The following is a 121,896-nucleotide window of genomic DNA, read 5'->3' on the forward strand; positions in this document are numbered from 1 at the left end:
TAAATAAATAAATAAATGAATAAATACACCTTTAGGACACCCAAGTGGCTCAGTTGATTAAGCATCTGACTCTTGGTTTCATCTCAGGTCATGTCTCAGGATCATGTGATCAATCCTGGGCAGGCTCCATACTCAGTGGAGAGTCTGCTTGAGATCCTCTCCCTCTGCCCTTCCCTCCACTCATGCATATGCTCTCGCTCGCTCGCTCTCACTCTCTCTCTCTCTCTTTCTCTCTCTCTCTCTCTCAAATCATTTGAGAGAGAGGGGAGGGGCAGAGGGAGAAGGAGAGTATCCAAGTAGACTCCCCACTGAACATGGAGCCTGCCCTGGGCTATATCCTAGGACCCTGAGATCATGATTGGAGCTAAAACTAAGTGTTGGTTGTTTAACTGACTGAGCCACTGAGGTGCCCCTAAATAAATAAATCTAAAAAAAAAAAAAACAAGAGAGAAAGAAAGAAAGAAAGAAAGAAAGAAAGAAAGAAAGAAAGAAAAGAAAGAAGAAGAAAAAAAAGAAAGAAAGAAAGAAAGAAAGAAAGAAAGAAAGAAAGAAGAAAGAAGAAAGAAAGAAAAAGAAAGAAGAAAGAAAGAAAGAAAGAAAGAAAGAAAGAAAGAAAGAAAGAAAGAAAGAAAGAAAGAAATTCTGGGTTTCCAATCTCTCTTTTTCCTTTTCCTTTCTTTCTTGGTTGATGAAATAAAGAGTGAGCAACCAATCTCTATTTATTTAGTTTTTTAATTTTTTTTTAAGAATAGCAACGTGATGTTGCAGAAGGGGAAATTTCTTACTCAAGTGAGCAAAAGAGCTACTAGAAGCCACAGGAGCAAGCAGGCAATCATAGCTGGACAGAAAGAACTGCAATCCTGTCAAAAGCTAGTCTTAGATGCAACATTGCCTGGCCAGAAAGAATCACAGCAACTATACACGGGACTTGTGATAGACTCTTTTCTAGAATTTGCTCACAATCAGGTAACCAATGTTTTCCTTGAGGGTGCGGGTCTAAGGATTCCAACCTTTCAAAGTAGGAGCTACTTTTCTGTCTCCCAAAGTCTTGAAGTGGATTTGTAGATCTGGAAGTAAGTGGCTGGCAGTTCTCGGGGAAGGCTTTCTTTCATGGGCAAAAATATCAGAGATAATGGAAAAGGAGTGAGGGGAAGATCCAGGAACTGCCCCCCCACCCCCCAACAAATCCCTTCTCTGATGGAGAGGTCAGCAGAGTGTATGAAAACAGCAACTGTCCTAAAGATAGTAAAATGATATTGTGGACACATGTATATTGGGGAAACATGAAGAGGAGTCAAAGAAAGAGATAGATGGATCTACATTTATAGAAAAGGTCCCAGATTTCTATAACCACTGTATTAACGGTGCCCATCTCCGACCACTGGGATTATGGGTTGCTTAGTTTTAATGATTTTTTATTCTGTTGAGCATTTACTTTTTATATGTCTCTCAGATAATATTGGTCAGTCATTGGAAGCTCCAGCTCTAGGCAGCACCTTCTCTATGAAAAAGATCAAACCAAATGATGAGATGTTCCTCTCCTGGATCTAGGATTTAGTTACAAGGCATTAAAGAGGAAACAAAGAAAATCAAACAGGGATCTGGGTACCTTGCTTTTATTGAAAAGAAGAGTGAGCTTTTAGTATATATTTCTATGGAAATACTGAATTTATTTGACAATTACCTTCCAAATATTTACATACGAACTTCCTTTATTATTTTAATCAGTCTTTTAAGTGAGACTATAAAAATTACAAATGAATTGCTTTACTGTAAGAACAGGATTACACTTTACATTAATGGAACTCTAAATAAGGAAGACTGTATTAACCCTAGTTTTATTTTAGAGATATTTGTTAACTTACAACTGAAATTAAATGAAACCAACTGTTGTTCCAAGTTTCCTTTACTAACCTCAAGCTCTAAAAAATGTATAATTGAGTACCATGATCTCTGGCCGAAACGGTAGGATAAAGTATTGCTTTCTGGTCAATTTATTCAGAGATCTGATTCCTCATAAACGGTGTGTGTCATTCAGACTTCTGAACTGAAAGCCCACCTCTACCACTCAGAGGCACAGGTCAGGAGTACCCCCAGCCTGGCAATAGGAAGCAAATGCTACATTCCCACAATCTTCATAATTCAAATCTTGTGGCAAATGTGCAAACTGTTTGGCTCCCATCTGCTCTAGGGAACTTGACAGTTCTGAAATATATAATGACTTCGTTCCCTGAAATGAGCCTCAAAGGAGGTTCCGTATTTCAACTGGATACTAACAAACCAGTAGCTTTGAACAAATTCCTTTCTTTTTCTGGAAAGGTCACATTACAGAATGTTAAGATCTCTTTAGCTCCAACTGTCAAGGCCTCAATATTAGAGCGTTTGCCCAATGTAAACCTGCAAGCTGCAAATTTCTATTCATTTCTAAAGCAAGAACCAAAAATAAAATAGTAAATAGAGGTAAATGTATGAATGAATAATGAACGAAAATGCCTCTGCATAAAAAGGATTTGGATCTAAATATTATTCTGGTTTCTCTTAAAAACAAGGCTCAGAACCCCAACATGCTGAATATTCGAGAGGGGCACCTGGGTGGCTCAGTGGTTGAGTATCTGCCTTTGGCTCAATGCATGACCCTTGGGTCCTGGGATTGAGTCCTGCACTGGGCTCCCTGCCTGGAGCCTGCTTCTCCCTTTGCCTATGTCTCTGCCTCTCTCTCTCTGTGTCTCTCATGAATAAATAAAATCATTAAAAAAAAAAAAAAAAAAAAAAAAACAAGCTCTTGGTGATATGGGTGCTGTCTCCACATGTTCCTGTTAAGATATTTATTATAAATGCTGCAATAGAGAAGTTGCTCTTATAAAATAAATACAATAATGTAAATATAATTAGCTGTAATAGGTAAGTCCCCAAACCCATAAACCACACCAGGAGAGGGGTCTAGAACACAGAGCAGGAAGCAAAGCCATGGCATGCTCTGGTTTTTATCACAGATCTAACTTTTAAAACTTCAGTGCAATCCCACTCTAAGAAACAATTGTATTAAGCACAGACTCGTTTATTTTCTGCTGATGAGCACAGCCCTGTTAACAGCTGATCAAATCATCTCTCCCCGCAAAAGGGTGCCAGCAATGTAGTTATATGAGTTTCAGCTCCAAATTTCAGAACCACCCTATTTGCCAATGCAATTGTAGGTCTGTTGCCATCCACCAGGCTAAATATATAAGTGACTTAGTTCTGTTTTTGTCTTACTTCACAGGAATGGCAAGGAAACGTGCTCCGCCTACCAGGAAAAAAAAAAAACTGTTTCATACATCCATTCGGGAGATGGATGCAATGCAAAGTGATATGAGAATTTCTGGAGAAGTGTCAAAAATCCTTAACCAAGAAAATTCTCAGCAAGGGGATGCTGAGTGTATGTTTTGGAATCTGGGTGAGTGAATGCTGGTACCTACTGAGGCTCTACAGAGAAGTCCCCTCCATGGCCCCTTGACAATGACCATGTGCGGGGACCATTTTCAGAGAATTTCTTACCGAGTATCCATTTCATTCAATCTCAGAACTATCTTGAAATATAGTCACATGGGGTATGGCATTTATTACAAATTTCTGCCTTCTAGCCCTGCAACGGTTTTTAAAGAGATTAAGCCTGCAGACGGGACGGCATACATGATTTGCCAGGTCCAAAGCGAAATGAAATTCTTAATAACTTCAACATTTTTAGAACAGCAAAAGCAGAGCTGGCTTCTTCTCAGTAGAGGGCCCTATGTGTCTGCGTAGGTCACACACTCGTGAAGACATCTCCGCCTTCTCCTACAGTCACGGCCATGTACTGGCTACACTTCTCTCCAAGAATCTATCATGAGAGGGACGCCTGGATGGCTAGTGATTGAGTGTCTGCCTTGGGCCCAAGGTGTGATCTTGGGGTCCTGGGATCGAGTCCCACATCGGACTCCCTCCAAGGAGCCTACTTCTCCCTCTGCCTGTGTCTCTGCCTCTCTGTGTCTCTCAGGAGTAAATAAATACAATCTTAAAAAAAAAAAAAAAAAGGATCTATTGTGATTTCTCTGATTTTACTCCCCTCTCAACTTCTTACATATAGACCATGTATGTTCACACATGTGTGTGTATGTGTATCAAGAACCCAGGAAATGCATTTTGCAAAAACCAGGAGAGAACACTGACTCTCATTTACTCAGTCTTATTGAGCTCACTGTCAGATTTCTTTAGGCCTTGGACTCCTGAGCCAAAGCACATGATACTCACCTTCAATTCCTTGCTGTAGATTATTTTTCAAACATAAAATACTGCCTTAAGCATAATAATATCAAATGCTCACATTCATAATACAAAAAAGAATATTGAAAGGAGAAATGTCAGCATTTTTACTTAGAGGTATAATAAAAATACAGGGAGGTTAGGCATGAAATATTATGAAATATGAAATGCTACTAGTACTTTCATTAATATTAATAATTACGATTCTGCATTTAACCAGGTATGATTAGTAACTGAATTGTTTAAATTAATGCTGCAGCATAATAGATTCAGCATCTATAAATAATGTAAGTTTTTTTTTAATTATTGATATTTTCTTTAAAGCCTAAATTATCCAAAGAGGTTGCCCATGATCCCACGTTGCTGGACCTGGTTTTAATGAGGCGTATCTCCAGAACTTTGCTCAGGGAAATTCTCTAAGAGTAAATGCAAAGAAGGAAAATGCCTGGGAGAAAGAATGAAAAACAAATGGACATTCAATGATGTCTAAGCAAGGTTAATTTGTAGCCCAATTTGCGGCTTTAACACGCGCAGCTAGTGCCACCTACAGAAACAACAATGAAAAAACCGTCCTGACAGCCACTAGGCTGTTTCTGCAACAATTGAACTGGATCCAACATCACAAAAGAATGAGTCAGCGTTTTAGTGAAAAACTATGGTCTTTGTTCAGTAAACAAAGAGCATTTCTCTAATGAGCCTCAGCACTGAGCTACTAAAAATTTGTTGGAAATGGAAAACGTGGTGGACTATCAAAGCTGCTGCTAAGTCGCACCCTGGCCCTATTGTAAGAGAAAAACACGAGTGAGACCAGTGGTACAATTCTACTGGAGAGGGAAGAATATTGAGCCTTTTATTGTAATTAAGATACCACATTGCTTGTCCTTTTCTTTTTGGACTCATTTGAAAATACTTTGGGGACAGCTACTTTCTGCCAGGTACTTGAAAATAAAATACTCTACGCTCAAGGTGCATGCAACCTAATTGGAATAATATACGCATAGGTACATAGATAATGGACTAGAGCATAGGAAGTAGCAGGCGTCCTAGGACTCTCAGGGCCCAGGTCAAAGCTGTCCTATGCTTCCAGCTACATGGGAAGTGGTAGGCGAGCTGGGCTTTGAAGAAAGGGTTTGATTGGGACAGAAGGGAAAATGGGAAATTTCATACAATTTGTGTATGAAAGACAGCAGACAGAGACATTCAGAAAGGCAGCCTGGAGCCAGACCCTAAAAGAATCCTGAATAGCAAAGACCTGCAAAGTGTCTGCAACGTGCCATGTGGCAGGCCACAAGCTTTCTATAGATTGACTCACGTCATGCTCACAACGGTCTTGAACAGGTCAGCACCACACTGAGTACCTCAGTTGTACAGACAAGAAACTGAAATACAGTGAAGCCCCCTAACTTGACAGAGATCACATAGCTAGGGAGGTTTGAACCATGTTCACAATCACCCCCACCACTACCAACAAGGAGTGCTGATTACTATTACTCTTGCGAATAAAGAGTGTGGACTCAATTCCGAACAAGATGAAGAAAAGTGGAATAGTACTCTTTTTTTTGTTTTTGTTTTTGAGTAAATAAATACATTCATGAAAAAAAATAAATGCTCATTATACAGAACTCAAAAGATGAAGCAAAAATAAGGGGGGGGGGGATACAGTTTTCCTTCCCAGAGACAAACTGTTAACATTTTATTCCGTTTTATTCCAATGTGTTTTTAAAACTTCATGATAGATATTTTGTAAAAATACAAGAGAGGTTAGGCTGGAATGAAGCAGCCTACCCCACCATCCCTGCTCCCCCACCCCACCCCCTCAGACAGCCTTTTTCTAGATTTAACAGTTGGAGGCAAAATTTATGGAATTCAGGTGTGCTATTCCTTTTCTCCTAATGTTTGAAAATTACAGTATTGCTTTTACATCTATTACTATTAGTTATCTTAATCATTTTAAATAACGTAGCAGTCCTCTTCTTATTCTATCAGCTTGAGATGGTTCATTCTTTCCTTTGCAAAATGAAAATATTAATGCCTCATTCATCCCTTCAACTGGCCTCCCTTGACCTTCTGTAACTGCACTTTTACTTTTATAGTACAAGGCTGTTAACGTTTATATTCTCTGCTGCAACCACAATCAAGTCTTTTACTCTTTGCATTTAGGTTGGCTTTAAGCGCTAAAAAGCCAATAAACAGCATTTACATTAATATGACTCTAAATAATTTTTTCAGCGCAAGGCCAAGTATAATGCTAGGATTATATTTTCTTTTCTACAAGTCCAATGTCACAATACGTGGGCCATGGAGAGGAGAATGATCCTTGCATCAAAGTGAAATGGATTCTCTTACACTCTATCAATTGTGTTCAAAATTGTTGCATAGTTTATTTTTCTTCAAATTTGGATCACAGTAGCTTGTGATCCTCCTGTGATTTTGTTTTGAGGGATGGGTTTTAAATTGCCTTTTTTGGAGCCCTCCGTACTTCTGGTTCAAGCTGGAATGTGTGTCCCCAGCCCTCTGGCATAGCTCCTATCCTGGATTTGCCTTCCCTGCCTTCTTGGATTGGATCCACTGCTCCCTCTTGCCCTCTCAGAGCGGATCCAGCCTCTCTCTTGAGTTCCTTCCTTGTTTTTTAAAATATATCATCATGAAACTTCCCAAGGAGTGAGATGGGGAAACTGAAGAACTCCATAAAACTCTGTTTTTTTGTTCTTTTCCTTCTCCTATTCTTGCTAGGACATGCACCCCCACTTTATACGTACAATAATGTATGTCCTCCTTGTAAGGGCCAAGGAGTTCATGATTTCTTTGGAGTCTTCCAGCACAATAGATAATATCTAAGAAATGACCAGGCAAAGATGACCAGGCAAAGCCATCCTATGTGTATTCCAGACTGCCAGTGCTAGACATCTCAATGCCAAGACCCCCTGTCTTTAAGGAATAAGTGATCTATGAAAGTCACCTGGACCCATGTCCTTGTTCTGACCAGTTCCTGGATGCCTGAGAAGACACATACATTAGACCACAATCCTCAATAAAAACCCAAGACCTCAAGCAAAGACAAGATTCTTCCTTCCTTTCCAGGTCTCCTGGATGTTCTGTCTATATCTACATTCTCTCTATACCTTCTATAAACCCTGGTCTCCCTTCCTCCTGGCTCACATTTGGTTTCCAGCCTGTGCAAAGCCAAGGACCCTCTTAGCTGGCCCTGCAGGACACCCCCCTCCCCCGGGTCCTGAGACCCAACCTGCCTACATCAGGACTCTGCGGGTGATAAGCTTTCTGATTCCATGAACTCCAAAAATGTCTTTATCTTATTATATATCACTCAGGTTCCCAACAGGAAAAGTGAAACCACTATAAGCATTTAAACAGAAGGAATTTAGTGGAGAAAATCGGTCACATAAATAATGGAAGAACTGAGAAACCAAACAAGGGAACAGACAGTAGACATTCACAACCATCCTTAGACTGGAGGGACAAAGCAAGTGGTATTAGCAGTTCCCAGGAGAAACCAGAACCAGAGAGAAGACACACGAAGGTCAGATTCCACTAGAAGCATAGGCGCAGAAGGAATTATACCCTGGTTTCCTCATTCCTTCTGCACGTTCACTGCTTGGACCTAATCAGAAGTCAATAAAATAGGAGCCTGAGAAATCCGGCCTACAGAGCCAGCCCCCTGCAGTTCAAAGCAGGAGCGGAGGAAAGGCAAGGAATCCATCCCAAAGCAAGCTCCCGCCCTCACTCACACTTCATCTGTTTTCTTCCTTTGTATAAAATTCTGGTTCCTCAGTTCTATTCCTTCAGAGCTTTGAAGGCATTACTCCACTGACACCCAGGATCCAATGTTATGGATAAGAAATCTGATGCCTATCTGATTCTTCTTTCATTCTACAGTGGCTTATCTCTTCTCCTGCCCATCAAGCCACCAGAGAAAGTGGAAGTCCCAAGTTCCCTATTCGAAGATAGTCTCGTCAACATCTTTTCATTTTCATCTCCCCTCAATCCTCCAGCCTATTGTACTACTTTACCTGAAGAACAAAGAAAGAAAGCTTTTGGAGCAATTCAAATTCCTGGTGTTTGAGAAAACAATCCACAGGATTCCCCAGGAGAATGCACTCACTTACCCGTAGTCCACCAAACCACACATGACCATGTCAGAGCCCCCTCACGGGTGTTGAATAAATAAATGAAACTATTTGGAGGTAAGATAAGTAAGATAAGTAAGATTCTCACTTCTCTTCCTTATTTATCCAGAAACCCAAACTCTCCCAAGTTCTCCTTTAACATATCCTTGTAGTGGGTCTGGGCTCATCCCAATCTGATCCTATTTACTATCATACCCGAACCTCCCATCACGACCACTGGAATTCATGATGCAGAGCCTGTAAAATTCCTTCCTCCTTCTGAAACCCCAGCAACATTTAAATATCTGCACCAGGCATCACCCTCCTTAGTTCTCATTTGCTGTCCTAACTTCTACCCACTACCATCACCATCTCTAATTCACTGATGACTCTGATAGCTGCTGTTTTAGCAATCTGCAACAAATTACCACAAACTCATTGGCTTAAACATCAGAAATTCCTTATCTTACAGCTCTGGAGTCTAAAATAATTTCATCATGGCTATGTTCCTTCTAAAGTCAGTACCTTCTGGAGGTGAAAATCTGTTTCCATGCCTTTTTCTAGCTTCTAGAAGCTGCCCACAACCTTGCCAATGACCCCACATCATTGCAACCCCTGCCTACATCATCACATCTCCTTCTAGGACTCTGATCCTTTTGCCTCATATCTGTAAGAACACTTGTGATTAAATTGCCCCTCTTCCTGTAATCCAGGATAAACTCCATATCTGAAGATCTTTAACTTACTCATATATGCAAAACCCCTTTTGCTTCGTATAGCAATGTGTTCACAGTTCCAGATATTAAAACACAGGCATTTTAGGGAGCCATTATTGTGCCTACCACACCACCTCCCCTTCTACCCCTAGTCCTAGCACCATTCTTGGGGCATCTGCATCTGTTGGAAGAACCATCCAACACTTAGACCTCTCAGCTCTTTGTCATGTTAATCATCTTCCACCATATCTCAGTCACCTACCTCTCCCACACTCATACTCATGACCTTGACCTTATCAATAACCACACTCTCTCCAAAATCTGAATTTCAGAATATCCAATCTTTTTTTACCATATTTTATTTAATTGAAATCACCAATTCTAACAATTGTTCATATTCAAAAACTTCTTTCTCCCAGTTTCTTAGTTTCTTTCGTCTTGCTCACATCTACCCTGACCCAGACTAGATCCTATGACCCATCATCATAATCCCTCCATCGAAAACCTTTCATTTGTTTGCCATTTTTCACCCTGCTACACATTCACCTGGAAAAGCCTCATCCCCTAGTTAAATCCAGTCAAGTGATTTAATTCTTCTAGTGGTAGGATATCAGGAGAAAGGGCAGGGTTAAGCCTCTGAGACCATCTTACAAGAGTATACAATATAATAAATATAAAAGTAATGTCTGCCCATAGTAGCATTCAATAAGCTGTAGCTATTATAAAACTATTCTTTTGATCTACTCTCTATATAATTGATAAAACAGTATAATCTTAATAACTATTTCACAACTGTTGTCCTTCTTTAAAAGGTTGGGGTGCCTGGATGGCATAGTCAGTGAAGCGTCTGACTCTTGGTATCAGCTCAGGTCATGATCTCAGTTTCCAGGAATAGAGCCCTTGTTGGGGGTCCTTGCCCAGCATGGAGTCTGCTTGGGATTCTCTCTCCTTCTCCCTCCGCTCCTCCCACCCATTTTCTCTCTTTCTCTCTCTCTAAGATAAATAAATAATTTTTTTTTAAAAAGTTCTTTAAAAAATCCATATGGGCACCACACTTGTAGGTCTCTGATTATGTAACCGGTACTGAACTATCTGGATGACAGTGCTTTACTATAAGCACACAACCATTTCAGTAAATCTAAATGAATCCTAAAATATGGGGTTTTTTACCTGAAAGGATTTTCATTACATTTTTCAAAACTATCAGTGTGTTTGATGCCTGAAACTGACATATAAAATGACATAAAACGAATGCTTTCTGCCCATAAGCATTTATGTACTAAAAAGACAAGCAAGGCAAAATGTAAAACACAAAAGATAAAAATGAAAATAGTGTTGGGTCTGCTATTTGACAAGAACATTTTGAAACGTGGCAGGTGAGCTTCATCAGGGACTAATACAAAGTAATTCACTCAGAAAAAAAATATATATGTAATCTATATTTATAGAGTAATGAGCTCAGAACCATCTGTTATAAACCAGTATAGAAGACATTAGAAACTGCTAAAATGAGACACTAATCCAATGTGCTACAGAGATGGGGAGGGGGTGATAAGACGTTTTAAAAAGTAGATTATAAATAGAATGTAAAAAGGTATCCTAAACCACATATTATGCATAATGTATAAAGACCTACTGGTTCCCCTCAAGAAAGATAATTGAAGCTCAAAAAAGCCATACAGAGTGGTATCTGAAAATCATAAAATGAGACTCTCAGTGTTTAACTCTTAATACCCAAAATGAAAATAATAAATAGTTACTGTGCATCTACTCAGCTCAGAAACTTCACGCATGTTACATCACTTAATTCTCATGGGAGTCCCACGAGACACATGTCACAATTTTCATCTTGTAGGTGATGTGTTAGTCTTCTCAGGCTGCCATTACAAACTACCACAGATTGGGTGGCATGAACAACAGAAATTTATTTTCCCACAGTTCTGGAGGGAGAAGTCCTAAACAAGGGGCCAGCAGGGTTTGCATCAGGTGAGACCTTTCTTCCTGGCTTACAACTGCGTCCTCAGATAAGAATGAGTAAGAATGTCTACTACTCCTCTTATAAGGACATTAGTCCCATCAGATTAATGGCACACATGTATAACCCCATTTAACTTACCTACTTAAAGGCCCCATCTCCAAATAAAATCATATTCAGGGATTAGAGCTTCAACCTATAATTCTGGGGGGACACAAGTCAGCCTATAATACATGAGAAAGTCAAGACCCATTCTGCACACTTCACCCTGCCAATGGTCCTAGAAAACTAACCTCTGAGAACTGTATCATCCTAGGTCCCTCTGGCTTACAGTTGGGTGCAGCCATTGGGAGGCAATGTGATCGGAGGGTGGAAAGTTGGAGTATTTACCCTCCTGGCTCCCATCCTACCATGCCATGGATTTAATGATAATCACAGCTCATATGTGGTGATCCCCCTCCTATACCTGCAATTCTTGCCATGACCCACTGTAACCATTTCCTCCCCCTATCCTTCCAGGCCCAGGGTGATACCAGCTTCCCACTGCTGCTAATCCCAGGGTGCTTTACTACCCCCATGTAGGTGTTGCCCCAGTATACACATTGGCAAATAGTGACTTCATTAGACTCTCTTCAGTTGTCTCTTTAATGTGCCATCTGTTTTCTACTGGATACTAATACAGTAAGTGGTACCCAGGAGACAGACTCTCAAAATGTGATTCTGAAATGGCTCACGTATTTGATGAAAGCACACATAACCTCTTTTCCAGACACGAGGTGGAATCACAATTACTCAAACTATGACTGGTAGTAGCTAGGGATGGAGTCTGAGTCCAGGGACAGGCATTAAAAGATAGCTGCGGCATTTAGTTGCTAAGACAAAAATGTGGCACATATTTGTCAAGGTAAGTGAGGTCATTATAAAGATGGTGGGGCCAGCTGGCTATTTCTGACTATCCTACACAGAGAAGAGGATGCTGAACCTTGAAATCCAAACCCAACTAATGGTTGTAAAAGCAAAATACCACTATGAGAGGAATTCCTTATCTCCTGTGACCACAGAACAAATATAGTTGAGGATCAAACTTGGGGCCTGATTGGATCATGAAGCTGCGGCATGAGTTTAACAGGGAAAATTGGCCACGTCCCCCACACTGAGGTGTGGACACTGGTGCAGAGAGGATGGTGTGGGAACACAGGGGCAGATAACCCTAAGCCTGAGAATCTTGAACCCCCAACTACTCCTACTCCTTAATCTTCTTTACTGTCAGCAGTAGACACACACACACACACACACACACACACACACACACACACACACACCTGGCTCTCATCTAAGGAAACCAGCCTTTGCATCATTTAAAAAATAAGAAGAGTCTACAACTACTCCTGAAGCGCTTCAGTCACGAGAGCTGCAGAATCTCATCACCCATGCTCACCCTTCATTGACTCTGGATCTAAAATAAGGGTTAGATTTCAGCATAGTCCAGACAGAGCAATATAAATCCTGCTCCTGGAGAGACATATTATATATCAAAGGGAGTGTTGGGATCTCACCAACTGGTATCATCAGGAATCCAGTTAGCATGTACAGAAGTGAAGACTAAGGGTATTACACTAAAGAAAATTAAATGTTTGGTTTAATTTTCAATATGGATGCACTTACCAATATGGAATTTGGGTTTTTTTTAAGATTTTATTTTTAAGTTATCTCTACACCCAACATGGGGCTTGAACTCACAACCTTGAGATCAAGAGTTGTATACTCCACAAACTGAGACAGCCGGCTGCCCCTGGAATTTGGGATTTAAATGTGTCAGGGTAAGCTTCTGAAAGTGCCTGTATAGTTTTCTAGTTGGCTGACTATAGCTTTGACTCAACAACAGCCTATATAGTCTATGAGTATGAGATGCCAAAGTCTCTCTGACATACTGTAGGAAAGTGATTTATACATTTCTACACTCATCAATATCCCATGGAGATGTGCTTAACTAGTTTCCCAGACCTCATACCCAGAAACTCTGATCCAGTAGGTTGAGGGTGTCCTTGAATTTGCATTTCTAACAAGCTCAGGGATGATGCCACTTCGGCCAGCACTGGGACCTGGGACTCCACTTGGAGAAGCCCTGCTGTAAAGGAATCTGAAGACTCAGGGGAAAAAGAACATTGGAGTATATCCATCATGTGCAACTGCTGGACCAACCCTTAGCCATACTCATGAGAGTACTTTGGTAAGAGGATAGCCAACATCCTTAAAATTCCCATGGTGGCTAGCCTCTGTAGGTTGGAGATGACAATTTTGAGATGTTAATAGGGGATTGTGCTCCTTGGTCTCAATGGGAATGACAAGATCCCAGTGCACTAGAGGCCAGATTTTGGTCCTTAGCTATTAGATAAAGAAGAGAATAATTACCATCATAAACCCAAAGACAGAGTAGTACTCACAGTATTTTACCCCAAAGGCAAATGTGACTGACTTAATGGACCATTCAGTCCCTGGAAATAAAATAAGTAGCCTAATGAAGTGCTATTTCATAATATATAAACAGAAAACGTCTTAGTCTGATAAGCAGACACCAGACTTAAGTTGTCATAGTGGAGATTTGCTCCTTACCTAGTTCTCAGACTAAACCCAGTAAACCAACTCAGAAATCTTTCTTTGAGAGGGAGACTGGGTCTCTCTGAAGAAGCATCTTAAAATACAGCCATAAGCATGGACTATGACTCTCCTTCCAAGTCTTCCTTGGAAAGATCTATGACCATTGACTAGAGAAACAAAAATACCCAGTCCTTCTGGAGGTTATTGGATACTGCCTCTGAAGTGTCACTAATCCCTGAAGAATCACAACATTTTTGTGATCCACTGTTAAGCGTGAAGACTTATGGAGGTCAGGTGATATGTGGAATCTTTGTCTGAGTCTGTCTTACAGGGAATCCAATGGCTCTGTAGACACATCCTGTGCTTATTTCCCAGGAAGTGAAACACACAGTGAAGACATTACTTATAAATGGAAATATCCCGGCATTACTTTCCTAATTATGCAAATTATGGAAGGAAGGGTCAAGTGGAAGCCCCTGGAATACTCCTTGCCAAATAGTAAACAAAAAGCCATATGCATTCCCAAAGGAAGGCAAAGATCAACGTCACTCCCAAAGATTTGAAAGATGCAAGTGTAGTCATTTCTTCACCTCTCCTTTTAACCTGCCAAGATGGCTGGTGCCAAAGTCTTCTAGGTCTTGGAGATGACTCTTACTTATCATAAATGTAATCAGATGGTGATATCAAGTACACCTGAAGTTCCAAAAATAATATCTTTTTTAATCCATTTGTAATTAACATCTAGTCTATAGTAGTTTCAAGTGTATGATATAGTGATTCAACAATGCTCATCACAAGTACACCTCCTGACTGGGTGATGGGCACTGAGGGGGGCACTTGATGGGATGAGCACTGGGTATTATTCTATATGTTGGCAAATTGAGCACCAATAAAAAATAAATTTATATATAAAAAAAAAAAACAAGTACACCTCTTGATCCCCATCTCCTGTTTCATCCATCCCCCCCACCGACCTCCTCTCTGGTAACATTAGTTTTTCTCTATAGTTAGGAGTCTGTTTCTTGGTTTCTCTCTCTCTCTCTCTCTTGCTCATTTGTTTCTTAAATCCCACATATGAGTGAAATCACATGGTATTTGTCTTTCTCTGCCTGACTTATTTCTTTTAGCATTACACTGGCTCCACCAAATATAGTATCTTTACTGGAGCAACCACAAAACACCCTGGCAGCTGGTATGTAGCAGTTAATGTAGGAAATAGTTCCTTTTTATCCCCATCAATAAAGATTGTCAGACAAATTTACCTTTAGGTAAAGGTGACCGGTCTATCTCTGCCTTAATTCAGTACCATTTCATCCTGACTGCTCAGTCCTAATATACTCCAGAGCTGTACTGTCCAGGATGGTAACCAGTGGCCATATGTGACTGAGCAACTTGAAATGTGGCTATTCTGAATGAAGATGTGCTGTAGGTGTAAAATACACACTACTTTTCAAAGACTTGGTACCAACAAATGTAAAATACCTCATTAATAATTGTGTATGCTATATGCTGAGATGATAATATTTTGGAGATGTTTGGTTAAATAAGGTTATAAAAATTAATTTTACCTGTTCCTTTTTATTTTTTTTAATGTGGCTACATGGAAAAATTAAAATAACATATGTGGTTCATAGTAATTTCTATTGGGCAGCACTAGTTCATCAAACCTGGTGAACAGAGAGGAACAGGTACCCAAGATGCCTTAGTAAGATATATGGATGCCAGAAAATTAGAAATAAAACCTCCAAAAGTACAGAGGCTACCATATTTGGTAGTTTCTAGGAGTCTCAGAGGTCGACTAAGACATGTTGGATATCCACTCTAGAATAAGAGACAAGTTACTGCACCTCCTACCGCCCATCACAAAGAAGCACAACACTTGGTGGGTCTCTGAAATTTGGAGACAACATATCCATGAGTACGCTGCTCGTGAAAATGTTTAGGTTCATGTTGTTTGGAATTTTCCCTTATTATCCCTCTAACATTTTCAACATCCCCTTTTTTACTTCTGATATTGATAATTTGTGTCTACTCTATTTTCTTGGACAACCTGGATAATGCTTTATTAATTTTACTGATCTTTTCTGAAAATCAGCTTTTGAATTTATTGATTTTCTCTATTGTTTTCTGGCATCAATTTCACCAATTTCTGCTCTTCTCTTTTTTAAAGACTTATTTATTTACTCTAGAAAGAGAGCAAAAGCAGGAGGGGCAGAGAGAGAGGGGGAGAGAGAATCTCAAGCAGACTCCTTGCTGAGTGAGGAGCCCAAGATGGGCCTCAATCTCATGACCGTGAGATCACAACCTGAGCAGAAACCAAGGGTCATATACTCAACTGAGCGCGTCACCCAGGTGCCCCAATTTCTTCTCTTTATACTTTCCTTCTTTCTGTTTTTGGTGCAATTTAATTGCTTGCCTTTTACCAATCTCTTAAAGTAGAGCTTTGATTATGGATTTGAGATCTTTCTTCTCTTCTAAGTACTCCATGCCATCAATCTCTCTGAAGCATTGCTTTAGCTGCATCCACACAAATTTTCTATGTTGTATTTTTATTTTCATTCAGTTAAAAAATATTTTCTATATTCATTCTTTTGAGAATTCTTCGATTCATGGGTTACTTGGAGATGTATTGTTTAATTTTCAAATATTTGAATATTTTCCGTATATCTTTCTGTTATTGGTTCCTCACTGAGTTCCATTATGGTCTAGGATATATTTCATATGATTTTTAACTCATTTAATTTCATTACAATTTGTTTTATGGTCCAGAACATGGTCTATATCTTGGTGAATTTGCATGTGCACTTAAGGAGAAGGTGCATTCTGCTATTCTTGGATGGAATCTTCTATAAATATCAGTTATATTACATTGTTTTTAGTGTTGTCCAGGTCTCCCGTAACTTCCCTGATTTTCTGTGTGTTCTATCATTTACTGAAACAGAAGACTTAATGTTTCCAAGTATAATCAGGGATTGCCTGTTTCACCTTTCAGTCACATCATTTTATGTATTTTGAATCTCTGTTTTGTAGTAGGGGCACACACATTCAGGACTGTTAGGCCTTTTTGATGAATTTAGCCTTTCTTCACTGTGTAACGTCTATTTATCCCCGGTAACTTTCTTTACTCTGAAGTCTACTTTGAAATTAAAATAGTCACTTCAGCTTTCTTTGCTTAGTGTTTGCAAGGTATTTCTTTCCCCATCATTTTATGTTTAATCTACATTATTTTATTTAAAGTAGGTTCCTTCCAGATGGCAAGTAGTTCGATTTTCTTTCTTTAAAAAAAATCTGTATCTTTAATTAGTGTATTTAAATCATTTATATCCTGGTTAAAATTGATATGGTTGTATTTGTTGTACTGATATGTTAATATTGATATGTTTGCCCTATCTGTTTTTTTTTTTTCTTTTTTTTTTTTCTTTTTTTTTGTTCCTTTCTTCTCCCTTCCCTGCCTTGTTTTGGAATATTTGACTATATTTTAGCATTCCATTTTAATTTATTTCTTGACTCTCTAGCTATATATCCTTATGATTTGCTGTTGTTGTTTTGGTTTTGTTTTCATTTTTGTTTTGGTGTGGTTGCTCTGGGGTTTACAATATATACATACCGAACTTTCACAATTGACTCAAATTTAATATTTACCACTTAAAGTAAAATTAAGAAGATGTACCGCTATATGGATTTCTTGATACCCTGTGTTTATGTTTGGACTGTTCTGAGTTGTGATTTACAATAAATATATATTTTAGTAGCCATGATTCCTGGCACACAGTTCCTAAAACCCTAAGTGATAAGAATACTAAAGGTGAGGGCAGCCTGGGTGGCTCAGCAGTTTAGCGCTTGCCTTTGGCCCAGGGTGTGATCCTGGAGTCCCAGGATCGAGTCCCATGTCGGGTTCCCTGCATGGAGCCTGCTTCTCCCTCTGCCTGTGTCTCTGCTTTTCTCTCTCTCTCTCTCTCTCTCTCTCTTTGTGTGTGTATGTGTGTCTCTCATAAATAAATAAAATCTTAAAAAAAAAAAAAGATACTAAAGGTGAAAGGGATGTTTTTTGTTATTCATAACAAGCCCCTTCCAACCACACTTGTTTTCATGTTAATAAGGTGGTTTTTGGAAAGCATCTAGATAACCACATGATGAGGACTAGTTGCCAGGAGAACCAACCATGTGATTAAAGGATTGAAATTTTCAGCCTAACCCTCCCACCCCTATCCTCCAGGGAGATAGAGGGACTGGAGGTTGAGTCTATCATTAATGACCAATGATTTAACCAACTGTGCTTTTATGGAGATAAGGAAACCTCCATAAAAGCCAAAAGGACAGAGTTTAGGGAGCTTCCCAGTTGGTGAACAGGTGGAAGGGCTAAAAAGGCAGTAACACCCAGAGAAGACATGGATGTTCCACGCCCCTACCCACATACCTTGCCCTATGCATCTCTTCTGTCTTGCTGTTCCTAGTTGTATCCTTTTATAAGTCAGTAATATAGTAAGGACACAGTTTTCCTGAGTTCTATAGGCCACTCTAGCAAAATAATTGAACCTGCAGAAGGGGTTTTGGGATGCTCCAGTTTATGTTTTGTGACTCTTCAGTGTTTCACTTGAGTCATTGTGACACACAGCTATACTTTCTAGCCTTGGATTTTGTGGGATTCCCCAGGAATGAAACATTTCTAATCCATTTCATAATTCTGGCTATCCGTTGCTTTGAGACTTTTTTTTTTTAAGATTTTATTTACTTATTTCAAAGAGAGAAAGAGAATGAGAAAGAGTGCACAAGGGAGAGGAGTGGCAGAGGGAGAGGGAGTAGCAGGCTCCTCGCTGAGCAGGGAGCCCGACTCAGGGCTCATCCCCAGGATTCTGGGATCATGACACTAGCCGAGGGCAGCCACTTAACTGAATGAATCACCCAGGTGCCCCCAATTTGAGACATGTTAGATGGAGATGTCCTAAAGCAGTTAGAAACAAAGGACAAATGATAGGGACACCTGGATGGCTCAGTGGTTAAGCATCTGCCTTCAGTTCAGGTCATGATCCTGGGGTCCTGGGATTGAGTCCCACACTGGGCTCCCCACAGGGAGCCTGTGTCTCTGCCTCTCTCTCTCTCTGTGTCTCTCATGAATAAATAAAATTTAAAAAAGGATAAATGATAGAATTTTGATCAGGAAATCATAAAATTACATAAAATAACATCTCTGATAAAATCATAGAAGGAAATACCATAAACTTTTCCGCTGCACAGGCCTGCCATCAGAGTAGAACACCATAGTCTCAGACATCCTAGGTTCTAGACCAGTATTTCTCAACCATTATTTCATTATTGCTTCTCTAAAGAGCATTTTTAGGCATTTTCCTCCTAGTTTCCTTCCCCCATGAAGTTTTAATGCCAGAGATATACTGACCTATGTACCATGTGTAATATATACTATGTATATGTATTTCCTTATAAACTATATAAGTTTGTTATATATATGTGTATATATATATATATATACACATATATATATATAAAGTTTGTTATATATATGTATATATATATATACATATATATATATATTTCCCCCCTCAAGAACCAACTTTTAACCCACATTGAGAATGCTTGTTCTAGACCAGATCTACCATTACTTTGCTATGTTTTCTTAAGCTATTATCATTTATGAGTTTTGGCATCCTCTTTGCAACCTGACCAGGAAGTGTGAGATTATTCTCAAGATCTCTCCAATGTTCATCCCTTAACAGATACTACCCCATTCATGAACTTGCTCTTTGGATTCACGTACAGCATTTGGTTGCATCTCTGTAAGGGGTATACATTGAAAAATTGCCAGTAAAATGAGTACAAAAATGAACTACGCCATTAATTTGATTTTTAGCCTCCAATCAGCCTAAAGCACATAGCTTAGTCTATTCCATTCTGGCAAGCTCAGGACAGTCTGACAACTCATCAGTCAGATTTAGGACATCTCACCATCAGTCGCCTTCTAGTTCAAAACCCTTTCTCCTTTCCTGGTCTCCATATGGCTTAGAAACATTACGTTAAACAAGAGGAAACAGGTGTGGCCTGCTTTCTGTTCCTTCACTCTACGTTCTGGTCAGTGTACCAGCTCCCAGGTAATGCTTTCATTACTGAACTGAGCCCAGAGGGAGCAGTTCCTTCTTAACTATGGCTTCATATTTCTTCAGTTGAGGTTGGCACAGTTTGATCTCTTACTTGGAGACAGTCAGATGCCAGCTCTGTTGTGTAGCACACACCATGGTCTGTTGGCGCCCATTTGAGCATCTTGCCCATGCCAACTTCTGGAAAGTGACCCCCTCATTACTGAGCAATGTCTTAAAGAGTACCAACAAGCTAGCCCACACTCACAGCTACACTCTTGGGTTTATCCAGGTCTCAGGGATTCTAGGAATCTGACACAGCAAATTTTAAATCTAAGGAAAAACAAGAAGGGAAGATCTTGACTCCTTCCCACCTGCTTTGTTTTCTGCCATTTAACAAACAAACACCATATGAGAAGCAGCTGCCAGTTGGCCCCCCATGTTCACAAACATTACCAACCTTTCAGGGAGAAGCACCTTCCCCTTGTTGGGAGACATAGTGAGCACCTTGGGTAGGGCAGTGGTAAAACCCTCACAAACGCCCCTTTCAACTCTCTCACTCACCCTATGTTTCCTGATGGAGAAGTTTACCGGGGGCAGAGTAGGGGCATTTATTTTAACTAAAAATGAAAATAAAATATTTTTTCTTCAGTCCTTGATTCTGATTTTTCTCATCTATAATCCAGGACTTTCCACTTAGCCAGCAGGTGGAGCATAAGGAACCAGTCAGCAGACTTCAATAAAAATGGTGGTGGATATACAGCATTAGAATTCATGATTCATGTCTTTTTCTGTTTTCTATCCTATGCTCCAAGGCCTTAGAAACAGGTAACCTACAATTTAACACTTTATACTGATGCTGGCAGGCCGGGTCCAGGGACTAGCGGGGGTCCTCCTGCAGGACCAGCCAAGAGAGGCCTTGGCATCTCATAGGATGGACATCAAATGTAAGCCAGCAGGAAATGAAAGTAGAGTTTATGGAAGATACAGAGGGAATGTCTGGGAAAGGAAAGGAAAGGACCATGAGTCTTGTCTTTATTCAGGGTCTGGGAGTTTTATTGAAGAGGGTGGTCTGGCATATGTGTCCCCTCAGGCATCCAGAAACTGGTTAGAACAAAGATGAGGGCCCAGGTGTTATTTCTGGTAAGCACCTGTCCTTCCTTAGATGTTATCTACTCTAAAGAAATTATTAACAATTTGTCCCTTGCAAGGAGGATATTATGAGGCTTGTATAAAGTGGGGTGGGGATGCAGGTCCTAGCAAAAATAGCAGGAAAAGAAGCAAGAACAGATATTCATGGAGTCCTTCAGTTTCACTATCTCAATACTTCTACTTACCTGCTTCCCCCACATCTGTATCTCTTTCTGTATCCTATCTCTAAATTAATGGTGTAATTATCCACCCAATTTCACTCAATTCAGAACATGGATTATCCTGGGTGCCTCCCTCATCCTTATCAGCTATATTCAATCAGTCATTAAGTCCTATAAATTCCTCCTTAGTCATATATCTCTGTCATAAACCCCTCTCTGTCCTTCTACTATCTTAATTCCAGCCTTCCACAGCTTTTGCTTGAACAATTGCAATAAATTCCTAATTAGTTTCCAGTCAATGAAATCTCTTCCCACCCCACACTTGAGCATATCTTCCCAATGATGTGACCAGGTAACTCCTTTTTCAAAGTATTTGACATCTGTGGAAACAATACAAACCCCATCCTTGAGAAAAGAAAATATGCAATCAGAAATTTATTTTCCTTTAGGAAAACAATAAGCTTTAATTAATAAGAATCTTATAAATCACTCAAAAGGGCATATTGTTTATTCAGGTACTGTGTTGTGAATCCCTTCTCTTTGGTGATAACAGAAGCTGTAGGGAGAAGAGAGAGAAAAAAAAAAAAAGAAACTAAGGGAGCTAAACAAAGAATCCATTTGCCAGCTAATCAAATTGGGTGAAGATCCAAAGATTGAATTGATCTTGCTTGACCTGTTCACTATCTTAAGTGACAGATTTCTCTGCAGTGTTTTCCTGCAACTTTCAGAGTAAAGAAATAAAAATTGTGTGCTGCCAAACTGTTTTATTACCCACATAAAATGTAAACCTTTATGTTTGTCAAGATTTACACGGTGAGAGGATTATCATAAATCACAATTAACAATAGCTGAGCAGATAAGGCTCATGAATTTTACATGTTGTTAATCATCTTATCTAAAATAGCATCCCTCCAAGGCTTTATGCAGCTTTAGTTTTCTCCATGGTACTTATCACCACCAAACATTTTGTGTATTTGTTGTTTCTGCCAGAAAGTAAACACCATCAGGGCAAGGACTTTGTTTTGCCCAAACAGAACTGGTTGTGTTTTATCCATCTGCATACATCCCTAGGTCAGTGCTTGGTACAAAGGGAGACTCAGCAAATATTTGTGTAATGGATGAAAGAGGGTGAAAGAAAGAAACAAAACCTCCATCGTGTAGCCAAGAAATGGCTTCTCAGTTGACAAATTCTGAGTATTGAAGACAGACCTTAACCATCCCAGGGCAAGAGGCAGAGGCTGTCGTATCATGCCTGTTACACATGTCTACACTGAAGCCTGAAAATGGGCCTTGGGGAGGTCACAGAGCAACCTGGGGGAGAGGGAGGTTGCACCTGCTAAAATCTGGCCGCTGACCTTGCATTGTCCTATATTTCATCAGCCAACCTTAGGTGTCAGGCCTAAGACCCCTTTGGCTCCCCTCTAAAAAGACCACTTTGGCACACTATTCGTCTCGCAATACATTCCTGAGAAGGAAGAAACAAGCGACATGAGGCAAAGAACGGGGCGACAGAATAATTTTTGGTTGTCACAGCGTTAACATTCTTTTTCAATTTTTACGTTATTTTTTTCTTCCTAACCGCCGCTAATGAAACTGTGGAGACAAAAACGAAGACTAGCTCCGCTACCCATAACCAACATGGCTGCAACGCCTTCACCGCCCACCCCCATAATGGACGCTCTCTATGACGCCCCCGACAATCCGCTACCGGCCCCGCCCCTCCAGCCCGGAACCCCTCCTCTCTGCTGTGCCCGCCCTTCCGCCTGAGCTGCGCTGGTGATTGGGCGAGCCTAGTGTTTGGGAGCGTCTCCGGATGTTGCGTCACGCAGTGCGTCGGGGAGGCTGCGCGCGCAGACAGCGGGGAGCCGGCCGAGCGCCGCGGAGGTGGGAGCGTCTGCGTGTCGGCGGCCCGGGAGGGTGACTGCGCGGTCGAGGTGACCGGGACCCGAGGTGCGGCTGCTCGCGGAGCCGCTGGGCGCCCCGGGGAGAGCTGCGGGCGGGGGCGTTGACCCCGGGGCCCCGCGGCTTGCTGCGAGTTACCCCCACCCCCGGCCCCGAGCGGCGGCCGGTGCCTGCGGAAGCGGGGACAGTGCGCATGCGTGATCCAGCCTCGGGGGTGCGGGGTCACGGGCCCCTCCGTTAAGGCCGCAGCATCTGCGGTGTAAGGTGCCTTCCGGGGGGTTTCACTACCTTGCGTACTTTAGTCGTATTTTTTTTAAGATTTTATTTATTCACGAGACAGAGGCAGAGACCCCGGCGGAGGGAGCAGCAGCCTCCCCGCAGGGAGCCCGACGCGGGACTCGAACCTGGGACCCCGAGGTCACAGCCTGGGCTGCAGGCAGAAGCTCCACCGCGGAGCCGCCCCCACCCCACCCCACCCCCCGGCTGCCCTTCTCGGCGTTTCTTCAATGGAAAGTACTATCTGGCACGTTCAGCGGAAATTCGTAATGTGTATTGTTCAGCATGGCCTTGGAGAGTCGTTCATCTCCTCCTTGGATGACGCTCAAAAGCAATGCGGAGCGTAACTTGTTTAAATGTGATTTAATTTAAATTTAAACTTGTTTTAAATTTCCGCACGAGGGCATCCGGGGGGCTCAGTGGTGGAGCGTCCGCCTCCAGCCCAGGTCATCATCCTGGGGGGATCGAGTCCCGCGTCGGGCTCCCTGCATGGAGCCTGCTTCTCCCTCTGCCCGGGTCTCTGCCTCTCTCTGTCTCTCTGTGTGTCTCATGAATAAGTAAAATCTTTAAGAATGATAATAAATACATAAATTTTCCCTTTGGATGCTGGTATGAATCTTCAAACCACACAAAGCCATCACACACCCGGTAATGGTCTTAAGACATCAACCTCTACTTTGTATTAGAGGATTCCGTGGGCGGCCTACGCCCTACTGTTTTTGACGCTGGGATTTGACTCTGTTCTGGTGATCATCCCACATCGGGTTCTGTAGGTGGGTTTCTGGAAGCTAATAAGGAATAAGCAGGCGACTCATCATTAACGTTTAAAAAACTCACTATTTCCGTTTTGCGCTTCCGTGTCTCTGTATCTTTCTGTGTTTACTTCCTCCACCGGTTAATGGGTTATGTCTTGTCTGCCTCTCAAACTAGCATTTCAGATCTGCTTGGTAGACCTGCTGCACCACCATGCTGGCCGCAAGACTTGTGTGTCTCCGGACACTACCTTCCAGGGTTTTCCAACCAGCTTTCACCAAGACCTCCCCTGTTGTGAAGAAGTCCATCACGAAAAATCAGTGGCTCTTCACACCCAGCCGGGTAAGGATCATCTGGTATCTTGTTCACGGGAACCTTTTTATTTTTTTATTTTTTTATTTTTTTTTCTGTTTTTGAGCGTACAAAGCTCCCTGTTTACCATTAGTGATTTACTGAAACAGTCCTGATGTCCCAGATCAGCTCTTTCTCATTAGTTCTGTGTCAGTCTGTTCTTCCTCGTTGCATATGAAAGAAAGAGCTCCTGTAACTTTCTCTTTACTTACAGCTTTTGGAGTTTTCATTCAGAGTTTACAGTGATTTGTCTGAGACTGAGAGCTAGATGGTGCGACAGAGACTGTGAGCCTATAGTCAAAAGCTTAAGAAGCCAGGAATGTTAACATTTAGTCAGTAGCTTATTAATAAGTTACCAAAAATGCCATTGCAGCTCTTGGTTAGAGAGTGGTTAAATCCATCAGGTTAGAGAAACACGCATTTTCTTTTATAATCGATTACTCCTCCAACATTCAGATTAGAAGTATAAGTTTTGATATGTGAGGTAGACAAGCTGTTTTCCTCTTAAATGAACTGTTCTGTTGAAAAAGAGCTAAAATAGAGGTAGTAGTCATCCCTCCTTTGACTTTTCTGTTAAGGAAAGGTAACTTTCTTGAGCCCCTTTCCAGATGGGGGAAGAAAAGTAGCTAATATTGAATACATATTTTTTAAAAGTTAGTGTTTAAACTATAATTCTAGAGAGAGAAATCTGTAGTTTATGAAGTAATTATTCTGAAATGTTAAGTTGTAAACTGCAAACTTCAGTGAATCCACTTCAAAGATCGACCCCAGGTAGGGTCTACATTTAGTTTCTTAGGTCGACTATCAAATCTACAGTGAATGTGTAATGTGATTTTATTTGTTTATTTATTTATTATTTATTTTATTTTATGTGTAATGTGATTTTAGTGTAATGAGATTTTATTTTATTAATAACATTCTGTTGTGCTGTGTGTATTACGTGTCTTTGTTTTTGTGTATTTCAGGACTATGCCACCAAGACAAGAGTTGGGATCCGGCGTGGGAAAATTGGCCAAGAACTTAAGGAGAGAGCAATGGAACCATCAATGGAAAAAATATTTAAAAGTAGGCATCAGTCTTTAGTTTTTGAACTGGAGTATGTGAATATGTTTTAAGAAGTCCATGAACGGCCTTCTAAAAATTTGTGCAAACTTACATATGTGAGCATTTTCTGGGAAGAAAAACGATCATTCTTTGGGATCTTATGACCTAGAAAAGATTTATACTGGGTTCATTGGTTCCCAATCATATTTCTTCCAGAGAAAATCTTACTTTTACCTTTAAAAAAAAAAAAAAGGACTAATAGTTAATATGCCATGATATAAAAGACAAAATCCTTAAGGAAGTCCATTTGAAGTTGCATAGAATCTTCATTTAAGCATATAATAATTATGTGTGTTTTAGGTCAAGAGAAAATCACTAAAACAGATATTAATGAAAGCCTAGCTATTCAAGAAGAGTCCTCTTAACTGGTTGTTTATATATGGCCTCCCTTGAAACAATACTTTAATGAAGTCAGTTTGAATTTCAGTTTTGCAAATTTTACTAGATTGCTAGTCTACCCAAATCTAGTCCTCGAATGCTATTCCTGGTCAACGGCCTTACAAAACGCCAATGTATTATAATAGAAAGAGCTGTAATCTGTATCCCTCCAGGCATTTCTGATTAGTAAGTTTACCCTAAAAAATAATGTGAATCATATAGCTAAGGCATAGTAATATTCGTACTGCCCAAATTAAAACTCAAAGAAGATCTATACAACTAAGAGTTGTTAAATTCTTTCTCTTTCTCTCTTTTTTTTTTTTTTTCTTCTTTCTCTTTCTCTTTCTCTTTCTCTTTCTCTTTCTCTTTCTCTTACATTAGAGCACACTCTCCTTGATTCTGCTGTATAAGCACATTACATTTTTGGTTCCTTTTTCTTTTGTGACAAACATCATCTTTGTTAATCGCAATTTAGACACCGGTATGACTATTAACATTTTTTTTCATCTTTATTTTCTAAAAATATAATGAGAACATAACTCAGGTTCCTTTTTCTTTTTTTATGGTTTTATTTATTTATTTGGCAGCTTGAGAGAGAGAGCGAGCACAAGCAGGGGAAGTGGCAGGCAGAGGGAGAAGTGGGCTCCCCACAGAGCAGGGAGCCCAATGCAGGGTTCAGTCCCAGGACCCTGAGATCATGACCTGAGCCAAAGGCAGATGCTTAACCAGCTGAGCCAGCCAGGTGCCCCCATACCCAGATTCTTATGAATAAAATAATATGTATTACAGAAGTGTCCCCACATCAACAGATACATCGCCTCCTTAAATTTCTTTGGAGAGAAATTAGAGGCTAATCAAGTCTGATCCTTTTTGTACTATTACACCTATGTTTTAGCCGTGTCCTTTTTTACAGGTCCCCTAATTTTGAAGCCATTTATATTCCCATATATTCTAATTATGGTTGTTACAAAGGAATGTGGTATATCGTTTGATTTTCCCCTTAAAAAGTATTAGAAAGGACTTGCCATCAGCATTTTATTTATTTATTTATTTGTTTGTTTGTTTATTTATTTATTTATTTTAGCATTTTAATTTAGTCAAGACTTGACGGTATTAAAGTGCACTCCCTTTGTTCTGCAGTTGACCAGATGGGAAGATGGTTTATTGCTGGAGGAGCAGCTGTTGGTCTTGGAGCACTGTGCTACTATGGCTTGGGAATGTCCAACGAGATTGGAGCTATTGAAAAGGCTGTGTAAGTAAATCATTCCCAGACGTTTCCAATCTTCAAGATTCCAATTTTGTTTTCATCCTTCTCTTTTGTCACTTTTGGAATAACTTACATCTAATCATCTAACCAGAAATATACCTGAATAAAATAAAACTTCTTAGCATCTGTTCAAACTTAAATCTTCTAAGGTTATATGTGTTTAAGCAAGGAGAAAACATTTTGCTTTGTATATGTGCCAAGTGCTTAGGTTTATGTCATTTTATGATAACTCCAATGTGTATGTACATCATTTCCATAATAAATGAGGGGAATAAGATGGGAGCAATAAACTGCTATTTCCCAAAGTTTCCCGGCTATGAATGATTTAACCAAAATTTATATCCATACTTCTATAAATAAACCTTGTCATGTTTCTTACAGAATTTGGCCTCAGTATGTGAAGGATAGAATTCATTCTACCTACATGTACTTAGCAGGAAGTATTGGTTTAACAGCTTTGTCCGCCCTGGCAGTGAGCAGAACTCCTGTTCTCCTGAACTTTATGATGAGAGGCTCTTGGGTGGTAAGTCAGCTTGTCTTTGTTTTCCTTTTCCACTATCAGAAGATTAAACAAAAATATTGGGAGAGGAGTATTAAATGAAAGGAATCCCTTACTAAATTGAACAAGTTCAAATCTATGAATTAACAGTGCAACTGAGACAGTAGGAATTACATTCTGAAGTAAATCAGGAATTATTCTTCGTTGAGTATTTAAATAGTGGCAAAGGGGTTGAAAACCAAACTTAGAGGAATATCCTACTTACCTAGCAACAGAGATCAAACAGCTCGTATTTTGTAGCAATTTAGTTAAAAGGGATGGGGTACAATGGCAAATGCAAAGCCATCTTAGGACTCAGTGGAAAATACTTGTTGCTAACACAACTTTCTTGATCCTTTGTAAAGCTTTACATTCCATGAGTTTTTTTTTTTAAGCATTTGTTATTTTGCTAGATAGAAAAAAATATTTCAAAAATGGTAGCTATTTTTCTACTATCTGGTTGAAGAAATGAACTTGAGTAAGTGGTAAAGGTTGTGCAATAAGAAGTAGAAAGTGTAAAATGAGTTGAAAGACTTTTTGTCTTGAACTAATAAATAGGCAAGTTCCACGAAAGAGGCATTTGTTTCATCAGAACTGTTGAAGGCCAGCATTTTTTATTATAGGAGAGGACAAAGGTAGTCTAGGTTTGCAGAACAGCTTGAGCAGAGGAGAAGAGGTAGTCATTAAAACTGGCTTCACAGTAGTGTCAAGAGTGGAGTTTAGAGTATGAAGTCTAGAGTGAAGAAGACACAGTTAGAAAGGGAATGTTTGACTGCCACACAGAGGAGAGTGGCTGACCTGTCCGAGGCCATTGCAGATACTGAAACTGCAAAAATATGATTTGTATTTGAGTTCTAAGTGCTCTAGTGGAAGAGACGAGCAGCAAGTATAGCAGCTGTGGCTTTGCCAGCTCTGAAATGAGGGATTGTAGGAACGTGAACTATGAGTGTGAGACTGGGAGGGAAGGAGGATGGGAAAGTTTATCATACAGATTTCCCATCAGTAACCAGATCTAACTTCTATCCAAAGCCATATTTCCACTGTACTTTCCAAAAGAGAACCATTTAGGGTAGCATGGCCATTTGGACACTTCAGTATTCTTAGGAGATCGCCTCTTATATGGATGTTATAAGTCTCCTAGCCTAGAAGTTCATGAGGACACAGAATACGCATGGTTCATTCTCACCAGGAGCAGAAGCTCTAATTAGATAATATAAAACAATACTTTTTAACAAAGCACCATGGCTATGAGAAAAATTAAAATATACAAAAGAGTTTAGCTCCTGAAATAAGATTTCAAACAAGTTTTGTGCTTAGATCATATTCTCGACTTCCTCTGGGTGTAAGTTCACTCTTACCTGCTGTTAGGGCTACTTAAATAAAATTGTTTGGAAAGTCAGGCAAGTGCTCCAGAGATGAAGATGAAACTTTTTGGGGAGGACAGACATCACATAAATAATATCAGAGTTGGTACCAAGTGATTTTGGAACACAGGAGAGGCTTCTGACCCTGCTGTGGCAGTTGGTGTCCCTCCCAGAATAACTTTCGGGTGAGGATGTAATCTTTAAATAAGTCAACCCAATAGAAAAGAGGTATTCTGGGGCACCTGGGTGGCTCAGCGGTTGAGCGACTGCCTTCGGCTCAAGGCATGATCCCAGGCTCCTGGGATCGAGTCCCGCATCGGGCTCCTCGCATGGAGCCTATGTCTGCTATGTCTCTGCTTCTCTCTGTCTCTCATGAATAAATAAATAAAATCTAAAATTAAAAAAAAAAAAAAAAAGTATTCTTAGGCAAAATGAACAGAATTAAAGAGACATGAAATGGAGGCATGTTTGCATCCCCACCATTTCAGTGTAGCTGGACTGTGTAGAGTATGGAAAGGCAAAAAATACAGCTGGGTCATGAACATGAAGGATCTTAAAAGAAAAAAGTAACAATTGTAATAAATACCCTGAAAATGCCTTGCATTTGTATGAAGAATTGTATGAAATGGTTTTTAGTAATTATTTCTCCACTCGAAGATGATAGACTCTAGTGTACTTATTTATATTAATATGAGTGAAGGCTTTTTTTTTTTTAAGATTTATTTATTTAAAAATTGTATTTACTTGAGAGAATGAGCAGGGAGGTGCAGAGGGACAAGCAAAAACCTCCCCAGTGAGCGGGGGAGCCGACATGGGACTTAATCCCCGGACCTAATATCATGATCTGAGCCAAAGCCAGGCGCTTAACTGACTGAGCCACCCAGGCACTCCCAAGATTTATTTATTTGAGAGAGAGAGAGAGAGCAAGAGCAATGGAAAGTGTGTGAATGAGCATGGGTGAGGGAACAGAGGCAGAGGGGGAGAGAGAATCCCAAGCGACTCCATGCAAGGCTCAATTTCACAACCCTGAGATCATGACCTGAGCCAAGACCAAGAATTGGACACTTAATCAACTGAGCTACACAAGCGCCCCTATTGTGGGATTCTTAAAGAGGTTTTTTTTAAATCTCTGTGTAGGGACGCCTGGGTGGCTCAGCGGTTAAGCCCCTGCCTTCGGCCCAGAGTATGATTCTGGAGACCCGGGATTGAACCCCACATCAGGCTCCCTGCAGGGAGCCTGTTTCTCCTGCCTGTGTCTCTGTGTGTGTGTGTGTGTGTCTCATGAATAAATAAATAAAATCTTTATAAATCAATCTCTGTAGCAAGAATAAAATTAAAAGATGGTCGTTAACAGTCAAAGCTCAAAGGAACTCATTTGAAGGGGGTCTGCAAAACTGTGTGCCGGTAGGGGGCGCTCATCCTTAATCTTTTTAAACAAGGTTTTTGGGAGAGACCAGCCGAACTGGGAACGTTTGGGTTTCTACTTTGTTGTTGTATAGGATTGATTCTTCTCAGTAATATGTGTCTTCCAGACAATTGGTGCAACCTTTGCAGCCATGATTGGAGCTGGAATACTGGTACAATCAATATCATATGACCAGAGCCCAGGCCCAAAGCATCTTGCTTGGTTACTACATTCTGGTATGTTCTCATTTTAAATTCTCATTTAACAACCTTCATTACTATCTTTTTTTGGTGACTTCACAATTGTGCATAATGTAATAAAGCTTCGTGTTTAGAAAAAAACAGTTTTTTATACTATTAGTGGTTGCTTATTGCCAGACCTCTACTCTGAAAAGTTAATGGTTCTGATACTAAGATCATGGACACCCCCAATATTACATTTGGCCTCCTGTGACACTCCAGTATATGCAGAGATTTCCGTTACGTATTTTGTCTACTCCTGGGAGGGTTTCAAACGTGATACACATTACTTCATACTTGTTCTTGTGTATCTTTAGAAAAATGTAAAAATGAGGGTGGAGAAGAAGAGGTAAGACAACACATGAAAGAATAGGAGTGTAGAGGATCTTGCAGTGAGGTTTTGGAAGAGAGAACACAGTAAAAAAGGTTTTTGGAAATGTGTATCTGTGTCTGATACCGTTAGCTGGGTCATTATTTAGGTAGGTTTAGCACAAATACACCGTGGACAGGGCAAAGGCTGTCCTTTGGGACAGTTCTAATATCCTTTTATAGGTGTATGTTGTGATCCCTCCCTTAGTTGTGGAGACACAAATATTTTAGACAAAGTGTTTTCCATCTCAGGTATCCCAGGATAGCTTGTCTGTGGGTTGAATTAAGAGCCAGCTAGACCCAGAAACAAAAGTACTTCTTAGATACGTGATCTCTACCACAAAACAAATTTTATTTTTTCTGATTTTTTTAATTTGAGTATAGTTGACACGCAGTGTTGCAGTGCTTGCCAGTGTACAACAGTGTGATTGAGCTTCTCTGTACGTTGTGCTCCACTCCCCGCAGCTGTAGTGGCTGCCGTCTCACCATGCAGCGCTACTGCAGTATCACTGGCCAGGTCCCCCGTGCTGTGCCTTTTACGCCTGTGACTTCATTCTGACTGGAAGCCTGTATGTCCCACCCCTCTTCACCCACTTTGCACACCCTGCCACCTCCCCCTGGCAACCATTTGTTTGTTCTTTGTCTTTATCTGTGTCTGCTTTTTAATAGCCTATTCACTTAAACAAGACAAATAAGCATTTCCCTGAAAATTTCAGGGGTACAGACTCTGAAGTGTTATTAACATTAACAAATGGAAATTAGGTATTTGGCATCCAAATTTCTGGTGTGAACTGTGTCATTTATTTTCTTCATGTGCTTTGTTCGGTCAGTAAGCGAAGGCATGACTTCACAACCTCGGCTTTCAAGTCTCTTTCCTTACACTTGAGGTTAACCATAGCTATTTTCCATGGAGCTTTACAGAATAAAACCCTGTGATGGAGGGAAGTGGTCCTTTATCTTCTAGTACCAATAACCTACTTTTAATTAAAAAAATTATTTAAAAAAAATTTTTTTTAATTATTAGAGATATGTGAACTTGTGTAAATAAGAATTATTCAGCTCACCATCTGTTTAGCATCAGTATCTTGCCCAGTGGATGGAGTTCTGTTCCTCTTTCCCATTTTAGACACTGAGTTTGGTGAGAAAACAGATTGTGCTTTTTTATCTCTGATAAGTAGTAGATACTTAATGACTTACTGAATTAAATTAAAATAGCTATATAGTTTGAAGTTAGAATAGGGCTTTCTTTCTGGGTTGCTTACTTGAGTCAAAGTATTTTGTGTGTTGAAGGGGGCTTGCAAGACACATACCCCCCATTCATTCATTTAGTGTTTCTTAGGAAGGAATCCTAGGACTCAGCAGATGTTTGTTACTCAGAGCTAAGAATTTATTATGATAAAAGGACACATGATAGCATCTGCAAGGGGGAAAAATAGAGGCAGAGTCTGGAGAAATTCATCCAGAGGCTTTCAGCGCTCCCTCCTTTCTTTGAGGGGACTTGGGGAAGTGAAAAGTGAAGTGAGATGGGAAGCCTATTAGAGACTTGGTGCCCAGGAATTTTCTGGCTGATCTTGTAAGCATCCTCCTAGCAACTACCAAAATACGAATTTCCAGAAGGAAAGCACGTTTTCAGCATAACATTGTTTGCACAAGTTGTTTAACCCTCCCACTTACAGAATGCTTCATGTGCCAAGTTCTTAAATAGCCAAGGACCAGCCCTGCAAGCAAGTCTTTGTAAAGATGATCTTAGGCCTGCTACAGTAACCCTTCCCTGCACAGCATGAATGCCAGTTTTTGCTCTATATTTCATACATCTCTTAAGCAGCTTTGTAGGCTGGCATTAGCATCTCCATTTCATGGATAGGGAAGTGGAGGCTATGTGAGGTCACACCAGCAGGTACCAGGTCAAAACCGACACCTTTATTTCTTCAAGTCCAGCCCTCTGTTTACTCTTGCTTTCACTGGCATGATTGAGATGATACCTGAAGGGGGTTTGGATGATCAGAGATGGCTTTTGACCAGTATTAATATCCCAGTGCATTCCATTTTCTTTTTTCATCCAAATGTATAAGCACTATGTAGACCTAGCTGTGGTCTTAATCAGGACTAAGTGATACTGTGCAGGAATTATTAAAATGATCATTGGAAAACTATTCTAATTGTGTCTTAAAGCTTTGGGAAGGCTAGACCACAGCTGCACACACCATCAGAAAACTAGGCCTTAGAAAACAGGCTCACCAAAGAGCCAGATGGTGGGGAACAGACTTTTGGGGGGACCTGCCCATAGCTGATGACAAAGTCCTGGAGGACCAGACCAGACCCTCAAAGGCCTCAAACTTAGGTGCAACTGTTATGAGAAGGCCAGGACTCAGGTGCCCACACTCTGTGAGGAGGGAGGACAAGTCTCTCAGAACACACACAGCCTGACTGCCAGAGAGCTCGGCCACAGAAGGTGAACCTCTCAGTACAGTGGCATCTGGAATGACACCTTAGCAGAGCGGGGTGACTAAGCCAGCCAAGGACCAGACTCCCAGTGATGAAAGCTCCAGAGAAGACCTCCAGTGAACCTAGCCATGAAGAGTGGAAAAACCAGAGGACTGTACCATGGCCGTCAAGGCCACCTGAGAAACTGTCTTCGACAGGGTAGAAGAGGATCACTTGAGGGGCAGGCCATGGAAAACAGGACCACCAGGCTAGGCCCTGGATGCTATGAAAGGGCCATGAAGGAGGCAAGGCCTCATCCTTGCTCCATGGGACCAACTCTCCCTCCTGTCCCTGGCCATTGGTGGCTAATAGGGTCAAGAGAAACTGAAGCAATGAGCCGGCACATTAGTACAGGGAATGGAGGAAGAAGGACACTTTCATCCTCTGCCTTTGGCTTAATCCAAATTTCAAGACAGGGAATTACCTGGGGCAAGTAAAGTGGGAAGCCTGGTGGAGAATAAAGGTTTTTCTTGGATTCTGCCCCCAAAGAATGGTTTTTGGTTTTTTGGGGTTTTTTTTGTTTTGTTTTGTTTTGTTTTCTAGAAATGTTGCTGTTAGTTGCAAAACTGATGGGAATCTTGGTAGAAATGTCCTAGAGGAATTTTTATGTAGTATCTTTCTTACAGCAAAGGACATTTTTTATTACTCACTATCATGAGATATATCTTACTACTTGATCCAGAAATGTTACTCTCACAAAAGGGACACACTGTTGAAATTACAGTATGGCAACAGCTATGCCTGTTGCAGGAGTTCAACATAGACCCTTAAAGAAGATAACTTGTTCTACTCACCTCTGAAATACTGCCTTGTCTAAGATTTTTTGTTTAATTAAGGAATTCTGTTTGCTTTGCTGATTAAATTATTGATGCCTTTCAGTATAATTTTTCTGAACTTGTTTATAAATATCTGACAACTAAAATTACCGTTTGCAAGCTGAGATGGCATTCCCTATTACACAAAGAAATAGACAAAAGTGTCCTTGAAGTTCCTACATTTTAGAATTAGCACCATGTACACATTCTCTCTCTTAACCTTATTCCCTTTGGGCATCGGCAGGTTTAACCTATCAGTTACCCATTTCAACCCTTTTTATATCTCAATCCTTATATATGTGATCATTATTGCAAAGAATACCAGATGCTCACATCCAGATAAAGAACTACGTAGAATTTGTTAATGTCTAAATTAGTGTTTATTCTTTGAGTCGAGACAATTTAAGAATATGTTTGTTATTCTTGTGATTTTGAATTTGGATAGCCACAGGTTTGGGTTGTGGAATTGGGAGGGTTGGGGAGTAGAGTATGAAATAAGGGAGAGACTTTCCTCTTGTATAACAACGAGGTATATGATGTTCCGATGGCATATTGCTAGAAGTGGCATTTTCATTTTTGGTTGTTATTTAGTACATACTTAATTACTTGCTCTTTCTCCAGGTGTGATGGGTGCAGTGGTGGCTCCACTGACAATATTAGGGGGGCCTCTTCTCATCAGAGCTGCGTGGTACACCGCAGGCATTGTGGGAGGCCTCTCCACTGTGGCCATGTGCGCACCCAGTGAGAAATTTCTGAACATGGGAGCACCCCTGGGAGTGGGTCTGGGCCTCGTCTTTGTATCCTCACTAGGTAAGCCGCTGTGCTCGGATACTTGGTTCTTAGTATCCTACAATCATTGATGTACTCAGTTATCCTGATGGAGGGAATTTATTAAGAGTCATTTACAAAAGTTTAAAAAGGAAACAGTAATTAGAGTGTATTTTCTTACTTGGCATCATGGTAAACTATTATTTTTGGTTTTACCAAAATACATCTAAAGTGGTAAAGCCGATTTGGGAAACATCAAGATTGCTCTTGATGCAAGAGCCTTTCTGTAATGTGGGCAAGTGACCCACTATAGGAATGAGTATAATGGGTCTGGAACAAAATTACACAGTGCATATAGTCCTATTTGTTATTTGTGCAATACACCAAAAGGTTTTTGGGTTTTTTTTTTTTGTTTTGGTTTTTTGTTTTTTTTTTTTTAAGTAAAGTTAATCATAAATCCAATTATAAAAGAGTCCATTTGTTTGATTTTTTTTTTTTTTTCCCCTTCCAGGGTCGATGTTTCTCCCACCTACCACTGTGGCTGGTGCCACTTTGTACTCAGTGGCAGTTTATGGTGGATTAGTTCTCTTCAGCATGTTTCTTCTCTATGATACGCAGAAAGTAATCAAGCGTGCAGAAGTAATACCAGCGTATGGAGTTCAAAAATACGATCCCATCAATTCGTAAGTAGTCTTTAATGTCTTCCCTTTGTTACATAGAACATTTGTGTTATTATGGTCTATTTTATTTTATGGCTGTGTTAGTTTCCGAGGGCTACTGTAACAGACTACAAACTGGTTAAAACAATGAGAATGTATATTCTCTGTAGTTCTGTAGGCCAGAAGTCTGACATCAGGGTGTCCTCAGAAAAAAATAAAAATAAATAAATAAATAAATAAAAAAGGTGTTCTCAGGGTCGATACTTTCTGAGGGTTCTAAGACAGAGTGTGTTCCATGCCTCTCTCCTGGCTTCTCCTTTGGCCAGCAGTCCTTGACATTCCTTGGCTCGTAGACACATTACTCCAATCTCTACGTCCGTCTTCACGGCAGTCTTCCTGTATGTCTGTCTCCAGTTAGGTTGGATGAAGACCCACCCTGCTCCAGTGTTAACCTCATCTTAACTCCCATCTTGATTACATTTGCCTTATTTCCAAATAAGGTCACTTTTATAGGTACAAGGGTTAGGATGTCCACTCACAAGAATGAGTGGGTGGAGTTCTATTTTATTTCAGTTGCTTGCTGTTTCATCTCTTCAGTAAGCTACGTATCCACGGAACATTTGACTGGGTTGTAACAACTAAGTGTAATATTTAGGTGTTCAGTTAAGTCAGTATTTACCTGTTTTTGTTGATTAGCTTTATGGTGCAGCTGTTCTATAACCATGCTTTTCCCTTTTCTTGGACTCTACACCAAAGTAGGTTGTTTTATTTAAGCAACTTTCTTGAGTTTCGTGGTGTCTATCACATTTTTTTTTAAGTAATTTTTTTTTCCCTTGAAACTGAAATGCAGTGTAATTTTTTTTAAAAAAGCTGCTCTAACACAGATTTGTAACAGTTTTCTTTGGTTGGCAGTTGGGGGGGGTTGCTTTGAGGAGATACATCATATTTTAAAATGCCAGACTTATGTCTGACACATTTTTATGAAGGTGTTTCTTTGGTTTCTCTCTATTATTTCATTGTCTATCACCCAGGGTTTTTTTTTTTTTTTTTTTAATTTTTTTTTTTTTTTTAATTTATGATAGTCACAGAGAGAGAGAGAGAGAGAGAGAGAGGCGGAGACACAGGCAGAGGGAGAAGCAGGCTCCATGCACCGGGAGCCTGACATGGGATTCGATCCTGGATCTCCAGGATCACGCCCTGGGCCAAAGGCAGGCGCCAAACCGCTGCGCCACCCAGGGATCCCCACCCAGGGGTTTTTTTTGCAAGGATAGGATAATGATTTTTTAAATTGCCCTTTAACATTTCAAAAATTAATCTGCCAGAAGGAAATTTTGACTCTCTAGTCTAGGGCTTCCTTCCTTAGTTGGCATCTTTTGTTTCTTTAATTTCCATCTCATATACCTTTGACAGATAATCAGTGTTGCTTTTTCTTTTCTACATTAAGAAATAGTTTTTTCATTAGAATCACATTATCTATAACAGGCCATAATTTTCTTTTCCAGGATGCTGAGAATCTACATGGATACATTAAATATATTTATGCGAGTTGCCAGTATTCTAGCGACTGGAAGCAACAGAAAGAAATGAAGTGCCTCAGCTTCTGACTTCATTAATACATCAGATATCTTGCTTGTTTAATAGGGACAGGTGTTCATTAAATAGTTGTCCAAGCAGCTTTCATTGAAGTTTAGAAGATAAGACTCGTCAACATGTTTCAGATGTTCTGGAGATGTGATGCTTCAGGTCTGCTTTTTCTTCTGAAGAATAAATTTAGTTCTCTTCCAAATAAGCACACACATTTCTAGTTCTCATGTTTGAGTAATTCTAAAATATTTCAATGAATGTGAAAACTAAGGTTTTTGTTGTGAGAAATTTATTCTATTTTAAAATTTATTTGATTAAGTGAAAATTAGCAAACTTTGTTTTGCTGCATATCTTTTGAAATGCAGAAATATTAACAAGTAATGTCACAAGTGATGTAGAGGTTTGGTAAAGGGACCAGAGAGAAGCAAAGGGTCACCTGCAGTCTTTCGTTGAATACTTAGCACTTGTGTAATTGGTGGTGAGCCAGTGTGAGAGTTCTGGCTATTTGGAAACAAACAAATCATTGATGTTTTTATGTTCGTCTTTTGAACTTATCAAAAGCATTGAGCATTAAACAGATATAAGTGATTCATTCTCCCGATGTTCCTTTCCTTTTCAGTGCTATCTGTACAATGCAGGTGTGATTTTTTTTTTTTTTTTTTTTTGGACTTCTCATCGTGAGACATTGCTAGGACAGTCCAGAATGTTAATCGTATGGAGAATTCCTGATAAGTGTTAAATGTGTTTAAGTTTTACTTTTGAACCACATAGAACAAAATATCCTTAAAACTCTTCTCAGGATAAAACATTCAAAGCATGAAAACTGTTGGATTCTCAAATACAAAAACACAGTGTTCCTAATTATTGAATTTTGTTTTGCATATTTATTGAAATGTTTAATACATGCTTACCTTTCTCATCTCTACAGGGTTTGAAGCTTTTATCAGTAAAGCCTGTTAGTGGTTCACACTTAAGATTATGAAAACAGTTTTTCTCCCTAAGACTTGGTTTCTTGTGTTGCTCTCAGACTAATAAACACTTAAAAGGGGGGCATAGCTAGTCTTTCTTCATGATTATGTCAGTTAAAACTGTAATAGGCAAAGTGCTTCATTGAGAGTTCCCCCCGCAGACTTACCCTTCTCCTGCACAGACTATTACTTGACTCTTGTGACATTAAGTTTTTTGATACAGAGGAGTTATTTTTGGAAGTTCTTAATGAATGAAGTAAGTGTATGATTATTGAAATGATTGGTATTTTTGACAAATATTTATTACAGTAATCCAGAAATCACTATTCCAACCACCTCATGTTACATAGGATGCTCATTTCTGAAATAAAGGTTCCAGCCTGCTGTGATTGGTCTGTAATTTTTCCAGCTGAACACATGTATACTATATGAATAGAGGATTTGTTTCCTTTATTTTCTTCCTCACCTAGGGTGTAGAATACCGTGTGATTATGGCCGTGGTGCTTGTCGCCAGACTGCCCTTTATTTGAGCCCTGCCTCTGCCACTGATTGCCTGTGTGTCCTTGGGCAGGCAAATTACTTAACCTCTCTGTGCCCATTTTCTTATCTATAAAATGAAGATGGTAAGAGAACCTACCTCATAGGATTGGGGTGAAATGTGTGGACATTTAGCACTAAGTTTAAGCGGCTGTTGCTGGAGGTGAGGGGGGTGTCCTAAGAAAAGTCCAAGGGCCAAACTTGCATTTATCCCCTTGTCTACTTTAGTCTCTTCTGCAGTGTTAATGTGATTGTAAAGGTCCTCTTGTCTTCAGTCACATTTTGTATCCCTGTGTTTGGATGGTATCACACCAAACAGGGTTTCAACAATGGGTATCAGGCAACAGCTTATTTAGAAAAACCAGGTAGATTTTTTTTTTTTTTTAAATGACTGGGTATTTTATTACATCAGTTTTTCTAACTTTGCTAAAGACAGTGAAGACTTTGGTATAAAAAGTAAGTTATATAAAATGTGAATGCTTACAAAATAAAATATTTTAACCAGATGTAAAGTGATAACGAGAAAATCACTGGTCCCTAGGCTCACCGAGGTTTTTTTTTTTTTTTCACATCACTCACAGGGAAGAGTGAGGACCGGCACATTGATAAGACTTCAGGCAAAAAAGAGAAATACCTACTTGTGGTTTTCTGAAACATCACCTGAAGTTTTACAGAATAACAGAAAATGTACTTAAAAAATAATCACATGAAAAATGAAGTCCCTTTTGGTTTGTTTAGAATAGTGTCATGAGCACTCAGGAAACGTGAGTGTAGCAGGCACCGTGTTGCCTGAAGTTGTTCATCTGGACGGAGGGCGTGTGTCCGTGTTGAGGTTCTTGAAACTGGACAACCCTCGAGGTTTGTGTCTTCCCAGTACGGCAGGGGGTCCAGAGGCCCTGGTCATTGCTAAGGATTCAATTATTTGCATGTTGTGCTTGGAGTCCTTTGAGTTGTAACGTCCCCTGGAGCTAGGTGCTTGTAGTCTCCGTCCTGCTGAGGACTGAGCTGAAGCCCACAGGTTCAGTATTCGCACAAGGTCACGTGGCTAAGGAAGTGGTGCAATTGAATGTCTCAGCCAGTTATGTTGGATCGTTCGCGGATGCCACAGGGCTGAGATCCTGTTGAGAATCCAGAGCACTGCACAACTTAAAACAGGTTGAATTTGCTAAATGCAGAGCATTAGAATTTTAGTGTTTATCAAAGAGGATTGACCTTAGTGTCTGAAAAATAAATGATCACTTTTACTTCCCCAGCTCCTGCTGCTAATATATAGTGCCAGAAACTCCTTTTCTCCATTTCTGAGGTCACTTGGAGCTACAAAGGATTTTTTTCAGGTCCATGTGCTCACCAAGCTGGAGTCCTCCCCGAATGTGCCCAGCGTGGCTAGCAAGCTGGGGCTGGAAACCATGGACTCCTGCTCACCGGCGAGGGCGTGTCGAACAATCCATGAGCACTTCGTCGAGGTGGCCTGATGCCCTGGTTTTACACAGCAGCGCAGAGCCTGGTGAAACGAGATTCGAGGCACGATTTCATAGGAAAGGTGTTAGATTTCTTAATTTTATTTGCTTATTAGTCATGTTACCTCCGTTCCAAGATGCTGTATTTTTCACATTTCATCTCTGAAATGTGTTTAATTTCACTGGTCTTTCATTTTAATGTGTTTAATTTCATGATTACCATTTATCCAGATAACTAAAGCGAGGTGCTTTTTTTTTTTTTTTTTGCAAAACTGAATTATCTTAAAAATCAGTGACATTTTATCATTTTAAAAATGTTATTTTCCAGTGGTTGGTTTTTGCATTTCTAATAGTTCGTTGATTTGTAAGAACAGGTACCTGAGGGATTAACTCTCCATAATTGTAGCAACTTTTACTGATGATTCACAGGGACTCTTCCCAGAAGACTGTGCAAACCTAGCCGCACCCAGCTGTGTGCATCTCGCAGGCGGAACCTGACTTCCCGGCAGCGCACAATGGTTCCCAGCAGGAGGATCGGTGGGTGGCGAGTAAGGGGCCCCAAAGCTGTGAAGTAGCTTCTGGTGAACGGAGCGCAGCCACCAGGGGAATCCCACGGCGAGCCAAGGCCCTGAGCCAAGGCCCTGACCCTGCTGCCGTCGCCGCAGTGAATGCTGAAGCCAGGAGCCCTTGGGGGGGGCGGGGGGGCCCAGACACAAGTCCCGCCAAAGAGATCCAGTCAACAGGTGTCTGTGGAGCCGTCTCTTAGGCACCCCGTAGTTAAAATATGAGAACCAGAGCTGTGACCCCAGGCAGTCGTGAAGGGTGATCTGGGAACTACAAAAAACGCTCCCGGACGCGTTGCCCTAGGAGTTGGGGGGAAGCAGCAGGTGTCCCCGGGGAGGCCGCTTGGGCAGCCCCCCAGCCGCCTCCCTTACCCTCCAGGGTGCCACAGGCGACAGCATCCAAAGTGCAAGAGTCCAGGTACAGAGAAGCCGGAGCTACGGCAAGGTCTTCGTCGTGAATCCTGGGGAGCAGAAAAATGGGTGTTTGGGAGGAAAACGGGCTGTTCTGTATCTTTGCCCCCAAGCAATTTCATTTTTTTAAAGGAAAGTACATACAAAGAGAGGAAACATGGGAATGCTAAAACAAGCTTTTCAGGTTTTAGGAAGGTAGCGGAAAGACCCAGAAAGCAAGACGTCTCTCCCCTTGAGAGCCCGGGCACGTCTCTCCGCAGGGTCTCGAAGTCCCCAGAGCCCGGACGCGCGGTGGCCGCAACCTCAGGACTGGAGTTCCCGGGGGGACAGCACGGAGGGCACGTTGTCCTCCGGGAAGCCTGCTGCCACCCCGCGGGGCGCCCAGCTCCCAGCTCTCCCCGCCCGCACCCTCCTGCACCCGCTGTTCCTCGCCGAGGCCTGCATTTCAGGGTGCTGGGTTTTTGGGTTTTTTTTTAACTTGCCCTGAATTGTGGCAGCGAAAGACAACCATTGTCCGCCTTAAGCGTCATACACCCGTGAACACGAGGGGGAGGTAGGTTTTGGAGACAGGATGCTGTGAACAAAGGCGAGGAAAGCTGTGCACCCTCTCCTGGCAATGGTGCCTGATCGTTTACTGGTTTTTTTTTTAAGATTTTATTTATTCATGAGGGGCCCAGACACACACAGGCAGGCCTGGATCCCAGGAGCCCGGGCTGCTCCGGTGCAGGGGGCAGGGCCTTCCCGCTGTCAGGAGGCCCCTCCAGCTCCAGCTCCTCGTTCCCAGAGGCCAGGCTGCGGACACGAGCAGTCGAGCACAGGCTAAAACGCTCGGTTAGAGCCCTGGATCCTGTGGCTGGAGGGTGAGGGAGCTAGGAGACGGAACCTGCAGACCAGGCCCTGGGCCCCCCCAGCCCCCCAGCTCCAGGCTGAAGCGACCGGCAGGTGTGAGCACGGGGGGCAAACGGCAGGGAAGCAGCCAAGAGGTCGCTCCCACCAGATGGCGTCGGGTGGCCACAGGCCTCGTCGCCCAGGTGCTTCTAGCATGAGGAGCTGAGGGCCCAGCAGGACCCCCCCCCCCCCCCCCGGTGACCCAGGGCAGGGGTGGAAGGGACGGCTGGGCAAGACCCAGGGAGCCGGCGGCCACGAGGAAGGTCGGGGGACCTCGTAGGGGACCCTAAGGGGAGAGGCTTGGGGAGGCAAGGCCAGGAGAGGAGCGGCCCGGGGGCCAGGCGTCAGCTTCCCCCCAGGAGGCGAGGGAGCCCCCACTTCCCTTGTGGCAAGGTCACCCTTCAGCACCTGCTGGGGGACGGGGGGCGCCCAGCGTCCGGGCTCCTGTTGCAAACGGATCACAATCCACTAAGCAAATAAAGGAAGGTGCATCCTGTGATGCGCTGCAGGCCCATAAGCCATCTTCTGGGGGAAAGCGCGACCCAGGCCGAGAGGGAGGCGGACACGGCGAAGGGCCCACCCATGCAGGTGGGGACTCCAGCCGTCGGAAGCTGGACCCCGAAAATTGTTCCCTTCCTCATAAGTCCCCCCGCACGTCACATGGGCGCCCGGAGTCCCCCCGGAAGGCTCACCAGCGTTCAAGACGCGTCTTCAGAAACGATTCGGAGCCTCAGGTCCTCTTATTTTTATACCCAAAGTGCAGTCGCTGAAAACTAACAGGTGTTCCTGTTAAAAATGCTTCTCATTTTCACCTCTCCCGACTTTGTGACATGTCAAAGAGCCAAAGGTGTTTCTTCCTTTTTTAAAGTAGGAAGTCGATAGCTATCTTTGAAATGTTGAAAAAAGAGAAAAGGAGGTGAAATTTTGTGAACAGTGATTGTCTCCGGGGAACAGGAGTTTGGAGTGGAACTGGTACTTCACACCCTGTGTTAAATTCAGCAAGTTCTCCTAAGCGCTTAAAAAGCGGGGTGCAATCCCGACACCCGGCTCCCTTCTCCCCATTTAATGAAACATGGTCCCGGGAACACCCGCCGGCCCGTAGCCGTGGGAGCCGACAAGGAGCAGATGTGCCGAGAAGAAAGCCGCTGACGACACGGTGTCGTTTGTGGCTCCACAGTTGAGCAGCGGGGTCCTGGGGACCCTTCCCGAGCCGGTGGGCCCAGGCCGCTCCCTCCGCTCCCCGACAGTGGGCTTCTGCACCCGTGAGCCCCAGGCCAGCGGCAAGGTGCCCTAACCCACAGGCAAGCTGCCCTACCCCGCAGGCCAGTGGCTCCCGTCTCCCCGGGTGATCCTTTGCCCAAAGCAAACCATGAACCGGCCGCCGCAAAGGACCTACTATGACAGGTGAGCAGCACCCGAGGGACCCCGCAGAGAAATAAAGTGGTGGCGATGGTGCTTGCTGTGGCCCTCGGGGGCGACGCTCATCTCAAGGACCGTCTTCAGGAAACGGGGCAGTTTGTAGAGCCGTGCCCTGCAAGCTAAGGGGAACAGCGGGGCCTGGCGAAGGCAACGCAGGCCCACCAGTCCCCGGCCTCCTGCCGGCGGGTGGCTGCCCGATCCCTCCTGGGCACCCAGTGGGCCCCGGGGCTTCCCACGCCTCCGCCGCCCGGTGCCGCGGCTCAGCACAGCTGGCAGGCTTCGCAGCGCGGCTGGGAGGGAACCAGGTGGCGGCTGGCCAGATGACCAACCCATGACTCGCCCTTAAGCCCAGTGGCCCAACCAGTTTCCTATGTGGTTTCTGTAAATGCACAGAAGGTGACTTTCAAGGAGCATCCCCCACCACTGATTTGCTCACCAAGCTCTCCGAGCATGTGGTTTAAACTGTATCTCGGGGGGCACCTGGAGGGCTCAGCGGCTGAGCATCCACCTTCGGCTCAGGCCGTGACCCCCGGGGTCCTGGGATCGAGTCCCGCATTGGGCTCCCTGCAGGGAGCCTGCTTCTCCCTCTGCCTCTCATGAATAAATAATTTTTTAAAATTTACAAAGGGCCAGAAGAAGGGGAAAAGGAAATAGAAAAAATAAATTCATAAACATTATACAATTCTATTCATGCTACATCAGTGCTTAAATTTTTATCTCACGCTATCAACTAGTGTTAATCTTTCTGTTAATTTTTTCAAGAATACATAAAATCTTTAAAGAGCATCTCTGATCTCTGGCAAGAGAGGAGCGCCAGGGAGGTGCCCCCGGGGCAGGCCCGGGCAGCAGGCAGTGTGTGACCTGGCTGCCAGGAACCCGCAAGATCCCGGGCACCGAACCGGATGCCGACGTCTTCCCAGGCGTCCTTCTAGGCCAGAGACCAGACGGCCATTAGGTCGTTAGAAGGACGCACAGACATGCTACCAGGAGGACAAACAGACTGCATCTCCGCGCGGTGCCTCCCCAGCGCGCCCCCCGAGGCCAGGCACAGCGTCCCCGTCTCCAGGCCTAGTGCATGGCCTGCCCCACAAAACGGGCCCCGGGGCATCGGGGGACTCACCCCTGTGCCCACCCCCTAAGGTGTCCCCTTCCTCCACATCTGCGCTCAGGCTGTGCCTTTCTGTTTCAGCCTAAATGTCCCTACAGGCCCAGCCGCAGCCCTAACAGCTGCATCCCTAACCGCCGGGCAGGGCGCACACGGCCTGGCACACGCATCCTCCTTTCCGGGAAGCCCACGTCCCCGGGAAGCCCTCCCGATGGCGGGTTTGGGGTCCGGGCTGTGGGGTGCCCAGGCGGGACCGCAGGCCAAGCCATGCGGCTCCAGGCCCCGCGCCCCCAGCGTGGCCCCGGCCGGAGCCGGGGGGGGGGGGGGGGGCCCTCCCTGCCGCACCTTGGGAGCCGCCTGCGCTTGGGGGACTATTACTGACACTAAAAGTTAACGTTCAACAGCGGGAGTGGCCCTTCCCTGGAGTTTCCCAGCTGCCGGCGGCCGGGCTCCCCGAGTACCCTCACCTCCAACAGCGGCTTTGCTGCTTCCTCCTGGGAGCGGCTGACCCTACCCTTTATGAGAATGCCACGCTGCGCCCTGCCCACCGGGAAACACCTCACCGCGGCGCCCCATAAATGCGGGCGGCAGCACGGGTTGCACTTGCACAGTGGGGTCCCGGGGTCGCCCCACCATGAGGCTGCTGGTCGTCTCCAGGCTGCTCTGCATCATCCTCCTCTGCTTCTCCACCTTCGCCGCGGAAGGTAGGGCTGCTCCCCAGGGCGCTGGCTCCTGAGCGGGGCCTGGGCAGGCTGGGAGCAGGAAATGTCAGAGGCCCGGCTGCACCCCGACCCCCCCGAACCCCGCGGGCGGGCGGGCCCGGGCCTGGGGAGACAGGTCGCAGGCACCTCCGTGCACAGGGGCAGCGCCGCACAGGGGCATCCACAGCCCCAGCTCCCCTGCCCCCCGACGTGCACGAGGGATGTAGGGGCGATGCGAGCCCACGGCCTCCCGGCAAGGGGGGGTCCGTACCCCTCAATCCTGCCCCACTGCAGGCGCGGGAGCCGCCCTCTTGCCTCAGTGCTCTCAGGACAGTAAATCTGCACTGAATGAATGAATGGGCGAGCGAGTGAGTGAACCGTGTGAGCCTGAACACCCCCGAGGCTCGTGCCCGGCAGGCGTGTGCCGCAGACGGTGCGTGTGAGGGCCGGGGCGTGCTTGGCACCGCTCCGCTCTCCTGCCCTTCTTGGTCCAAGTTGCGTTTTGAGCTGCTTCTCTTGCCGAACCCTCTAGACACTGCTCACCTGTATCATCTTTCTGACGGTGATTTTGACACGTGCTGGAGTTGGGGGCACAGACATAGACGGGGCAAAAAATACCCATGACCCTCCTGACTCGAGGATAACCATGTCCAACGCTTTATGTCGTTTTAATGTTGCAGGCAAGCTTGTTTTTTGTTTTGTTTTGTTTTGTTTTGTTTTTTTGAGATTGATGTATCTCTATATGGTCATGGTCATTATCTCTTTTTTAATGTTTAAATTTTTTTTTAATTTTATTTATTTATTTATGATAGTCACAGAGAGAGAGAGGCAGAGACACAGGCAGAGGGAGAAGCAGGCCCCATGCACCGGGAGCCCGATGTGGGATTCGATCCCGGGCTTCCAGGATCGCACCCTGGGCCAAAGGCAGGCGCTAAACTGCTGCACCACCCAGGGATCCCAATGTTTAAATTTAAAAAAAAAAATGTTAATGAATGTGATCAAGATAATCACACACTTTCTCTTTTTTTAAAAAGATTTTATTTATTTATTCGTGAGAGACATAGAGAGAGAGGCAGAGACCAGGCAGAGGGAGAAGCAGGCTCCATGCCGGGAGCCCGACGTGGGACTCGATCCCGGGTCTCCAGCATCACACCGTGGGCTGAAGACGGCTCTAAACCGCTGAGCCACCCGGGCTGCCTTCTTTTTTTTTTTTTTTTAATCATCATATTATTATAATCACCAAAAATACTTATGATCACGATTGTCCTGAGAGCACAAGGTCAGCAGTGAGCCTCTCCGAGCACTAGGGCTACAGGGAGTATTTGTCTTCTGCAGTTACTGCCGTGAGCATCGCTACGTGTCCTACGGAAAACAGTGATTCGGATTCCTCGACCCCACAGCACGAGGCAATGCAATTCCTTAGACCTCTAACTTGAGGGTAGGGGAGAGGCGGCCACTGCTACCTTATGACAACTCATTGAGGATAAATAACTCCCCCTGTAGAGTCTCCCATCCACCTAGGAGTGTCCCTGGCACAGGCCCCACAGTTGTTCATTTAAGTCATATTTTTAGGTATGACTTGCCATCAGGGAAATGTGCTATGATGCATCTCATGCTTGGACATGTAGGGGGCTCACAGCTTGGCACCATGTGAAGTGCGTGGTGAAAGCCTATGTGTGTATGAGGCCTGTCTTTGTGTTTAAGATAATTTTCTGAGGCTGGATTGCTGGAGGGAGGGTACGGGGTCCGCAGGCGTAGACACTCTGAGTGACAGTGCTGATTTTTGGAGACGGGAATGTGACAAAGACAGCATCTGTCCGCACTGACTTTTGTCATTTCTGCCAAAAAAAAAAAAAAAAAAATCACCCCCGAGCCCACCCTTTCCCCAGGCCCTCTGATCCCCCGGCCTGTCCTGAGTTTCCTCGAATAAATAGCCCCGGGACCCTTGCATCTTGGGCTCCTTCCCAGACCCGGCCCATGGGGGCCGCCTGCACGCTGAGGGGGGTCTCGGCCCTCTGTGCCCACCCTCAGGGAGGAGGCTGTCCCAGCACGTTGGCAAGCCCTGGAGTGGCAGGCTCTGCTGCACCCGAGCTCCCAGGCTGGTCCTGACGACCCAGACAGGTAAGCCCCACACCCCGCGGTGGGAGGAGGCTCCAGGGGATGGGACAGCTGGGACAGGTGGGTCAGGCCCCACCCCACTGTGGGTGCCCCGCGTGCAGGGGCCGCAGTAGTGTGGTCTGGGGCTCATGGAACTTCTGGTTTAATGGGGGAAACAGAACCCACCCCCAAAAAGAATCAAAGAAGTAATCATTTTGGACTAAATTCGTCCTGTGAAGAGAAAGAACAGAATGCAGTTTGAAAATGGTACCAGGACACCCCCCACCTCACCCCCACCCCCCGCTGCCCCGTGGGAGGCATCGGACAGAGGCAGGGAGCAGGAGGGAGGGATGCAGAGAGGAGGGTTCGGGCAGGAGGAGCGGCAGGCACGAGGGGAAGGGGCGCCACGGAAGGCGGGGAGGCGGGTGAGCCTGCGGTGTTCACGGGAGCTGCTACCCAGGCAGGGCGGCCTGGGGGGGCACAGCCTCTGCGGGGCGGGGGGGGGGGGGGGGGGGGGGAGGGTCCTCGGGGGGCGGGCCACAGGTGCTCAGCTGGACTCCGTGCCCGGGGGAGGCCTGGAGGAGCGAGCGCACCTGCCCACAGGCTGGGCCCAGGTGTGAGGGACACAGGCCCTGCTGCAGGCACCCAGTCCCCGGCACTGGCCCAGCCCGGGGGCCACTGCTGCCTGCTGAGTTAGCGCAGAGGTCCGCGGGCCTTGGGGGGCTCTGGGGCAGGACCTGGGGTGGGGCGCCGGGGAAGCTGCACAGCCTGGAGCCGCAGGCCTGCTGCTAAGGACGGGGACCCTGCCGCCCGCCCACAACCAGCCCCAGGGCCTCAGGCCACCCCCAGCTGACCTCAGGGGTTGTGACCCAGCAGGAGCCTGGCTGGGCAGGGACAGCAGAGGAGCCTCAGGCCGCTTCCTTGGAGAAGCTGACAGCCCCTCTTTGCCAACCCCAGCAGCGCTCACACACCCCACACGCAGGGCTGGAGAGGAGGGAGCAGGGCCCGGGGCAGCTCTGCTCCCCACGGAGCCTGGAGGATGGGCCCATGAGACCAAACCCGGGAAGAGAGAGGCATCCGGCTCCAGACCCGCCCCTGCATGGACTCATCCACGGGCCGTAAGAAGAGGTGAGGGCTGCACGCACGCACATGCACACACACACATGCACACACACGCACACACACACCTGCACATTCACACACACACATTGCACATACACACACGTGCACATTCATGCACACGCATGCACGCGTGCGCACGCACACAGTTCCCAGGAAACACCGCCAGCTAACAGCTGTTCTGTTAGTCACTCAACACTTCAGCCTCCTCTGGGCACATGGCTTCCGTGTTGCCTCTGGGTCTCCTGTTCGCACAGACTGTGACTCCATTGCAGAAACTTGCCAACGACTCCGAACAAAAAGGGCAAAACAAAACTTTTTATTGGGCCCTTCTTACGTGATCTCATGTAGATCCTGGGAAACACCCAGGGACGCGTTGTCACCGTTTTTACAGATTGGGAAACTGAGGCTCAGAAAGACTCTGAGGCCGAGCCAGGAGCCCAGGTGTGCCCGCCTCTCTCTCCACCACCACACGCTGCCCCCTCCACAGAGGGCAGGTTCCTGGTGGGGGCTCACGAAAACACGCACACATCCAGGACCTCACACTTGCCCCCTGGCTTGCAGTCCCTGCCGCACCCCTGCCAGCTGCGCCCTAAGCAGGTCCCCAGCCCCACTGAGCCGTCTCCTCGCCTGTGCAGGGCCGTGACCATGGAGTCCCCTTGGCAGGCTGTGGAAGGAGCCAGTGAGGCCATGCCTGTAAGGTCAGCTCTCAGCCGGGTGCCCTATAAGTCACCCCTCTATTGCCACTGAGCCGGCGGGAGCCCTGCCCAGGGCACCTGGAGCAGGAGGCCAGCCGTGTCCCCCCGGGGAGCCGGAGCCCCTGCCTCCTTGCCCAGGCCTCCTTCCAGCAGCACCCTCCGGCCTCACCCGGGGCTCACCTGGGGCTCACCCAGGGCCGTGTGCCAGATGCTGCAGGGCCCAGTGCGCCCGGCGGGGGCACCTCAGCCTCCGGACTTAGGTTCCCCAACATCGGCGCGTGTATGTGCACCAGCCTGTCCAAAGAGACAACGGCCGAGGGTGCCCAGAGGATGTCCCCGAGCTGCCAGCAGCTGCCACACGCATGTGCCCGCGTGGAGAGCGGCCTCTCTGGGCCTCGCTTTACCCGTAAGCGCAGGGCTAGGCCCGCGGGGCTACCCGAACCAGCACCAGAGAGCAACAGGCTGAATGAAGGGCCAATAGGCTGAATTTCCCAATTTACTAAAACAAACAAACTTTTCCAGAGGCTGTAAAAAGTTTATATCGATCTGAACAGTAGCACCTCATGGCGGCATTTTAAAAAAATTTTTAAAGATTTTATTTATTCATGAGAGACACAGAGAGAGGCAGGGACACGGGCACACTTGGTGGGGACTCTGCTTCTCCCTCTGCCCCTTGCTCAAGCTCTCTCTGTGGCCCTCTCTCTCTCTCAAATAAAATCTTTTTTTTGTTAAGATTTTATTTATTAATTCATGAGAGACACACACACAGGCAGACAGAGAAGGGAGGGAGGGAGAAGGCAGGCAGAGGGAGAAGAAGGCTCCATGCAGGGAGTCTGACGTGGGACTCGATCCCAGGACCCAGGATCACACCCTGGGCCGAAGGCAGGTGCTAAACCGCTGAGCCCCCCGGGCTGCCCTCAAATAAAATCTTAAAAAGAAACAAAAACACTCCCAACTCTAGTGGCTCAAAATAACATTTATTTCTTATTTGCCATGAATCTGAGGGTCAGCTGAGCAGTTCCTCGACTATTAGCCCCACTCCTTCATTCTTCCAAGGGTACGCTGTGCCATTGTGCTCACCTTGGCTGGGCTCCCTCGCATGTTTGGGGGTCAGCGGCCCGCAGGTCTGGGGCGGTCTCAGTCAGGCGCCTGGACCCTCCTCCACGTGGTCTCTCATCCTCCAACACGCTAGCCCACGCTTGTTGGCAGGAGCTGCAGGGTTCCTCCTAGGAGTGGAAGCACCCAAGGCCCCTCGAGGCCTCCGAACTGGCCCACTGTTATCTCTGCTGCCTTCAGTTGGCCAAAGCAAGCCACCAGGGCAGCCCAGATGGAAGGAGCAGAGGAAGAGACCCCATACCTTAGTGGGAGAAGCCACAAGGTCACGCTACAAAAGAGGGTGGAGAATTGCCATCTTATTTGCAATAAGTCAAACACCATATTTATGGTGAGAGCCAGAAAAGGGAGCCCTGGGGACCGGAGGGGGGCAGGGGAGCAGTATTCAGGAAATCGTCATCCTCCATCATCCTCCATCAGACTCGGTGCAAAATCCTCACAGGATGATATCAATATGAAAGACTACTTTACACTGTAAATTACTGTGACAATCACATTTGGAAAATGAAAGCACTTGCAAATAGGGAGAAAAAAAAACACAAAGCCAGGGGCAGCCTGGGTGGCTCAGCAGTTTGGCACCTTCAGCCCAGGGTGTGATCCTGGAGCCCCGGGATCAAATCCCACATTGGGCTCCCTGCATGGAGCCTGCTTCTCTCTCTGCCTGTGTCTCTGCTTTTCTCTCTCTGTGTCTCTCATGAATAAATAAATAAAATCTTTTTTTAAAAAAGCCCAAAGCCACACCAATATTAGCACTGATTTAAGATTAAGGTATGGGGCTATGAATACATTATGATAAGGACATTTATTTTTTTGTAGCCAGTGGTTATATATACAGCAGTTATGGTACTTACTCTGACTAACTCACAACAATTTTGAGAGTTAGATACTATTACTCTACCCACTTGTACAGGTGAAGAGCCAAAGCACAGAGAGGTTGTGGCACTTGTCGAGGGCCACCCAGCTAGTACGTAAAGGGTAGGGCCTGAGCTCTGAATCCAAACACTCAGGCTCCAGATTTGCATTCTCAACCCTCACACCACCTTGCATATAGTAATAATCTGGAAACAGAAGGAGAAAAAAAAAAAAAAAGAATAATCTCATCACAGCAACTCAGCAACTCTTTTCACTCATTTGTGTCTCTTTTGGTTTTTTGTTTTTTTTAAATGCAACCAGGTGTACCCAGCTTTATTCTATTGTATCTTACTTTTTCTTTTTTTTAATATTTTATTCATTTATTCATGAGAGACAGAGAGAGAGAGAGAGAGAGGCAGAGACACAGGCAGAGGGAGAAGCAGGCTCCACGCAGGGAGCCCAATGTGGGACTCGATCCCGGGTCTCCAGGATCAGGCCCTGAGCTGAAGGTGGCGCTAAACCGCTGAGCCACTCAGGCGCCCCTATATCTTACTTTTTCACGTTTAAAATGAACACTTACATCCCGCGCACTTCTCTTCCTATGGGCACCCAGTCCTCATACTCACCGGGTTTCCTCACCGCTAGCCGCGTCCCATTGTGAGGTACCATTACTAACCTGCTATTTCTCCACCGTGGAATATTCAGCTAGTTTCCAGAAATTTCTTTCCGGTATTCAAAACTAAACTATGTAGAACCGTTTGATGCATGCAGGGTTCTTTGTTTTATTTTTGTTTTTCTTGTGGACTGTTCCTCCCATAAACGGGCTGGTGGGTCAGGATGCAAGCATAGCTTTGAGATGCGCCACGCCCGTGAGGTGCTGCCGGGGAGAAGGCAGCTGCAGTGGACTCCGTTCTTGGCAGAGCCACTTTAGACCCTTAGTCACGACCCCCCCCCCCCCCCCCCGCCAAAAAAAGAACCTTAGCCCCTTCTCTCCATCTTCTGCCGATAAGACCCATCTCTCCATCTCTCCCTGACGGGACTATACCCCGAGCCGGTCCCGTTTGCCATGAAAGGCCCCTTCTGGGCCTCCGGGAAGCGGATACGCTCGGATTCTCACCTTGACGTTTAAAAGCTCTTGGCGCCTAGAACCTTCAGCTGTGTTCTCTCGTCTCCGGGCCCGCCGTCTGCCCGCGTCCCTGGCTCTTGCCTGGCCTGCACCTTCTCTCTTCCCAGGGCGCCCCGTCAGGATCTGCAGACCGTGTAAGTTCAAGCCGGAGCCCCACAAGTGGGTGGTGCCGGGGGCTCTCCCGCAAGTCTAAGGCCCCCCCACACGGCTGCATGCACGCAGCCCAGCCGCTCACGCCCAGTGGCCGAGGCGCCCAGAGGCCTCGCATCTTCCAGGATGCACCTCTTGCTGCTGGGCCCGATAGCAACGACGTCAAGAGCGTTGGCCCATGGAAGCTTCTGCCGGTGAACCACGAGCCTCTTCTCTTAAAGATGCACCATGTCTTGCCTGCCAGCCTGGACTGTGCCCATACTGCCTTTTAGAAAAGCCTGAACCAGAATTTTCTGGAAATCATGACATGAATACAAAGGTCCAAACTCTGGAATGCCTGTCTTGCTGTGTGCTCTTGAACCAGTAAGTTCGCCTCCCCGGGGTCGTGCTGGCCTCAGAGATGTAAAGGTCAGAGAGGAAAGACCCTTCCGTCACCGGCACCAATGGGTTTCACTGCCCTTTTCTGCCTTCATGGCGGTGAGCTGGGATGTTGTGGGGGGGGGGCTTCACCTTGGACAGGAAGGGCCCTGAGAAAGGTCTGCTATTCCAGATGCCAGGCCCCAATCTCGCCACCCACTTTCAGGGTTGTTCAGGTTCAGCCCACCCGGCCTCAGTCCCCACCCGGCCCCGAGAGGGCTCACGGTCAAGATTCCCCTGTGACTTGGGGCAGCTACAAATCCAGACACTTCTGGGGCTGCCGGGGTGCAAGGTGACGGGCCCCCAAGAGCAGCAACCGAGTCTGCAGAGGCTCCGTCGTCCCGAGATGCACGAAGCCTCTAGGCGTCCTATACCGGACGGCCCCCGAGGGAACCCCTTCCGAACTTCCCCCGTGTCAGTGCGCCGGAAAGAACATTCAAGCTCACAGACAGCGAATGAGTAAACAACCACAATGCGAGGCACGTCCTCGTTTGAGAAAGTTAGGACTGGGTGTGAGCCGCGGCTTTCCCCTAGGAGAGCCGGGCCCTGGAGCGCGTCCTGCAGGCCACCCCTTCATCCCAGCCAAGTCTAACCTTGGGAAGGGCCACTAACAATAGCAAGGGGCCTGGTCCCACAGCCAGGGCTCCCATTCCAGTCCCGCCCAGGATCTTCCCTGTGACCTGGGCAAGGTGGTTCCCTTTCCTGCAAAATGCAGAGCCCGGGACCCAGCTCACAAGTGGATGTGACGTCCCCACAAAGGGCCTGGCTTGGCTCAGTGCGTCCCTGCCTTCCCTACCCTCCCCCCCGGGGCTGAGTGTGTGCCCGCGTGAGCCAGGGCTGCGGCTGGAGGCGACAGATGGCCCAGGTCTAAGAGGCTTATCTGTCTGCAGAGCTTCCCTGTCAGCTGAGTCCCCAGCACTGGCACCCCAGGGTGAGAAGCCCCTCTCCACCGCCCCCACAGCAGGGTGCAAGGCTCAGGGCTTCCAGGGCAAGCCACAGCCCTTACGTGGTTCTAGGCCAAGCCAGTCACTTCCAGTCAGAGTCTGCACTCACGGGCTGGCTCACCACCCACTCACTCGTTCCCAGGGTAAGCACTGGTCACACGGCAGCCCTGGGTGACACTCAGCACGGGTCACACTCAGCCCCGAGGCTCAGACGTGAGCAAATGCAGTCCTCGGGGGCTGAGAGGCACCACGGTGTGAGTGCAGGGCACCCACAGAGGACCGGGCACCCGAGAGGGAAGGGAAAACTGAGCTGACACTTGAGCTGGACGAGGGGAGGAAGCTGCAGAAGGGATACGTGTGTGCAGGTGCAAGCATGTGTATGTACATGTGTGCACGTGTGCATGCATGTGTGCATATGTGTGCACATGTGCATTTATGTGTATGCATGTGCATGTGCGTCCCCAGGTGTATGTGTGCATATGCATGTGTGTGCATGCGTGCATTTATGTGTGTGCATGTATATGTGTGCATGTATGTGTCCCCAGGTGTATGTGTGTACGTGTGTGCGTGCATGTGAATTGTATGTGCATGTGTGTACACGTGTGTGCATGTGCATGTGTGTGTGTACTGCATGTGTTGGGGTGAAGAAGGGAGTGGGAAAGGCGGGGCGGACACCTGAGGTCACCGCGTAGACGGCAGCAGCTGGGGGCCGTCGGGACGCCCAGAGAAGGCGAGGGAAACACACACGCACAGCTGAACGCGTGTGCTTGCCCGCTGACCAGGGACACGACTCAGGTCCCTGAGCTACGTGTGGCCCTCTGCTCAGGCGAGCACAGCCCCGGGAGCCTCAGCTGCCGCCCTGTGTCGGTAGGGAAGTCTGGGTGCCGTGTGGGCGCCGTGTGGGTCCCAGAACACCCGCAGAGAGGAGGAGCCCACGGGTGGGAGGAGGAGGAGGCTCCCCCGCGGGGTCCAGACGCGGCGCCCGCAGCTCCGAGTCCCCGGCAGTCAGGACACCAGCCTCGGGTAGGATGGGCGGTGACCCAGGGGCCCTTCCAGGGTCGCCGGCCCCTCAGAGCAGCCCAGGCTAAATCGGGGAGGCCAAGGGGGGCTGAGGCGGCTACCCCCGTGGCCCCCCGCCCCCGCCCCACGCCGCTAGCCCAGGAAGCCAGCGAAAACCGGGGACCCTTCCCGAGCAGATTCCCGGGCGCAGCGCCAGCTGGCCAAGGCCCCAAACTTTCCTTCCCACTCGCCCCGTGGGATGTCACCCCCAGAAGCAGCAACACGCGGTTGTAAATGAGGGGCAGGGGACTTTACCCTCCAGGGTAGACTGAGTCTGCAGGGAACGGCCGACGGGCGAGGGTCATCCAAGGCACTGGGAGCCCAACGGCTGGGCCCCCGGGGCATCCCGTCTACACAGGCCTCGTGACAGAGGGGGCCCTCCGTGGGTAGGAGTTGGCGAGACGGGGGAGTGACTGAACAAAAGAGTACGTGGCGAGGTTACCTGACGATGCCCCAGTCAGGTCTTGCTCCCTGGTCCTTGTCAACAAGGAATCCTCCGCGTGCCCTGTCCTGGGCGCCCTGAGCGGCCCTGTCCACTTGCTGAGCTCCGGAACAACCACTCACGACAGGGAAGGACTTGTCTGGGGTGGGCCTGCGTACTGGGCTCGGAGCACGGGGTCGGGGGGGCCCGGTTGGCCTGGATGTACCCTGTCTGGACAGGACTAGGAGGCCCCAGGTAGCCCAGCCCAGGTTAGGTCCCGATGAGGGTCCCCCGTGGTGGTGGGCCGGGGGCACCCACCTGGCTGGAGGCGGGGAATCCCTTGCCACAAGCAGGCTCTGGGGCTAGTGGTCGGTGGGCCTGGGGGGTCCGGGACACCATCCACTCTGCAGCGTGGCTGTCCCTTGTCCCCTTGCTGCGCCCCGGCCGGGTGTGGGGTGGCTGTCTCATTGCCCTCTGACACGTAGATGGGGTTCGTCCCTTGTCTGTCCAAGGTCCTGTGTGTCCGGCTCACTGAGGTCCTGTGCAGGAACGTGCGGCTGCCACTGCTGCCCGGTGCCCACGTAGCTGGAGCTAGTACCCCGGGCTCGCCCCCGGGGCTACCCATGGGCCTCACCCCGGGGGGGCAGAGGCTCCGTGCTCTCCCGGACAGCTAGGGAAGAAGCAGGGCGTGGTGCCCTTCCCCTTCCCCGTCCCCTTCCCCTTCCCCTCCCTCCAGGTCTGGGACCTTCCAAAAATGAGCCTGAATAGCAGGCACCTGCCGTCCAGCGCGTCCCCGGCCTCCCTTGGTACAGGTGTGCGTGTGCAGGCGCATTTACACGAGGAGATGGGCACGCAGTCACCCATTGATGGTCCACATGCGTGAGTGTGCAAAGGGGACCAGAGCTCGTGGGGGGGGGGGCCGCTGAGTGTGTGCGTGAGCAAGCGAAGCACCGCAGGTTAGCACACCCTGGTGTGTTGGGGGCGCCCAGAGTGTGGAAGCACCCGGCTGGTGTGTCAGCGGGGGGGGGGGGGGGGGGATAGGAGGCGCTCGCGTGCCGGGCTGGCGCCCACCTGACCCCCTGCCTGGCCACTGGCCCAGCTTCGAGAATCTACCTGGGGAAATGCCATCAGGGCCTGACCTGACGGAACTGATTTGGGGTGTCGCTGCAGCAGCCACGGCCAGGGGCCCTGGGAGACAGGGAGCTGGGCACCTGGACGGTGACGGACACGTGGAGGACAAGGCGACGCGTGTCCGAGGCGTGGGGTCTGCAGGTGAGGGCCGAGCCCTGTGTCCCACAGCGGGCGAGCCCTGCCCGTGGGGACAACCGCCGCCTGCCACACAGTCTCTCGCTCCTCCGCACTAAAGAACGGCTCCTTCCCCCGGTCCCAGGTGCTCTGTGGACAGGGACAGACCTCGGGTGAGCACCGTGTCCCCGGGTAACCCACACCCGCCCGCATCCGAGGGAACCCCGGGCCATACAGGCCTGACCGCTTGTCCCTGGAGCCTGCTGAGCCCGGACAATGAGGGGGGGGGCGTCTCTAAGGAACAAAGCTATAAAAACTACAAATACTCAAGTGAGGCTGCGGAAGAGACAGGTGGGCGAGGGGCCCAGGAGCTGAGGCTTTCGGAGCTTCAGGGTCCTCTCCCGTTGCCACAGTTTCAACCTTTTTCGGAACCAGTGAAAACTGGATACGACCCTAGGCTCTGTCCCTCCCTGGCTCTGTTCTGTGCCTCACCTCTTCCTTCTTAACGCGGGGATGAGGGCCGCGGGGCTCAGTGGTGGAGCGGCTGCCTTCGGCTCAGGTCCTGGGTTCGAGGCCCGCATGGGGCTCCCTGCCTGGAGCCTGCCTCTCCCTCTGCCTGGGTCTCTGCCTCTCTCTCTGGGTCTCTCATGAATACATAAATAAAATCTTAGAAAAGCAAACAAAGCAGGGATGCTCACATCAGAAGGGGGTGTGCTGGTCACAGAAGATCACATGGGTGGCCCAGGAGTGCACGCGCAGGGCTGTGAGCTGCGCCCTCACATTCCCTCTCCAGTGCAAGTCTGTCGACCCAGGGAACCGAGAAGAGAGACCCGCGGGAGGGGCAGGTAGGTGGGCGGGACAAGGGAAAGCTGGCCTTGCTCGCACCTGGGAAGACGCTGCCTCGGGAAATCCTCGCTGCGGGTCGGGTCTACAGCCCCTGGGTGACTACAGAAGGGCCCAGGCTGCGCATCTCCGCGGCCACTCCACGAGCGCCTGCCCCGTCCTTGTCCCAGCATTTGGTGATGGGAAGATGCACAAGTGCCTGGGAGCCGAGAGCCCATTTTCCAGGACCACCTGGGTGGTTAAGCATCCGACCCTTGGATTCAGCTCAGGCCCTGATCTCAGGGTCCCAAGATGGAGCCCCCAGACTCAGGAGGGATTCTGCTCCTCCCCCTGGCACACCCACGCACACCTGCCCCCACCCCATAAATAAATAAATCTTAAAAAAAATTAAAAAGTGCATTTTGCAGCCAAAGGGCCAAGGCTGCGGACCCCGCGGAGCCCCAATTTCCCAGGCCCCCTGCTCGGGGCCATCTGGGGGAACACACCTGCCCCCCGACCTGGTGCTCCTCCGGGGCGCGCAGCCGGGGACCCCACCGCGCCTGCGCAGCGCACCTGGGCGAGGGGGGCGAGGAAGGAGGCGGGGCTGGCGGCCGCCCGCCTGGGAGCCCCTCCCGCCCCGCCCCGCGCTCCCGGGTGGCGGCGCCGGCTCCAACAGCGCGGATCCGGCCCTGGCATCCGCTTAGCGCACCCCTCGCCCCGCCTCTGCACGCGCCCCCCCGCGCCCTCCCGCCCCGCCTCTGCACCCCGCGCCCCCCCGCCCCGCCTCTGCACCCCTTGCGCCCCCCGCCTCACCTCTGCACCCCGCGCCCCGCTTCTGCACCCCCCGCCCCGCCTCTGCACCCCCCCGCCCCACCTCTGCACCCCGCGCCCCGCCACTGCACCCCCCCGCCCCGCCTCTGCACCCCCCGCCCCGCCTCTGCACCCCCCGCCCCCCTGCCCCGCCTCTGCACCCCGCGCCCTGCCTCTGCACCCCCCCGCCCCGCCTCTGCACCCCCCGCCCCGCCTCTGCACTCCGCGCCCCCCCGCCTTGCCTCTGCACCCCCTGCGCCCCCCGCCCCACCTCTGCACCCCGCGCCCCCCTTACCCTGCCTCTGCACCCCCCCGCCCCGCCTCTGCACCCCCCACCCCGCCTCTGCACCCCCCGCCCCGCCTCTACATCCCGCGCCCCCCTGCCCCGCCTCTGCACCCCCCGCCCTGCCTCTGCACCCTGCGCCCCCCGCCCCGCCTCTGCACCCCGCGTCCCCCCGCCCCGCCTCTGCACCCCGCGTCCCCCTGCCCGGCCTCTGCACCCCCTGCCCCACCTCTGCACCCCCCCGCGCCCCTCCTCTGCCCACCCCCCGCGCCCTCCCGCCCCGCCTCTGCACCCTGTGCCCCGCCCCTGCTCCGTGCCCCGCCTCTGCACCCCCCGCCCCGCCCCGTCTGCTCTCCAGCTCCCGCTGGGCTGCTGGTGCGGCGAGGGAGGCTGTGACCGCGGAGCCATGGGGCGCGACCCGCGGGCCGCGGTGGCCGTGGCGCTGCTGCGCCTCTGCCTGGGTGAGTGGCCGCGGGGGCGCGCGGGGTCGGGGCGAGGAGCAGGGGCGGGCGCTGCGCGGGGGGTGCAGAGGCTCGGGGCGCTCCCCCGCCTGGGACTCGGGCCGGGCTGGTTGGGGGGCGGCAGGTACCCGGAGACCCGGAGACCCGGAGACCGGCTCTGGGGCCAGGACCCCTCAGAAGCAGGGCGGGAGGCGGGGCGGCTGATGGGGGGCGCTGCGGGGCGGGGGCGTCCCAGCTCCCAGGGCGACCTCGGGGCGCGGCCCCCTCCGCGGGGTTCCCGTCCCGGTCTGGGTGATGGGCGGAGACTGGTCGGGGTACTTGGAGCCCCGCCTGGGCGGGGAGGGGGCGGGGGGGGGGCGGGAGTGGGGGGCAAGCCGGGGACCAGTGTGGGGTCAGCTGGGGGCCAGCCTGGGGCCAGCCTGGGGGGCGAGCTGGGGGCCAGTGTGGGGCCAGCATAGGGCCAGCATGGGAACAGCCCGGGGGGCCAGCATGGGGCCAGCGTGGGGCGAGCCGGGGCCCAGTGTAGGGCCAGCATGGGGCAAGCCGAGGGCCGGCCCTGAGTGTTCTGCGCCCACTCTCCCCGCAGCCCAGGCCAACTTCGCCCCACACTTCTTGGACAGCGGAAACATGGCCCTGTTCAGCCTCCCAGAGGACACTCCTGTGGGTGAGGAGCCCCGGCAGCCACCTGCTCCCCGTTACCCTGAGGGTGGCCCACGTTCCCTGGGACACCAGGACTGAACCCGTGACTCCCCGGAGCCCATGGGCACAGCGGGTGCCAGGCTGTGGGCCCTCCCGGGGAGCCCTGTGTGCCCTCTCAATTCCCTAGTGCGGTTGCAGGAAAGGAGGTCACGGCTGTCCTGCAGACCTAAGCCAGGCCAGTCCTGGTGACCCGGGGTGGGGGGCGGGGGGTGGAGATGGAGCCACCCCAACAGCAGGGGGCGGCTGGCAGCCTGATGTAACCGCTGGGCTCGGCCACGGCACTGCCCCTGACTCACCGTGTGACCTTGAACAAATGTACTTACCTCCCGGAGCCCCCCCTCTTTAGGCTCTAAAGAGGCCTAGGAACACTCACCTTGCTGGGGTCCACAGGCCGGAGGGGGAAAGACGAATTCTCCCTTCTAACCTCTCGCTGGCTGGGTGGGGAGCTCCGAGAGAAGGGCAGCGTGAGAGACCTACCTACTCAGACACTAATCCAGACGTGGGGACACCACGCTGCCCGTGGGTCACCCCCCTGCCCTCCTGGCTCCTCCCTTTCCTCCCATCCCCCACCCCCGGGACCCCAGGTCTTGGCTCCTGGGACAGGGTCAGTACCACACAGACGTCCTGGACTTAGACACCGCCGCCCAAGGCTCCTCCGTAACCTGTGTGACAGATTACAGTCCGTACAGTGGCTGCTTCTAGCTCCTCACTGACAGCGATGAAGAGTCACGATGGGGGGGGGGTGCTCACTTCAGGGGGGGACCTCTAGCTCTGAATTGAACACCCGCTTTATAACCAAACGGCTGAATCCTTGGCCCTGAACAGATGCCACTCTGGGGAAAAGCTGGGTCCCAGATTCTAGTCCCCCTTCCGTGTCTCCTTCCAGGTTCTCACGTATATACTCTAAATGGGACAGACCCTGAGGGAGACCCCGTCTCCTATCACATCAGCTTTGACCCCAGCACTAGAAGTGTCTTTTCTGTTGACCCCAATTTCGGAAACATCACCTTGGTTGAAGAGCTGGACAGGGAGGTATGGACGGGGGTGACAAGTGCTGCCTGCCACGTGTGCAGACAAACCTCCGTGGGTTGTGGGTTTCCCTGGAGGTCGTCCCGGGAGAGACCCCGTGAGCCAAAGGAAAGGGACAGCAGATCAGGGCTGGAAAGAGTGTTTTTTTGTTTTTTTAATGTAAGCTCCACTCCCAACATGGGGCTTGAACTCACGACCCTGGGATCAACAGGTGCTCTACAGGCTGAGCCAGCCGGGGAAAGCGTGGCTTGGAGAGTGGGCCTGAGTTTGGTAAAACTCCACGCCTCCACGCCTCTGCCCCTTTCTGCACCTGCAGGCGCCGGGCATGGGCTACATTTCTCTTCGGGGGCCGCGCACCGGGTCGGTGGGCCTCGCTGGCCCCCTAACTGGGCCTCTGCGGGGGGTTCCGGCCAGCCCCGGGCTGGTGCTGGACTCCACCAGCTGCAGACCCAGGTGGAGAATGAGAGGCTGGTGTCAGAGATCGCTGTAGGGACACTGGGGCGGAGTTGTGATGGTGCACCCTCCCCAGCACCCTGGGGACCTCCCTCGCCGTGGCCCCACCATGGACGGAGGAGAGCCTGATATACCGCAGACCTGCTGTGGAATCACAGAGGGGTGGGAGGGGAACCCCCTCCCCTGGGAGCCCAGCACACGGGCTTAGCATCTGTCCCCCTTCTCCAGGGAGCGCTCTCTCAGGGCACCTCGGTGGCTCTCTTGGGAGAGCTCCTGATGTGCCGAGACCCGAAGCAAGGCCCCAGGCACGGCCAGAGGCAGCCTTCCGCCCCCCGCCTCGCACCCAGCTCCCTCGCAAGGCCTGGGTCTGCTCCGGGGGGCTCCGTGGGGGCGGGGAAGGGAGAGCCCGGATCCATCAGGCCCCCACACCCACCCAGTCCTTCTGCCTTACAGAGGGAGGACGAGATCGAGGCTGTCATCAGCATTTCAGACGGCCTGAATCTGGTAAGTGCACCCCGAGCCGGCCCGGCCACCCTCCCTCCTCCAACCTCTAGGGGCTCGAGGGCAGCTCAGACCCGAGGCCCAGCAGGATGTGCTCCCCCGTGCACCCCGTGCACCTCGCTTTCCCATCTGCCTGCACCGACCTGCCCTGGCCGGGTCGCCCGAGGTGACCCCGCAGGCACCCAGAACTGGCTTCTCCGTCCCCTCCTCCCCCACGGCCAGCACTTCCGCCCAGCCCTCATCGGTGCTTGCCGGGGCGATTGTAGGGGCCCCCAGCTTCCAGGCTACGCGACCCCACTCCGTCTCAGCCAGAACCATCACCCGGAAACGTTAGACCAACCACAGCCCGGCCCTGAAGGCGCCCACAGCCGCCCCCGCCGCCCCAGGATGCGCGCGGCCCAAGCCACCTCCCGCACCCCGGGCCGCCCCATCCCGCACCATCTGTCTCACCCACTTCGTCTCCCACGTTCACGCTCCCAACCATCTCGCCCTGAATCTGCTTATGTTCCCTGAACCCACCACGCATGTCACTCCTCTTTGCCTTCCCGTGTGCTGCTCCTCCTTCCGGACGGGCTTTTCCGCCTCTGCCCCTCTCCCCGACGCACTGCTGCAGAAGCTCCTGCCGTCCCACCACGGGCTGGGCTCCTTGCCCCTTCTCGGGGCCTCTGGGGACAGCTTCCTAGACCCATGGCGTGCGTTCACCTGTCGCCCAGCGCCCACCCGTGCCTGCCACCGCCCTTCCGGCCCCGCAGGAGGTCACCACCTTCCTTCTCTGTGTCGGTTCTGCCTGCCAGCCCGGTCTGCAAAACGCACGCCATCAGCTTGTGCCTTCTGTCTCTGGGATGGAGCACAGTGCTTGGCACCGCGTGGTGGCTTCCTAATATCTGCTGCATGAATGAAGGCAGGCAGGAAGGCAGGAAGGCAGGGAGGGAAGAGGGGAGGGAGGAAGGGAATGAAGAAGGGGAGACATCGGGCAGAGACATCCCCCCAGAGCACCACCCCCCTGTCCTTTTATTGCCCAGAAAGTCGCACTGCCCCAACTCCTGTCCCTTTTGCCCCTTCGCAGGTGGCAGAGAAAGTCACGATCCTGGTGACCGATGCCAACGATGAGGCCCCCAGTTTCATCCGGGAGCCCTACATGGTCCAGGTGCCTGAGGTAAGCAGGAGGCCCCAGTCACTCCCACCCGGACCCGGGGTGACGAGCACCCCCTCGTCGCTCGCTGCCCTCCGGAGAGCCCCCACTTCGTGTCCTCCCCCCACCTCTGTTGCCGACCCCTCCCACGTTCGTTTTGATCCACGGGAACGTCCGTGTACTGTTTTCTGTTACGCTCATGACGTGTGTTTCCTGGGGAAACGTGAAATATGTAGAAAGGCAGGAGAAAAAATTAAAAAATCAGCCCCGATCCCTCTGCCTGGAGACACCCTTGTCAGGTTCAGGTGATTCACAGGATCACTTTGCTTGTGGTTGTTTCCGTTGCGGGGACGATGCCGGACCCCCGCTTCCTCTGTGCTGGTTTTCGCCTACGTACAATGTCAGCGTTCCCTCCGTGATCGTGAAGTCCAGGCTTAACTATGTTTTGAATCGCTTCCACTTGGTGCACGGTCCACCACTCGCTGAACTCGTCGTTTGCATTTGGGTATTTAAGATGCTTTAAGTTTTTGCTATCGTAAGAAGCATCAAATCCTGAACCTAACACATAAACGTAAAACGGCCCTATAGCTAATTAGGGTGATTTCCCTAAGAGACAGGCCACGATTTGATATGGGCAGGTTGAAAGCGTGGGTGCCCCGGGGGAGGCACCCACGTGGAGCTTGCTTGCCCTCTCCCCTAGGCTCTGGGGGGGGGGGTGCTTTGTCTCCCATCCCTCAGCAACACTGGGGATTCTCGGTTTTTTTTGGTAAAGATTGTATTTATTTATTCATGAGAGATACAGGGAGAGAGGCAGAGACACAGGCAGAGGGAGAAGCAGGCTCCCCGCGGGGACTCGATCCCAGGACCCCGGGGTCACGCCCTGAGCCGAAGGCGGACTCTGCTCCACAGCTGAGCCACCCAGGTGTCCCGACTCTCGAGTTTTGTAATGTTTGCTAATCCAGTAGGAAGAAGATAACTTCATTTTGGCCTAAATGGTAGGCACGTGACCCCTGGCAGTGCTGAATGTGTCTATTAACCATTTCCCCCATTTCATATTTTCCATATTTAAACCCTTTGTCTTTTGGGAGTCTTGGTTTTGGAGGCCGTCTGTTCGTCCCTCTGGGTCCCCTGCCTTCTTCCCCGCCCCCACCCCGACTTTGGCACATCTCCTCCACGGCTGCCGGGCCCCCAGTGGGCGGCTCTCGGGTTCATCGTCACCTGTCACCTCTTCACCTCTTCTTAGCCCTTCGTGCCCCGACTGCACCTGTCTCTGGCTCCCTCACCCCCTGCCCCCTGAGCGTTCTCTCTCTGCCCCGGGACTGAGCCCTCAATGGCTGTGACCCCTCAGGACATACCTCCTGGGAGCAGTCTCATAAAGGTCCACGCGGTGGACAAGGACACAGGTTCTGGAGGGAGTGTCACCTACTTCTTGCAGGTAAGGAGGGGCACACTGGGCACACGGGGCACTGCAGGGGCCTGGGCTAGAGGGGACACCTGGATGGCCCCCGCCTCCATCGCCAAGGCCCTGAGTCGGGGTCTCTACTATTGCCAAAGATTGTCAGAGGGGTCCCATCAGATCCACAGGGCTGGGCTGGCGGGGACATGACAGGGCCCTGGGTGGGAGCTGTCTGCCCTGGCCGGCCCACCCTGGCTTCCTCGGAGATCCCCTGCCACCGTCCCCAGATCCCCGGGACCCTCAGCTCTCTACGCCCAGCCACTCCACCAGGAGAGGGCTGGGCTCATTTGCACCCACTCAGGGTTGGAGGAAAGTCTGGCTGGGCCTAGGATTGTGGAGAGGAGGAAGGGCAAAGGGCGACCCATCAGGAGGAGCAGCGCCGCGACCCCTGCCCACCCCTGTCCATCCGCCTGCAACCCCATCAAAGGCAGAGCCCCCTTCCTCCTCCTCCTCCTCCTCCTCCCTGGGCTCTGCAGGAACCAGCCGCTGCTCCTTTGTTCTCAGTCTGTCCCTTGCTCTCACGACTGTCAAGGCAGCCAGGACCTGGGGGGGGGTTCTGGAGAATTCCCCGGGCGCCCCATGTTCCGGGGAGACCCTGCCCCCTCCTCGTGGGCCTGGCTCTCCCAGCTCGTTCCTCACGTGCACAGTGGGAAAGACACCGGCACCTGCCCACGGGCGGCGGGGATTAGCTGCCTGTAAAGCTCGGCTAACGGCCGTGACGCACAGTAACCCCATCCCGGCTGGGGGATCATCCCCTGCCCCCCCAACCCCCACTGCAGTGGCTTCCCTGCAGATGCAGAAGGCCTCCCCGTCTCTGGCTTCTGAGTCCCCGCTGCTGTGGGTCAGGGCACCTGCCGGGTACCTGCGGGGACTCCAGGCCCGGCCGGCGGGAAGCACGCTGAGGGACGGGAGGGGCCCCGGGCCAGCGCGGCCGGGGCTCCCCGACGGAGGGTGGCACAGGGACCCCCCCTGGGCCGGCCTGGGCCTGAGTCCGAGGACCAGCGCACCCCCTGCTCTTGCAGAGTGCACAGGCCACTGTGTTTGCCGTGGACCGTCACAGCGGCGTGCTGCGCCTCCGGGCCGGGGCCACCCTGGACTACGAGAAGGCCCGGGCCCACGTCGTCACCGTGGTCGCCAAGGTAACGGGGAGGCGTGGGGAAGCAGCCCTCGGATTGGAGCAGGCTCAGGTCCTAGGAGAGGCTGGGGGCACTTCGTGCGATGGGCACGGGGGTGCAGCTGCCACAACCCCTGGAGAGGCATGGACGCGGTCCCCAGGCTGCAGTCTGTGGGCCGAAGATGGCCCCTTGGCTCCTGGAGGGGGTGTCCACCCCGTGAGCACGACCCCCCCCCCCACGGCCTGGCCTCCGGGCACCTCCCTCCGTCTGCGGGGCCTTGCTCACCTCACCTCTCCCCGTCTGGGCCTCCGTTTCCTCATCTGCCCACCCGTGAGGCTCAGCTGAGCAACTCGGGTCTCTAAGGTGCGTGACGTGGGACCTGCAGTTCAGCAGGCGCTCAGCCCCCTGCGGGCGGGAAGCCCAGCTCTCCGTCTCGGCCCAGCACTTCCCTTTCCAGGAAAGGAGAGGCCCTTGCTGCTCACATGTTGGCTACAGGCCGTCGCGCTGCGGTCCAGACCACCCACCTGCGGGCCTGGGCTCAGGTGCGGCCCGCTCAGGCCTCAGCGGGTCCCCGGGGCGTCTGAAGCTGGGTTCCCGGCAGGGGGGGCAACTGGGCTCTGACCCTCTCCTCCCCTGCCGTTTGTCGGCCGCGATTTCCCTGGAGACAGAATTCACGTCTCTTTTCCCCAAAGCAACACCCGTGGGTGCCTCGTGCATACCAGGTGCTGCCTAAGACTTCCGGGCATCAGCTTCTTTAAACAAGCCCCGTGAGGGGGAGATGGTCCCCAGGTGATGCAGGAGCCAAGAGAAATCAGAGAGGGCAGCTGGTCTCGGGCCAGGCAGCGGCGGGGGCGCCCCGGGGCGCCCCTGTCTTCATCACCTGCTTCTTCCGCAGGATGGCGGAGGGAGGCTGCGAGGGGCTGACGTGGTGCTGTCAGCCACCACCACAGTCACAGTCAACGTGGAGGACGTGCAGGACATGGCCCCCATCTTTGTGGGCACACCCTACTATGGCTACGTGTATGAGGACACCCTTCCGGTGGGTGGCTGGCCCCTCGGCCCCGGTCCCCCGTCTCCGCTGCCTCGGGAGCCCTGGGCCCCAGCTCTGGGCCCCTCCGCGCAGGGCTGGCCGTGGATGGGCCAGTGGGAGTGCAGGGGGGAGGCTGCACCTGCTTGCGCCGCTGCCGCGGTGGCCACATCTTGGCTCAGGCGGCCTGACGCCTCCAGCCCCTGAGAAGGGCCGGGAGGAGAGGCTGTGGGGGCCCATCGCCAGGGTTTGGGTGCGGGAGGGGCCGAGGCTCCGCCCGGCGGAGGGGGGCTCGCTGGAGGCCACAGCAGGCCCAGCCTTCCCGCGAGGCTCCAGAGCTCTGGGCAACGGCGCTGCGTCCTCAGGCCTTCCTTCCCCGGTCGGACGGTTCTAGACCAGATGAGACTGGGCCGCGATGCCCCGGGCCTCTCACGCGCTGGGCCCCGGCTGGGGTGCCGCTGGTCCAGGAGCCACGGCCGAGTGGTGGAGACGAGCGCAGAGTGAGGGACGCGGGCCGGTGCCCCTGGGGCTCCCGGAACTCAGGGTGGACGGGGCGGCTGAGGCACGGCCGTCAGGATGCAGCCACGAGGGCGCCTGGGCCAGGGAGAGGGGCCCGGAGGGCGGCAGGCTGAGGCCCAGGCCAGCATCGTTGTTCCTGGGCTTTGCCTTGGAGCCCCCGTGCCCGGCCCCTCTCGCCCGGGCCCCAACCCTCTCTCCACGTGGCCCTGAAGGCAGAAGGTGGGTGAGGCAGGAGGGCGAGGCTGCAGGGCCAGACGGTGGAGGCCGGAGCTGAGTGCGGCGTGTGGGAAGGCGAGCTGTGGGGACGAGGCCCGCTGGGAGGCCCGACTGTCCCCGGGTGGCCAAGCGCCGACCCACGCGGGGGAGAGACGGGGAGCAGTGGTGCCCCAGTCCCCGTAGACAGGTGGGGGCCACGCCGAGGCCTGGCCCTTTGCTTGGGTGGCGGTGGCACCCCCTGCATGGGGGCAGGTGTCTGGGGAGGGGCGAGCCCCGGCATCACTACCGGCCTCAGGCGCCACTTCTGTTCACCCAAGGGCTCGGAGGTACTGACGGTGGTTGCCATGGACGGAGATCGAGGCAAACCCAACCAAATTCTCTACAGCCTCTTGAACGGTGAGTCTGGAGCCATCTGGGGATGGGCCCATTGCTGGGCTCCAGCTCCCAGCTCCTGGGCGATCGGAGTGACCTGCCCAGACCTCCCCGGGTCCCAGATTCCTCATTCGTACAAGTACAAGGTGTATGGGGGCGGGGGGCCTGCTGGGTCCCTCCAGGAGGTGACGAGCCTTCCTGGGCCTGTGCTCCACCCCTGCTGGCCCCCACGTCCAGCGACATGGAGAGAAGCAAGTGTGGGGGGCGGGGACTGAGAGCAACGTGGGTGGCACCGACTCCTGTCCCTCCTCCCTGGCCACACTTTAATTAGCAAAAGGGGGAGCAACATTTCTTACACTTTCTAAAGCTGTTTTTTTTTTCTCATTCTTTTGGGGAGGGAGGGGGCAGAGGGAGGAGGAGGGAGAGAACCCCAAGCGGGCTCCACGCCCAGCACGGAGCCTGACCTGGGGCTCGATCCCAACCCTGAGGTGGTGACCTGGGCCGAACCCAGGAGTAGGAAACCGAGTTGAGTGAGCGCCTCAGGCACCGCTCCCATTCTTTAAAATCCCTGACCTAGAGCATATAGTGGAATTAAATGAATTAGATGCCACGATGAAACTGCACTCCCTACATTAGCGCTGCCTGTGGATGAGAGCGGCTCCGAGACGCCAGCGGGCCATCCCGCGTTCCCGTGGGGTTGGAACCCAAGTGTCCTGGTGCCAAGACTGTTCTTTGTACCACCGAGCAGCGACTGAGCAGGTCCAGGTGGCCCCGGGCGGGTTCCATGGCCCCCAGGGCCCGTCGGTCTGCGCAGTGCCGAGCCCCTGAGTGGGATCATCACTCCGGGCACCTGCTCGGGGACCTGCTCTCGTGGCCGTGCTCTCGCTCAGACCCCCGGGCCCACCCTCGCCCCCTGCCAGCGGCCCACGCGGGTGGAGCAGGCAGCTTTCCCCACCCCAGCACCCGCGTCCCCCCTGTTCTCCTCTCCCGCCTCTGCTCCTCCCCCTGCAGCCCCGACCCCTTTCTCTCCTCTCTGCCCTTCCCTGTCTCCTTACTTCTGGGTCTGTGCCTCCCTTCCTTTCTCCATCACTCACACACACACACACACACACACCCGTGCACACCCACATGCACACAGGTGGCCCATAAGGGCCGAAAAGTTCTATGAAAGCTGAGAGCTAGACTCAGAAGGGCGTTTACGCCCCAGGTCTACACTCGCTGTGTCAGCTTCAGAAAATTACTGAGCCCCTCTGAAATTCAGTTTCCTCACAGGCCAGATCCGGATGATAGAATTACATTCTAGAATAGGGGGGATGCCTGGGGGGCTCAGCGGTGGAGCGTCTGCCTTCGGCTCAGGCGGTGACCCTGGGGTCCTGGGATCGAGTCCCACATTGGGCTCCCCGCAGGGAGCCTGCTTCTCCCTCTGCCTGTCTTTGACTCTCTGTGTCTCTCATGAATAAACAAATAAAAATCTTTAAAATAAATAAATAAATAAATAAATTGTTCTAGAAGGGGGAGGGCACTTGATGGGATGAGCTATACTATATGTTGGTAAGTTGAATTTGAATTTTAAAAATGTAAAAATAAAGAAATAATAAATAAATAAATAAAAATAAAATTAGCAAATTCCTTCAAAAAATAAATAGGCTACCGGAGCACCTGGTGTGGCCCCCCCTGGGCCTCCCTTGGCCACGTGTGGAGCTGCAGGGCACATCTTTTCCCCATTAACAGGGAGTGATGGAGCCTTCGAGATAAACGAGACCTCTGGAGTCATCTCCGTCATGCAGAGCCCTGCACAGCTCAGGAGAGACGTGTACGAGCTGCACGTACAGGTACCCTCCCCCTAGCCTGGCTGTTCCTCCCACCCTCCAGCCCTGGGAGATTCCAATGGTGATGAGACCCAGCCCACCCCCAGCACCCACTCGGCACCAGGGAGGGAGCTAGGTGTTGCCCCACGGAGCACCCACATCACACAGCCTGTGTGAATGCTGCAGACACCGCACAGCCCCTGGCAAGGGGAGATGTGAATTCACAAGGAGGCAGGACTGACTTGCAAGGCCTCGAGCATGGGTAGGACCAGCCGGTGGAGATGGGAAGGGCATCCCTGCAGCGGAGGGTGAGGGTGACTGGGGCGCTGTTGGCCAGGAAAGCCCCCTGAGCCAAGGCTGGCGGTGAGGGCACATGAGGTACTAGGGACGCAGCAAGGACGCAGTCGTGGGGCCAGAGCACAGTCCATGGGCAGCACGAGGACAGAGAGGTGGTTGGACGCAGGCTGGGCCCAGGAGGGTAAAGGCCCTGAATGTGACACACGGTTGTTTTCCTGGAACAGGCCCGGTTTTGTGGGCATGCGGTCTGTGTAATCATGCAGGGATCACCATTAGAAGGGTCCCCTGCTGGGCATCATGCTCTGCTCTTGCTGTCTTGAAATTCTGGATAATTTTTTAACCGTATTTTCAAACACTTTTTTAACGAAGGTGTTTGCTAAAAAATATTTTCATTTTTCACTGGGTCTGCAAATTATCAGGAGCTGGTCCTGCCTGAGATCAGTAAAGAGCCACTGAAGGCTTTTGAGCATGATTAGAGTCTTGTTTAAAAGCTCATCCTGTCTGCGTTAGACGGGGTGGGGGCGGGGGGGGGGGGCGGGGGCGGGCGGTTCCCAGGTCTCTAGACCTTGGCCAGCAGGATTTCCAGGTCCCCGTCCTTGCAACAGGAGCTTAGTGTGTCTGGGATAAACCCAGGATGCTGCATGTCCTGAGACCCCAAGTGATTCTGGCACAAGCCCCAGCCTAAGGTTTGAGAACCCTGGTCCCCACCTGAGTTTAGGGGGACCTGGGTGAGAAGCAGGGGGGCAGAGCCATTAGTCAAGGTGATACATGAAGGCCCTTGGGGATGAGGGAGGGGGAATCGCAGAAATAGTCAAATTGTAAAATATGAAAGAGGCAGACTCCACAGAATGTGGCTGTGAGGGGTGAGGGGAAGGGGAGGGAGGGGGCCTGGGGTGAAGGAAAGGGGAGGGAGGGGGCCTGGGGTGAAGGAAAGGGGAGGGAGGGGGCCTGGGGTGAGGGAAAGGTAGGGGGGCGGCCTGGGGTGAGGGAAAGGTAGGGAGGGGGCCTGGGGTGAGGGAAAGGGGTGGGAGGGAGGGGGATCAGGGATGAGGGAGGGGAGTGAGGCGGGGGGAGGGAGGGGGCCCGGGGGTGATGCTATGGGGAGCGCAGGACGGGAGGCAGGTCCCGGAGGACTGGCATGCAGAGTGTCTCTGTCACCCTGACTTTGAAACAGGCACCCGGGGGTACGGGCTGGCACCTGGGAGACAGTATCGCCTGCAGGGCCTGCGGAAGGTGGGCTTGGGGGGCGGGGCTGCCCGGGGAGTGGCCGTGGGGACCGAGGGGCACTGGCTGAGAGCACAGCCGTGGGAGCTTGGGAGGCCAAGTGAGGAGGGCTGTGGCCCCAAAGGAAGCAAGCCCAGGAGAGGTCAGAGGTCGAGCGGAGCTGGAAGGTAGAGGAGGTGTCAGTGTGACATACCTCACAGTGTGACAGTCGGAGAGACGGGCCGAGAACCAAGGAGGAATTAGGCCACGGAGGTGGAGGCTTCTGGAAGGGGGTCCAGGGCAGCGGCTCAGGCGGTGGAGGTGCCAGGGCATGGAGTTTCAGGGCAGGAGGGCCGAGCTTGCTCCCAGGGCAGGCGGGGGGTGGTGCAGTCCTGGGGAGTGCCCGCCACAGCAGGTGGTCCACACGGGGCCTGTGCTGGCCCGGCTGTGGCACCCGTGTTGGTGTCTGCTGCTGCGTCTCCACGCACCCCCCCCTGCAGCCCCCCTGGCCAGACGGACACCAGGACAGAACGTGGCAGTGTGGGGATTTGAACCCGTACCTGCCTGGCTGCAAAGAGGGGCCGGTGTGGGGAGGTGGGGGGAGTGCTCAGTGAGGAACCAGACACCTCTGAGCTCCTCCTGCCCCAGCCCGGCCTCTCAGCAGCTGCGTGACCCCAGGACTTCTCTACCCCCTGTGCCTCGTCTGTGAAGTAGGCTCAGTACTAATCCCTATAAGGTCACCTAGGGCTGCGGCAACGCTCCCGAAAACCTAGTGTCCTGAAGCAACACATGCTTATACCTCGCAGTCGTCATGGGCCAGGACTCCAGGCTCAGCTTCGCCGGGTCCTCAGATTCAGGGTCTCTCGTGTAGCTGCCACCACGCTGTCAGCCAGGACTAGGTTCTCATCTGAAGGCCGGACTGGGGACAGACTGGCTTCCAAGCTCACATGATTACTGGCAGGATTTAGTTCCCAGTGTGCTGTTGGCCAGGGGTCACCATTAGTTTCTTGGGACCCAAGCCTCTCGTCTCATCAGAGCCGGCAAGGGAGAGAGTCTGCTAGAAAACACGAGTTACGGTCTGCGTGGTCTCAGGACTAAGTGTGTCTCGTCCCCTTTGCCATGCATGTGCGGTCAGAAGGAAATCTGTAGGGCAGCCACACCTACAGAGGGGGAATTATGCGTGGGGACGAGTAACCGAGGCCGAGGTCCGTGGGGCCACCTTGGGGTCTCCGGGCTCACAGCAGTAGCCACCTGTCCCCACCCCAGGTGACCGAGGTCAGCTCTGCAGGTGTCCCAGCTGCCCAGGCCATGGTCCCGGTCACCGTCAGGATCGTGGACCTCAACAACCATCCACCTACGTTCTACGGGGAGAGTGGACCCCAGAACAGATTTGAGCTGTCCATGTACGAGCACCCGCCGCAGGGAGAGATCCTGCGGGGCCTGAAGATCACCGTCAACGACTCAGACCAGGTGCGGGGGCCTGCGCTCCACCCCGTCTTCCCAGGGCCCCGAGCTGAGCTCATCAGCCTTGGCCACTTGCATCCCAGGAGCTGGGGGAGGGGGGCTGAGTGGAGGCCAGCTGCTTAGCTGGGGACCCTCGCAATCAAGTACAAAGTGTAGCCGAGTCAAAGCGCCTGTGTGTCCGGCCGTGTCTGTCCCTCCTCGGCCCGGTGCGGGGCCCGGCTATATGAGTGTTGCCCCGCTCAGTCTCCACCGCCAGCCAAGTGGCTTCCTCCCACCCACCTCCCTGGCTTAAGGGCACAGGAATCTCCTCGCTTAGCCTGACTGTCTAAGGAGATTCTATGCCCATTCACCTCCCCATTTCCTCTCCCCCAGGGAGCCAATGCCAAGTTCAACCTGCGGCTGGTGGGGCCTGGAGGCATCTTCCGCGTGGTCCCACTGACAGTCCTGAACGAAGCCCAGGTCACCATCATTGTGGAGAACTCAGCCGCCATTGACTTTGAAAAGTCCAAAGTCTTGACCTTTAAGGCAGGTGACGCTTTGCACTGCCCTGAACGGGGGTGTTGGGGGGGTGTTGGGGGGTCCTTGGAGCTCCTGCTTCAGTCCTGCGGGGTCCCTGCTGATTCTGCCTCTCCTCTGCCCTCCTGGCCCTCCTTCCCCCTCTCAGGTCCTCAGCCCCTCCTGCTGACGGGGCAGCCGGGTGGAGGGGGGCAGGGGGAGGGCACAGGGGCCTGCTCCCGTTGCCCACACAGCCTCGCGGAGCCCCCATCCCAAACCGTGACTGTCCCTAGGAGTGCAAAGGGGCTCCATGCACCTGGTTAGCAGATTGAGGCAGAAAAGCGATTTGATTATCAAGATAAACGTATTTGTCCTATGCCTTTGACATCTGTGACATCTGTGACTGATCCTGATAAAAATTTTAGCAGAAGATAAAAAAAATTCCTTTGAATCTGTGATTAAAATTATACACATGTATATGATGCATGTTATATATAAACATACATAATTATTAATATAAAGGAAAAACAAATTCTTCACTGACACCCCTTAAACTATTATAATTATTTATAATTATACATACATTACCACCACTACAGCGTACATCATGCTTAAAAGTGGAATTCTGAAAGCTTCCTATGAGGTCAGGAACAAATCCTGGACACCTGCTATCACCGCTATTATTTAGCACTGTTCCTGGAGTAATGTTATTCCTGGATAAAGAAAGGAAATAAGAGGCATGAACGTCAGAAAGGAAGAGACAAAAAAAATATATCCTTATTTGTAAGTGGTTGTTATTGTTTGCTTACACAAATCTAAGAAATGTTGGAAAAACAAACACAGCAAAGTTGCTAACATGACCGATGGCAGACTTAATACGCCAAATTCGAGAGTGTTCCTGCGTATGAAAAATTCCAAAGAGAATAATGAATAAGAGATTCTTTTTTTATAATAACAACCAAAGATAAAATTCCTAGGAATTAGGATAGTAACTATGCAGCATCTAAATAACAACAACAACAACAACAACAACAACAAAACCCATGAGAATTTAACAAAGAGACGTAAAGGAAGCAAGAAACATAAAGGCGCACCTTGCTTAAGAAAATGCAAATTCTCATCAAGTGAATAAAGGATCCAATATCATTTCAACCGAGTCTTGGGCAGCCAAGACTTTGGGGAGGTTGCGGGGGGCGGTTTGACGTAATCACACTGATTTTTCTCTGAAGAAAGAAACCTCTAAGTACAGCCAGGAAAACAGAAGGAAAGAATAGGAGTCGGGAAGCTCCCTAACAAATATTAAATTATATCATGTAACAAAATAATTCTTGAAATCGAGACCAGAAAGGAAGATGCAAGTCAACGAGACCAAGGAAGTTGGTCCCCTGGGAACTGCAAGAAAGCCGGCCTTTCAAGACCGTGGGCCTTCGGGGTGCCCGGGCAGGGGGTGGTGGGCCTGGCAGGCTGGCGGCCGAGCAGGAGGGGCAGGGCAGGTGGGTGTGGGGCGGGGAGCCCCGGGCCACTGCCCGGAGAAGCCCTTAGGTTCCTTCCTCCCCCAGCTCCTGGCCATTGAGGTGAGCACTCCAGAGAAGTTCAGCTCCACTGCAGATGTTGTGATCCAGCTCCTGGACACCAACGACAACGTCCCCAAGTTCACCTCCCACTACTACATTGCCAGGATCCCCGAGAATGCGCCAGGGGGCTCCAACGTGGTGGCTGTCACGGTGGGTTGGGGGCTACCCCAGGGGGTAGGGGCCGAGGGTGGGGGCTCCCAACGAAGGGGCCTCCTGAAATCACCTGGCTCCCGGTTTGAATCGCAAAGCCCAGACTCATTAACTGTGTCCTGGGACAAGCTCCCGGGCCTCCCTGAGGCTCAGGTTCTTCTTTGGTACGACGGGTATGACTGTAAGGGGGACACGGGCATAAACCCCGAGCTCGGGGCATGGGCCCCATCTCCCTTTCCTTCCTCGTTTGTTTTATTTTATTTTATTTTATTTTATTTTATTTTATTTTATTTTATTTTATTTTATTTTATTTTTTTATTTTTTTATTTATTTTATTTTATTTATTTTATTTTATTTTATTTTATTTTATTTTATTTATTTTATTTTACTTATTTTATTTTATTTTATTTTTTTAAGACTTAATTTATTTATTCATGAAAGACACAAAGAAAGAGAGAAAGAGGCAGAGACGAAGGCAGAGGGAGAAGCAGGCTCCATACACCAACATGCAGGGAGTCTGATGTGGGACTCGATCCCGGGACCCCGGGGTCACACCCTGGGCCTAAGGCAAATGCTAAACCGCGGGGCTATCCGCGTTGCCCTGCCTCATTTATAAAGGAGGGGTGCGTGCCTTCCAGATCCACACCTGTTGCCTCCTCCAACAGTTGAGCCCTGGGCAGAGAACTAGGGCTCCCGGGCAGGCCTCCAGCTTGGCTGTCCCTAGTTGGTTTAACCCCGGGTCCCCTTGCGTCGCTGCCGAGAAGCAGCCCTCCAAGGGCAGGGGCCACCCGGAGCATTGTGTCTTCCAGGCTGTGGATCCAGACACGGGTCCGTGGGGCGAAGTCAAATACTCCATCTACGGGCCCGGGGCAGACCCGTAAGTAGATCCAGGATCCTGGGCAGGACCTTGGGCAAGGGATTTGAGAGGCAGGGGGCAGAGAGGACGGGTGCCCCACACAGGAGGACCCTGGAGAGGGTTGGACCTCAGGACGAGCCTGAGCCCAGGGTCAGGGTGGGGGGAGCAGGAGAGACCTGAGGCTGAGCTCCTGGGCTCTGAGAGCGATGGAGGGGCGGGCCCCGGGAGGACGGGGCAGGGCCTGAGGCTACAAGGGGTTAAGTTCAGGGTTAATAGGTGGGTGCGTAGGTCGGGGATAGGACCGGGGTGGGGGGGCCCTTTGGAGAAGCTGCACAATGCATGGGAGGTGGCTCAGTCCGACAGGGCTGCCCGCGTGCGCACATGCGTGTGTGCTCGTACAAGCAGAGCCCGAGTGCCCTGTGCCTTGCAGCTTCCTGATCCACCCGTCCACCGGGCTCATCTACACCCAGCCCTGGGCCAGCCTGGATGCCGAGGCCACCGCCAGGTACAACTTCTACGTGAAGGCGGAGGACACGGAGGGCAAATACAGCCTGGCTGAGGTCTTCGTCACCCTGCTGGACGTCAACGACCACTCCCCTCAGTTTGGAAAGAGCGTCCAGGAGAGGACGATGGTGCTGGGGACCCCGGTGAAAATCGAGGTGAGCTCCGAGGGCAGCCAGGCTTCCCTGAGAGCCTTGTTGGAGCTGCTGCAAGAGGCGCCGCAGGATAATAACTTATTTTAAAACACCACGTACTGGCTTCCCGGGACGAGCAGGGGTTTTAAGGCATGTCCCCATCCCCACCTCAACCCAGAAATTACCTCTACAAAGGAGGTATTGCTGCCCCTTCACACAAGAAACAGTCGAAGCCGGGGTAGTTGCCGTGTTTGGCTGCCCGCTGTCGCAGCAGTGCCCCGCCGCCCGGTCTCCCCAGTGTGGAAAGCCAGCAGACGAGGCTTTCAGTCCCAGCTGCCCTCCTTCCAGGCTCCTATCCCTAGACAGGTCGCTCATCACCCAAGCTTCTGGGTTTTCTCTTAACAACGCCTACTGCCTAGCCTCGTTCTGAGGGTAGAAGGGGACGACAGGCATAGGCGCCCGGCACCGGCCCGGCTTGCTCAGTGCTTCTCCCAAGTCCAGTGCATTCCAAGTAGGGGTAGGACCGCTTCCCATCAACCCAGCAAGCCACCCACATGTGACCCACCGGTGTGGCCAAGGTGCACAAGCGTCATCCTCGAAGCCCCACTCTGTCCGACCCTCCCCACGCACAGGCCACGGACCAGGACGCAGAGGAGCCCAACAACCTGGTGGACTATTCCATCACCCACGCAGAGCCATCCAACGTGTTCGACATTGATGCACACACCGGAGAGATCCGGCTCAAGAACTCCATCCGCTCCCTCGATGCTCTGCACAACATGACGCCCGGCGGGGACTTCACGTGGTCCCTAGAGGTGCAGGCCAAGGACCGTGGCTCCCCCTCCTTCAGCACCACGGCCTTGCTCAAGATTGACGTCACCGACACGGAGGTGGGCACCAAGGCAGGGCTGGGCGGGAGCTGGGAGGGCCAGCTGGGCCTTGCTGCGGTGTGGTCAGAGGAAGGAAGACCGTCCCCAGCCTTCCTCCGGGGGACACTCGGTGCCAGCACCGGCCGCCGGCGCCGTCGGACGTGTGGGCTTTGGGATCAAGTGGCAGGTGATCCAAATTTCAACACTTTTTATTTGGGCTTTGCCCAGCCCCCACTTCCTTTCCCGTAACCATAACCGGGGACAGTGATGGTGCCTCCGAACGGGCATTAAAAGGCAGACGTAAAGCCACTGTGGGCCGTTCTCAGCTCCGGGCTGCTGGGAATCTCACTAAGGGACTTGCTGGTACGCTCGCCAGGTGGGGCCCGGTCGCTGGTCGCTGGAGGGAAGCGGCCCCTCCTCCCAAGGGGCCCGTCCAGCTGAATCTGAGGCTGCTCGCATGCTCGACACGCTCTCTTGGTGCATTTCTCTGGAGCGCTGCATGGTCTGTGCGTTCCTTCCGGGTTGGAGCCCAGGTGCTCCTCCGATCCTCAAGGGGTGCCCGACCCCAGCAAGTCCAAGAGCCGCCGGGCTCCGGGGGGCCAGAGCAGCAGAAGGCGAGGGTGTGGCTCTGTCTTCCAGACGCTGTCGCGGAGCCCAGTGGCCGCCTTCCTGATGCAGACCAAGGACAACCCCCTGAAGGCTGTGGCCGTCCTGGCCGGCCTCATGGCCATCATCGTGGCCCTGACCGTCCTCATCTCCACCGCCACCTTCTGGCGCAATAAGAAGTCCAGCAGGGTCCTGCCTGTGCGGCGCGTGCTCCGCCAGCGGCCCAGCCCCGCGCCCCGGGCCGTCCGCGTCGAGTGGCTCCGGTTCCGGAGGACCAAGGCCGCCGCCAAGTTCGCGCTCAAGGAGGATCCGTCCAACGAGAACGAGAACGGCAACAACAACGGCCCGGGGAGCCCCCCGCCGCCCGCAGCCCCCGCGCCGCCCCCCGCGCCCGCAGCGGCTCCCAGGGCTCCCAGGGCGGGCCCGGCGCGCTGGGCTGTGCCTACGGTCTCGGGCTCCCTCAGCCCTCGGCAGCCCCCGCGCTCGCCGCAGCCCGAGGCGGGAGGCCCCACGCAGTCGGCTCTGGTCTCGGAGCTAAGGCAAAAGTTCGAGAAGAAGGGCGTGGGGAATAAGGCTCACTTCTAGCAGGTGTCCCGGTGGCCCCCGCGTCCCCGCCCTGGCCGTCCTCCTGCCTGCACCCCGCTCCCCGCCATCTGCCCCCTAGGGTCCTCTCCATCCGTGCAGTGACATAAGCCCCTCGTCCGCGGCTCTGGACACGGACACACCGTAGACGAGGGAGTCCTCTGTTCATGGGGGGCGCCGGCAGATCCTTCCTCCTCACCCAGATCGTCGGCGCGCTCCCCATCCGCAGAGGCTGGGGGTCCTCCAGCCCCGCGGGTCCTCCTGGGGCCCCAGCGCCCTCAGGTGAGGACCAGGGCCCCAACCTCGTGTGGCGGGGCCAGCCGGGACCTGCTCCCGAAGCCCCCCGCCAGGGGCAGGAGCAGAAGGAAGCTGGGTTCTGGCCAAGCCTATGGGCAGGGCCCCCCGCGGGCTGTGTGGCAGCAGGTGCATCGCGCAGGGCAGGGACGCACTGACAACTCACGTGGCCTGCGGGGCTGTTCCCCGAAGAGGCAACTGCAAGGAGGACGGTGGTGTCTGGGCAGAGACGGGGCCCCTGCCTCACCCGCGTGGGACCAGGGGCACCGGGATGACACGGCCCCAGCCAGGGCGGTCCCAGGCGGGCCCAGAGGTGTCCGGGCTGCAGCGTGGCCGTAGCCGCCAAGCCACCCGGGAGAGCATCAAGCCCCGCCCGAGGTGCCACCCGGGGTCCCTGAGGGGACAGTGCGGGTTCTGGAGACACCGGTTTGTAGCCTGCTCACGTGGTATGACCCGGGGAAAGCCGCCTAAACCCCCGGTCGCTCACTCCTCGTTTGGAAAGTGAAGCGAGTCCGTCCCCACCGCCACTCACAGGCTCAAGGTGAAGCCTGAGACAAACACGTGGGAACAAGGGCTTCGGGCAAGTGCAAAAGCAGCACCAACACGCAGTATTTTCCTGCGGCCCGACTTTCCAGGCGGGGTGGGGGGGGGGGGCAACTCTTCCAGAGAGTATTGGAAGCCTTCCGAGCCATTCTGACCAGCATCCCCCGGAGGGCCTGGACCACGTCCGAGTGCAGCCCCTGGCCCCTGGCAGCCAGATCTGAATGAGGTCATTGCCCTTGACCGAGGCTGTCCCGTCGTCCTCCCCACCCCCCCAGCGAGCGCCCCAGGGGGCCAAGGCCGCAGTGCCTCCAGCCCAAGCCTCTGTCCAGAGGACAAACGAGTTTCCGAGGGAGGAGCGATGGCCGGAGGCCACAGCAGGTTGGTGGCGGAGACCTGGTCTCGGGGCTCTGGGCTTCTCAGCGCTTCCCTCTGGCCGAGCACACCTGGCCAGCCGGTGACCACCTGCCTGGAGAGTGGACCCACAGGCCTCTATGTTCAGTGCAAAGAAGTCCTGCCCAACTTCAAGGAAACCTGCTTTGTAAGGAACCCAGACGTGTCAGGGAGAGGGAGGTGGGAGGCTTGTTTGCACCTGCCGCCCCTACTAACGAGCGCTCGAGTCTCCTCCGTGATCTTATTTAAGCAGATTCTATGCACACGTGGTTCCCTCCGTTTCTGAGTGTGCGTTTGAAGAGGTTGCTTGGCGGGGTCGCCGTGTAAGCCCCGTGCTGGGGCTTCTGCATCCCGGCCCCGGAGTGTATTCAGAGGTGGAATCCAACAGGCCGGGGCCCAGCATGACCCCAGGGGCGTTTTGCAGCCTGTGTTTCAGGAGAGGGCTGCCCTGGGCCGTGTGTGCCGTCCGCGGGGAGCGCAGCATCCTTACGCTGTGCGTGCCATCGACCCCTTTTGTAAGTGGTCAATAAAGCCTGTTAAACAAGGGCGATGGGGCCCCTGCTCCCTGCTGACGTGGGCATTCGCGGGCTCGCGGGGGCCAGTCTCCCTGACAGCAGGCCCAGCCTGCCTCCTTCGGGGAGTTGGGGTTCCCCCAACCCCCAGATCTGACTCCGTGGGCGGCTGCGAAATTTAGTCCAGATGGCCACGTGTGTGCCTCTAACGGTAGCACGTTGGCAGGGCTTGGCTATGCGATCGTGCCCCACCACAGGCCCGGACTAGGCTTTTCTCCTGAGCAGGACAGGCCCCAGCGGGGTGGCTTGGGAGGGAATGAACGAGCCCTGGAGCTAGAACTAGTTCCCCCCAACCCAGCCCAGGACGGCGGGGATGGGGAGACCTGGCACAGACACGGAAGCCTGGGGATGGTGTGGTCCCTGGGACACTGGTCACGAGAGCCTCTGGGCTAGAAGCCCAGGCCAGCATCCGGGCCCTGGGGGGGTCGCGGGCTCCTGGACAGATCCAGACAGAGGCAATCATGGAACCTGGGCATGTGGGGTGACCTCCTGTGCTGGGAGGTGTGGGGAAGTACCTGGTTGCCAGCAAGAGCCATACCGAGAAAGAACAGGAAGGTCTGGCCTAACCTAAGGTTCCAGCAAATGTGGAAGCGACCGTCCCCCGGGGGAGTGAGGCGGGGCCACGTTCTACGGCATCAGGCAGTGGTGGGGGCCCGGGACTGGCTGCCCGGCCACACGGGACAGGCCCGGCCCTTAGCTGGCACCATTTTAAGCCTCTCACTAAGGAGTCGGGAGGCGGGGGTTTCAGCTTAGGCGGGATCCCTCTCACTTCTGGGCCCTAAACAGTGGATGGATGATCAAGAGATGCAGAGATGCGTCTCTAGGGCAGCCCCAGTGGCTCAGCAGTGTAGTGCCGCCTTCAGTCCAGGGAGTGATCCTGGAGACCCAGGAACGAGTCCCACGTTGGGCTCCCTGCATGGAGCCTGCTTCTCCCTCTGCCTGTGTCTCTGCCTCTCTCTCTCTCTCTGTCTCTCATGAATGAATAAATAAAATTAAAAAAAAAAAAAAGAAAAAAAAGAGATGCGTCTGTAGGAAATCTGCAGGATGGTGTGTGTTTCCTCCCACGGTTGAGGTCAGACTTTCTAACTATATGAAATGAGGTGGTACTTGACAGTCTGACAGCCCTGGGTCTGAATCCTGGCTCTGCTGCCTACGTGTGACCTTGGGCAAGAGACTAAGCCTCCCTGGGCCTCACTTCCCACATCAACACATGGTGCAAAAACTCATTGCTTTGAAGGTGACGAGAGCTAATCTATGCAAAGCACCTCGCACCAGCTCTGTACCTGCGGATTCAAGTTCAGGAGCCAGTTGCTATTCTTAGACGTACGAGAGGACGTTTGAGGGGGTCCGCGTGCTGCAGCGCCCACCCTGTCTGGAGGCGAGGACTCCTGCTCAGGCTTAACCTCCAGGAGGTCTCTGCCTACTGATGGGCCCGGGAGCCTCTCTCTACCAGGAGAGGAGGGGAGACTGGGAGGGAAACAGAACAGGCCACAGCTCTGGGGCCTGTGCAGCCTGAGCATCTGCATTCCAAAGGAGTTGGGAACTGAGGAGAGTATCCCCAAGAGAACCAGTGGGACTCTGTACCCAACAGCTGTCCCTCAGAGTCCAGCTGGCGAAATGTGGCAAGAGCTGGGGCACAGCCGGGGCCCCCTGCCCTGCTGGGGTACATTCTGCAGTGCTGCTGCTTGAGGACTGGGGGCTTTGAGAGAAGCCGGGGTCAGCCCGCCTGGCATGGATGCTGGCAGGTGCTGGTGCTCCTCTGACGGTCCTTAAGGGCCCCGGCCATGGCAGGATGGACGGGGAGGATGGGGAGTGTGCCATTGAGGACCACGGCTGCCAGAGTCCATGCAGACACAGGGCGGGGGGGTGGGGATCCCTTAGGAGAGTCACAGAATCGGTGCAGGTGGGGTGGGGGCCGGGGTTTGGTGGAGTTTGGCCCAGGCTCCAGAGTGAAGTGGCGACGGCTAAACCACCGTATAGTGGTCAATAAAGTAAGCGACTTTATTTTGTAGCTGCAGGCTGGTGATGTTGGGACATCCGTGTGACATGATGAAATCGTGCAAATGCACATTTTTAGCTGAATGAGGTTCAGTCATTTGTTTATTCATCAATAGCACACCCAGTCGTTCTTTTAACGACACACATTCCGAGTGTACTGTCTGTGCCGGGCCCTCTTCCGGGTGTTAGGTCCCCAGGCTCCAACAAGCCAGAAGGAAGGAAAGAAAAAGAAAAAGCACAAAATCCCTCCCTCGGGTTGACAAGAGCAGACCTGTGGGGCGGCGAGGCCTTCGTTCCAGAAGCTAGTACAGATGCTCCTGCTTACAGATGTGTCCTGGACCAAAGGCGCTCACCTTACAGTTACTTGGCCTGAGCTCTATTTAAATAGAGAAGATGGCCAAGGGCATGACAGGTGAATCCAAAATGAGAGCATCTTTTTTTTTTTTTAAGATTTATTAATGTATTTAATTTACTCAAGAGAGAGGATGGTGGGGAAGGGCAGAGCAGAGGGCGAGGGACAGAAGCAGACTCCTGAGTGCAGAGCCTAATGCAGGGCTGGCTTTCGGGACCCCGGGATCGGGACCTGAGGCGAAACCAGGCGCCCTGGAAACTACAGCGTCTTTTAAACATTAATTAAACAGAATGTGGGATGCCTGGGTGGCTCAGCGGTTAAGCGCCTGCCTTCAGCCCAGGGCATGATCCTGGAGACCCGGGATCGAATCCCACGTCGGGCTCTGTGCATGGAGCCTGCTTCTCCCTCTGCCTGTGTCTCTGCCTCTCTCTCTCTCTCTCTCTCTCATGAATAAATAAATAAAATCTTTAAAAAAATTAAACAGAATGTGAAGGGCATTAGCTTAGGCACTGTGCTTTCACACGCAGCCCGACATGTATCCACACATACGTAATCCTGGTGAGGTCTGCGGTTCCAGACGGCGCCGTCTGTAGGCGAGTCTGACCCACAGATCGACACAGGTCCTCTCGAGGGCGATGACGTTGGCTGGGGTGGCATCACTGAGAGCCTGTGAGGTGCCAGGCATTGCTCTGAGAGCTTTCCATGTGAAAAGTCATTAATCATCAGGAAAACCCCAGAGGTGGGTAGTATCATCCCCACGTTACAAGTGAGGAGATTAAGGCATGGGGAAAAAAAAAGAGAGTCATTTGCCCAAAGTCACAAAGTGACTTCTTACTGGGTAAGAAAAAGCAAAGGCAAAATTTAAGCCCAGGAAACTGGGTTCCTGGGCTCCGGAGTTCCAGGCTGTGCTCTTAGCCCTGCTGTCACACTGCCTAATCGATCTGAATAATGCACATCTTTACCCCCAGGGTTTTTTTAAAGGGTAATCTAAGGGTCTTAAAATAATCAGATTCCCAGAAATCCTCTCTGGACTTCTTTTTTTTTAATAATAAATTTATTTTTTATTGGTGTTCAATTTGCCAACATATAGAATAACACCCAGTGCTCATCCCGTCAAGTGCCCCCCTCAGTGCCCGTCACCCATTCACCCCCACCCCCCTCCTCCCCTTCCACCACCCCTAGTTCTGTCTCCCTTTCTGATATTTCCTACCCATTTCTTCTCCCTTCCCTTCTATTCCCTTTCACTATTATTTATATTCCCCAAATGAATGAGACCATATAATGTTTGTCCTTCTCCGATTGACTCTCTGGACTTCTCTCTCCCTGGATCGTGTTCATAGAAGCCGCCAGGCACCGCTGCTCACTGACGAGCTCCCTCTGTGGCCCTCTGGCCCCTCCTGTCCTTTCGGCTCCAGGCCTGCCCGAAGCTGTCTCTGCCAGAAGTGGAGACCAGAACATCCTCTCCTGCCTTCATGGCACCCCCAGTCCGCCTCGGAATCGCTGTGCCCTGGGCAGCCCCCCATCCCGTGGAGGAAACCACACAGAGGCCAGGAGCAGTACAAGCTCCTGCTTTGCTCGGACCACTTTTTTTTTTTTTTTCCAAAATGCACCATGGGAAATTCCTCACGAGCAAAATCCCTGCTGCATCACGTGCACGTGTCGTTGGTATACATATGACCAGATACATATATATATACGATTTTTTAAAATGCATGTTCTTAGGTGTGATGATGTCTTTGTGGCTTTGTTTTCTGAAGCCTTGGAGGGCATGATGCATGACATGGGCCTGGCAGGGTAGGCAGGAATTGGTGAGGTGGCAAGAAGGGAGAAAATGTCCCAGGAGGCCGACTTATAATCAACAATCTTCGGGGGATTTTCCTGGGGCTGCTGGAGAAGCTGCAAAGACAGATGTGGGTTTAAATCCCCAGAGAAGGGACCCCTGGGTGGCTCAGTGGTTGAACGTCTGCCTTCGGCTCAGGGCGTGATCCCAGGATCTGGGATCGAGTCCCATGTCGGGCTCCCTGCATGGAGCCTGCTTCTCCCTCTGCCTGTGTCTCTGCCTCTCTCTCTCTCTCTCTCTGTGTGTGTGTCTCTCATGAATAAATAAATAAAGTCTTTTTTAAAAAAAAATCCCTGGGGGAAGCTCACCAGTGGCAGGGCTGCCCCGAGGGACAATGCGCTGTCTCCGGGGTTCATGCGGAAGCCTCCACTCCATGTGCACCCAGATAGGAGGAGACACTCACCTCTTAAGGGTTTAATAGGAGAACCTGAAACACTTAATAGGGAAGGGAGTGGAGCCTATATCCCCATTCATGGAACAAACACTTGTGCTCAGCTCCGAGATGCAAGGGACACACGGCTGGAACAATAAGCCTGAAGCTGAGAATCTCACGAGACCAGGTAGGAATCAGGATTCTTTCTGTAGCCCCCCTCTGCAGGTGACAATGATATGATGACAGGGTCGTACGATTTCATAGAGGTCCTATTCCTTCTGGTGGATGGCCCTCGCAGCTCTACTTTCTAACAACCCCTGGAGCGTGAGCCCTGGGCTGCAGCCACCCTCCTGTTCCTCACTGCTGGTGGCATCAGCTCTCAGGGGTACAAGGGATGCTCATGGGGACGCAGACACCCACGGATCGAGGGTCACATCACCCACCAGGCTCTCACTGCCCCATAGGGCAGCTCTTTGGAGCGTCAAACATATGTGATCTCTTTGGGAGTTTCCAATAAGAGGAAGAGTAATACTTCCTGAAGGACACCCTGGAATACTGCGGAGAAGACAGTTAGAGGAAACAATGGAATTAGAGCCTCTCCGAACGGTGCTTGCGCCCCCGGGGAGATGGGTGGTGTTGGCCAAGTCACCATGATGTGCTGGGCTTCAGCTTCTTCACCTGTAGAAAGGCCTAGAACTCTTCCTTTCTCCAATTGGACAGCCCATGGGAAATGTTACATGTAAACGTCACAGGGAAAGGGTCACATTTATTGCTTCCCAGCCACTACCTATAATAAGATCATTAATAGGACAGGACAAAGCTCCCCGGGCACCCCCCGACCCAATCGCTGGGTCCAGGTCAGTGCCCGGAACAGAGTGGGTGCTCAGTAGATGGTGTTGACGAGACGGGCCAGGCCACAGGGGACTAGAGGGCCAGACCCCCCAGGGCCCCCCAGCCCCCCAGGGCCCCGTACCCAGCCCCACCGGTCAGGCCCAGTCCTGCTCTCCACCTCTGTGCGCCTCGCCCTCGGCGTCTCTGCAGCCCGGGCCGTCCCCACGGGGGGCTCTGTGGCCCGCGTAGGAGCAGTCCCAGAGCTGGGGCACCGCCCGGGGACAGCGGGGGCCCCTCCTGCGCCGGGGACAACAGTTCAGCCCCCCGGGCCGGCAGCGGCAGTGAGCCTGGGCGGCCCACACGTAGGCGCCCACGGGCAGGGCGAGCAGCGCGGCGCTCAGCACCACGGCCACATGCAGGAGGCGCTCCCGCGCGGCCAGCTCGGCCAGCTCGCCCTGCGCCCGGCCCGTCACGAAGACCACACAGCGGCCCCTGCGGGCGGGCCGGCCCTCCAGGCTGAGGCACGCCTCGTACTTCGTGCTGGGCCGCAGGTCCTCCAGCCCGTACGTGTTCACCCCGGGGCCGATGTGCACCACCTCGGGCCTGAGCGTTGCATCGGACGCGATGTAGAGGGTGAACCACGGATCCCGGGGGCCGTCGGCCACCACAAACCACTCGAGCAAAATCCCGCGCACCGTCTGCCTGACCACCCGCAGGTCGATGTAGGCCTCGCCCTCCGAGGGCAAAGGAGGGGCGCGGGCAGCGGCCGGGGCCTGGGTGGGCTGCACGTGGAGGGCAATGACCAGCGCACTCCGGCCCATAGAGTTGGAGGCCACACAGGTGTAATTGCCTCTGTCCACCAGGTGGGCTGCAGGTATGACCAGTTCGGACAGGGCGGTGTCTTCTGCAGCCGACGAAGTCAACACTGGGTGGAGAGAGAGCAAAAGGGCTCTGAAGGGCACGTCCCTGCTAGAAAGCTGGACGGTGCCCAGCAACATCCGTTCTTTGCTTTTTTCTTGAGCCGGAGGTGACCGCCTACCAAGCTTACATTCCTGGTATTGGCCTCTCAGCAACCCCATAAGGTAAGTACCCCCTTTTTACTCTTAACAAGTTGAGGACTGGAGTGATTCAGCAACCTGCCCATAGGGACACATGCTCAGAGGCAGTGGCCGTCCTGGAACCTCATTCTTCTGCCTACGAAGACCACACTTCCAGCTCCACTTGCTGCTCCAACCAAACCACCAGAAGCCTCGCTGAGCTAACAGCATGGTTGGGGGCAGATCTCTAGCAACTGTGGGATGTTGTGAGCTTCGAGAATCACCTTCCTGGGGGCTCCTGAGTGGCTCGGTGGGTTAGGCATTCAACTCTTGGTTTTAGCTCAGGCCATGATCTTGGGGTCATGAGATCAAGCCCCAAGTTGGGCTCCATGCTCGGTAGGGAGTCTGCTTCTCTCCCTCTCTCCCCCTCTTCTGCTTCCCCTCTCTCCACTCATGTGCACGTGCTCACTCTCTCTAAAAAAAATAAATAAATCTTTAAAAAATTGTTTAAAAGAATTACCTTTTTAGCTCCCAGGTGCAGAAAGGCTCAGAGCCTTGAGCCAAATGCCTGGATTCTATCCCTTACTAAGTGCATGGTGCTGAGCCAGTTGCTTAGATTCTCCTGGCCTCGATTTCCTCATCAGTAAAACAGGATGATAAGAGTTTAAGTTTGTTAGTAAGCACTCAGTGTAAGCTGTTGTCATTACTGAGAGAATAATATAACACGGTACCAAAGGCACTGACTACAGACCATTAAAAGACATCTGCCTGCATATCACTGTTCTTCAAGATGCTATGACAATAAATCCTACATTAGTATTTAATCTCAACCCAATAAGATGTGATCAAAATGATAGGAAAAACTCAACAGTTCAGTTCCTTAGGTATTTTTTAATCTTCCAGCGGCTTCTCACCATGCATAACAAATATCTGGGTAACTGACTGTATTTCTCAAGCTTTACTCAGATAGGTCTAGCTGTCTTCTAGACAACTTTAAGATATCCCAAGGGAGACCACCCCTGTCCCAACCCTGCAGGGTAACATTAAAGGGGATTCCAGCTGAGGTATGAAAGCACACCATAGAGTTTCAGGACATGAGAGGCAGGTCTGAATCCCAGTGATGGGGCCTGTGGAGGTCACTTCCTCACCTGGGTCCCAGGATTACAACTTCAAGCCAGTAAGTTCTGAACAACAGAGTGGTGGGAAGTGTAAAATTCAGTCAACATCTAGGAATTCCCAACCTTGCCCAATGGTAAGAATTACTTGGGGAAAGGAGGAGGGGAGAAGAGAGAACACTTGTTAATAGGCGTTAATCTCAGGCCCACCCCTGGACACAGGAAATATGAATCTCCAAGGCAGGAGCCTGGAGATCTTATTTCCAACAAGTACCCCGGTTGGGTCTGCTCCAGCAATTTTAGGCAATCAATAATAGATAATCTCTAGAATCAGTCCTAGTCAGAAATTCTAGGACTTAAGAACATACAGTGTAGTATTTTGCATTTAGAACACTCTTAAAGAATCTATCTGTTCATATATAATTTTATAATATTTATACAATATGTTAAGTCTACTATAATATATTTACATATATTATATATTTTATATATAATTTATAATTTATATATAATATATATTATATTATATATAATATATAATTATATATTTTATATATATTTATATCCCATAGAGGTCTGTATGCAACCATTTAAAATCATTCCAGATGGTGGAACACTGTCTTGGAAACTTCCCCGTTGTGGTGGGTATAATTCAGGCCGAGCCCAATCTTACCTGCACCCTCACTTCACGATTGACCCAGTTTAGAACCTCTCTATTGAGGAGAGAGTTGCTGTAGACCTCACCATTTCCCCCAGATACACTGAGAGGGCTCACGTGGCTTACCATCAAATTCCCTCCACATGCTCAGGGGGTAAGCCCATGCAATGGTTGGTGAAGGGCTGGCCTGTGCCAGGCATCTCAGGGTCACATTATGTCCCATCTGGACGGTGACACTGGCACTGGGTGTTGAGATCTGCGGCTTCCTGCAAGCACTGAGCTCAGTTTCGTGAAAAAGCTGCCCAGCCTTGGAGAGAGGGCGTTGGCACATCAGGTAGTAATTCACCAGGATGACCGGGATGCTGATGGAATTCACAAATTGGACAAATCCCCTCAGGCGACAGTCACATAGCCAGGGATTGTTGTGCAGTGCCAGCACCAGGATGGGGACAGTCTTGGCTCCACAGCCAGGCTGCTGTTGTTTCCGGTAGGCCAGCCAGTTCAAGAAGACACTCTTGGACACAACCGTAAGCCTATTGGAGGATAGGTCAAGGTAGGTCAGGTTGACCAAGAACTGAAGCGCTAGCTCGGGAAGCGCATCAATCCTGTTGTGCTTGAGATCCAACACCCTCAGGAGAGGGGTGGCTTGGAATGCTGTCCATGGTACTGAGCGGAGCTTGTTCCCCTCCAGTCTCAGCTCTTTTAGTTCTGACAGGTGCTCCAGGGCTCCCAGGTGTATCACAGTGATGTTGTTAAAATTAAGCCAAAGGTGTTCCAAAGTGCTCATGTTGATGAAGGACCCTCGAGGTAGTTCATATAAGGGCGAATTTTCAATCCTCAACTGCTTTAACTCTTCAAGAAGGTTCCTTGGGATCTTTCCCAAAGAGATAGACATACACTGCAGAGTCCTGTACAAGAAACCACAAACCCTTTAAGACGAACATCAGTGGGGCGCCTGGGTGGATCAGTCAGTTAAGCCACTGACTCTTGATTATGCTCAGGTCATGATCTCAGGGTCCTGAGATGGAGCCCCGCATTGAGCTCCCAGCTCAGCAGGGAATCTGCTTCACCTGTCTCACACTCTGACCCTCATCCCACCCATGCATTCTCTCTCTCTCTCTCTCAAATAAATAAATAAATCTTTTCAAAAAATATAAACATCAGAGAAGTGAGATTAGGTTTATTCTGGCATTAGAGGTATGAGTTAAAAGAAAAAAATATATGTTATTCACTTGAAATAAGAGACCCATATGGGTAAAAGTGCACAGTTCTCCAAAGTTCAGAGCCAACTAGAGATTTCACTGACTTCCTGCCACATCTAGGCCTGGTCCCACTCCACATCATCCCCAAAGAGAGCCCATCCCCTACAACCCCCTGGCATCTTGTTAGCACAGCGCACCTGCCGAAACTGTCCTCTGAGCAGGTACATCCTGGCTGACAGGATGGCTGAGCGGCATTTGAATCCAGAAAGACCAGGACTAGCAGCAAATAGTGAGAAACTGAAGCCATACTGCTCTGCAAGAAACTACCTTGCAAGTTTTCAGTAAGTGTAGTCTAGGCTTTTGAGTGGCAAATCCTATTACTGGTAATCCGTGGTGATGCAGGTCAGCACAGCAGTGGCAAAGCCCCTGTATGCTCTGTTATGGCCTAGATCACAAGCTCAACAGAACCCACGAGGAAGGAGCTATATCTCTTAACTAAGGTCACAAAATTCACCCTTTGTCTGGTTCTTGAGTCTAGAAAGCAAACTCTAAGCCAGTTCTCCTACTCAGAACTGATACCACCTTCCCTCAGTTTCTTACAGAATGATCTGAGAAACAAGCAGGTAATACTATCCTGAACACAACGGTTCGGGTTATTTGGCCAGAATCCATCTAATACTTCATCTACACAGTTGACTTCTGAAAGCTAGAATTTTCTTTCTTTCTTTCTTTCTTTCTTTCTTTCTTTCTTTCTTTCTTTCTTTCTTTCTTTCTTTCTTTCTTTTTTTTTTAAAGATTTTATTTATTTATTCATGAGAGACACTCAGAGAGAGGCAGAGACACAGGCAGAGGGAGAAGCAGGTTCCCTGCAGGGAGCCCCTGATGTGGGACTGGATCCCACAACTCCGGGATCATGCCTTCAGCTGAAGGCAGACACTTGACCGCTGAGCCCCCCAGGCGTCCCTGAAAGCTAGGATTTTCACCCACTCTCTAGAAGTGAATGCAGATTGGTGGATAACGAGATGTGACCACTTGCATCACTGGCTTTCTCCGACGCCTCATGTGATGGATTCACTCCTGTACTGCACTAAGACAGCTACCTCTGCCACTGGATGAGCGGGGTTAGAGAAGCATCACAGTACAGAGGTTTTCTGAATAAGTTAAAGTGTGTTTCTTATCCTGGATCTCACAACTTGCCCTGAATGCTGTGTATTTCACATGATAAAAATGAAGGACTTATGTTTTATGTGATTTGGGTACTTATTCAACAAATATTTGTTGGCCATCTACTCTAAGCCACACACTTTCTAGGTGCAAGGAATCACTGGTGGGCAAAACTTTATAGACCCTTTGCCATGGGGTCTTCTCTCTAGCTTATGCTTCCTTGTCTTGAAATCTTTGGAAAGTCACTCAACGTACATGAGTCTCAGTTTCTCTTATGCAAAGTAATGAAATTAATAAATAGTTCATAGTGTTTCTAGGAAATTTTGAGGCTATATAAAGTACCTAACGTACATGAGTTATGTTAATTCCCTTCCTACACCAACAGACTTGAAGAGCAATAAAGTCGGCTTCCCTATTACTTACGGTACTTCCTGGTGAATATTGACACTCCTTGGATTCTCCTAATACTCATAATATACATTATACCCTACAAAAGGCCTAAAGGAAGAAAATCCGCTTAGTAGTTAGCCAGGGATGGGGGAAATGGGTCATCAACTAAGCTGATTACACTCCAGGCTTTTCATCCATGCCAGATGTATTTGAATTTCTTGTCAATTCCACAATCTGGCCAGATCTCTGGATTTCCTCTCAAGCTAAAAATCAAAACAAAGAGAATGCAATGGGTACAAACCTTGTTCTAGACATGGAGATGTGCAGCCTTAGACCCCTTTCAAGGCATGTGTTGATGCTCAGCTGCAAAGATTGCTTGCATGAGATCATGCCCTTCCCAAAACAACTCATATACAGCAACTGAGGGTGAAGAGAGCCCAAGGGCCCAGCTAGTTTGGCCTGATGGGATGAGGAGGCAACTCTGATCTCACTCCTGAGACTTGTACCATGGTGGCCAAGATTTTGTTAAGCTTGCTTTTTTGGGGGAAAAAAATGTGATTCAATTCACTGCAGGGCAACCCATTAATGAATTCTTTTCTCAGGTCAAACTATAAGGGCCTAAAGAGATCTCCATCCCCCACATTTTTTCCTCTGTTCATCCCACGCTATCCTCTTCAGATGAATCCAGGTGAACCTAACCTTCTGGTGATTTGCTGAAAGCTTGAGAAGAACATCCACTGGCATGTCGTCTCTGGAATTATGCTGGCCACTTCTGCACTGCTCCTCCTTCTCTCCTGACCCCCTCATCTTCTGGTCTCCTTATTTGTTTTTTGTTTTTTGTTTTGTTTTTTTTTAAAGATTTATTTATTTATTTATTTATTTATTTATTTATTTATTTATGATAGACAGAGAGAGAGACAGACAGAGAGGCAGAGACACAGGAGGAGGGAGAAGCAGGCTCCATACCGGGAGTCCAACGTGGGACTCGATCCCGGGACACCAGGATCCCACCCTGGGCCAAAGGCAGGCACCAAACCGCTGAGCCACACAGGGATCCCCTGGTCTCCTTATTTGGCATATGAATGCAGGGGTGTAGCTGTGTTGTCAATTAAGGCAAGAGACTGGTGCAATTAAAGCTCGGTTGTGTCATTTACTTTGAACAACTAGTGATTAAGTGGTGTCCCTAAACTCAAGAGATTTAACAACAAGGGGAAGGGGTTTGAGACTATGACACACCCATGTCCCTTCCTGAAGGATGTTTTCAAGAACTTGGCTTAGAATTTTTGGTAGAGAAGAGCCGTGGGGGGGGGGGATCACTCTGTTTATGACACGATTATATATAAAAGATAGAAATGGCTTCCTGGTGATGGCTCCTCGGCGCATCTTAATAGAACCTTATTAAGACAGTTTTCTATTCAATTGGAAAATGTGACCCCAGGGTTGGAAGAACTTTGGGGCGACTCAGACAGAGAGCCAGGTGACATATCGGGGAGCAGACGTGCTGTCTTTCCTCTTTCTCAAGCTGGTGCTCTTCCCTGGCTCCTCCCTCTGCTGCCAACCCCATCTGAGGTGTCCTCCTGGCTACGCATGCTCTGTGGCCTGCCTGGGATGGACACACAGGTGACTACGTTCCCAGCCCTCCCAAGTAGGCAGGCTATGTGACTAGCATTCTGGCTAATGAACTATTAGAGGAAATAATGTTTTAAAAGCCCCTGCGTGACATTCCAGCTTCTCTTCCCCCTTGCTACGGCAGTTGTTAGCATTCCAGGTGATGGAGTCGTCGTCAGCCTGGGTCCCCAGGTGAATAAATGGAGCAAAACCCTTTCTCCATCCACATTTCCCACAGACTCAAGAACAGGGATAAATCTTTCTATGGCAAGCCACCAAAATTTGGTAATTGTTAGCACAGCATAAGCCTAAGCTATCCTGACTACAATGTCTTTGCAATCAAATAACGTGTTCAAAGACTTTTAAATTTATTTTTATTTCTACTGGAGTATATGATAGTTAAAAATTTCCAGCTCTAGGAGCTCTAAACACACTGTTCACTGAGTCCCTTGATCGATAGCCTAATTTCAACAGCCCACATCCACTTTCCAGGGTATAATTTCTGTTACTTGCCTTTTGTACCCTGCAACCTACACATGGAACTTGAGATAAGTGACATCAGACCTGCCCCCTGCCCAGCTCAAAGGGAATATAAGCATGTTGCAGTCAGAAAAAAGGTATGATGGAGATGCGACAATCACAGTCAACATCCAGACAAGGTTTCCAAGGACAGCACACCGTAGGATCACCATGGTGCAGGATGGTCTTCACCACTGGGAGACCAGAAATTGTTTTCCCTGGACTCTAAGCAGATTTTCAGGGACCAACTTATACTAACCAGACTCATATACCAAAGACCAATATATAAACCAGGTATCATTTTATTTTTTCACAATGGGAATTCTTTTTTTTTCCAGTTGTATGAATATTCATGAACATAATCCAGGATGATTCTTTACCAGAGCAAATCAGGGAAGAAAGAACACAGAAAGGAAGACTGACAGATGGATATTTGGAGGCTGACCATCTTGGGGGTCATTCCATCCAGACCACCAAAGTAGGTCTTAAGAAATCATTGAAAAGTTTGAATATTCTCTTTTTTCTCCCCCCACCCCACACACCTCATGATATTGGATAAATACTAACAAATCTTGCTTTTAAGTTCCTGAATTCTCGTCAAACAAGGTTTAATAAAACTGACTGGATCTTAGTTGTCTTTGGGCCTATAATTGTTCAAACTTGATTGGCTCAGTCAATCATTTAGAAGAAATATCTTAACCATTTCAATAGGTGGCCACTTCCATCTTGTTCTAATTTGGGGAGTGCCTGTCAATCTCATATATCAATCAGAACTGAGTCTTGGGTCTCAACAACAGAAATGCCTTGATAAAACTACCGGCAGGGGTTGGAAAACGATAGCCTGGGAGCCAAATCCAGCCTGCCACCTGTTAGTGTAAATAACATTTTATTGGAACACACCTGTGCCCATCAACTTATATATTGTCTATGGCTGCTTTCACATTCCATCAGAGGAGCTGAGTCAGTAACAGAGCCTAAAATATTTACTATCTGGTTTTCTTTACGGCATATATGGTTGTTGACCGTGATGTAGCCAGTGGTTTTGTCAACTTCCAACCAAACAATTTCTCTTTTTAATGGCTATGGTCCATAAGTTATAGTCAGATGCACCCTCCAGATGATGGGCAGAAAATATCCACATATTTAAACTCCATGCTCGTGTGTACTGGTGGTCTTATGGTTCTTATGGCTTTCAATGATTTGAAAAAAAAATCCATTTCCATAGTGGAGCTGCTATAGATCACATTGCATAGATCAACACTGAAGGAAGATCCTCAACCTGGTCAGGAAGTTATCAAAGACTTAGACCCTCCAAGAAAAATCCATCACTACCCTCTATAAGTTATTCAACTCTTTGGGCTTTGGTTTTTTCATCTGTAAAATCAAGTAGTTCAGCCTCCATAATGGGTTGTTGTAAGGATCAAATGAGAGAAAACAGAACCATATGTTGTCAGATCTTTGTAAATATGAGAGGGAGTACAGTAACTTTAGAAATCACTGTATTGGGGCATGTGAGCAGCTCAGCCGGTTGAGCATCCAACTCTTGGTTTTGACTCAGGTCATGACCTCAGGGTCCTGGGATTGGGCCTGAGTCAGTCTCCACACTCAGCACAGAGTTTGCTTGTCCTCCTCTCTCTGCCTCTCATAAATAAATATAATCTTAAAAAAAAAAAAAAAAAAGAAATCACCACATCACACTGTTTCCTATCTGGCAAATGTTCAACACGATATGGGTCTGTTGGTTGATACCAGCAAAATTGTTTCCTTGCCGTCCCTGAATTTCCTTAGTTGGTATCTAAAGGCCCTGGCACCAAACACTCTGGAGCTCAGTCCTGCAGACAAGACACGACACTGACCCTGTTGTTGGGAACATTCACCTTTGCTTGTGCGCAGAGATGATATCTCAGCGGCTTCCCAGTGTTAAGCAAATTGAGCAAGAATCCCACTTTGAGGTGGCTTCCTGAATAACTGGGAAGGCTCTGAGACATCCTAGGAACCCAGCTAAGTTTCAGTCAAATTACAAAGGCCACTCTGTGGGGACAAACGAGCTGTGTGCCCTACAGCATTGAGTGTACGGTGCCACCCTCCATGGAGGGCATCTCAGATTCCTCCAGCCTGACATTCTGAGATAAAACAAGCAGGAGTCTCCTGGGCATCATCCAAGCTCTAGAATTTATTGAAAATCAAATGATTATCGAGGCAGAGCAGCATCCAGAGAAAAAACATTGGGAATCCCTAAGTGTATACAATGAAGGCAGAGACTGTATCTCTGTGTGTGTCTGTACAAATGTGGCTCATGCACAAGCAGGGGTGTGGGTGTCTATGTGTTAACATAAATGTGATAAGATGCAGGAGAGGGGAGTGGCAGGGACCATCAATTCTGGAACCAATTGCCTGGTCCAGAGTCCACAACTACCACTTCCTAGCCGTGTACCTCAGGGGCGGGGTAGATCAGATCACTGCTCAGCAGACTCTTTCCTGCCCCATCATCAGCTCCCTGGGAGAACTGTCCTCTGCTGCTCTATGAGAGTTGGGTTAGGCCATGGGACCTGCTTTGGCCCACAGAACACGGGTAGCCATGGTGGCATGCTGGTTCTAGAGCCAAGAACTTAAGAGATGTTGCATGTTTTTGCTCATTCCTCTGATATCATCCAAGCTCTTCAAGGAAGAAGTCTGCTCCAAGTCGCCACTGACACTCCATCCTGGGCCCTGCAGAGAACTCACGGAGCAGAGCCGCCCTGGTCAAGCTGCAGACCTGTAGGTTGTGTGAAAATAAGCGCTCACTGTTGCACACCACCAACATCTTGCTTTTAGTGGTTACACAGAAAAAAAAAAAAATGACTGATACAGGCGAGTTGGTCAATCCCCCTGTTTCTTCTCCAGGAAAATGGGGAGAACACGTAGGGCCTGCTGCAAAGGGCTGTGATGAGAATTAATGAGGTCGATGACCATAAAGCCCCGAGGACACTGGCGGGCACACTGTAAGGGCTTAGTGAGCATTGGCTGCTGCTGCGGTGGGCCGCGCGTGCGGAGGCGGGTCCCCGCGGGCAGGACCCCGTGGCGTGGCCCCAGGTCGAGTCAGCGGGTGGGCCGAGCAGGTGTGTGGCCCGGGCGCCCTCAGCACAGGTACTCGTTGATCCGCCTGCCGCCGCGGGCGCCCGCCACCTGCGAGTCCAGGCTGGGCCGTGCGGAGAGGAGCCCGGCGGCCTCGCTGAGGCTGTGCTGGGACAGCTCCTCGGAGCCGTCGTCGCTGTGGCCCAGCCTGTCCAGGTTGACGTAGGCGCCCCCGGCCTCCGCGGGCCCCCCCGGGGGACACCTGCGGCAGCGCCGCCGTGCGGCCCCACAGCACACGAGCAGGGTGAGGGGCAGGGCGATGACCACGGCCACGCTGATCACCACCACGTTGATGAGGCGCTGGGTGGCCTCGGTGTCCACCACCTCGTCCGTGGAGAAGATGACACACTGCTCCTTCTGGGGCACCAGCTCCCGCATGCAGACGCACGCCACATACTTGGTCTTGGGCACAAGCCCGTGGATGGTGACGCGGGTCTTCCCGGGCTGCACGGCCACCCGCCGCATGTCGCGCTGCCCGAAGACGGCGTAGAGGACGCTGAAGGCGGTGGTGTTCCCGGCCTGAGGCGCCTTCCACACCAGCGTCGCGCTCTGGTAAGTGTCCCCCACCACCTTGAGGGACCTGAGCATCCGGGCCCCCTGGTGCCCCGGGGCCCCCACCTGCACCTGCTGCAGGCTCAGCTCCTCCTCGGCGTCGGGCCCGGGGGGCGCAGTGGCCGGGCCGCCAGACGCGGGGCCGTCGGGGACATGCCGGGCCACCACCCTGTTGTAGGCGGCAGCTTCTGGAAGCCCACCGCGCTCCGTGGAAGCCGGGGGCTCCGTGATGGCCAGGGAGATGACGGTCTCCGAGACTCCCAGGAAGTTCTTGGCCTGGCAGATGTAGTCCCCAGAGTCACGGGGGGACACAGCAGGCAGGCCCAGCAGCGTCCAGCTGGCGCCGTCGCCGGACACCTCCTGGTGCACTGGAGGGACAGAGGCCAGTGAGTGGGCCCGGAGGCCAGGCTTCCCTCCTGGGCGGCAGGCACTCAAGGCTGCACGGGGGCCCCGCCGTCCCAGGAAAACCCTGGGAGTCATTCAGCTTTTCTTAGAGGGGCCAAGGGGCTCAAGATCCCCTGGGCTCGCATTAGGGGGACCCAGGCTCCAGCTAAGTCTAAGGGCGACCTGCCTTGTAAATCTGAGGTGCTCAAGCCATGTTCATCAGGCCCCGGAGTCCTACAGAACGGCCTCAGGGCGGCAGGCAGCTCGAGGGTAAGGGGGTCGGGCTGAACGCGAGGCTTTGCCACCCCGTCCAGACCCACGGCCACCTCAGCCCAAGCATTTTCAACCTGGTTTTACGTAATGGAGCTCCTCATACAGCTTTGTAAACTGATTCCAGACCCCGGTCTTTGAGCAACACTCACTGACCCAGCTGAAGGAGACCCCCCAAGCAAGTGGGGCGGGTCACGGGGTTTTCCGGTCAGGGTCAGGTGCTAAGGAACTACTCCTCCTGACCCCCCCTTCCGCACACAGCTGGGCCGTGGCTCCTGCAAACCCCACCCCCCGGGCCAGAGACGAACCATCTCCGTCTACACAGCACAAAGACCACCGGCTGCGTGCCAGGAGCCAAGCACTTAGCCTCTCGGGGTCTGTTTACTTATAGGACAAGGATAATCAAGTTGTCTTTTAAGTTCGGTGACACCGTGTGCACCGAGGAGCCCAGTAGGTGGTAACACACATGGTTATGACCCCTCGTGGCTTCACAACCACAACTGGGAAACTCACTCTAAATATTACGTCTACTAGGAGCACCCCTCACCCCAAACGGCAGCACGTTGTTCCTCCCAGGGTGGGGGAACTGGCGTCCCAGGGTGACAGAGGGGCTCCCGGGCTCCCGGAGGACAGGTTTGGAGCCACTGTCCCCAGACCGCCCCCGACCCGCCCAGTCCGCACAGTCCCCGGAGCTCACACACCTGTGCCGTTGAGCGGGTGCCCGTTGGCTCTCCTCCAGCTCATCTCTGGCCCAGGGACGCCGGTGGCCCCACAGCGCAGCAATACTGCACTGCCCAGAGGGGACCTGACGCTGGCCACCCCTGGACGGAGCTCCGGACTCTGGCACTTTCTCAGCTCCAGCTGGCTGAAGGCCACTCCGGCCAGGCTTTGCGGGCTGGCACACTTCAGCCTGGCCTCTATGAAGGCCAGATTCGGGGCCCAGCTTTCCAGGAAAAGGGCCAGGTCGTAGAGGCGGCAGTCGCAGGCCCAGGGGTTGTCCTGAAGGCCTGCGGGGAGGAGAAGGGAGGCCGGCGGTGAGCCCCTGATCTCCACATCCACTCGCGCCCAGCTCCTCATCCCCCTCAGGGAGGGCTCGGCATGTCCTGAGCTCAGGGTCAGTGGGACTGGCCTCCAGGTGCAGCTCCTCGCCTCGCTAGCCGTGGAACCTGAAGCCTGTGCTTAATCTTGAACACACGAATCAATGGCGCGTGACTTATTTATATACACGTATCTGATATATTTGGGAGGGGAAGCGTCAGGGGTTGAGGGGGCCACATCCACCTGCTTGTACATCTGTGACTCTCAGGCCCTTCTGCGCACTGGCTGCGGGGACACTGGGTCCCTCTCCCGCCATCCTCCCCCCATCCCTCTGCTAGCTGCATTTAACCGCTGGCACAGGGTAGCAGATGCAAACAGCATCTCAGGTTTGCAGGATGATGATACATCCGCCCCCCAAGAATCATCACGGTGAGTCGGCTGGCCCTTACCAGTTGTAACACAGACCCCCACGAATTACTGCAAACAGCAAAGTTAAATGACAGGGAAACAGTCACCCCTCAGACTGGCCGAAGTTCAGCGTTCCCACCATTTTCATTATTAGCCTCGGGAGGGAAGAGATTTCCGTGTGTCTTCGTCACGGCCTATGCCCAGCCCCTCGAACTAAGAGTCCACATCGACGGGCAGTCACCTTTCAGAGCGGGGATGCCTGTGTGGCCGGTGTCCCTCCTGCCCTACTTGTGGGGGCCGAGAGCCCGCCCAACCACTTGGACACCCCCGGACCAATCTTAAAATGTCTAGGTGCGTGCTGCATGGCCTAGGAGTCCCCTTCTCAGGTCCTATCCTAGGGAAACATTTGTCTGCGTGCCTAAGGGTGCACTGTCAGGAATGTTCCCTGCGCCATCGTAGGGGTTGGTAAGATAATGGAAACAATCTAAAGGCTCGTTAAAGGGAGAGCGGCTGAATTAGCTGTCGTGTAGCTGTATTCTGGAACATTCTGCAGTAGTTTCTCCAAAATGAGATCGATCCATTTGTAGTAACTTACAGAGATCTCCGAGACATACTATTGAGTGAAAAAGTCAGTGCTGTTGATATATACAGCACGGTCTATACAATATGAGATTTTCTATAAAACACAGAAAGAGGGGCGCCTGAGTGGCTCAGTGGTTGGGCGTTTGCCTTCGGTTCAGGGCGTGATTCCCGGGGTCCTGGGATCCAGTCTTGCATCAGGCTCCCCGCATGGAGCCTGCTTCTCCCTCTGCCTATGTCTCTCATGAATAAATATATAAAAATCTTTTTGAAAAACTCAGAAATTCTTTCTGTGTGCATATATATGTGACAGTGAATGCATCCTAAAAAGATAGGGAACATGCAAATAAACCTAAGAGTGGCTACCTGTTAGAAGGGGGTGTAGGAACTGGAATCAGAAGAGGGAACAAAAGGATTTTTGGCTTTCTCTGTAATATCTTAAACGTTTACATATATTTATGTGTGAGTTATGTAATTAGAATCAATATTAATTTTCCAGAATGAGTTAATGCCACGTGTCATCCTTGTGGCGAGGCATGTGCCTTGGGCAGGAAAGACATCTGGTTCACCTGGTAAGCCATCGGTTCATTACGAGCAAGAAGGAATCAGAGAGAAGGGTCAGCCAGTATAACTGATTCAACTCTGCTTTGGGAAACTGAGTCTCAAGGAGGGGCCTTCTCCTGGCTGTGTGACCTGGAGGTCTCTTATACTCATTTGCCTTATTTAAAATACTCGTTCAACACCCCTACGCTGGCTGCCTCAAACCCTCGCATGGTTGTTGGAATATGTTATCAGTTCCATATATATATGAGATATGTCATATGTATATATTTTAAAAGGGAACTTAGTTAAATTTTACTTTGGAATCAATAATTTTTCCATCTGAGTTCTCTCCTCTACATTATCCTTTATCAGGTGAGAAAGTCTGCAGGGTGGATGGAGCTGGAATGGGGCTTGCTGTTGTCCCAGGCAACAAGACTTCCAAATATCCCCTCCTCACAGGATCTTCCTGGGCCTTAGGGCACGAGCTGCCCCAAACCATTCTGAGATTGCTCCAACCCGCCCCTGGCGCTGGAGCCCCTCTGAGCCAGGACACGCCGCAGGCACCAGGTCTCTCTTCACTCCTTACCTTCCACTGTCCACTAGCCCCCCGCTGAGGTGCCCACCCCCTCACAGCTGGAGGCCTTGGGCCTTGGGCCCTCCCGCCCCCCCCCCCACTGCTTTCTACCATCCCCCAGGGTGTGTTTGTTCATCTGTAAAACAAAGGGCCTTGTGCTTGGGACTATTTGGACCAGGATGTGGTGAGGGCTAAGTTCTGTGGGGGGACAGGACACTGAGGGAAGCTTTGAGGCCACGCGGAAGCACCTGGCCAGCGCGGGGGTACCAGTTTGCAGGGGGACCAGTTAACAGGAGCTCAGACCGCCTTCCTTCCACGTATGTGTTGGTGGTGCTCAGAGGAGGCTCTCAAGGGGCTGGGGTGCTTGCGTGGTCCGGGCATCCTTGGAAGCTGGGTGCTGGGGTGCAGCGCCTGACCCGGAGATTAGGCCTGCAGTGTGGTTGCTGGGGTGCTCACATGCTCTGAACATCTTTGGAAGCCGGGTGCTGGGGTGCAGCACCTGACCCGGAGATTAAGGCCTGCAGTATGATTGCTGGGGTGCTCACATGTTCCAGGCATCCTTGGAAGCTGGGTGCCGGGGTGCAGCACCTGACCCAGAGATTAGGCCTGCAGCGTGATTGCTGGGGTGCTCGCATACTCTGGGCATCCTTAGAAGCCCGGTGCCGGGTGCACCTGACCCGGAGATTAATGCCTGCAGCGTGCTCGCTGGGGAGGCAAGGAAGGCGTGGAGTGGGAGCAGACGCGCAGCTGAGCTGGATGTGGGTGCAGGGAGCCCCGAGGCCTGGGCACTGACTCAGCCCCGCAGGGTCCCGCCAAGTGGCTGCGCCCTGAGGCTCCCCGCCTGGGATGAGCTCTTGGGATGTGGAGGCTGTGGCCAGAAAGGGTGGGTGGCCTTGGGCAAGGCTGCCCTGCAGGGGGAGATTGGGGTGGGGGGCCCGGGGGGACCGCGACCCGGGGGGGGGGGCACGGCCCGTGCCTGCCACGGTGTCCCTCTGCGCCGAGCATCACCTTTGCACCCGACTGCCAGCTTTGGAGGCAGAGAGCATCGCCCCGGCTTCCCGGGGGCAGGCGCGACCCCCTTGGCCCCCTTGACCCCCGCCCCCCCCCGCCCGGGCCGCCCCGCCCTTACCGAGCACCCGCGAGGCGCGCTGGCCGGCCGGGAAGGGCCTGGCCCAGGCGGCCAGCAGCTCGGGCGGCAGCCTCAGCAGCCGGTTGCTGGACAGGTCGAGGAAGGTGAGGTTGCGCAGGAAGCGCGCGGCGTCGGCGGGCACGGCGGCCAGCAGGTTGGCCTGCAGGTCGAGCAGCCGCAGGCGGGGGGCGTCGGCGAGCGCGGCCCAGGGGAAGGCGGCCAGGCGGTTCCCGGGCAGCCGCAGCTCGCGCAGGCGCCGCAGGCCGCGCAGCATCAGGCCGCTGAGCTCGGCCAGCGCGTTGTAGGGCAGCCACAGCTGCTCCAGGCGGCCCAGCGGCCCCAGGGCCCCCGCCACGCGGCGCACCGACGTCCGCTCCAGGCGCAGGCGGCTCGTGTCGGCGGGCACGGACGCGGGCGGCAGGGTCATGTCGGGGTCGCTGCACACCACCGTCCTGGCGGGGAAACGGGGGGGGGGGGGCGGGGGTGGAGACGGTCCCGAGGGCCCCCCGCACCCCCACCCCCACCCCCCACGGGCACCCAGCCCCGAACCCAGAGCCTCCCCAGGGAGGGGGGGTGGAGACGGTCCCGAGGGCCCCCCGCACCCCCACCCCCACCCTCCACGGGCACCCAGCCCCGAACCCAGAGCCTCCCCAGGGAGGGGGGGGGAGACGGTCCCGAGGGCCCCCCCACCCCCATCCCCACTCCCCACGGGCACCCAGCCCCCGAACCCAGAGCCTCCCCAGGGAGGGGGGGGAGACGGTCCCGAGGGCCCCCCGCACCCCCACCCCCACCCCCCACGGGCACCCAGCCCCGAACCCAGAGCCTCCCCAGGGGGGGGTGGAGACGGTCCCGAGGGCCCCCCGCACCCCCACCCCCACCCGCCACGGGCACCCAGCCCCCGAACCCAGAGCCTCCCCAGGGAGGGGGGGTGGAGACGGTCCCGAGGGCCCCCCGCACCCCCACCCCCACCCGCCACGGGCACCCAGCCCCCGAACCCAGAGCCTCCCCAGGGAGGGGGGGGAGACGGTCCCGAGGGCCCCCCGCACCCCCACCCCCACTCCCCACGGGCACCCAGCCCCGAACCCAGAGCCTCCCCAGGGAGGGGGGGGGAGACGGTCCCGAGGGCCCCCCCACCCCCATCCCCACTCCCCACGGGCACCCAGCCCCCGAACCCAGAGCCTCCCCAGGGAGGGGGGGGGGAGACGGTCCCGAGGGCCCCCCCACCCCCATCCCCACTCCCCACGGGCACCCAGCCCCCGAACCCAGAGCCTCCCCAGGGAGGGGGGGAGACGGTCCCGAGGGCCCCCCGCACCCCCACCCCCACCCGCCACGGGCACCCAGCCCCCGAACCCAGAGCCTCCCCAGGGAGGGGGGGGAGACGGTCCCGAGGGCCCCCCGCACCCCCACCCCCACCCCCCACGGGCACCCAGCCCCGAACCCAGAGCCTCCCCGGGGGGGGGGGAGACGGTCCCGAGGGCCCCCCGCACCCCCACCCCCACCCGCCACGGGCACCCAGCCCCCGAACCCAGAGCCTCCCCAGGGAGGGGGGGGAGACGGTCCCGAGGGCCCCCCCACCCTACCCCCCCCCCCGGCCTCCCCGGACTCCGAGCTGCGAGCCAAGGGGCAGGAGGGGGCATCCGACAGCTGCCCTACTGCCCTTGCAGGGGCTGGGGCGGCTCTTGCTGCCAGAGCCTGGGGGGGGGGGGCCAGAGCCCCCCACCCCGATCTACCCTCCCCATCCCCCCCCCGACCCGGGGCGGGGCACCCAGCCTCCGAACCAGGCTCTGAGCTGCTCTTGCTCCCAGAGCCCCCCGGGGGGCAGGGGAGGGGATGGAGACTGTCCTGAGGGGCCCCCCCACCCCCCCACGGGCACCCAGCCCCCGAACCCAGAGCCTCCCCGGGGAGGGAGGGGATGGAGACGATCCCGAGGGCCCCCCACCCTGATCTACCCCCCCACCCCCCCATCCCCACCCCCCACCCCCACTCTGAGCTGTTCTTGTTCCCAGAGCCTCCCCGGGGGCAGGCATGGAGACTGTCCCGAGGGCCCCCCCACACCTCCACCCCCCACACACACACCCACCCCCGGGGAACCGAGCCTCCGAAACCGGGTTCCAAGATCCTCCTGCTCCCAGAGCCTTGGGGCGGGGGGCCTAGAGATGGTCCCGAGGCCCCCACCCCCCACCCCCCTGGGCACCAAGCCTCCGAACCCAGGTTCCGAGCTGCTCTTGCTCCCAGAGCCTTCCTGGGGGGGCCCAAGGGGCCCTGGTCTGGTCACTGGCCCGGGGACCTCCCGCTAACCTGTCCCTGCGCGCCCACCAGCTGCCAGGCTGCAGAATGGACAGGCCGGGCGAGCCCACGTCACCTGGGCCGCTGCAGCCTTGAGCGCGGCCCGTGTCACGCTGGGCCTCAGGCCCTGTGACCGCTTTGGCTCTCCTTCATCAAAAAGATCTAAGTCAGGGCAGCCCCGGGGGCTCAACAGTTCAGCACCGCCTTCAGCGCAGGGAGTGACCCCAGGGTGCTGGGATCGAGTCCCCATCGGGCTCCCTGCATGGAGCCTGCTTCTCCCTCTGCCTGTGTCTCTGCCATTCTCTCTCTCTCTCATGAATAAATAAATTTCAAAATCTTAAAAAAAAAAAAACGATCTGAGTACCGATTCAAACCTCTCTCCGTCTATCTCAGTGGGGACCCGCCGTCAGGGAGCCTCAGGGACCACGAGGCGGGCCCGGACCTTGCGGGCCTGCGGCTGGACTCCCATCCGGGCGCCCTACTTGCTGGCCATGGGTCCCTGAGCACCTTACACAGCCACTTCCTCTGTTTCCAGGAACAGACTCCATCCACCCTTGCAGGGGGGTTTTGGGGTGTAAACGAGCTCCTGCAACCAACCAGCTCTGCGTGGGTCACCAGCAGGGGTGCCACGCTCTGCGAGGACGACTCTCAAAAACTTTGGCGATCAGGCCCCGCAAGCTGCTGGCCACGATCCCTCTGCCCAGACAGCGACTTCCTAAGCCCTGACCTATTAACTTCGACAGGAAAGCAGAGGATGGATTGAGAGGAAAGGAAGCAGCCCTTGCCCTCCGGGAGCCTACGAATGAGGGCTGTGCTGCGGGCTGTCACCCAGAGCAGCACAGTCACGTCAGGTACACAGGGCAAGATTCTCCAAGATGTGAAACTTGAGGCTGCACGTGAGGCACGGTGACCCCCACCCACCCACCCACACTCTTGAGATGTGCATGGTCCCCCTACTGAGGGATGGGTGCTGTAGAGTCACGAGAACGTCACAGTCACAGCCCCTGTCGCCTCACAGCTTATTATCAAGCTAAGGAGGAAAGAGCGTGATATTTTCAATGAGAATGAAGGTTTGGATGTTGCAGAGAGGAAGGTCTGGATGGGGGAGGGAGGAAGGCAGTTGAGGGGAAACCACGTCCGGAAAGGTGGAGAAAATCATCAAGGGAAGGACCAAAGAAACCACTGAGGAGCCAGCACATCTGGCGGGGCAAACGGCATAAAGGACATGGGGACACCTGTGTCCAGGTGCCCAGACTGGGCCGCCCAAGGAAACCGCAGTACCCACAGGTACACACACCGTATCCATGACGCGGAAGCATGGAGTACGGGCAGGTCACTCAGGCGCTCAGGTGTAGGGACCGCCCCTCTGACCCGTGCTGGTCGGAGGTGGGCTGAGGGAGGCATCTGAGATGCAGGAGAGCCTCTGTCTGACCACGCTATCCTCCTGGGGCCCCTGGGACCTCGGGGCCTCCTATAGGCGTTGTTGCCCTCAGAGGATGCGCCCTGCAGACGTGCGGGTGCAGGTGAGCCGAGGGACTGTCAGGCGGGGGGAGGGGGGACTGATGTCAGGGCTCTGCCTTCAGAGGAGGGATGGCCACCAGCCGACATTCAGGGCCCTGAAAAGTGACCTTGGAATTTTATTTTCTATCCTAAGGCTAACCTGGGGAGCTCGCCCCGCATCCCTGCCTGTGACAGCATCACCGACGAGATCTGGAGATGGAGCTGAAGCCCTGGGTTCCAAGACCAGGTCTGTCACCGATGCTGTGTGACTTTGAGCCCTGGGCTTTCTCTGGGGAGCTGGAGAGGCTCTTTATCACCCTGGTCACACTGTCTTGGCCACAGGCGGTCTCCTGGCCTGCTCAGGGCTCAGCCCTGGCTTTCCTTGGGGGGAAAGATCCTTAAGTCTGATGATCCATATGAGTTGGAGCATCAGAGACTTGAGTCAAGAATGGACCACATGGGGTATCCTTTCCTGGACGTGCCTCTCCGTTCTCTCCATCCCCTCTCACCCTAATCGACCCAACGCCCACAGCCAGGATCGTTGTAAGAGTCACACTGGTACCTTGCTGCCCTGATCAGAAACCATCAGTGGCTCCCAGCACCCATCTGAGAAGAGGGAGAAAGAGAGAATGGAACTCCAAAATGTTGAAAAGATGGTAGGAAAGATGGCTCTGGCTCCTGAGCCAGGACCTAGAATCCCTGAGCAAGTCAGGAAACGCAAATAAATGGTCATTCGTGGATAAGTTGAAGACGTCAGAGAAAAGATGGTCTGGACACTGCCAGAGAGAAAAAGGAGAGTGAGCGACGGCGGAAGAGCAAGAGTCTACAACTCACAGTGGCTTTGGAGAGTCCCAAAGGAAGGAGAGGAGAAGATGGAGGTGCTCTCGGGGCTCAGGTGGGGCTTGGGGAAGTGAAAGAAAAGGCCGAGGATGGAGGGGTGCTTGCATGCAATGGAATGGGCACGCCTGGCCTTTCAGAGAGCACATCGAATTGGGTGCAGGCCAAGGCTTCCGGGCTTGGGCCAGAGGAGCCCCAAAGCTGGGGAAGCGTGAGGAGGCAGGGGGCTGCAGGATGGGTGGGGTGGTAGGAAATACCTGGGGTGCGGTTGTGTACCCTCAGGAGGCGAGGCAAGAGAATGAAAGAGGCCTGGGAGAAAGGGGGCTGGGGAGAGGCAGGGAGGATGGTGGAGTAGAAAGGAGGGAGAAGGGAAGAAAGAGGAAAGGGGAAGGCTTCCCCTGCCCTTCAGAGGGTTCCTCTCCCCCAGGATCCTGGAAGAGGACTCAGGACAGAGTCCCTGGAGGGGCCACACTCTTGCCCCATCCCTACCCCCATGAGTGAAGGAACTTGGTACTTCCGGCGCCCTGCTGGCTGGAAGACAACACAGAGCAGACTAGCGCCCTAGGATACCTGGGTCCCCAGGGCCCGGAAGATGGAGGTCCCACCCCCTGCGTCCAGCCGTCCCGACCCAGCCCAGCAGGGACAGGCGTGGGCTACCCATCCCACACCCCTGGTGCCATACCTGGCCTTGCTGCCATCACCCAGGACGTGGAGGCTGCAGCTGCATTGAGAGGGGCAGGAGCCCTGGGCGTGGGGGTGCCCCCAGAGGGCCAGGAGCCAGAGCATGCCCACTGCCACCCTCATGGCCCCTGGCTCCCCTATAGCCCAGGCAGGGCCCTGTCCCCGGACTGCTCTTTTGTCCCAGCCCAGGAAGCCCAGCAGCTGCCCACTGGCTCATCAGCACTCCCACCCCCCCTCCTGAGGCCATCGGATAAACAGGGACAGACCGGGGATTAGGAGGGAGCCCTGGCCACAGCACTCAGCGGCTTACTGCTCCTGGCATCACCCAGTCCGGAGGGTGAGGGCGGGGGACCCTCTTCCGTGGCAACAGCCCCAGGCCTGGAGGGGCCGGGGAGCGGCAAGGTGGGGCAGACAGGCAGCCACCCGGGGGGCAAGCGGCTCCCGGACTGGCCAGCTTGGCTGTTCGCCTGCGAAGTACCCCCGTGCCAGCCAGGCGGGGGGCTACACAGACCCTGCTGGGGTGCCTGGGCTCAGAGAAGATGAAGACAGTCCTGGCCATTGGAAATTCTCTCCTGAGACAGTTTGATCGGGAAAAAAAAATGAAATGAAGGCCATCAAAACATTAGAAAAAGCCCAAAGCTGGGGAACCTGGCCAGGGTTCAAATTCCAGCTCTTCCATTTCCAGGCCGTGACCTTGCACAGTCTCTTCCTCATCTGAAAAAGGGATGTAACATTACTCAGTGTGTTTGAGTAAGGGATGGACAGGGCTAGGTGGGGAGAGATGGGAGGGGGCCATGGAGTCAGGACCACAGAAAGTCCCCCAAATGCTGAGATGTAAGGAAACCAGAGATCAGGGAACAGCTCAGACCACCCTGACCTACGTAGGGGTGGAGGAGACACTTTTTTTTATGAGAGTCACCTGGGACCTACAAAGAATGATCAGACCCAAAGGGGGACCATTACAGATGGCATCACCAGTCCTTATTCTATTTTTTTTAAGCTTGATCTAATTCTCTTTTATTAAAAGGATTCAATGGGGGCAATTGGGGGGCTCAGTAAGTTAAGCATCTGATTTTGACTAAGGTCATGATCCCAGGGTCCGGGGATAGAGCCCTACATTGGGCTCCCTGCTCAGCAAGAAGTCTGCTTGAGGATTCGCTCTCTCCCTCTCTGTTTGTCTCTCCCCCTGCCCATGCTCTCTAATAAATAAAATCTTAAAAAAAAAAAAAAAAAGAAGTCAATGTTTCTGCCATTAGCTGCTCCAAAATAATACTAGGAAAGCATCTTATTAGTTTTATATATCTTAAGAGGTGCTCTAGACTAGCATAAACATTTGGTGATAGGACGATGGAATAAATGTAGAATTATGTATAGAATACAAATAAAAGTTTATTGTACAAAATTGAGGCCTTCATATTTCATAGCTCAATAAGGCTAAAGAAAAACTAAGTTATTTTTTTAAATTCACAAAAATTTCTTTCACTCACCCACATCCCAACTATTAAAATGGCCTGACCAAATGTTATCAAAACAAACACTTTAAATAACACCAAGTCCTTTAAAGACAACTATGCCATATGTTATTTTTTGGCATATGTGATCTTCATGGCATGGGACGGTGTGATTTTAAATCCCTGTAAAGCATCTCCGGCAGCTCCAGCCTGTCCATCATTTTCAAATTCAACAAAAGCAATGTCATGCCTTCCGGGTACCAAACATACTTCTTTGAAGCCCGGAAACTGATTAAACAGCATAGACAACATCATCTTATTAGTCTCTTCTGGTAAATTGTTGAGGAATAAAATATAGTTTGGAGGGTAATCAGGGACCTGAGGATTTGGTGTTGAATTTCCTTGGGTATTTGCTGCATTTGGTGTTCCCTGACCAGGCTTTTTGTTTGCAGTGGTCGCAGTCTGTTCCACAGTTTTTGCTTTTTTCTTTTCCTTCTTCTTTTCTTTGTCAGCAAAAGCACCACACATTTTAGATATTATATCCGAATCTGTTTTTGCATACTGGATTCGCATTGGTTTACCATAAAATGGAAATCCTTGCAACTGTCTCAAGGCATTTGTGGATGAGCCCAGTTCCTTAAAAATAACAAAGGCTTGCCCCCCATCTTCATGGTCTTTAAAGCTACAATATCTACCACATGGCCAAACTGAGAAAACAGGGCATATAGGGATCTCTTCAATTCTTCTTTTTTAATTTTGTCATTCATATTGTTAATGTAAATTGTATGATTTGGTCTGATATCCATGTTTGCAGTTAAACTGTTCAAATTGCCTGAGGCCTGCGCTGGCCCCTGACAAACCGAAAACCGGAAACGGAGCCACTCCTTATTCTTTTTTTTTTTTTTAATTTTATTTATTCATGAGAGACACACACAGAGAGAGAGGCAGAGACACAGGCAGAGGGAGAAGCAGGCTCCATGCAGGGAGCCCAACGTGGGACTCAATCCCAGGACCCAGGGATCACACCCTGAGCTGAAAGCGGATGCTCAACCGCTGAGCCACTCAGGTGTCCCCACCAGTCCTTATTCAAACCAGGACATCCCAAAGACGACAAGGCCACAGGCTCCCTGGTCAGTTTTAAATAAAAAGACTGCCAGTAGGGGCCCAGGCTGGCAACCCTGCCGGGACCCCGTCGCTCGAGAGCCATCTCTGTCCCCTCACTCAGCAAACTTCTATCGCTTTACTCGCTCTCCTTTGTGCGCAAGACTCATTCTTCGACCCCGCGAGACAAGAGCCAGGCTCTCCCGAGAGCTGCGTGGTCATGAAGATCAGCCACCCCACGTTCCCCAGATCGACGGCCTGCGGGGGTACAGGCCCCCTGCTAGTACTAAGGACCCAGTTTCCCGGGTACCTGCAGGCACCTGCTCCCACAGGTACTGGGCAGGTTCGGAGATGGGGGCACCCGCGGAGATGAGTCCCGGGGACCCGCAAGGAGCTGCCCCCCGGACGGCCCCCCAGTCTCAGAACTGGCCTGCCGAGCCGATGCCTCGTGGGCGTCGACATCAGCGCCAAAGGCACGAGGAGTCCCTGCGTGAGGGCGGAGAGCACGCCGGTCCTCTGCGGGTCAGGAGCGCCGGAGTCTGTAGAGAAAGCGCTCTCGGCGTTTGCTGCGTGTCCCCTGCCTCCCACCTCACCCCACACCTAGACGTGGACATCACCCTTCGCTCGTGCCTTCTTCGCCTATGACCCCACAGCTCTGCTCTCTGGTCCGGCATGCCCTTCCTGGCTCCCTCAGCTTTTCCAGAAGGTTCCTCAGTCCCTCTCACCTGTAGGCCTAGGCAGGCCCAGGCCAGGGAGGCGTGACCGAGCGGGTACGTCGGGCCCCAGGGCACGCAAGAAATGCCTGCTTTGACAATCTTGGCTTCCAGGAAACGTTGGTTTCCTTCTCCTCCTCTCTTCCAATCCAGCCACTATGGCTTTCTCGGTGCTTCCCATCCGTCCCTTCTCCAGCCCGAACCAACATCTCCGCCTTTTCCTCCTTCTGTTGGGGACGGCGGCTTCCTGCCTCTCTTTGGCCTCACTGAGCTCTACCCTGAGTCCCGGCCCCGTCCTGCCTTCCCTGCCGTCTCGTAGGCACGAAAAGAACCCTGACGCACGTATGAACCAGGGATGCGAGATAGAAATTAGGGAAATGCGGTAGCCGGGTCAGCAGGAAAGGGCTCCGGGAGGATGTGAGCCATCGGCCCAGCCTTGGGGTGGTCAGGCTTGCCTATGTGGGGACCGGCAGCACGAAAAGCAAAAGGGGAATGAACATTCGTGCAGTAGAGCGAGCGCCTGCCTGGAGCCCAAGGACAGGAGATCAGGCCTTTGTTTCGCTCCATTCACAAATCACTGTGTGACCTCAGGTCAGTTCTTAGCTGCTTTGAGCCGGTTCCCCCACATGAAGTGCAAAGGATGATGGACCCTAATTCACGGAGTTGCTGTGGGAATCATGCTAAGGTCAGGAAGCGCGGTGCCTGGCTCTAAGCAGGGCTTAAACCTGAGCTGCATTGCTCACAGGGCTCTGGGCCTTTGCTTCTTTGTCTGAAAACGAGTGAAATTCCTCTCGGTCAGTGTTCCTGGATGTAACGTGCACTGTCAGCCAGAGTACGACTTCTCGTTTATAGGAGCCAAGGCTCCCGGGGGCCACGGTGTCAGCGCCCCAGGCTGTCCCCGTGGCCCACGCTGCTCGCCAGGTCTTGTGCAGGCCCTGGGAGGAGGCGCCCAGCTTGCTAAGGATGGAACAGAGGAGACCTCAGGGGTCCCACTCTGAGGCACGTAGCTGCTCAGTCCCCGGTCCGGGCTGGGATTCATTCGACGACCACGGCTGACTTCTTCCCCCGATGCTTGTGAGGTCACGTGTGGAAGGGCCTGGCTCCTGCCCAGGCCTCAGGCACAGCTGCCGCTCCAGCCCCGCTCTGCCCCCCACCACCCCCCTTGGTTATGCAACGCTCTTCTGACTTGGCTCTGGGCCACACACCGTTTGGATTCCGTGACCTTAATCCTGCCCGACGGGGCCGAAATGAATGAGGAGCCGTTGCATTCCGGCCTCACAAAGGCCGCACTGTCCTGCTGGTGAATGGGTTCCTTCTACTTGGGCCCCAAGCACAGTTCAGGGCCGGGGCCCCCAGAAGGAGCACCAGGTCTAGCGTGATCACCTGCGTGTGCCAGCACGTGGGACGGCCCTTTAAAAGGTGGGGCCCGGCTAGGAGAGCGGAGGAGAGCTGGGCCCGCCTGGGAGAAGGGTCCAGCATGGCAGATTCTGGGGCCCTACCCGCCGGCTTCGGGGAGCTGGAGGTGCTGGCTGTGGGGACGGTGCTGCTGGTGGAAGGTGAGCCAGGAAAGCGCTGGGTGGAGTGGGGACCAGGGGCCCCGGATGCAGGCCACAGCTCTGGAGGTGACAAGGAGCCCGACTCCTCCGTGCCCACACCCATGGGGCACCCAGCGGGTGCACCTGTGGGATGCAGGCTGCAGCTGGGAGCCGAGCAAGAGAGAGAGAGAGAGAGAGGCGCCAGGCCCAGGGAGTGAGGGCAAAGGCCATCTGCCCGGAACATGACCATGAACCAGGGTTCAGGCCTTTTCATTCCCTCCAGCTGGGAGAAAGTTTAATCCACTCCCCGGAAATCCCACTAAGAATCCCATGTAAGCTCAGGCCTCCGGGGAGGCTCTGGGGACACGCAGCTCTGTCACCTGCTCTCTGTGTGGTTGCAACCAAGTCAGCCCGGTTCTCTGACCCCAAGTGGGGGCCGGGGGCGGGAAGTGCCTACCTTGATAGATGCTCGGGATTTAACTTCCTTTGCCCCCATCCTGTCCAGCTCCACCCTCCCACCCCCGCCCCCCATCTCCATTCCCCAGCCCTAAGCATTTCCAGTCCAGGGGCTACCTGGCTCCTTGAGATCCCTGCCTGGGCCCAGAGGTGGGACTGCAGACCTGGTGCTGGGTCAGCCCATGACTGGGCTAATAGGGAGCATGGCCCTTGTTCACAGCAGATCCACAGAAACAGCCCGCTTTGTCAGCCGGGCGAGTGGCCCCGGGGAGGCTGGTGGTGGGGGCTCAGGACGCCACTATCTGGGAGCCCTCCCTCTTTTTTAGGAACCCTACAACCTAGCATCCCTCTCATCCTCCAACAGGCCTTGAAATCGTATCACTTTAAATCACTGCACATGCCGTTCCCTTTTTCTAGAATGCTCTTCTCTCCCCTGTCCTCCTAGTAAATAAACACTGGGAGTTGCAAAGGCAGGATCCTTCCCGACTCCTCCCTTTGGACAGGGAGGCCAGGGTTCAGAGAGCAGGAGGAGGGAGGGACCAAGCTGAAGCTCGAGGTCAGGTGTGTGCCACCCGAGGTTGGGCCCTCAAGCTCACTCACCAGCTACCAGGCAGCTCCAGCTCACGCCTCGGGCCCCTCTCTCAGGCCCTCCCTCGGGCCCCCCTCCCGGGACTCCCTTGGGGGCCCCCCTCCCAGGCCCTCCCTCGGGGCCCCCCTCCCAGGCCCTCCCTCGGGGCCCCCTTCCCAGGCCCTCCCTCAGGGTCCCCTTCCCAGGCCCTCCCTCGGGCCCCCCTCCCCAGGCCCTCCCTCGGGGCCCCCCTCCCCAGGCCCTCCCTCGGGGGCCCCCCTCCCCAGGCCCTCCCTCGGGGCCCCCTTCCCAGGCCCTCCCTCGGGGCCCCTCTCCCAGGCCCTCCCTTGGGCCCCCCTCCCCAGGCCCTCCCTCGGGGCCCCCTTCCCAGGCCCTCCCTCGGGGCCCCTCTCCCAGGCCCTCCCTTGGGCCCCCCTCCCAGACCCTCCCTTGGGCTGTCATGCAGCCCTCAGGGCGCTGTTTTGGAGCTAAACAGACATGAGTCTGGGCACCAGCCCCGCTCCCCGGCTGTGTGCTTAGGGCAAGTGCGGTAGCCCCTCGGAGCCCGGGTCCCCGCTGCGCGCGGGGAGCACAGCGTCCAGGTGAAGGCCCGCCGGGGCGTCCCCGGAACGTTCTCGACCCTGTGCCCAGCCTGTGTTAAGTGTCGGCAGCTGTCGGTGAGGGCAATCGTTCCAGCAAGAACCCTGCGGCCGCCTACTGGATCCCCCCTTCTTGAGGAAGGAGGAGGCGGGATGTGCGTCCTCGGCCAGGGTCTCGCCCAGCCAGCCCCTCCCGGCAACGTGATCGGCACCAGCCACGTCGCTGAGCACGGGGTGGGTTGGGGGGCAGCTTGCTGAGGCCCCAGGCCCTGCTGCGGCCCCCGGTGGCCTCTCCAGCCCTGACGCCAGCCTCTCCCTTCCTTCCAGCTCTCACTGGCCTCTGCCTCAATGGTCTCACCATCCTCTCTTTCTGCAAGACCCCGGAGTTGCGGACCCCCACCCACCTGCTGGTGCTGAGCCTGGCTGTGGCCGACACTGGGATCAGCCTAAATGCTCTGGTCGCAGCCATATCCAGCCTCCTCCGGTACCAGGCACCCCCCTTCCCTGCCCTCAGGGCCTGGCCTGGGGCCTGACCTCCGGGCACCGGGCAGCCAGGCCAGAGTCACGCTTCCCACCTGCAGAGCACTGCAGGGCCAGGACGGGCAGGCCGGAGGAGGCTGACCCTCAATCCCAGGCAATCCCGGCAGAGCCTCGGTTCTGGAGCACAGGGGCTGCTCACAGAGCTCGCTGCCCGTGGGGATTCCCAGCGGGGGCCCTGTGGTCAGCCTCGATTGGAGTCCTGGCTTCCGTGTTGCTATCTCTTGACTTCTTCTGGAAGCTGAGTATTACTACCAGACTCACTTATTATTGTTTGGAAATGACTTAAACCAACACCTGGCACCCAGGAAGCCCACCCAGGATTGTTTGTAAAAGCCAAAGGGATTTTGACAAGTGTCTAAAACCTCCTTACCTGCAAATCAGGATCTTTCTTTATTTTTTTTTAAGATTTTATTTATTTATTCATGAGAGAGAGAGGCAGAGACACAGGCAGAGGGAGAAGCAGGCTCCCTGCATGGAGTCCGATGCAGGACTCGAACCCGGGACCCTGGGGTCGCGCCCTGAGCCGAAGGCACATGCTCATCCACTGAGCCCCAGGGGCCCCTAAACCAGGATCTTTCAACACGGTGTCAACCAGATTGTTTTCTGAAGCGCCCTGAACACTTCTGCCCTGATTCCAGGCACTCGAACGGGGGCTGGAGCCCACCGGAGGGCTTGGGCTCAGGCTCGGGCTCGGGCTCGGGAGCTGATGAGTCTGTGGGGCCAGAATCCGTGAGGATTCCTTGCCCTGATCTCCTCCTGCTCCTCGCTGGATTCGGTGAGGGAGGCAACGGGAGCTTTTACGCCTGCTTGGCCCAAGGGGCTGAGGCTGGGGAGCCCTGGGCCTCCCCTGTGACCTTGCCTCCGTGTGCCCTCTGACCTTGGTGCAGTGCCCCTCCCTCTCTGAGCCCCGGGGTCTCCGTCTATAAAGGCACAGGCTTTCCTCCCGGGATGTTCTATGTCCTGGGCTGGAGGCTTCCAACCACCCAGACACCCCGTGAGGTGCAGCGGAGCCCACAGAGCCCAGGGCCTCTCCACCCATTCACCCCCGGGACTGGGCCTCTGGGGCCCCTGTTCCCTGCAGGAAAAGCAGATAACGAAGCCCTGTGTTCTGGGGAGCTGGGCGCACATTCAGGAGGGTGCCTGCCCTCCAGGCTTCTGCGGGGCTGGGCTGGGGCAGGGGGAGGGCAGAGCCGGTCGGCAGCGTCACTGCCCCGTGTCTCCGCAGGCGCTGGCCCTACGGCCCCGACGGCTGCCAGGCCCACGGCTTCCAGGGCTTCGCCACGGCCTTGGCCAGCATCTGCAGCAGCGCGGCCCTGGCCTGGGGGCGCTACCACCACTACTGCACCCGTAAGTCTGGGCGCCCGGGGGAGGCATGTTTACGATGAGCGCAGCCGTCAGTCGGGACAAAGGTCCGCTCAGTGTTTCCCAACCCCAGGGACTGGGTGGACGTGAGTGTCCCTAAGCGTGGGGCGTGGGCGCAGGAGGGAGGGAGGCAGCTGCCAGCGCACCTGCTGGGAGGGCCTCAGGCAAGGCAGGAGTCGTCTCTGAACCTGTGCCTCTTCTAAGAGCGGTTTGTGTGAGCAACCTCCCCGCTTTGTTCTGAAAGTCAAGTGAGATCATGGGTAGAGCGCAAGCCCCTGCAGACAGGAGCTGTTGGGGGCAGAGGCAGCGTGCACGTGCGGGGGGGACGTGTCCCTGCACCCACACTCCCGCGGCACCTCCCCCGTGCCAGGCGCCCGGAAGGCCAGGCCAGCCCTGCACTTCCCAAGCTCGCCCTCCCACCCTCGCCTTCATAATTGGCCGGATCACCGGATCACCCGCTCCGCTCCGTTAGGGACTTGATTTTTTTTTTTCTTCAAAGGGATTCATTTAAAAAAAATTTAAACACCCGCTCTAGTCTCATCCTAAACAGTGTCTCTGAGATCACGGCCTTCGTGTCCCTATGATTGTAGTACGGACGCGCTAGAGTAAAAGCCACGCTCACCCGGCGCTGCCCGGAATCCCGGCTGCCATCGGGGCTGGGTGAACACACTTCGGGGAGCCGGGGCTCGGCGCGCCCTTGTTGCAAACTCCAACACACAGACTGGGAAGCGGAGGCTCGCGGCAGTTACGGAGCTTGCCCAGGGCTGCAGCCGCAGGGACAGTGGGCCCCGGGCAGCCTCCCCCACTGTGCAAGGCCTGGGCCCGGGGCACGCCCGGGAAGCCGCAGGTGCACCCCCGCCCCGGCAAGTCCCACACCCTCGGGGACCAGGACAACCGCCTCTGCCGTATGGGGTCCAGCGGCCCCGCCCCATGTGACCTTGGCACGCCTCTCCCTGCCACTCCTACCTGCCCGCCCGGTGCTCTGTGCACACATGCACACACACACAGGCCTGTGCGCTCACACACGCGAGTGTGCCCAGGGCCCGCCTTCTCCACCTCAACGCGCGGCTGCCAGTCCCCACGTCTTGGGCAGAGTCCGTGCAAACAGCGTCAAGATGAGGGAGCCATAGGCCTGGTCCTCTGTGCTGCTCAAACCCCACACCGAGTCCTGCCCTGTGCCCTGCGGCCGCACCCACGAAAGAGCAGGAGCCGTAAACCACAGGCGGGCCGGGGAGAAGGGGACACGGATGGGGCCGCTCAGCGCGACCGAGGCCTGCCATCCACACCCAGGTGGCCCCAGCTCCAGGTCAACATTCCTCAGGGGGTGTCCTGGCAGCGGGGATGGTGACCTGTGTCTGAGCAAGGGCTGGGGGCGACGGTGGGTCCCTCCCTAGCCACCCCCCTGAACCACTGCCCGTGCGCCTTCCCCAGGTCAGCTTTGGGAAGCGTGACCGACCTCCTCGTGGCTCCCCAGGCCCTGTCCCCGTCCCCGTCCCTGTCCCCGTCCTCCAAAGCAGGTGGTAGAGAGCATCTACTTGGAGACCTTCATCCCCCCCGTCATCTCTTTTATTCTTCACGACAGTCCCCTGGGACAGGGATTTTCATTACCATTTTGTGGAGGAGAAACTGGGGGTTCACAGGACCTCATAGCTGGTCCGAAGCGCTAAGCTAGTCGCACCAAAGCCAGGATTCTGGAACGTTCCGTGAGAGCATGAGGTCCATTCTGGGGGTGCTCTGCCCAGCCAGCACCTCCTCCTGCCCCCCGCCTTTCTCTCCCGCAGGCGGCCAGCTGGCGTGGAACACGGCCATCTCCTTGGTGCTCTGCGTGTGGCTGTCCTCCGTCTTCTGGGCAGCCCTGCCCCTCCTGGGCTGGGGCCGCTATGACTATGAGCCTCTGGGGACGTGCTGCACCCTGGACTACTCCAGGGTGGACAGGTGAGGAGGGAGGAGCGGCTGCACGGCTCCCTCCCTTGGGAATCTTTGCTTTGAATCCTCACGACCCCAGTGTCACAGCAGGAAGTCCGAATGGGGAACTGTCAACATTTGCCAGACAATCTCAGCTCCTTGGTCTCCATACCCACTTGCACGTTGGCAGCGGGACTTGGGAAAATGCATTCGGAATGCTGGCCAAGCAGCAGGCATGTCATGCAAACTTGGGGGTATACAGTTGTGCCCAAGAAGGGATGTTCCCCAACGAGCTGTTGGCCTGCGCCGGTTACAACAGTCGCCAAGCCCCATGGCCCCTTCATCCCGGCTCCGACTTGAGCAGCTTCTAAGGAGAGTCGTGTCCCTTGTTCAGGACAGTCCAAGGATGTTAAGGTCTTTGCGTTGGGAGCAACCTCCTTGACTTAGGGTTGAGTTCTCTGAAGCTCCAGAGCATCTGCTTGAGGGGCCGAGCCCTAGGGAGACAAGACTGATGCATGTTGGCCCCCACATCATGGAGCCTGTGTCTATACTGCCCCATCCAGTGGCTCTGAGGACACCAGGGCTGAGGGAGACGCTTGAGGGGTCATCTTGGGGAGGGGCCACATGGGCTCCAGCCCCCCTCTTGCTTCTGCTCATCTGCTCTTACTCGTGAAGCTTCTGGCCCTGATGACAGGCTTTCCGGGGGAAGCCTACTTGAGAGCCCAAGCTGGCACACGTGTCCTCCCAGGGCACCCCCACAGGCATCCTCCCCACCAGCACCCAGGCCTCAGGCAGCCTTTCCCCTACCCCTCCCTACTGGGCAGCACCAGGATGAGGCGCGCTTCCCTTCACAGAATGGGGCTCAGCCGTCCTGTGACTCCCACCTGTTCCCAGTTTCCAGTGACACCCGCCCCCCCCCCCCCACCGCCCCGGACCCCAGGTCCTCCCGGGATCCTTCCGATGATTTCTCCAGCGACGGTGTCCACTCAGATCCCTGTGCCAAGGACACTCCTTGAGCGATCCTCCCTCGAGGTCCGTTGACATAGCCCCCATTTGGCAAACATGTTTCCCAAAGTGACGCATCCTGTCCTGTGAGTGGGGCGCGTACAGAAGGCAGCCCTGTGCACCTGCGCTGCCCATCAGGGGTTTGGGGGGGCTTGTCCTCGACCCAGCCCTTGGGCTCCTAAAGGCAAGTTCAAGGAGGACCTGGTGGTCCCTGTCTCTGCGGGGCGTCTGCCTGGGACCCGGGAGCAGCTCCTCCCAGCAACGGCGGCTGCGCCTCCAGGGACAGCCGACCTGGCCGGGGACGCGGTCCTGACCCCGTTCCCGCCCTGCCCGCAGGAACTTCACCAGCTACCTCTTCACCATGGCGTTCTTCAACTTCTTCCTGCCTCTCCTCATCACGCTCGTGTCCTATCGGCTCATGGAGCAGAAACTCAAGAAGCCTGGCCACCTCCAGGTGAGGACGTGCTCCCCGAGAGGGAGTCCCTCTGTCCCCGTCAGGGACCACCCAACATGTGAGAGCTCGTGCCTTGGGGTTTTCCGGGTTTGCGGTGGGGAGCAGAGCTTTCAGCACCCACAGAGCCCAGGGGTCCCCGTTGCCGAGCATCACCAAGCGCTGGGAGGAGGGGGCGGGGCCGCTCAGACTCATGCACCCCGGAACCTGGAGCGCGAGGGCCCCGACACCTGTCGTCCCTCCCAAGGGTTTCTTTTTTTTTTTTTTTTTTTTCCTCCCATGGGTTTCAAGGTTGGAGCGGAACCCCAGGCTTTTCCGACGCTCCTTTTAAGTTGCTCCGGGATGTTTAATTCCGTCTCAGGCGTGGGCTGCTGTGACCACAGCGTGAAATCGCACCCGCAAGCCCATCCACCCGAGGCAAACCAGACTGCGGAATAAGCCCTTCTGGCTGTTTCTGAGTTTCTGCATTGATAGTCCCTTTCCACAGGTCCCTTGTGTCACCCGGACAATCGCTGGCAGACGAGCCATAAGCGCCAAAGCTTTGATTACAAAAAAATCAGGGACTAGTACCATGGTCTGCGCACCTCGCCGGTTCATCTTTGCAACCGCTCTCGGGGTGGGAATGGGGGGGATTGTGATCATGCGATGAGCCCCGAACCCAGGAGTGACAGGCTAGGCTCACACCCAGGCCCGGGGCTGCAGGGCCCACGTGGTCACCGTGCGTAAAGAAACAATCTTTGCTGAGACACTTAATTTGCCATATTATTATTTTTTTCCTGTGACTTGGAAAAAGACGGTACAAATCGGGGGCTGCCGCTGAGGAGCAGCCCTGGGCCCCGGGGAAGTCGTTTGCACAGCCCAGGGTTCCCCGAATAGAGCGCAGGCCAGAGAGGGTGTGTCTCCTCCACCCCGTCCCTGCCTCCAGGTTGGTGGACGTCATCAAGCCATTTTGGCAGACGTGACCCCTGGGGCCGGGCAGGCCGGCGTGACAGGTGCCAGGGAGGCCGCCTGGCCCCGAGCCGCTCGGCGGGCACAGCACCTTCACCCACCTGGCCCCTGGGTCCGACCCCCCTCCGCAGGTGAGCACCACCGTGCCAGCCAGGACGCTGCTGCTCTGCTGGGGCCCCTACGCCCTCCTGTACCTCTACGCCACCGTGGCCGATGTGCGCTCCGTCCCCCCGAAGCTGCAGATGGTACGGACACCTCGCCTGCCCGAACTCCCTCCACTTTGGGGCCTCTCGTCTCTCCCCATCTCTCTCTGGGCTCCTGGTGGTCTCTTCCCCTCTCCCTCCGGACACTCAGAGCGCCTTGGCCATCGGCTCATCTTGGGGGCCACACGGGGCTGCTGCTTGGCATTGCCTGGGCCCCACGTCCCATGACAGGGACAGGGACGGGGCAGGGACAGCCGGCCAAAGCCGGGACTGCTGCTCGGGACAGAGCGTGCTTCTGCGTCGCCAGCCAACCAGCGGGAGAAGCCTTGGGGGCTGCAGAACCAGCCCCGCGGAGATGCCAGGAGGCTGCGGGGTGGGGGCTCACCAGGGGGGACCAGGGCGAGGGGCCGAGGCTTCCTCCCTGAGCCCTTGTGTCACGACAGGTGCCTGCCCTCATTGCCAAAGCAGCGCCCACGATCAATGCCATCCACTATGCCCTGGGCGGTGACATGGTCCACGGGGGACTTTGGCAGTGCCTGTCACCGCAGAGGAGCCAGCCGGACCGCGCGCGGTGAGGCTCTCCGCGGGGCTGCTTGGCCCTGGGCCCACGCCTGACGCCCTGCACCGACCCCTGTGCTCGGATGCTGCCCGGGAGCCCTGCCCAGCAGCCGCGCTCCACACCTGCCCCCCCCCCGCCCCGCCCCCAGGATGGCCCTGTTGGGCTTGGCCCTGGGTCGGACGCTGGGGACTCAGACAGCACCAGGCTGCATGAGAGGACCCGGGACCTTGGAGCCAGACAGACCCGAGGTTCCATCACCCCTCCAGAGGCTGAGCGGCCTCGGGAAGGTCACTCTCTCTGCACCGGGCTTCCTGACCCGTGACCTAAGGGCTCCCCGGGGCAGCTGTGAGGTCTAAGCAACAGGGTGTGTACTCGCCACCCACGCAGAAACTCACGGCAGCAGCTTCAGCGCTCGGGGTCCTACACAGAAAGGGGTGAGAGCCTCGTGTTGTGTGTGGGAGCGCGACCCAGGCTCTCAGCGTTCAAATGCCACGTATTAAATTGAGAGCTGGTGCAAGCGACGGGGCTGTGCATGCGTCTGTCCCTGGCTCGTGAGATGTGAAGGCAGAAATGGTGACTTCGCCGTGCGGAAGGGGCCAGGACGTTACCTGGCACATTAGGTGCTCACTGACAGCCCCCAGCGCCCGTCGGTCAAAGACAGTGAGCTGCATGTTGCTCAGTTGCCAGCATTTAAAAAAAAAATCGGTAAAATTTATTTAAAAGTCCAGATGTCTGAAGAGGCCCCAGCAGCCTGGCGGAGGTTCCGTGGTGACCGTTTGTAGGACTCGGGGCAGCTCTCCCCTTTGCCCAGGGCTTGCCCCCTTCCACCAGCTGTGCATGTATAGTCCCTGCAGAGCATCTGTGTTTGTGACAGTGAGGCTGGGTCCCCGTCCCTGGATGCACATCTGTGCTTCCAGCAGAGTCTGCATTTCCGCGATGAGGTGCAGCAGGTGCAGAGGCCCGGGTGGGGCCCGATACCCTGCAGGGAAATGGGGGTGGTTGGCAGGGTGCTGGTGGGCGGGCTCCGCAGGAAGTCTGATGACCAAGAGACAGCGGCTGCTCCAGGCACCTTGCATGCGGGAAAGATGAAGGCTCAGGCCCCAGATGCTGAGCGGGGAAGAAACAGGTCCCTGGGGGCAGGGGCAGGGTGGTCATGACATAGCATCTGGGCTCCCTGTTACCAAGACCTGCCTCTCAGCTTTGCGGATGCAAAAAATCAGGTCACAGAGATATAACTGCACGGGAGGCCGGTTCAGTCATTTTGCAAAACCCAGTGGCGTGAATAGGGCCACAACCTTCCCCACAGCTCTGTCTTCTAGTCTATTCCATGGGCTGGGTGCTGTAGAGACAAGATGCCACCCAGCCTCCCTCCAAGGCCTGTCGGGGTCTTAGGCCTTGCGGTGGGAGCTGAGAAGGCAAGTCCTGGGGCCGCGTGGCTACAAGGTGAGGGTGTCCAGAGCCCAGAGGTGCTGACCCTGCCCCACAGCCCGTGTCCTAACTGTCTTTACTGTCTTTACTGCCTGCCCTTCACCTGCCACTAGAGACACTAACCCCGGAAGGTGAGACAAGGAAACAGTGAGAAGAGGAGGGAGGTGACCCCCAGACTTGAGAGAAGAGGGGGAGATGAAGAGGCTGAAGATGCCGGG

The 121,896-nt window shown here is 52.7% G+C and overlaps 6 protein-coding genes and 1 pseudogene across 8 annotated transcripts; 4 read left to right on the forward strand and 3 right to left on the reverse strand.

The window, feature by feature from the left end:
* The first annotated feature begins 22,829 nt into the window (after nt 1-22,829).
* Nucleotides 22,830-38,706, forward strand: GHITM (growth hormone inducible transmembrane protein). Of its 3 annotated transcripts, none has more exons than XM_025434575.3 (9): nt 22,830-22,977; nt 24,202-24,366; nt 25,341-25,440; nt 26,998-27,109; nt 27,506-27,647; nt 30,559-30,667; nt 34,960-35,148; nt 35,618-35,789; nt 37,268-38,706. In XM_025434575.3, exons 2-9 carry the CDS (start codon nt 24,238-24,240, stop codon nt 37,350-37,352), a joined length of 1,038 nt encoding a protein of 345 aa, XP_025290360.1. In that variant the 5' UTR covers nt 22,830-22,977; nt 24,202-24,237; the 3' UTR covers nt 37,353-38,706. The 3 variants fall into 3 exon arrangements, with proteins under 3 accessions (XP_025290360.1, XP_025290359.1, XP_025290361.1); XM_025434574.3 differs by having other exon boundaries at nt 22,886-23,043; XM_025434576.3 differs by lacking the exon at nt 22,830-22,977 and adding an exon at nt 23,144-23,259.
* Nucleotides 38,707-45,243: 6,537 nt separating this feature from the next.
* GPR15LG (G protein-coupled receptor 15 ligand) lies at nt 45,244-52,887 on the forward strand. Its single transcript, XM_035715484.2, has 4 exons — nt 45,244-45,401; nt 47,430-47,519; nt 48,453-48,623; nt 52,511-52,887. Exons 1-4 carry the CDS (start codon nt 45,332-45,334, stop codon nt 52,594-52,596), a joined length of 417 nt encoding a protein of 138 aa, XP_035571377.1. The 5' UTR covers nt 45,244-45,331; the 3' UTR covers nt 52,597-52,887.
* A 6,005-nt stretch (nt 52,888-58,892) lies between these two features.
* CDHR1 (cadherin related family member 1) lies at nt 58,893-80,839 on the forward strand. The gene is made up of 17 exons (XM_025434971.3): nt 58,893-59,015; nt 59,602-59,679; nt 60,601-60,746; nt 61,650-61,700; nt 62,764-62,853; nt 64,178-64,264; nt 65,308-65,424; nt 66,296-66,439; nt 67,480-67,558; nt 69,266-69,366; nt 72,109-72,312; nt 72,679-72,831; nt 74,361-74,525; nt 75,335-75,402; nt 75,812-76,040; nt 76,649-76,906; nt 77,525-80,839. The coding sequence occupies exons 1-17, from the start codon at nt 58,961-58,963 to the stop codon at nt 78,074-78,076; spliced, it is 2,577 nt and encodes an 858-aa protein (XP_025290756.1). The 5' UTR covers nt 58,893-58,960; the 3' UTR covers nt 78,077-80,839.
* Nucleotides 80,840-85,421: 4,582 nt separating this feature from the next.
* Nucleotides 85,422-89,672, reverse strand: LRIT2 (leucine rich repeat, Ig-like and transmembrane domains 2). The gene is made up of 3 exons (XM_025435447.2): nt 89,476-89,672; nt 88,203-88,984; nt 85,422-86,191 (listed from the first exon to the last, which is right to left on the reverse strand). Exons 1-3 carry the CDS (start codon nt 89,583-89,585, stop codon nt 85,422-85,424), a joined length of 1,662 nt encoding a protein of 553 aa, XP_025291232.1. The 5' UTR covers nt 89,586-89,672.
* Nucleotides 89,673-93,245: 3,573 nt separating this feature from the next.
* On the reverse strand, nt 93,246-106,977 carry LRIT1 (leucine rich repeat, Ig-like and transmembrane domains 1). Its single transcript, XM_025435054.3, has 4 exons — nt 106,856-106,977; nt 101,551-102,002; nt 97,981-98,286; nt 93,246-96,993 (listed from the first exon to the last, which is right to left on the reverse strand). Exons 1-4 carry the CDS (start codon nt 106,975-106,977, stop codon nt 96,077-96,079), a joined length of 1,797 nt encoding a protein of 598 aa, XP_025290839.1. The 3' UTR covers nt 93,246-96,076.
* A 1,125-nt stretch (nt 106,978-108,102) lies between these two features.
* LOC112651474 (U2 small nuclear ribonucleoprotein B''-like) lies at nt 108,103-109,202 on the reverse strand (annotated as a pseudogene).
* A 2,148-nt stretch (nt 109,203-111,350) lies between these two features.
* Nucleotides 111,351-120,771, forward strand: RGR (retinal G protein coupled receptor). The gene is made up of 7 exons (XM_025434986.3): nt 111,351-111,675; nt 113,605-113,761; nt 115,043-115,164; nt 116,961-117,114; nt 118,426-118,543; nt 119,620-119,733; nt 120,135-120,771. Exons 1-7 carry the CDS (start codon nt 111,597-111,599, stop codon nt 120,264-120,266), a joined length of 876 nt encoding a protein of 291 aa, XP_025290771.1. The 5' UTR covers nt 111,351-111,596; the 3' UTR covers nt 120,267-120,771.
* The last annotated feature ends 1,125 nt before the right edge of the window (nt 120,772-121,896 follow it).

This window comes from Canis lupus, chromosome 4, assembly GCF_003254725.2.
Source record: "Canis lupus dingo isolate Sandy chromosome 4, ASM325472v2, whole genome shotgun sequence".
NCBI lineage: Eukaryota > Metazoa > Chordata > Mammalia > Carnivora > Canidae > Canis > Canis lupus.

Bases quoted from the DNA above. Each gene is read 5' to 3' on its own strand.
- LRIT2 (XM_025435447.2), bottom strand. From the start codon at position 89,585: ATGGCTTCAGTTTCTCACTATTTGCTGCTAGTCCTGGTCTTTCTGGAT. The intron at 88,985-89,475 runs GTGCGCTGTGCT...TTTCTTGTACAG, and splicing joins TCAGAGGACAGTTTCGGCAG to GACTCTGCAGTGTATGTCTA. The intron at 86,192-88,202 runs GTAAGCCACGTG...CTCTCCACCCAG, and splicing joins CATGTGGAGGGAATTTGATG to TGTTGACTTCGTCGGCTGCA.
- GHITM (XM_025434575.3), top strand. From the start codon at position 24,238: ATGCTGGCCGCAAGACTTGTGTGTCTCCGGACACTACCTTCCAGGGTT. The intron at 24,367-25,340 runs GTAAGGATCATC...TGTGTATTTCAG, and splicing joins GGCTCTTCACACCCAGCCGG to GACTATGCCACCAAGACAAG. The intron at 30,668-34,959 runs GTATGTTCTCAT...CTCTTTCTCCAG, and splicing joins TGCTTGGTTACTACATTCTG to GTGTGATGGGTGCAGTGGTG.
- LRIT1 (XM_025435054.3), bottom strand. From the start codon at position 106,977: ATGAGGGTGGCAGTGGGCATGCTCTGGCTCCTGGCCCTCTGGGGGCAC. The intron at 98,287-101,550 runs GTAAGGGCGGGG...TCCTCCCCGCAG, and splicing joins GCGCGCCTCGCGGGTGCTCG to GCCTTCAGGACAACCCCTGG. The intron at 96,994-97,980 runs GTGTGTGAGCTC...CTGTCCCTCCAG, and splicing joins GCACCCGCTCAACGGCACAG to TGCACCAGGAGGTGTCCGGC.
- CDHR1 (XM_025434971.3), top strand. From the start codon at position 58,961: ATGGGGCGCGACCCGCGGGCCGCGGTGGCCGTGGCGCTGCTGCGCCTC. The intron at 59,016-59,601 runs GTGAGTGGCCGC...CTCTCCCCGCAG, and splicing joins GCTGCTGCGCCTCTGCCTGG to CCCAGGCCAACTTCGCCCCA. The intron at 59,680-60,600 runs GTGAGGAGCCCC...GTCTCCTTCCAG, and splicing joins CCCAGAGGACACTCCTGTGG to GTTCTCACGTATATACTCTA.
- RGR (XM_025434986.3), top strand. From the start codon at position 111,597: ATGGCAGATTCTGGGGCCCTACCCGCCGGCTTCGGGGAGCTGGAGGTG. The intron at 113,762-115,042 runs GTACCAGGCACC...GTGTCTCCGCAG, and splicing joins GCCATATCCAGCCTCCTCCG to GCGCTGGCCCTACGGCCCCG. The intron at 119,734-120,134 runs GTACGGACACCT...GTGTCACGACAG, and splicing joins TCCCCCCGAAGCTGCAGATG to GTGCCTGCCCTCATTGCCAA.
- GPR15LG (XM_035715484.2), top strand. From the start codon at position 45,332: ATGAGGCTGCTGGTCGTCTCCAGGCTGCTCTGCATCATCCTCCTCTGC. The intron at 45,402-47,429 runs GTAGGGCTGCTC...GCCCACCCTCAG, and splicing joins CTCCACCTTCGCCGCGGAAG to GGAGGAGGCTGTCCCAGCAC. The intron at 48,624-52,510 runs GTGAGGGCTGCA...CTCTCTTCCCAG, and splicing joins TCCACGGGCCGTAAGAAGAG to GGCGCCCCGTCAGGATCTGC.